Source organism: Homalodisca vitripennis, chromosome 2, assembly GCF_021130785.1.
Source record: "Homalodisca vitripennis isolate AUS2020 chromosome 2, UT_GWSS_2.1, whole genome shotgun sequence".
NCBI lineage: Eukaryota > Metazoa > Arthropoda > Insecta > Hemiptera > Cicadellidae > Homalodisca > Homalodisca vitripennis.
The window spans coordinates 190,985,379-191,129,557 of record NC_060208.1 but is presented as its reverse complement, the minus strand read 5'-3'; the positions used below and the strand labels follow the sequence as shown (position 1 = coordinate 191,129,557).

General features: G+C 31.5%; 1 protein-coding gene across 1 annotated transcript; it reads right to left on the bottom strand.

Annotated features, from left to right (window-relative positions):
- Positions 1-41,983: 41,983 nt before the first annotated feature.
- On the bottom strand, positions 41,984-118,552 carry LOC124355940 (piggyBac transposable element-derived protein 3-like). Its single transcript, XM_046807091.1, has 5 exons — positions 118,316-118,552; positions 116,496-117,977; positions 116,244-116,452; positions 42,256-42,472; positions 41,984-42,149 (listed from the first exon to the last, which is right to left on the bottom strand). The coding sequence occupies exons 1-5, from the start codon at positions 118,399-118,401 to the stop codon at positions 41,984-41,986; spliced, it is 2,160 nt and encodes a 719-aa protein (XP_046663047.1). The 5' UTR covers positions 118,402-118,552.
- Between the last annotated feature and the right edge of the window lie 25,627 nt (positions 118,553-144,179).

Here is a 144,179-nt window from a genome sequence, read left to right as displayed (position 1 = left end):
TACGATCCAAAATAAGGTTTTCCCATATATGCTGTACCGTATATGCTGATCTTGTCATGAATCACACGGTATAAAACTTGACATTTTAATTGAACGAGCATATCTCTCGTATACGTGATTTACATGCACTACATATATGAAATGGTGTAAAACAATTTCTTAATTGGTTTTGTATTCCTATTGTGCAAAGTAAATGATTCTGATTTTGATTTCAAATCATCAATCCAATGCGACTCACAGGTTGTCAACAAATCGCCACTTTATTTAGGTCAAATAAAGTTTTTATTCGATGTAGGTTGTTGTTGTATGGTTGCTATAGTCCAAACAGCATGAGTTGAAGTCAAAGCCACGGCTGTGTCACATGCATTATGGCATTCGATGTGACCACAATGTGGTGGCAACTCTATGCTAGTGACAGTATCTGATACATGGCTTTATAATGTTCTCGTCATACACGTTCCCTTGACAAGTGGTTTTGTTTGCAGTCAAGGATTAAAACACCAACAGAGTTGCATATGTTGCTTGAGCCCAGGCTATAATTTGTCCATCTTTTTTATCCCGGATCGCGTGCTTTTTCTTCTGTACAGCATTCTTTATTGGAGTTAAATCTCAAGTCTATAGATGAGGAAAAAGTGTACTTTATTTAGAAGATCAATTAGATTTTAAAATATTTTAATAAGGGAACCATTACTAACCAGCTTTTTAATAACGTTAAAAGATTAATGTTCTTCATTTGATAGAAACGTGTCACTCGTGGGAAGTTTAACATGAGTTTTCATCAATAACATGTGGCTGACAGTATATCCATTATAGATAATCTGGGCTTTGTAATACAACAGTAAACAGAGAAGCACGAGCAGTTTGCACGAGTTTCTGTTTATCGACAAAGCGAGGGAATACGCCATTTGGCGTCGGATACGTTCAAACACTTCCGCTTGCTCATCTGACAAATTTCCGAGAGATGTAGAAGAGAGGCTGTTCAACAGAAAGTTGTTATTGGGTTTGAGTAATAATTTTTCAATATTACATTAACAAAAATGAGTGTATGACATTTTATGTTTTTCTATAACCAACTGTGACATAATTGAACTATTTAGTAATCTATGGTTCGAGAAAAGCAATTTGTTTTATAACTGTATATTACTAAATCGGAAGCACACGTCTCATCTAGACGAGCAAAAGTGTATTATTTCCCAGCGCTCAAGAAAACAATGGCATTTAAAATATTGTACTCATAATTTATAAAAAAGAGTTCTTATAGTATCGAAATTTCATTATTATATGTTGTGTTTTATTGTTTATATTTGACCGCACTAGCTCTTAATACAAAGCCTAAAAAACGTGTTTTATATATTCAGTATATATCTATTTTAATTGTATTTAATCACGAACACAATCGAATAAGTATAAGATGCTGTATTAAGTTGTAGATCTATTGTAGGAACAAACATTCCATAGTATGACATAGTAAAGGACAGAAGAACATTCAACATAAAAATGTTGTGAAGCCGACATGCAACGCGATAAAAATATATTATTTTCGTTTAGTAATTTTTCTTCATTATCGTATTATTCAAGTCCAAATAAAGTTAAAATTGTGAAGAATCACATTAATTTTATATATTTAACATGAAAACTATATAACAGTTAGCTAAAGTAATAATACAAGATAAAAGCATTCGTTTACCTTTAAACTTTTGGAGCCAGCGCTATTAAAAAATTAATTATAAATGTTCCCGCTACAGATTAAAACACCTAAAAATAAGAGTTTGGATTTGTTTTCCAAGTTCATTCTGATTTCTAAGAATATTCATTTAAATTTTTATCCATTATTTCCATGTTTATCTATGTACCATTATATACAGGTTTCTTGAGCTTCATGTTGAAAATATATACTAATTTAAGTTTCGGTTATGGTGTATTAAAATTACATCTTTATCTTACAGAAGAACTAGAATAATACATATTTCTTTTAGGATTTTTTTAGCAAGATAGAAACGTTTTAAAACAATTAGAGTGGTCTGACATAAGTGATTCGCTACCATCTAACCACAGGAAGTGACGTCACAAAGTTACTACCTGGGACTGACATACCCCACAGACACCGCAGGAACCATTCACTGATCAACTATACTCAGCTTAGTACAGATACGTCAAGGTTTGACAGTGGCGAGGTTTCGTGACGTCAATGCTTGTGGTTGGACGATAATCATTATCATGAAACCATAATGACGGAGGCATGAGGCTCCTTTTTACTGAAACCAGAACGTCAATAGGAGGTATAATAATTAAGTTTATTTCAAGGAAAAATATGTTAGATATCATTAATAGTAATTAAAAAGATCTCGTTGATTTAGTGCATACATACAGACAGACCAGTCGTGGACAGCTGATTCGGATCTCTTCATTGTAGAAATACACTTGTCATATGTACTTTCTTTATTCACCTGCCTATGTCCTTCGCCTAGATCCCGCTCTTAGTAATTTATTGTTCTGATAAGTTCCATTTGCTAAACGTCAGCCTTTTAGTCCTTATTAGGGGTTGAAATTCTTTGCTTTCTCCAATTGGCTGTCTTATTTTGTAAGTTGTTTACTCCCCTTTTGAAATATTTTCAGGTTTCTAAAACATTTCAAGATTTTTATTCCATAAACAATAGTCTACACGCTTATCATACAATTCTAAATATATTTAAGATTTTAAGCGTTTAAACAGTTTGTTAATTAATACATTTAAAAGCAGTTAAAGCTTAAACTTTAAAACATAGGTTTTTAGTTAAATCCGTTTTAAATTATATAGTTAACTATTTTCTTTTTTCCAATGTAAAATGGAATTGAAAAAGTAATTTTCAGGCCATTTTATGTCTTTGAATAACGTTAATGGAGACAACTGTTATTATTGGAAATATTTAGCCTAGTGCGTGAGTGTTTAAATTTACAAGTGAAAAACTCTTTTGAAAGCTTTTGTATAAACACAGTGAGTGATATAGAACTTGAAAGACAAACATTTTTCTTTAATTGTTCGAAAAGAATAAAAATCTCAATTATTATTAGTTAAATTTATTTTACATTTGGGCATCCAACTATAATATACATATACAAATAACGGCGCTAATATGCTAGCGATTACTTTAGAATCTTGGAGTTTTATTTCTTGTTTGCCTAAGAAATAACAAAATAAATACTGTGCTACATGGTACAGTGATTGTATGTACTGTATACCTAAACTAACTTTTTTTTCAAGAAATGTGTGTGGTCACATAGAATGTTTTATTAGGACTTGCATTTTGCAAGTGTAAAAGTAAATTTAGTATAGTATTGAAATATAGTTACTATTAAGAGATATCAAGATGATGTTGAAATATGTAGATTTATTTTTATTGAAAGACCTTTTGTTTTGATCCGTATTCGGGGATAAGAAGTAGATGAATTCGCGGTGTGTGAATTAAAAAAAATATTTTTAAGACACTATTGATATTAAATATAAAACTAAACGCTTTGAACTCTAAGACATTTGTATTTGAAAAAAAGTAAGACTTGGGCATTAAGAATAAGACAGTCTTTAACAATACATTGAAATTAGATAACGAGTCGAGAAATAGTTTGGATTTTATCAGAGTTGGATGGAAATATCAACACATATCGGGTTCACCAATCATGGATATTTTATAGTTGAGGAGTATTTATGGATATCAGAATCAGAATCAGAATCAGAAATAATTTATTTCGTTAATAACATAAAGTTACATGAAATAAGTCATAGATAAAATAGTAGATAAATATAATAATAACAATTAAATAAAATCAACAATCAAATAGTCAACATAGGTTATTTCACATGTTTGTGCAATCTGACAGGAATTCTTGAACAGAATATGGGCATTTTTCAAACGAATTAGTTTTAACGTTTTTTAGAAAGATTTGTGAGCTGGTTATGTTTTTCAGGTGCCGAGGCAGCGCGTTATAGAGCCGTAGAGCTGGCTCTATGATGTGATTGTATTATTCAATGATCATAGCTTATGTCAGAATTTCCTAAAATGTAATTACAAAAAGAATTTACAAGATATTATGGCTTGCTGCAGGAAAGTAATGCCCTGTATAACCAATAATGGTAACGTTAATTGTATATATGTATTCCTTAATACCAGAAAATGTGTATCTTTACTCCGCAGAAACATTTAATAGTAAATCTTTTAAAAACACTAACGTTAGTTTTAACTATAGTCATAAACTCAATAACTTTCATTTAGTACAATACAAGTATTTCTTTCCTTGCTCAGTATACTTATTTGAAGTTGTGTACATGAATGAGTAAAAGGTATGGGGTGAGAAAAAGACGTAAATGATGTAGAGATCACAGCTTCACTGTAACCCTTGAGGGCTATCCAACCTTTCAATTCACTCGCTCTCCAACTTGTGAGGGTCCTTTAGCCATAAATCTTTCTTAACTCAATATATGTTTATGCCTCATAATAGATTGTACAAAAGTATAATTTAAACCGCGTAATAAAAGTGTTTTATAACCACATATTTAAATTAAGCTATTACCTCTACGGGTTGAAAAATAATTTTTATGATACACAATTCTTTCATAATATACCTTAAGTAAGGTACAACAATTATACATTTGGCAATGATTTTTTTCAAGAAAGATACAAAGGTTATTCAAATATAGGATAAATTTTGTAATTTACTAAATAAAATCAAATAGTTTATTTGCAATTTATAATACATTGTATAGTCACGTAATTTATCAAATCAAAATCATAAAGATTTATCCCACATCCAAAATATAAAATTCAACTTTTTATTCTCTCTACATTCCCCCCCCCCTCACAAAATTCAATATACATTTAGCGCTCGAGTCAGCTGCTCACCGTGTGATCTCCGGTCAAAATTATAGAACTCGTCCACACGGTAAAATGCGATTGACGCAAAGTAAAGTTTGATGCAGTTTGGTAACACCTTGGGTGTTGAGGCATATTCTAATATTTTATGGCAATCTGTTAAAAAAAGAAACACCTTCCTGTGAATGCAAACTTTAGTAAAAAAAGTTATAGGTTAGAACTTAACTTGTTGTACAATTCAGTATTAAATGCCATTTACGCGTTTAGGTATACAAATGCAATTATTAGAGGACATATTACCTTACAACATACTAAATTGCACCTTGTTTTTGGGCATCAATGTAGTTTTTTTTATGAGAGCACACTGTTTGATTGATCCAAGGATAATTGCGGCCTTTCCATGTCCATAATCTTCGTGTGAACTCCCACCCCTACGCCAACAGAACTAACGTAGACTCTAATCTCGTATACCTACAAATAGATTCTACTCACCAATGAGATAGGAATGTAATGATATATGTCTGGAAGAAGCATTAGGAAGGAGATACACTTTTGGAATCTAAGGAAGGTTTATGTACGGGGATAATTCCCTTGAGAACAAGGAGTCAGGTTCAACAGGAGTTGTTCATGGTCTGATATGATAAAAAAGGGCAAATATATTATGAAGGTACAGTAATTTAACTTTTTGGTACGTCTACCAAGCATTGTGTAATATTTTTAAAGCGTAAAACAATATTTTAAATTCAAGAAGCCAGTTCTAAACAATAATACATTTTTCAGGAAATAAGCTTTAAAACGAGAAAAAACTGTCTTTCACATATTAAATTAGTTTTAGAAAACAATTCAGCAAAATTATTGTATTCAAGGCTACCACAGTTTATATATATGAAAGTAAGCAGTTAATGTAGTTTTTATATGAAATTTATTTTGTTTTGTTAGTGAATGGGTACTTCAATAAATAGTATAAATTTATTTGGCACTCTATTTGTATTTTAGAACTTAAGAAAGTATCAATTAAGACTTTTCTCAATGTTAGTTACAACACAGATTGTTGTATCTACTAAACACAACTAAATCCAGCTACATAGTCATAAATTACGTAACATTCTATACTACCACTTTGGCAATATCACATAAATAGATTGTATTGGTGGTCCACATCAATCATGAACCAAAGAGCTTGTTAGTGTGAACTATTCATAACATTGTGTATCAGTAGTGAAATGTTCTGCACATGAAAGTTTGACTGTGACTTCGGAATATCACATAAATAAATTGTGTTGTTGGTGCACATCAATCATGAACCAAAGAGCTTGTTAGTGTGAACTATTCATAACATTGTGTTTCAGTAGTGAAATGTTCTGCACATGAAAGTTTGACTGTGACTTAAGAATATCACATAAATAAATTGTGTTGGTGGTCCACATCAATCATGAACCAAAGAGCTTGTTAGTGTGAACTATTCATAACATTGTGTATTAGTAGTGAAATGTTCTGCACATGAAAGTTTGACTGTGACTTCGGAATATCACATAAATAAATTGTGTTGGTGGTCCACATCAATCATGAACCAAAGAGCTTGTTAGTGTGAACTATTCATAACATTGTGTATTAGTAGTGAAATGTTCTGCACATGAAAGTTTGACTGTGACTTCCGTCCATAAAACTACTTCCAAATTTGACTTCAATGTTGCCCAAGGTTACCTTCATTCCTAATTTTAAGCTTCCACATTCAGTTCTTAAGGATGTTTCATGATAAGGTTTCCGTTTACAAACAGGGTTTTAATGGGCTTTCTTTGGGTTTTAAAATGGGTGCTTTTTGTAATATTGTTCCTATCATGTCACTGATATAATGAAACATTTGTCTCAGGAACGTTGTATCATGTATGAATTACTTAGTTTAATGGATTCTTAGATAAATTTTAGTCATACAAATTTATACTATATATTAGTAATCGGTAAAGATTTTAATATTATTTTCAAGGATGATGTAAAAATATTAGCTATTTTATTTTACTATAAAATTTAATACTAAAAACGTCCTAGGCATGTCACAAGTACGGGAAAAGCATAAGATAATTTGGAAGCCCATTTCAAGTTTCAATTCTCCGATTACTTTATTCTCAAATGTGCAGAAAGGAATATTTTTCAGAGCTTTGTTTTTGATATTGTAAGCATTATATTAAACAATACCATTTTTACGGAGGAAAAGGAAACGGGTAATCGTTGAATTATCACATGTTTCCCAGTGGGAGAGTGAAATGAGAACTATACAGATGTTGTTAGATGTCGCGTGTCATCTCCTGGACATGGAAGAACATACGGCATTCCTGTCCACTTATACATATATTGCAAATCAGTCTGCACTGGTTTCAGAAGCCGATGACAGAAACGATGGTATCGCAGAAAGAGCAACGCCAGTAATCCGCTGCGGGAGTAGTCCCGGTTTATACGGCTCTAGTTCCTAAACCGGGCTTTGCAAGGCCATTACCTCCGCCAGACCATTTTTGTGTGTGAAACGCTGTTATCTACAAATGTTTGGATTTAATTTAGACCGTTGTTAACGGTTAGGGTGGGTGGCTGGAATTGCCCTCCCCCCCCCGCCACCGACACTACCCTTCACCCCACGACCGTAAACTACGAGCTCCTCCCGTTTGTTTTCAATGGGGTGATCGTGACAGGCGGAGAGAAAGAGTGGGGGCAGAGCCGAGCAGTACCGATAAATCCCGAACATTCCTGACAAACCCTGTACATGCGGCTGATAGCGACCTCAGTTCGGAACGGTTCTGATTTCTATTATCTTACGAATTAATGAGTCGTTTTATATCCGAATTAATGAGTCGTTTTATATCCAAATTAATGAGTCGTTTTATATCCGAACATATCTGCAAAACATAGAAATTATATCGAATTAATTATATTAATATTGAACTTTCTTTATAACTCCAAAGATACTTTACAAAATGTGAGATGGTGCACAACGAATAAAATGTCATAATCTAGAATAGAATAGAAAAATTATTTATTTTCTTGAAAATATGTACAATAGTAAAATTATATAAACATCATTTATACCTTAAGCACAAACACAAACATTGCTCCTTAGTTGTAGACACAATTGACATGAGAATAAAAATAAAACAATGTTACTTTTTATTAAAGAAATATGAACATGTCTTTTTTTATTTTAATACAGCTAGGGTACATCAATAAACAAAATTCAAGAAAACAAAATAGGACCTCAAAAGGCAAGGAACTGCCTGTGTAGAGGCTCCAACTTTCTTAGAAAAACAAAAGAAAACAACACTCAAGCAGAGTTTTGTACCAGTCTATTAAGATAACGATAAAACAGACCAGTTTAGTTCATATATTTACTCTTAAATAACGAATGATCGACTTGCTTACCTACATTGTAGTCACTAATGACTACTAGACCACTTTAGGTGGTCAACTATAAAAACACGTTTTGATTAACATTTAATTTTTTGTATGCCATGCACTCTTAGATTTTTGGTAGAATTGTCTACCATAGTTAGACAATCTTTGTAGAAACTTATCGAAAAGTTTAACAATAAAAGCGAATGAAACAAAATATTTTTAATAGTATAATCGGCAAACTAAATTGGCATTATTCGCCCGTCTCTGTCGCTCGAAGCCTTGATTAAGAAGTATCTATAATCGAGGCTCGAAGCAAGGGGAGTGTGCGAAAGGGCTTTTATTGTATTTCTCAAGCCTTACTTGTTTGTGCATTGACTCTTCATACCAGGCGCAAGCTTTGTGTTGTCTGTCTGTCAGCTGCTGTAGATAAAATATAAAATCAAATAAACACGAAATTGAACTAAGAGCTTGCGTCGACAACGAATATGATTTCAGCTTAACACATTCAAGTTGAAATTTGCCCCGAATGTTTTTACCACTGTGGGTGTTACAAGCCCCAACACCCCTCTATTTGGACTAAATTTAAGATAATTTTGTTAGTAATTTTTGTAGATTCAAAATTTGTCTATAGATTATTAATATCATTCCATAATTTACTAAAATCAACTATTCCACAAACATGATATACATTTCTCTGTAAAATGTTTTCGCTCCCTGAAATTTGCTGAAATTGGTTATAGCCATTTAAGCCTATATGTCCATCCAGCTATATGCCTAAACTACAAAATAAACCAGCTAAATGAAAATGTGGTTCCTGTTATTGTAACTCTAGTGGTTACTCTGTGGTTATTTAAAACTCTGGTATTTATACGTTTTAATCTGAAAGCAATTTCATCTTTACAGTACCCATTACAAAATCAATTTCTCCAACTTACCTTTGGAAGTTATTGGCCGTAGATTAACATTACATTTAATGAGAAACACTTCAAATTATTTAGTTTAAATAAATATATATATATATATATATATATATATATATATATATATATATATATATATATATATATATGATAAACTAGTGATAAGTCAAGCCAGCGTTTCTACGCCAGGTGCAGGGTTGCAGTATTGGTTGACTCATATCTCCTTTCTGTGGCATGTCCTTTGATATCTTATCGTATTTTCTTTTGAGAACTTTAGTATTTGAAACACTTTGTTAAGTATTCATATTTTAATAACCTCAAATTATTACGATCAAGTTTTAACTTATAGCAATAGCAATATATTTCTCTGTCTGTTTGTTGGATATATAGAGAATGAGAAATAAGCTATAGACTTGAAATTGTGCATGCAACTTCGACCAAGCCTGATAAGTGTCATTTTGTGTCGTCTGGCGTACGCGATTATAATGCTGATCTGATCTATAGTACATGGAAATTATCGAATAATTTCTAACTAATAGTAATGTAACCTACAAATTATATTTATTTGATTAAGGCAGTTGGAAAATGCAATGAACCAAATATAATGTTACGAAACAATTTTATTGGTTTACATTTTAATACGAAAGATGCAATTAAAAAACTCAACATAATTGTTGATTTTGTGTTTGGAGACCCTGAAGATAAATTCTTTAACTACTATGCTAAGTAGGGCTCTTTTTAATCCTCCTGGATGTTTAATCCACCCTCGAATGTTTTATAGCTACGCCACTGAATGTAACGAAGTTACTTTGTTACATTAGACTTCCTTACGTCTTTTTTGGTATTTCGATACTCCGTTGTATTGGTTTATTTGTATGTAGACAAGAGTAATTGCCTGCCATTAATTACGTTGTAAAATCACGGTTCAATGAAATAAATTTAATTGCGCTGCATCCTGCAGCATCCAGCTTTGAAAATGTAATATATATATTACATTTATACATATACATACATATACATATTACACCACCAGGCTCTATTAAATTCAGAGGAGTACAGAGCGAGAACGCGCGGACTGCTTATTCCACTATTCTAATACGCGGGCTATCTCTAGTTGGCAGGAGGGGCCCCTCCATCCCCACTTTTTCTCTCCGCCTGTCACGATCACCCCATTGAAAACAAACGGGAGGAGCTCGTCCGTAAACTGGGTTTGCTCAGCCCGTGTGTAGAGCATAAACACACAGCACTGATGGCCACGTCCCCAGCCCTCATCTAGGGTCTCACACATCTCCAGACACTCCGTTGATTATTTGCTGACCGGCTCAGCTTAGACGAGCTTAATTTCCGTTCATTCCAGAGCTCGGAAAATTCAAGCTTATTGCACCTACATTCTGAGTGTTTAAATAAATGTTCAATATTCTGAATTCTCTTTGATGGCGCTTAACGAAGAACCTGGTATTGTGATGGCTAAAACTGCGACGTGTTGTCTGACTGACAAAAGCACATGAATAAAACGTCAAAAAGAAAGCCTTATAAACACTTTAAATTGTTCGTGACCGGGCAACACTGTTTTACAATAAATATCCCTGCGTTACATACTTTCACAAAGAAAAAAAATGATGAATAGTTTTGTAAATCTTTCAAAAATATCTTCAACACCATTTAGCTTTCGGAATATCACATAAATAAATTGTGTTGGTGGTCCACATCAATCATGAACCAAAGAGCTTGTTAGTGTGAACTATTCATAACATTGTGTTTCAGTAGTGAAATGTTCTGCACATGTAAGTTTGACTGTGACTTCAGAGCACAATATACACACACGGGTAACAAATCGTTTCATAATTGCTTTGTGTAGTTGCTTCTGCAAACTCTCATCGCCTCAAGTTACTATCTATCTACCTTATCCACATTGGGGCTTACGCGTTACCCACACGGTTTCCAGCTCAAATACCTTTACATATCAAGGGAAAGTTCTGTGAGCATTTAAAATCCATCCCACATGTGTATTATTTTAGATGAAGTTTAAATTCCTTAAGCAAAATTTTTAACTATTTACGAATTTTAGCATTTTTATCTATTTTAGATTATAAAATATAAAACGTTGCAAACACTAAAAACCTATACACTTTATACACACTGCAGCCGTGAATGGAATTAATTTTTGTCAAAATCTCACCCCTAAAATGCAATAGGAATACAGAAAGAAAACAAATAGTATTTAATTAAATTTAACTTATTAATAACTTTTTCATGTTTGTATTGTATCTTTAAAATAACTACAATACTATACACGGTATACTGAAGATTTCTGATAAAGTCCGTTTTAGTTCTGACGACAAACACTTTTTTATATTTAATAATTTTCTCTTTAATATATCTAATACATAGAGATATGGATTGGTTTTTATTCAAACATGTTTTATACATTTTTATGGTACTTATTAGATGGCGAGAGGGTTAGGGGCGTGCTAAAAGCTGTGGACAATTTAAAAACATTATAAGAAATATTTTAATTTTATTTCCATTGATCAAAACACATTAAGAGTGAACAAATATTTTAAAAAATATACAAAATACTACAAACAAATAAATGATCTGTCAGCTTCAAGTAAAAAACTGTCGCGATTTTAATACAATAGCGTACGAGTAGAATCACGACTGTGTATTGTGCTTGCACTGCTTTAGAACTTTTCACTGAAGTCGACCCGACTCTGCTACTGTTACAATCACATTGTTTAAACCGGAACTATTGTATTAAATGTGAATCGAGAACGTGAATGGGAATGTCATCCTGATCCTGTTAAACCTTTAAATTGTATTTTCTATATCGCTGCATATAACATGATATAGAAATTGAACCTTCTCACCAAACACCAATATTTATAATTATTAAATGTATGATTGTGATGTTTCCTATAGATATATCGACAACCATAGCTACCAGAGATAGTCATTTTATAATTCATTATGTTTGTCTTACGTGTATATTATACTCAGGTGTTTGGAAATAGTGTTGCAACTTAATATAACGGAGGCTGATGCGTCAGAATGTATGCTTTGTCTAGTCTGCGAACATCGCTTCGGTTGAAGAAAGCTGGGAACAACCGAACACACTCTACCTAATTTATTTTCTCAGCAGCCTTAGCACTATTCGATCACGAAGTGTAGTGAGGATTGCGCAGTTTTGAGGACAAGGATGGCTAGGCTAGTTATGTGTAGTGGGATGCTGTACTATTCTATTCTCACCTCGGCCCCCTCCCTATCCCAAAGGATATCAATCTTATGAATTGTGACACACACACACACACACACACACACACACACACACACACACACACACACACACACACACACACACACACACACACACACACACACACACACACATTTATATGCCGGGACTCGACCCGGATCTCTCTCTTGCCGGGTGAGTGCGCTATCACAAAAACAGAGAGCTCTTAATTTTTACGATTCAATTATTTTGTATTTGGCCTTTAATATAGGCCTACATCACCCGGCAAGTGAGAGATCCGGGTTCGAGTCCCGGTGGAGCGAGTAATTTTAGTGAGTCTATGTTTCTTGAAATTAAATTCCACTATTGCCATTTATATAATGAATATAAATAAAATCATTTAACAGGTATTTGGTCTTCCAATAATATGTTAGTTTGCTTATTTAAACGGATATGTGACAGAAACGGGCAAATACAAAATAATTGAATCGTAAAAAGTAAGAGCTCTCTGTTGTAGTGGTAGCGCACTCAACCGGCAAGTGAGAGATCCAGGTTTGAGTCCCAATATATATATATATATATATATATATATATATATATATATATATATATAATTTCAATAAATATTGAATCACAAAAAGTACTTGCTCCGCCGGGAGTCGAACCCGGATCTCTCACTTGCCGGGTGAATGTGCTACCATTACACCACAGAGCGCTTACTTTTTCCGATTCAATTATTCAATTATTTTGTATTTGGCCGTATCTGTCACATATGCGTTTAAATAAGCAAACTAACATATGATCGGAAGACCAAATAACTGTCAAACGACTTTTAATTACATTAAATTGTATAAATGGCAATAGCCTTATTTAATTTCAATAAACATTGAATCACAAAAAGTACTTGCTCCGCCGGGAGTCGAACCCGGATCTCTCACTTGCCGGGTGAATGTGCTACCATTACACCACAGAGCGCTTACTTTTTCCGATTCAATTATTTTGTATTTGGCCGTATCTGTCATATATGCGTTTTTATATATATATATATATATATATATATATATATATATATATATATATAGTTTCCTTTGTACGGTTTGAATTAAAATACATTTTATGCAATAAAGTTTTATTTTGTTGTTGTTATAAAAGTTTTCGTCATATTACATTTGTTACGATAAGAGTTACTTGTATAATGTAACAATTTATGAACATAAATTTAAGTATTTTTCTTCCTATCACAAATTCCGCCTCAGTTAATTTTACACCGATCTTAATATTCTGAATGAAAAGTTCTAAGCTATCGAGCAGTAAATAATAATCATGGAAGCCTAAATGTGTAAGCTTTTTCGTGAGGCACATGACGTAGAAAGTTTTGAGCCATCGTAGTACTGTAGAGTGAAAAATGTAAAACTGGATACATGACGTGTTTTAAAACTAGGACCCATTAAAAATATTACTTTAAAATACTTAGTTTTATGTGGCTAAGTAAAATTGAGTAAGAAACATGGCTCGTTAAACAAACCTATGACAAAATCTTTAATATAGACTGAAATTTTAAGACAGTTTCATGAAATATCGAAAATCTGTTGAAATATTTACGTCGTTTTGTCTGTAGACAGAGCGAAATATTCATTTCACGTACGTAATGAAGTAATGGAGAATAATTACTTTTTAACTGGATTTTTTAATGGATTATAATTGTAAATGGTTTGTAAACTGAATATAGCACGGTAAATTTGTATATTAGCTAATATGGCATATGAAGTTACTTAGTCTTGAAACAGCGCCTAAATATATAATTCAAGATTCAAAGACTAGATTGATCTATATAAATTTATTAATCTGTTTAGGCCTTGTGCAGACGTGTATTTTGCATTTAATTTAATATAGGAGTACTGAGCAATACAGATAGCTTAGAGATGATGTAATTTATGGATGGTTTACAAGAGGAAAATTGCCACTAGCTATCAACTATTGCGATGTGTTGATGGATTCCAACTTAGAGACAATATATTATACGACGATTTATATCACAAAAACTAATGGGTATAAATCTTGTATAAGACTATATTAATATTTAATTATAGTTATCCACACTTAGTATGTTTCACTTGGATATTTTTATACTGATTTAACTGTGAAGTCCTTTCTAAAACGAAAGATTTTTCATTTATTCATTCATAATCACTGAATAAATCTAAAAACTACAATATATTACTAATTTTTCATATTAATATAGACGTTGAAGTTTAGATAGTAAAAAAAAAAACAAGTCAGAAGTTAAATGTTTCAAACTTCCCTTAGAGATCAATGCTGGAAAAAATCTCAACTGGATATAAATAACAAAAGAGGATAGTTATTTATACAATATTAGAACGTTATAGTTATGTCTATTTCTATTAGTATATTAGTAAATTTCTGAAACCTTCAAGCAAATATCAATTTATGTTGAGATATTCCCCCAGTAATACTTAGCAAAGTTCAATAAAGTCGATTGATCAGCAACGCAGTGGTTGTAGAACGCCAACTTTGATCTCTCTTGACTTCTTTAATGTCTTTTCTTACGGTTACTTCTTTCATTTGAACATTTCCTTTTTTTTGCTGTGGCTCTTTCAGTATATTCGTAATATAAAATACCTAGCATTCAAAGAAAAATGCCAGAGAAATGAGTTTAATTTACTTGCACAAATTAGATTTCGGAACGTTTTCAGATATATTCACATGGTGGCTTAAACACGCCTAACCTATATAAAGGTACTTCAATACCATCGGTATTTTAGAGTATATTTTAGTAAAGGGGTCACAACTACTACACCGGAACGTTTATCATAAAACTGCCTTAGGCGTTTTATGAATCGATGTTTAATAATAATTGATTGAGAAATTTTAATCGATAACACAATTAGAATTATTTTGTTAAAAAGAAAAGTAAAATTTTGTTGAAATATTGCTTAAATTAATGGAGTAAACATTCCATGAAATTAACTTTAGCAAGGTAATACTTTCAAGAACTTTTGAGATTTACAACATTTAGATCGGGGTTATGAAATATTTCCCTACACAATCCTTCAGGACACCTTACAGGCGTTTAAGTATTCAGGTCTGTAATCGAAATTTACATAAGTATATAGTTGAAAACTTTTTATAATTTCCATACTAGTTGTTTTAGGTGTGTTGATATCGGCTATATGACACAATTTTTCGAAAGATACGGTCGAAAGACCGTAAACTCCTATAGGTGGCACTATCTCGCTAGAGGCCTAGGGTCTTTTCCACTGAAAAATTTAAATCAAGAGCAAAAAGAGGCCAGGAACGTCTAAAGGCCAGAATGTTTAAGAAGTGTATCGATTTCAGAGGCTGAGAACTCTCTAAGCCAAGACTGTTGAAAAGTCAGAAACTCTTATGGATCGTAGATCAGAAGAGACGAATATCTCTTAAGCAAGATAATAGACTGGTCATTTTCTGGTCTAGTGGTCAAGAGGTTAGAATCTAAAAGAGTCCAACAAGCCAGAATCTCAGACAAGACTTTTTAGTGGTCTACGTTTCTAGAAGTGAAAAAACTTCCAATGGTTGAAAAACATAAGCTATCGAAAATAGTTAGGGGCTTATAGCTTACCTCCAGAGATAAGAGCATACCAGAGTACTGAAAACTCTAAACTCTGAAATCTGAAAGGTATCACGTATATATCGAGATTCAGACAGTTAGGCAATTAAACAGATAGCAGACATTACATTTGTCAAGATTCTCAAGTGATAGACTTCGCTAAAGTTTAGCGAATAACAAACAAACGAAGTATAAAAATGCGCTTGTTGCATTTTTACGATACGTAAATATATATTCAAAAAAATGACTTCGTAGTTATTTTAATTTAATCCGTACATAAAATGTATTTTGAATCTGCTCTCTTTTAGATAAGATTATTATTAAATATAAGTCATAATATGTAACATTATTGTTTATTTAATTGAAAATGATTATTTCTTACGTTCAAATGTATCTGCTATTCAATTAAATGGCTAATTTGTAACTTCTCTGCTTTGTATAGTTGCTTCTTCGTTTATGATTATTTTCATTTCTTCTCTCCGTGAAATAATGTTACTATATTTGCTTGATTGCATACAATTTGTTGTTTATTTCAGTGCGAGAAAAAGTACTGTAACACAATTTTTAAAGAAGGAAAATAGCTATTAGCATCTAAAGGCAAAACAATTAAACAAAGGGTTAAGCTACAAGAGGAAATTTTGCTAAATAAGAGCTCGAAGAAGTCGTTTGAGATCTGTTGTCATGGCATAATTTCACTTTCGGTTTCTATTTACTTGGGACTATTATAGGCTACCAGGTGTTCCAAAATTCCTCTCAACCCCTATTATATATATATATATATATATCAACCAATATTCATGCATAGGATCGTTATAAGAATATGAATTAAGGTTTTTGGAATACATGAGAACTTCAACACCCAACCCTAAGTGGGAAATTATGTTAAAGTCTTTAAAAGTAAATCCTCATCGAGTAACACTTTTTTAAAGGTCCTTGTAAAAGAAGCCCACTGACACATAATATATGGCTGAATCTAAATCTATTACAAAACAGCAGTCATTCAATTTTTTTTTTTAAATCCTAACAATCAATAACAAGAATAAAATAGCGTTAAATAAATGAACTCAATTGACTTAATATCTTACCTTTTTGTGAAGGTCCTGGCATACAAATCTAACCTTTTTGGTGCTTGTAAATTGAAAAAATGCCTCTTATATCTGAGAGAACGGTTTCGTTTTCAGTGTGGTAAGATGAGAGTAGCGGACGTGTTTGTGCAGACACAGTTGATCTCTGTCCACTTGGTGCCAACAACATAGATGATAAACAGTTCTAGAGTCACATCAGTCCTGTCATACAAACATAATGCTTTCTGTGTTAGTAAAGTGTAAACACTGCTCTCTTAGATTACTCAACCTTCATGCAATTGGTTCTAGGTGGGTGGGGGGGGGGGGGGGTGGGGGGGGGGGGGGGTGGGGGGGGGGGGGGGTGGGGGGGGGGGGGGGTGGGGGGGGGGGGGGGTGGGGGGGGGGGGGGGTATAGATCAGCACTTGAAATGGGATCAACATGTTGATTATGTTGTCAAAAAATTAAGAAGAATAAATTACTCACTATACCACATGAAAAACTGCTTGTATAGCCAACATTTGAGACAAATGTATCTGTCATGGTTCGAGAGTAAGTTGCGATATGCAATAATTCATTATGGTGGGGCTTACCCTACGGTTTTGCGTCCTGTAATAATGTGTCAAAGACAAGCCTTAAGGATAATTTTTTGGAATCTGCCGTTGGGAAAGAATGAGTTATATATTTAATGAATACAAATATTTTACGTGTTTTCAGATCCACAAGTTTTGTTTGTTTGCAATATGTGCACAATCATTTTAATAACTATCCCTTAAGACAATACCAAAGATCAACTAGAGCTTGCACAGTATATTACGCTACAGGTTAAAAGATGGAACAAAGAAACTAGTAAACACCAGTTCTGTTACTTAGGTCCAAAACTTTATAATGCAGTTGTAGAACATTTTGGCAATGAAAATAGTATTTGTAGCTAAACCTAAATACAAAAATGAAAATAATCCAATATATAACAGACTGGCAGACTTAATTAATCACAATCTGTTTGTACTGTAAGTTTTCTCTGTTAACTGTTTCATCAGTAATAATTTTATAGTATTGTCTATGTTATATCGCTGTAATCTATCTGTTGTAATAACTTTATAGTTTATGTCCTGTTATTCATTATATAGTCTGTCTGTTGTTACCGCTTTATAGTAAGTTTATGTCTTGTTATATCGTTATATTACATTTCCTTGTTATTTATTACATAGTCTAACTAATTTTATTACTTTAGCTTATGTCCCTGTTATCACATTATAGAATATATCCTTATTATTTAATATACAGTCTACAGATTGTGTTTTATAAAACTTATTTTAAGAGAGTGTGGAGCATACTCCTAGTGCATGGTCTAGAACAGGCTGTTGGCTCGGTTATGGGGTATAAATTATATAACTTATAAATAATTGTTTAATGTTGCCATTATTATTAGTCTGTTTCTGGTTGTATTGTATTGTTATATTTTATTTCCTTGTTATTTAGTACTATTTAACTTTATAAGTAAAAATTTTCTATAGCACGTTGTTGATGTCTGTTTGATGTTGTGTGTAGAAATTTGTATGATTGTGTGTTTATTTATGATTGTTGTATAAGGTGATATTTTGCATTTTGGTTGTGTTGTTTAGTTTTGGCATATTTGTAAAATTTTAAATTTTATAGATAAAAATAGCTAACTGCCACGAAGATTAAATAGATATTGTATTTGTATATTCATATTCCCCTAACCCTCGCGCGCCCTTTTGGGTGCTTGGGTGTAGGAAACATTGTAAGATTTGTAAATGTTTTGAATAAAAGATTTTTGACTTTGACTTTGACTTTGACGCGTGAAATCTACATTTCTTCTGACTGAGCCGGAAGGAATATTTTATATTCATATAACTGACTTTTACCGTCCTAAATTGAAAGATTTTGTATTTTATATATTGCCGAAAAGGGCTTAAATTTGCCTTTCTATCTATTTAAAGAGCAAATTTGTTCACTTACTTTATTGTTTTGTAAGATCTCACAATTGTTTAGGAATGGCAGTTTTTTTAAGTAGTTACTTTATTTCCCAAAGAAAACTGATTTGCCTGCATTAAAACCTCGGTTTTTTAAATTTCATAAACTAACATTAGGTATGTATAGATCTGTTGTCAGATAAACATGTAATTTGATCTTCAATACCTAAAATAAACGGAATACACTTTAAAAATATTAAACAACGCAACCTTTTTTTATTTCAGTCTGAAGAACAATGTTTACCTATACATAGATAGGAATACTCTTTTTAAGAATTTCAGAATTAATATTGAAGGAAAGTAAAAAATTACTCACATAAAACTAAACTTGTAAGCTCCAGCGTATACAACGGCAATTAATTAATTAAGAGTGCCGGCAGAAGTTTAAAAGTTCACGCATAGTTTCAGTTTATCTTCCAAGTTTCGCTTTACGTATATCTCTACTTTCATTTTAGCTTTCTAAAGACAAGGCGATATTAAAAGTTAAATTATATTGATATAGTCTTCAATAATAAAATATGTGTAGAAAGTGTGAAAACATTAGTAACATTGTTCATTATGTGTTGGCTATCCCAGGTAGCTTAACTAAAACTAATTTTAATTCTCTTTGGAAATTACTCATGTCATATTTTGGAACGTAAATTACTTTATGTAAATTCTATTTAGTTTAAAAATAAGCATAGTGAAAATTGGAAGTAACGTAAATTAATAATTTATGTGATGGGGAAAATGTTCAAAAGTGAGTGAACTTGCTTAATGCATCCAAGCACAAAGAATTAAAATTTTAGAAAATGTCTTTTTAATTAAATCCATATGATATTGTTTAACCGTTTTGCAGCTGTTTTAGTTGTTATAATTTGTTAAACTATAACTGTTGTGTGTTTAAATTCAGTAATAGCTTAAAAATCCTAATTATTAAATGAAATTAAAAATATTTATTTGTAGGATTTAGTTTAAACTGAATCAGTTATCCATATAAATACTAACCTATGTAGAATGACCTCTCTATTCTAAGGGTCTCGGCAACATTTCATTTGTAGTAGCGGAAACAAGATCCATTGCCAAACAGTGGATTCTGTTACCTTCTCGGACAACGGAAACTGCTCGAACTCGTGTTTACTGTTACACAGCAACGCTCAGATAATCTATATTGCGAGATGTTATTGATGTTAATCTATCTCTAAGAGTTCCTGTACGTTGACAAGGAAGCTTAATCACTTCCCAAGGTTGACAAATTGCTACAATATAGAGAACATTAATCTTTTAATGTAATCAAGAAGCTGACAAAGACGGTTTAATGATGATTGCGTCATTGAACCATTTTATTTCCAGTAACTCTTCCTAATAAAGCTCTTTTTCACCTATTTACTTTATCTTGTTATACAATTTGCTTCTATCAACAGTTATTACTATACAAATACTCCCACTTCCAGACGCATGTTTGGCGTAATGTAATTCTGTGATACAAACGGACTATCTTCCATATACATATACTTATTAGTTAATAATTTATTATAATATAATAATTATAATAATAATTTATTACTTAATATATATATATATAAATATATATATATATATATATATATATATATATATATATATATGAAGAAGTCTATAATTGCACAAAGGCTTCTTGTAAAAAGACTTCTTATATATCCCTTTAATATTTTGAAGAATTATCGTTGTCTAAAAGGTAAGATGTAAATAAGATATGTATAAAAGATAGTATAAAATATAAACACGATAAATTAGTGACTGCCAGCTGAACACTTTCAAGTACATACGAAACCTAATTTAATAATTTATTGTTCTTTGGAAAGTTTATAATTTCGAATTATAAAACATTGTGTGAAATTGAACTTATTAACATGATTACTAAATGTATGGCATATTACAGAATATTTACATAATTTTACAAATAAAATCCTCTAGTTTTTTTATAAATTGGATTTATTATAAAATATAATGTCCGCAATATTAAACATAAATTTTCACAGCAAAAAAATGAAATTCCATTTAGTCCAAAAAGTAATTTTATTTTTAGACCCATCCAGTGTGCTTATTTTACATGGTCCAGTTGAATTTTTAACGAATCTTCTAAACATTACAAATTACTTTTAAAGAAAAACATTTATTAAAATCTTTCTTATGATGCAACTCATGTTGAGACACTAATTTATCATCCTTTCGATTGGAAGAATAACGATGGTTATTCATTCTTTCATATAAGGGATTTGTTTTTCAAAATAACGTAGGATTGTGGTCAAAGTTTAGAAGACAGTTAATAAATAACATTTTATATTTGCAAATGATATTACTACGAATTTCATACGTTTTCTTGGTTGTGCTACTTGTGAAATATTTTGAAGGATTTCGAATTTTGCATGTAGCACAACATTTATCTTGACAAGAATGAAAATTTAAATACTTTTTGCTGCCTCCTGAGTTTTGAATTTTCTTTGATAATAATTTAGGCCATACCAGAAGGTTTCTTAAATTAGGTGAGTGTTAACAATTATTATAGGATACCTTGAAAACAAATTTTAAATGAATGGTGATGATTCCAAGACATTTACAGCGGGTTTTTAAATATTTTTAGTTTTTTACAGGTGAGTAAAGTAATAAGTAATGAATTTTTGGATCATCGTTATATTTAATATTTCTGTTTTTATTATCTCTATTGTTTGACTTGAATATTTTGGTCATTTACGATTTTTGCAGGGCATTTTCTAACAGTAAATTTAATATAATTAATTTATGCAGTTAATTTTTCTATATATTGATAATAATCAGAGCTGTCAGCACATAATTTTTTAGCTCTAATAGACAGTCCTTTTGGTATTGATTTTTTATGTGAATACGATGGCAACTGCTATATTGTAAGTAGCTCATGACCTTAGTTCTTTGATATGAATTTTGGTTTTTATGAATCCTGATTGTATTTTATGTGACTCATATTCAATGTAAATTTTAAAATTTTAATTTTATTTAGATTGTTAAAAAAATTCTAATAGTGTGGTGCAAGCTGCCAGATCATAAAAACATCATCAATAACTCTCAACCAAACAAGAGGTAATGTTAAATTGCATCAGATCTCAAACGACTTCATCGAGCTCTTATTTAGCAAAATTTTATCTTGTAGCTTAACCCTTTTTTTAATTGTTTTGCCTTTATATGCTTCTCATAGCAATTTTCCTTATTCAAAAATTGTGCTACAGTACTTTTTCCCACACTGAAATAAACAATAAGTTGTATGCAATCAAGCAAACATAGTAACATTATTTCAAGGAGAGGAGATACGAAAGTAATCATAAACGAAGACGTAACTATACGAAGCAGAGAAGTTACAAATTAGCCATTGAATTGAATATCAGATACATTTGAACGTATAAAATTATCATTTTCAATTCAATAAACAATAATGTTACGTACTATGACTTATATTTAATAATAATCTTATCTAAAAGAGAGTAGATTCCAAATACATTTTATGTGCGGATTAAATTATAATAACTACGAAGTCTTTTTTTTTTTTTTCAAAAATATATATTTATGTATCGTAAAAATGCAACAAGCGCATTGTTTCCTACTCATACCTCGTTTGTTTATTATTCACTGAAGTTCAGCGAAGCTTATCAATTGAGAATCTTGACAAATTTAATTTCTGCTATCTGTTTAACTGCCTAACTGTCTGAATCTTGATAGATACGTGATCTCATTAAGATTTCAGAGTTTAGAATTTTCGGGACTCTGGTATGCTCTTGTCTCTGGAGGTAAGCTATAAACCCTTAACTATTTTCGATAGCTTATGTTTTACAACCATTGGAAGTTTTCACTTCTAGAAACTTAGACCACTAAAAGGTCTTGTCTGAGATTCTGCCTTGTTGGACTCTTTTAGATTCTAACCTCTTGACCACTAGACTAGAAAATTACCAGTCTATGATCTTGCTTTTAAGTGATACTGGTCTCTTCTGATCTCCGATCCATAGGAGTTTCTGACATTTCAACAGTCTTGGCTTAGAGAGTTCTCAGCCTCTGAAATCGATAGACTTCTTAAACATTCTGGCCTTTAGACGTTCCTGGCCTCTTTTTACCCTTGATCTAAAGTTTTCAGTGTTAAAGACCCTAGGCCTCTAGCGAGATAGTGCCACCTATAGGAGTTCACGGTCTTTCGAACTGAAAGATTTTGTCATATAGCCGATATCGGTCTTTCTTAATACACCTAAAACAACTAGTATGGAAATTATAAAAAGTTTTCAACTATATACTTATGTAAATTTCGATTTCAGACCTAAAAGCTTAAAGATCTATAAGGTTTCCTGAAGGATTGTGAAGGAAAATGTTTCATAACCCCGATCTAAATTTTGTAAATCTAAAAAGTTCTTGAAAGAATTACCTTGCTAAAATTAATTTCATGGAATGTTTACTCCATTAATTTAAACAATATTTGAACAAAATGTTACTTTTCTTTTTAGTAAAATAATTCTAATTGTGTTATCGATTAAAAGTTCTCAATAAATTATTATTAAACATCGATTCATAAAACGCTTAAGGCAGTTTTATGATAAACGGTTTCGGTGTAGTAGCTGTGACCCCTTTATTAAAATATACTCTAAAATACCGATGGTATTGAAGTACCTTTTTATAGGTTTGGCGTGTTTAAGCCACCATGTGAATATATCTGAAAACGTTCCGAAATCTAATTTGTGCATGTAAATTAAATTCATTTCTCTGGCATTTTTCTTTCAATGCTAGGTATTTTATATTGCAAATATACTGAAAGAGCCACAGCAAAAAAAATGAAATGTTCAAATGAAAGAAGTAACCGTAAGACAAGACATTAAAGAAGACAAGAGAGATCAAAATTGGCGGTCTACAACCACCGCGTTGGTGCTCAATCGACTTTGTTGAACTTTGCTAAGTATTACTGGGGGAATATCTCAACATAAATTGATATTTGCTTGGAGGTTTCAGAAATGTACTAATATACAAATAGAAATAGACATAATTATAACGTTCTCATATTGTAACTATCCTCTTTTGTTATTTTATCCAGTTGAGATTTTCTCCAGCATTGGTCTCTAAGGAAAGTTTAAAACATTTAACTCTGACTTGTTTTTTTTTTTACTATCTAAACTTCAACGACTACCTTAATATAAAAAATCCTTAATATATTTCAGTTTGTAGATTTATTCAGTGATGATGAATGAATAAATGAAAAATATGTTTTTTAGAAAGGACTTCACATTTAAATCAGTATAAAAATATCCAAGTGAAACATACTAAGTGTGGATAACCCATTAGTTTTTGTGATACAAATCGTCTTATAATATATTGTCTCTACGTTCAATCCATAAACACATCGCAATATTTGATAGCTAGTGGCAATTTTCTTGTTGTAAACCATCCATACATTACATCATCTCTAAGGAAATCGCGTATTTGGATTGCTCAAAGCTTCTATATTAAATTAAATACAGAATACACGTCCGCACAAGGCCTAAACAGATTAATAAATTTATATAGATCAATCTAGTCTTTGAATCTTGAATTATATATTTAGGCGCTGTTTCAAGACAAATTAACTTCATATGCCATATCACCTAACTAATATACAAATTTCACAAGCTATATTCAGTTTACAAACCATTTACAATTATAATCCATTAAAGAATCCAGTTAAAAAGTATTTATTCTCCATTACTTCATTACGTACGTTAAATTAATCTTTCGCTCTGCCTACAGACAAAACGACGTAAGATATTTCAACAGATTTTTGATATTTCATGAAACTGTCCTAAAATTTTAGTCTATATTAAGTATTTTGTCATAGGTTTGTTTAACGAGCCATGTTTCTCACTCAGTTTTACTTAGCCACATAAAACTAATTATTGAAAAGTAATATTTTTTTATGTGTCCTAGTTTTAAAACACGTCATGTATCCAGTTTTACATGTTTCACTCTACTAAGAGGGCTCTAAACTTTCTACGTCATGTGCCTCACGAAAAAGCTTACACATTTAGGCTCCAATGATTATTATTTACTGCTCGATAGCTTAAAACTTTTCATTAAGAATATTAAGAATGGTGAGTAAAATTAACTGAGGCGGAATTTTTTTACAAATAACTCTTATCGTAACAATAATGTAATATGACGAAAACTTTTATATCAACAACAAAATAAAACTTCATTGCATAAAACGTATTTTAATTCAAATCGTACAAAGGAAACTATATATATATATATATATATATATATATATATATATATATATATATATATATATATATATATATATAATATATATATATATTATATATATATATATATATATATAGAGGGAGGGGGCCGAGGAGAGAATAGAATAGTACAGCATCCTACTACACATAACTAGCCTAGCCATCCTTGTCCTCATAACTGCGCAATCCTCACTACACTTCGTGATCGAATAGTGCTAAGGCTGCTGAGAAAATAAACTAGGTAAAGTGTGTTCGGTTGTGCCCAGGCTTCTTCAACTGATGCGATGTCCGCAGACTAGACAAAGCATACATTCTGACACATCAGCCTGTGCTGTATTAAGTTGCAACAATATTTCTAAACATCTGAGTATAATATACACGTATGACAAACATAATAAATTATAAAATGACTATCCCTGGCAGCTATGTTTGTCGATAGATCTATAAGAAAAATCACAACCATACATATTGATGTTCAGTGCGAAAATTAAATTTTTATATCATGTTATATGCAGCGGTATAGAAAATACAATTTAACGGTTTAACAGGATCAGGACGACATTCCCATTCACGTTCTCGATTCAAATTTAATACAATAGTTCCGGTTTAAACAATGTGATTGTAACAGTAGCAGAGTCGGGTCGACTTCAGTGAAGAGTTCTAAAGCAGTGCAAGCACAATACACTGTCATGATTTTACTCGTACGCTATTGTATTAAAATCACAACAGTTTTTTACTTGAAGCTGACAGAGCATTTATTTTTTTGCAGGATTTTGTATATTTTTAAAATATTTGTTCACTCTTAGTGTGTTTTGATCAATAGAAATAAAATTAAAATATTTCTTATAAAGTTCTTAAATTGTCCACAGCTTTTAGCACGATCCTAACCCTCTAGCCATCTACTAAGTAATAAAAATGTATGAACCATGTTTGAATAAAACCAATACATATATCTATATATTAGATATATTAAAGAAAATATTATTAAATATAAAAAAGTGTTTGTCATCAGAACTAAAATGGAATTTATCAGAAATCTTCAGTATACCCTGTATAGATTTGTAGTTATTTTAAAGATACAATACAAACATGAAAAAGTTATTAATAAGTTAAAGTTAAATTTAATTAATTACTAAGTTTTCTTTCTGTATTCCTATTGTATTTTAGGGCTGAGATTTATGAAAAAAGTCATTCCATTAACGGCTGAAGTGTGTATAATGTATATATATTTTTAGTGTTTGCAACGTTTTAAAAATGCTAAAATTCATAAATAGTTAAAAATTTTGCTTAAGGAATTTAAACTTAATCTAAAATAATACACATGTGGGATATATTTTTAAATGTTCTCAGAACTTTCCCTTAATAGGTAAAAGTATTCGAGCTGGAAACCGTGCGGGTAACGCGTAAGCCCCAATGTGGAGAAGGTAGATAGATAGTAACTTGAGGCGATGAGAGTTTGCAGAGGCAACTACACAAAGCAATTATGAACTGATTTGTTACCCGTGCGTGTATGTTGTGCTCTGAAGTCACAGTCAAACTTTCACTACTGATACACAATGTTATGAATAGTGCACACTAACAAGCTCTTTGGTTCATGATTGATGTGGACCACCAACACAATTTATTTATATGATATTCTGCCAAAGTGGTAGTATAGAATGTTACGTACTTTATGACTATGTAGCTGGATTTAATTGTGTTTGGTACATACAACAATATGTGTTATAAGTAATATTGAGAAAAGTCTTAATTGATACTGTCTTAAGTTCTAAAATAAAAATAGAGTGCCAAATAAGGTTATAATATTTATTGAAGTACCCATTCGCTAAGAGAACAAAAAAAAATTATATATAAACTACATTAACTACTTACTTTCATATATACCAACTATGGTAACCTTGAAAACAATAATTTAGCTGTATTTTTTTTTTAAACTACAGCATATTTGTTTTAAATATGTGAAAGACAATTTTTTCTCGTTTTAAAGCTTATTTCCTGACAAATTTATTATTGTTTAGATTGGATTTTTGAATAAAAAATTGGTTTACGCTTTAAAAATATTACAAAATGCTTCGTAGACGTACCAAAAAGTTAAATTACTGTACCTTTATACCTTTCTGTTGGCGTAGGGGTGGGAGTCTACACGAAGATTATGGACATGGAAAGGCCGCAATCCTCCCTGGAATAATCTAACAGTGTGCTATCATATAAAAGGACTACATTTATGCCCAAAAACAATGTGCAATGTAGTATTTTGTAAGGTAATATGTCATCTAATAATTGCATTTGTATACCTAAACGCATAAATGGCATTTAATAGTGAAGTTTACAACAAGGTGCGTTCTAACGTATCACTTTTTTACTAACGTTTGCATTCACAGGAAAGTGTTTCTTTTTTTAACAGATTGGCATACTCAATTAAAATATGCCTCAACACCCAAGGTGTTAACAAATTGCCTCAAAATCTACTTTGCGTCAATCGCATTTTACCGTATGGACGAGTTCTAGAATTTGACTGGAGATCACATAATGAGGCAGCTGTCTTGAGCGCTAAATGTGTATTGAATTTTGTGAGGAGGGGGAATGTAGGGAGAATAAAAAGTTGAATTTTATAAGTTTGGATGTGGGATAAATCTTCATGATTTTGATTTGATAAATTACGTGACTATACAATGTATTATAAATTGCAAATAAACTATTTGATTTTATTTAGTAAATTACAAGATATATCCTATATTTGAATAACCTTTGCATCTTTCTTGAAAAAAATCATTGCCAAAAGTATGATTGTTGTACTTTATTTAAGGTATATTATGAAAGAATTGTGTATCATAAAAATTATTTTTCAACCCGTAGAGGTAATAGTTTAATTTAAATATGTGGTTTAAAAAAACACTTTTATTACGCGGTTTTAATTATACTTTTGTACAATCTATTATGAGGCATAAACATATCTTGATTTAAGAAAGATTTATGGCTAAAGGACCCTCACAAGGTGGAGAGCGAGTGAATTGAAAGGTTGGATGGTCCCTCAAGGGCTACAGTGAGGCTGTGATCGCCACATCATTTACGTCTTTTTTCACCCCATACCTTTTACTCATTCATGTACACAACTTCAAATAAATATACTGAACAAGGAAAGACATACTTGTATTGTGCTAAATGAAAGTTATTTAGTTACAACTAATGTTAGTGTTTTTAAAATATGTACTATTTAAGTTTTCCTACGGATTAAAGATACATATTGCCTGGTATTAAGGAATACATATATACAATGAATGTTACTATTATTGGTTACAGGGCGTTACTTTCCTGCAGCAAGCCAGAATATCTTGTAAATTCTTTTTTTAATTTCATTTTAGGAAATTCTTATATGATCTTTAAATAATACAATCATCTCCGTAAATACTCCAGAACTATAAAATATCCATGATTGGTGAACCCGCTATGTGTTGATATTTCAATCCAACTCTGATAAAATCCAAACTATTTCTCGACTCGTTATGTAATTTCAATTTATTTTTAAAGACTGTCTTGTTCTTAATGCTCAAGTCTTACTTTTTTCAAATAAAAATGTCTTAGAGTTCAAAGCGTTTTGTTTTATATTTAATTTCAATAGTGTCTTAAACATATTTTTAATTCACACACCGCGAATTCATCTACTTCTTATCCCCGAATACGGATCAAAACAAAAGTTCTTTCTATAAAAATAAATCTACATATTTCAACATCATCTTGATATCTCTTATTAGTAACTATATTTCCATAATATACTAAATGTACTTTTACTCTAGTAAAATGCAAGTCCTAATATAAATGTCTATGTGACCATACACATTTCTTGAAAAAAAGTTAGTTTAGGTATACAGTACATACAATCACTGTACTATGTAGCACAGTATATATTTTGTTATTTCTTAGGCAAACAAGAAATAAAACTCCAAGATTCGAAAGATTAGCGCCGTTATTTTTATATGTACATTATAGTTGGATGCCCAAATGTAAAATAAATCTAACTAATAAAAATTGAGATTTTTATTTTTTTCGAACAATGGAAGAAAAATGTTTGTCTTTCAGGTTCTATATCACTCAATAGGTTTATACAAAAGCTTTTAAAAGAGTTTTTCACTTGTAAATTAAACACTGACGCACTAGACTCAATAATTCCAAATCTTTAAAAAAATAATGTCAAATTAATATTATAATAAAAAATAACAGTTTTCTCCATTAACGTTATTCAAAGACATAAAATGGACTGAAAATTACTTTTTCCATTCCATTTTTCTTTGAAAAAAATTAAATAGTTTTATATAATTTAAAATGGATGTAACTAAAAACCTATGTTTCAAAATTTTAAGCTTTAACTGCTTTTAAATGTATTAATTCACAAACTGTTTAAACACATAAAATCTTATATTTATTTAGAATTGTATGATAAGCGTTTAGACTATTGTTTATGGAATAAAAATCTTGAAATGTTTTAGAAACCTGAAAATATTTTAGAAGGAGAGTAAACAACTTACAAAATAAGACAGCCAATTGGAGAAAGCAAAGAATTTCAACCCCTAATAAAGACTAAAAGGCTGACGTTTAGCAAATGGAACTTATCTGAACAATAAATTACTAAGAGCGGGATCTAAGCGAAGGACATAGGCAGGTGAATAAAGAAAGTACATATATAAATTGTACATAATAAATTGTATTTCTACAATGCAGAGATCCGAATCAGCTGTCTACGACTGGTCTGTCTGTATGTATGCACTAAATCAACGAGATCTTTTTAATTACTATTAATGATATCTAATATATTTTTCCTTGAAGTAAACTTAATTATTATACCTCCTATTGACGTTCTGGTTTCAGTAAAAAGGAGCCTCATGCCTCCGTCATTATGGTTTCATGATAATGATTATCGTCCAACCACAAGCATTGACGTCACGAAACCTCGCCACTGTCAAACCTTGACTTATATGTACTAAGCTGAGTATAGTTGATCAGTGAATGGTTCCTGCGGTGTCTGTGGGGTATGTCAGTCCCAGGTAGTAACTTTGTGACGTCACTTCCTGTGGTTAGATGGTAGCGAATCACTTATGTCAGCCCACTCTGAGTGTTTTAAAACGTTTCTATCTTGCTAAAAAAATCCTAAAAGAAATATGTATTATTCTAGTTCTTCTGTAAGATAAAGATGTAATTTTAATACACCATAACCGAAACTTAAATTAGTATATATTTTCAACATGAAGCTCAAGAAACCTGTATATAATGGTACATAGATAAACATGGAAATAATGGATAAAAATTTAAATGAATATTCTTAGAAATCAGAATGAACTTGGAAAACAAATCAAAACTCTTATTTTTAGGTGTTTTAATCTGTAGCGGGCACATTTATAATTAATTTTTTAATAGCGCTGGCTCCAAAAGTTTAAAGGTAAACGAATGCTTTTATCTTATATTATTACTTTAGCTGACTGTTATATAGTTTTCATGTTAAATATATAAAATTAATGTGATTCTTCACAATTTTAACTTTATTTGGACTTTAATAATACGATAATGAAGAAAAATTACTAAACGAAAATAATATATTTTTATCGCGTTGCATGTCGGCTTCACAACATTTTTATGTTGAATGTTCTTCTGTCCTTCACTATGTCATACTATGGAATGTTTGTTCCTACAATAGATCTACAACTTAATACAGCATCTTATACTTATTCGATTGTGTTCGTGGTTAAATACAATTAAAATGGATATATAAAACACGTTTTTTAGGTTTTTGCATTTATAGCTAGTGAGGTCGAATATAAACAATAAAACACAACATATACCAATAAAACACATAAATAATTGAAATTCCGATACTATAAGAACTCTTTTTTTATAAATTATCAGTAAAATATTTTTAAATGCCATTATTTTCTTGAGCGCTGGAAAATAATACATTTCTGCTCGTCTAGATGAGACGTGTGCTTCCGATTTAGTAATATAGCCTACAGTTATAAAAACAAATTGCTTTTCTCGAACCATAGATTACTAAATAGTTCAATTGGGCCACAGTTGGTTACAGATAAAGCATAAAATGTCATACAATCATTTTTGTTAATGTAATATTGAAATAGTAGTACTCAAACCCAATAAAAAATTTCTGTCGAATAGAATCTCTTCTGTATCCCTCGGAAATTTGTCATATGAGCAAGCTGAAGTGTTTGAACGTATCCGACGCCAAATGGCGGATTCCCTCGCTTTGTCGATAAACAGAAACTCGTGCAAACTGCTCGTGCTTCTGTGTTTACTGTTGTATTACAAAGCCCAGATTATCTATAATGGATATACTGTCAGCCACATGTTATTGATGAAAACTCATGTTAAACTTCCCACGAGTGACATTGTTTCTATCAAATGAAGAACATTTATCTTTTAACGTTATTAAAAATCTGGTTAGTAATGGTTGCCTTATTAAAATATTTTAAAATCTAGTTGATCTTCTAAATAAAGTACAATTTTTCCTCATCTATAGACTTGAGATAGACTATAAGCTTAGGTTTAACTCCAATAAAGAATGCTGTACAGAAGAAAAAGCACGCGATCCGGGATAAAAGAGATGGACAAATTATAACCCGAACCCAAGCAACATCTGCAACTCTGTTGGTGTTTTAATCCTTGACTGCAAACAAAACCACTTGTCAAGAGAACGTGTATGACGAGAACATTATAGAGCCATGTATCAGATACTGTCACTAGCACAGAGTTGCCACCTCATTGTGGTCACATCGAATGCCATAATGCATGTGACACAGCCGTGGCTTTGACTTCAACTCATGCTGTTTGGACTATAGCAACCATACAATAACCTACATCGAATAAAAGCGTTATTTGACCTAAATAAAGTGGCGATTTGTTGACAACCTGTGAGTTGCATTGTATTTATGGTTTGCGAGTCAAAATCAGAATATTTACTGCACACAATAGGAACAATAGGGATCAAGAAATTGTTCTACACTATTTCATATATGTAGTGCATGTAGATCACATATACTAGAGATATGGTCGTTCTTCAATAAAATGACGAGTTTTATACCATTTGATTGATGACAAGATCAGCATATACGATACAGCATATATGGGAAAACCTTATTTTTGATCATATTAACTCCTAAATACATTTCTCGCTATAGACCTCTAAATTATATTTAAAGACTTTTTAGAATTATTAATAAATAATACCTTTATCAAAATAAAATGGCGTCTCAAAACATCAGTAAACCCATTTATAGAATGAAGCCTCCTCCTCATAACCCACTTCACTAACGTGTGTGTACATTTATTTAGATGGCTGGTCCCCAGGATTTCCTGCGATTAAAAATTATCCTGTCCCATTTTATATCATTAAGCCCATAGTCTCAAAGAACCTCTTCTGTTAGAGTCATCCAATTTGATTTTCGTCGCACTAGTGTCTTGTTCCGTCAAGCCACTAACATATATAAAACATGCGGAAGCATTATTTTCATATACTATTTACTGACTGCTTTCCTGAATTTATAAAATAGCTACCCCTCAAATCCAACCTCCATATGATAGACACATACATACATTCTAACGAAATTACAAATCTTGTATTTAAAAGAGTTCTCAAGATACTGTATGATCAAACATGTAGAACGAAATACAGATATAGCTTGTACAGCTTAGACATTTTCTATACTCTAACAAATATTGATAACAATACGTCAACTCAGTAACTGCAGAAACAGGAATATTCAGTGCAGTAATTCCTACCTTGCTCGAGACAGGGATTGCGACGTGACCTGGAAATGTCACTACACTTTTGTCACTCCATTTGTCATTAAACAAGGGATAAAATGTTATTTGAACACACGATATTTAAGAAATTTCATCTTGATTGGAGTATAGTTCCTGTAAATCATATCAATGAGAAAATACATTAAAAACTTTGTCATCATATATACCTCTTAACTGTTTTACTTGAAATTCTATAATTATACGTTTGACAAACTAACTATGAAAGCCTATTTCCGAGGTGTCGTGTGTTGAGTATAAACTCGACTACTCTAAGTCCCCATGAGGAATGGTTTTGAGGGTGGAAATAAAAATCACTGAAGAGATGTAATAATTTCTCTAAACATTTTTTTTCTGAGGATTATTATTCTTTGTAAGCAATTCATAAACCTGTGTGTGTGTGTGTGTGTGTGTGTGTGTGTGTGTGTGTGTGTGTGTGTGTGTGTGTGTGTGTGTGTTGGGGGAGCGTCTGTTGAGATTAGCTTCATTGTAGGTTTCCAAGAACCACTCAACTTCACTTATATTGAATGCTTCCTAATCGAGCAGTCGATCTAAAAAGGCATTTTTTAAATAAATAAAAATTAACAACCTTATGTTTTGAGCTGCTTAGATGTATTACATTTCCAAACAATGTATGTTGTTTAAGGTACGACAACTTTCGACCTACAATATACACTCGTAATGATCACGTGTGCTGGCTGAGAGCTGGATTGTTCTGAGTAATTCATCGTTTGACTAGGTAATGATGTAGGAGGAATTAGCGGTCTGTGGCAGAAAAAAATTAGGGGTAAACAGGCCTTAGGTTTGACCAGTAGAGGCTGCGGCAGTCCCATTTCCCTGCCTTCGGCTAGTTTCTTGTGCTTCTCATTCATAGTAATAGAACTGATGTCTGGATGTAGTGCAGGCATACGGGCAGGCAAGTCGCAGAATTGGTTTGCCTAACGGGGCCGAGGACAGGAAAGCTGATTTAGATGTCTGCATTGTATAAATACAATTGTCATATGTACATATGTACTTCCTTCATTCTCTTGGTTATGTCATTTTTATCCTCCTTGTTCACCTAATTCCGCCTTTAGTAATTTCTTCTTCCATTCGGAGGGATATAAAAAACTTTAGAAATTTCTAAAAGTTACAAAATTAAGATTGAAGTCTAAAAGAGTTGTATGTATATATATATATATATATATATATATATATATATATATATATATATTTATATTTATTTATTACACAATGTCAAGTTAACATTTAGAAGTTTGGAAGAGACATTTCTAACTATATTTCTTGGAAGTATTAATTATTTTATTTAATATTTAATTTTTGTGTAACGAGACGTTCGGAAAGCGTGTTTAGTTCACTAGATTTCTCTGAATAACTTTTGTAAAGGCAACTTTTATTTTCATTCACAAATTTAATTTGACACTTACTTAATTTTCACACTAGATTATGAATTATTACGTTCAGAGCGTTGGTATTAATTTGTGTTAAAAGTGAAAAACTCTTTTATATACTTTTGGAGTGATTAAAGACAAACTTTTTTTATTGTGGGACACATAGAAAATCCCAAATGATAGTAGTTAAATGTAATTTAAATTTGTGAATTGAATAATTTGGTACGAAATTAACTAAAGGAAAGTTATTTCAAGTAATGTATTTGTGACGTGCTTACAAATATAACGAATATTCTTGCATCTCTTCTTGACTGAATATAGTTGAAACATTCTGTTCAGATGGTGAATATTTCAGTATGAGTTATACAAGTGATAAACACCTTTAGTTAAAATATACGAGTACAATAAGTGCATTTATATATAAATAAATATATATTTGTGTATGTTATATATGTTATATAATATATATATATATATATATATTGTGTGTGTGTGTGTGTGTGTATGTTTAGTATGTTTATACATATCATAACTAATCATTTGTTTAACGTATAAGGATGTTTCCGTCTTTAGTTTAGGCAGAGAGCAAATTCTTTAAGTTTTCATTAAGATACCATTAATAATCACGTATTATAATTAATAATAATATATTATTAAAATATAATGATGGATACAAGCTAGACGACTCAAAACTGTACAGTTTACTAGCTTTAGCACAAACCTGTGTTCTAGTTTTCCTGGCTTTACACTCTACAACGGCGTTACATATGTGAGCCACATTCAAAGCAAACACTGTTGGCTGCATAGACGCCATGATGTGTGTTTAGTTATAGCCGGCTGTAATATACCTGTGTCTACTATTGCTGTGTTTCCTATCTAACTTTTACTTTAATACTACTTTGTGTCAAAGTATATTTTTCTGACACTAGGTATTTTTTTAATTCAAATATAAAAGCATTACGATTTTCCGCGAAAGCCTGAGCGATATAATGTGGTTCTTTGTTGAGGACAAAACCCCCTCTAGCATAGGGTCATGCAGGGTGGCAAAGCTATGGTCTGCTGGTGGAAAAGGGAATACCTGTGTTCAGTGGTATTCCTTTTTAGGGAGGGGCCTGAACGCTGGCCAACTATTGAAGAAACTAATATATGAGTCAGAACTAATATATGAGTCAGAGTCATGCAAGGAAGCCTTCAAAAATTTACAACTGTTGACGATGCCCAGTCTCTACATCTTGGAAACAACTCTGTTTTGTATGTCTAAATGTACCATGGCGAATGGCCGAGACATACATGCGTATGAGACTAGAGGTAGAGATAACTACCGAACTGGTAGACACACAGAACGGTGGTTTAAGAACGCTTGCCTTTACAGGCAGGTGTTCATTTCGTCAACAAATTACCAAATTCAATAAACAACGCTCCAACGCCCAAGGTGTTAAAAACTCGTTTGAAACGCTTTTTAGTGTCACAAGCATTTTATAATGTAGACGAGCTTTTAGCACATGATTGCGAGACCACCAATTAAAAAGACTGACTGAATCCGTCGCTGGAAGTGGGAATCATTGGCGAATAAATGGATGTATGTAAATTTCTAAATTGTATGTCTGAATGAGATCTATTGTGGGGTGTATGACAAAATTCTAGCAAGTAAAAAGTTGACTTTTGGCATGCGTTATAGAATGATCCGGCAAAAAATTCTGATTTGATTTGATTTGATTAGAACCTAGAGACACAAGTTTGGTCTATCCACGCATAGTGAGGCAAAATACCCTGGAAGTCGAAAAAATAAAATAAGCAATTTTCATTACTATTTAGTTTTCAATAATTATATTCCTATGATGAAAGTAAAACAAACACTTTTTGGCAATAGAATAACCGTTCTATAACTAATCTATATTCCTAGCTTCTTGAAGTTCTTTATAAAGCTGCCATATGGGAAGTAAATCAGGAGAAATCTCCTCACACCCATGAGTCAACACTTACTTACAGATATCTTAGCCGTAAAGTTGTGAAACTGTTGTTGTTTATCCTGAATCCACTTTAATTTTCACTCAATCTCTATAGATTCTGACAATTAACTCTTTGCTAACGCCATTTATATTTGAAGATAATTTTGATTTCTCGAAATATTCTTGCCTCTGTTTTCGGTCATCAGAATTCCCCAGCCCGGCTTCATCCATGAACAATCGTTCAATTATTTTAAACTCCTAACACCTTAACTTCAGACCTGACCTGCAATCTTTTTTATTGGAAGTCGACAACCAAAGGGGAGAAAAGCACTGAACTATATTATTAATTTAGAAGTCAAAGTATATCAAATATACAAGTTTAAATTCCCATTACTCTCTCATATAATCTCTAAATAACGCTAGATTAGTGCAAAATTATTACAAAAAGATTGTGATACTATTAGGATTTTAAAGAAGCATTCTGTTTATATAATAGTTGTTACAAAATATTTGACGTAACTATGTCTTTTATTTTTATTTTTATTTTTAAAGGTGTACGTATAAGCAAATATTTTAAACTCATACAGTTTATATAATTTAAGTTGTATAAATGTAGTATAAAGTAAGCCGGGAACCACAAAAGACCTTTTACTTAAAATAAACAAATATTTTTAAATATTACTTTTTCATGAAGTTTTCTTTTAATTCCATAGTGAAAAAGTATTATTATTGCCTCATTTTCAGCAATAAAAATGAGAAACCTGTTTGAAGATATCTTTATTTTTGTAAGAGTATTTACTACGGTAAAAGGATAAAAGGCAATTATGTTTATATAGGTCAGGTCAAGGCATAAATCAAGATACACTACTATAAAAGTCGAAAGGTGCTAGCAATCATAATGGAGTCTGATATTTTGTGTCTGTAAGTACTATATACTATATACTCACAACATTTAAGTACTATGACATCAGCGAAGGCCATTTTGAAATCCACCATCTTGGATATGGATAGAATTTTTCAAACTGGAAATGTGTCTTATGGCTCATCATTTTGAAATGTGTCATACTCACGGCAATAAATATGACATCTTGATGGTCAGACCTTAAAAGCCCATAATTACGTAACAAATAAATAAATCTTAAAAGACGTGTGGGGTGGGTGATAAAATTATCTGAACCTCAAAAAGTTAAAATGCCTGTCTTGGAAATATCTCAGATGCGATTGTCTTAAAAATCTAAAGACTCAAAACCCAAATAATTTCAAAACCTTAAAGCCAAGTAGTTCCCGAATAATTATACTGTACCCGACGAAAGGGCGATGATACTAGTAGGCCCTTTTAATGTGTACTTTCGGAACAGAATCAATTTATATTACTGTTTATATAATACCCTAATTGTTAATATCCTGGTGTGAATCGCACAAAGAGGAATCCAACTCACTGTCTGAGTCTCAGTAACAATCTTGTGATCGTGACCTACTTCCTGTCAATATCGGATTTGCAGCGCGCACCCCCCCCCTCTTCCTAAGGTAGCATTTGTGTCTGAGATCAAAATCACAAAAAATATAGCGTCCACTATTTTTTAAAACTATCTGCCCCCATTTAAAAATAATCTTTGGATCACTTTCCCCTTTTAGTCTTATAGGTAAACAAGATCTCCACTAGAAAAAAACGGAAAATAAATAAATTATTAAGATAATAGTTATACTGTGTAAGTGAATATATAACATTTTCCTGTATGTGACAAACATATAGTATGTTATAACACTACTTAGTTGTATTAGTTGGTTTATTAAAAGATTGAATAGTCAAACCTAACAAATGTTGTCTTTATAAGAAGGAAAACAGAAAGGAAGCATTATTTAGAAAGAAAAATAGAAAGAAAGAAACTCCTGTGGAAATATTTTCCTGTGGATTTTCCTCTGATGTTACTCATGAACTAATTGTTAGAGCATGGATACCATGTCACGGTGTTGAAAAAGGTTTTCTTAACTAGCTTTTTTGTACGCCTGTTGAGTACAGAATATGTAATTAATTTTAAAATAATTTCGTGAATAACTACAGACTTAATATTTTTAAGTTCAGGAAATACGAAATCATTTCTGTTATAGAAGTTGAACAAATGTTTCTTACGATAACTGTATTGGTGTGTAATTTAGGTCTGCATTCTTATAATTCAGTTGCATCCATTAACATTGTTCCAATAAAAAAGAATTGATTAAGATAATTTAATGGTTTTATCTGCAAGTTTATCGTTAAATTGAATGTTTACATTAGGTTGATGTAATGCTGAGGTAAATAACAATTTTGTAACATTATTTTTGTTTGCACATTTATTTTAATTTAATTTAAGTCGACTATTAACTAATAACTTATACGTATAAAAAAATATACTGAATTTTTATAAATTATTGATAATAATATAATGCACAAAATATATAAATTGATGAAGATTGTACTAGTACTGTTCAATTGATACTATATACATTTGACAGGTATTTGGTCTTCCGATCATATGTTAATTTGGTTATTTAAACATATATGTGAAAGAAACACCAAACACAAAATAATTGAATCGTAAAAAGTAAGAAAAGTAAGGGCTCTGTGGTGTAATGTAGCACATTCACCCGGCAAGTGAGAGACCGGGTTCGAGTCCCGGCGGAGCAAGTAATTTTGGGATTCAATGCTTAATGAAATTATATAAGCCTAATTTAATTTCAATAAGCATTGAATCACAAAAAGTACTTGCTGGGTTTTATTTTAATTGAAATGAAATTAGGCTATTGACACTTACACAAATTTAATGAACGTAAATAAAAGTCATTTGAGAGTTATTTGGTCTTCCGATCATATGTTAGTTTGGTTATTTCAACACACATATGTGAAAGAAACGGCCAAATAAAAATTAAAGTTATCGTGAAAATTAATGGCTCTGTGGTGTAATGGTAGCACATTCACCCGGCAAGCGAGAGGTCCGGGTTCGAGTCCCGGCGGAGAAAGTACTTTTTGTGATTCAATGTTTATTGAAATTTTTTATATATATATATATATATATATTATATTATATATATACATATATATGTATGTATGTTTATATATATATACATATATATGTATGTATGTTTATATATATATATATATGTATGTATATATATATATATATATATATATTATGTGTGTGTGTGTGTTTATATATATACAGTATATCAAACATGTATAGGATAATATTGATTTTCGGAAATTTGCCATCATTATATGTTATAAAATTATAACACTACGTTACGAGGATTCGAGTCTATCTTCTTCATAAGGTGTTAAAAACTCAAGGCGTAATCAGTTTAAGCTACTATAAGTAAGTGCAAACAAATTTCCATTTCAGTGAATACATTTGGTGATTTACTGAAATACAGAACACAATTTAAAAATACATTATACATTTTTTAACATGAAACAAAGGATCAATGTTACCTGTGTTACAAATTTAAAATATATTTTTTACTAATTATTACAGCTTATTATTTTACTTTTTTAGTCCAAACTGAATATTATTATGAATCTGAATGTAGGTGAAACTATCTTACTGCTTATATTCTCCTTAAAACATTATTATTCATTTAATTGTGTTAAGTAATTTAAGCGTAATGATTATCAAGAAGATTTAACATTCATATTATTCTTGTAAACGTTGAGAACAAACAATATAACAGTTAACAGAATTAAATTCCTATTAACTGAAAACGTTCCAGATTCAAATCCAATAGAATAGCTCCGATCTAAACCATACTTATGTGACAATAACAGGAGTCGAGTCGACTTCAAATGGACAGTTCTAAAGCAGTGCAAGGACAACACTGTGATTGTACGTATTGTTTACTCGTTCCAACGTCAGTCGATAGAATACCTTATTACTATAATTTGTTTACTTTTATAAATGAGCGTTGGTGAAAATGCCTGTTCTTGTACGTTTTAAACTCTAGAAACAGGAACAACATAACTTACGTTATAATAATCATGACAACGGTAGATTTAGTATGCAGCTGTCCACTTGAGGTACGAAATAGAAAATGTATTGGAACACAATATAAAATTTGTACTGATGGTATGAGTATATTAGTTTGCACGTTAACAAAACTTCTAACAGTTTTAAAAATATTCAGAAGTACTCTTGTCGTGAAACCTATAAACAAGGATAAAATCGATATGAGCATATAAAGTGCCTATGTCTGGTGGCGTGGTTTGGTTAATTGGTTATAAATTATATGCTCGCTTGCATTTCTTTGATAATATGGCATATTTGTCATAACATCTCAATGCTATCATCTTGTAACTGTACAGAATATTAAATAATAACAGTCCTAGTAAAACTTAATTAAGAAACCAATTTCTGTAATGGTCTATGATACTTAAAAAAAATGGGATATTATCATTATTCCCTAATTTAATTATTTATAATAATCATTTTTTCTCAAAACCTTAAATGGCTACCATAATAGGCAGAGAGACCTGTTAAGGCTAGCTAGGTATTATAGGTTTACTCCAGGAGGTCATATATTTTTATGATTACACGGACCACGGGGTTACCCGAGCTGAGTGCGTCATTACTTCTCGTTACTTGTGACATGCTCCCTTCCATAGAATTGTAAATTCGTTCTGCCGATGGGTCGCTTCGCTAGGGTAATCACTCGGTATCTCCTTCCTCTAGAGCAGGGGTTACAGAAGACGAAGGAGGCATTGCCCAACGCCTCACTGGAAGTCATGGAAGAAAAGAGAGCGGTTTTGTACAAGAGCATGGCCACGATGTCGGGTTTGTCCATACTCGCTCTGAACACAAAGAAGGGACCTGTGTGGGCGCCTTTCTCTTCTACAGGATCTCCGATACCCACAATTTCAATGCAGGAGGTAGTCAGGGACCTCAGCAAGGAGAGTCCATGGCAGCTTATTTCGGCAGACCGTAAGAGAACCCGTAGAAAGTAGAAGCGGGTGGCTAACGTAGAGAGATAACTGATCGAAGTTGTTACTAGATCGCCCAGGATGACACCATCAAGGCAAAAATTCCCAAAGAAGGCTCGTCCGGAGGTGGTTCTTATAAGGGCCGGCTGCTAGCAGAACTTGTGTGGACCTGCTAAAGGAGATACACGTTACAGTAAAACCTGATGGCTTCGGGGATTGAGGTTTGGGCCATCAGGCAGACAAGAACAGGAGGTGTCTGGTTGGAACTTGCAAGGAAAACCCCGAACCGTGACCACTTCAGTGCTGCATTGAGGATGCGATCGGGGCTAGTGGAACAATTCGAAGTCTAGAGCCGATGGCCGCCTTAGAAATCCGTAACCTTGACAGTCTCCCCTCGGTCGAGGAGGTCAAGGCCGCCATCACTGGGAACTGACGCAGAGAATTTTAATATTTCCGTGACTCATCCGAATATGCAGATGCAGAGAATGGCCATTGTACAATTAACGGAGCGCGCGCCCAGCAGGCCCGTATAAATGTCGATTGGGTCAAATTTAGGATCCGTTGAAGGTTGGAGGTGATAAATTACTTCCTTTGCTTCGGTTTCGGCCACCTACATGCTGCAGACTGCAGAGGCCCCGACAGGAGAGGTAAAGGCCTTTGTTTTTAAGTGTTGGAAGGTGGGTAACAGGCGGGAGTGCTGTAAGGCGGAAACCCGATGTTGTCTCTGCCTAGGATGAAAGAATCCCCGGATAAACTGGAACACCTTCAGACAGGCTCTGGAAAACGCCAGTAATAATGTAAATGGATAAATAATACTCCAGTTAAATCTCTAACCGAATGTAGAGTTGCGGTCTATCTCCTCTCGCAGCTCGTCTTTCTCACAATAAGCGAGCAGTAACAAAACAGGGACGAGTCGTACAGTTCTGTGATGCCCTATACACCGCTGCAATCTTGGTGCCGTACACGAACGTGATCGTTAAGAACCACAGTAAACCTGCCAGGGCCTCGTTTGGGTAAATAGCGTTGAGATTACTCTCGTCATCTGCTATTTCCACACCCAATGAAAGTGTGGGTCGATATTCAGGAAAATCTTGACAAACTGAAGGACGTAATTCGTACAATTTAATTCTGTTTTAGCAAAACTTCCATAAAATCTATACATATTGTAATATATTCAAACTGAAATTAAATTTTGTCCTGAATAATGCCAAAGTGAATGGTAACACAAGGATGTAATTTTTTTAATTTATGCGTACTGTTTCAAATACTTTCAATATACTTTACCTATAACTGTATCAAATAAACGAAAATCATCCTATTCGTACTTCCTGGTAACTGCCGAAAACATTCTGGAACCATTACACGTAAGATATATACAATAGTTAGCACTTTTTTCTAGTCTAAAGTTTCAAAAGAATTAAATCGTTATAGCATTTGACAGTACGGGGTTATGGTGGTGGATTTGGGTGAACTAGTTTATTATGTGGTTTTGAATACACATCTGAGTGTTCTGTTTAATTTACCACAAATGATGGTTTAACTCTATAAAATCTATTGGTGAAAGTAATTTGGGGGGGGGGTGGGGGGGGGGGGGGGTGGGGGGGGGGGGGGGTGGGGGGGGGGGGGGGTGGGGGGGGGGGGGGGTGGGGGGGGGGGGGGGTGGGGGGGGAACATTTTGAGCTTGCTCAAAATAACAAAATTAATTATTTGCCGTTAAGGGAAAATGAATAAATTATATAATTCCATACGTCATGTTAACACGACTTTGTTGTTTACTTTCACCTGCTGCTAATTGCAATAGTTTAACTTTTCGAAAATTCAAAACTTTAACTTTATATAAATTTTATTTAAATTATTTCCTAAATTAAAGAATAATTAAATTTGTTTTAAATTTAAACATTGGACAAAAACTATTAAAGCTAAATGTTGTCAGGAAACTATTTGTAAAAAATGGTATGTTTGTACAGCCCATAAAGCAATACGTAATTTTTGCATTATCAAATAGGCATTTGGTCTTCACTCTTTTTAATAGCACTAACGTGAATAATTTACTGGTTTAAATATTAGAACATAGTTAGTAATTCCCTGGGTGAACTAAATCCAGATCAGAACAGTTCAAACAGTCAATATATACTTCCTATTCTGCTTCCTATCAAATTATATTAAATAGTTCTTTTATTATTACCATATTTAATTTAATATTTGGGTTTTTTTGCTCTAATTATAATTATTATTTAGTTGAAATATTAATTTTTAGTAGGGTTAATTAAGGATTTAACAGTTCTTATAATTTAAAGTATGTAACAGATACAAATGAATACATACAAGAAGTAACAATAGTGACGAAAAATGCGTTTACTATCTGGATATGAGATAGCAGTTAGCTTAAATTTTCAGATTGTTATGTTATGTTATGTTTTTTTTAAACTCCTCTATAAGTTACAAAAAAGTAATTCATTGCAAGAGATGGCAAAGTGCTATAATACAAAATGTAAAATGTACATATAGAAACTATTCGTCATCATCAGATTGAGCCGGGGCTCAGTTTGGACAATTTTATTTTTGTCTATTATTTTTCCCACCTCGGCCACTCTTGTCAGTCGGTGGGGGAGTCACTCCGTCAAGTATTGATTTTCTGCCTGGTTGGACTGATTGGTCGAGGTCAGCTGGTTGACCTTGACTAGTTTACCGACCAGCTGTTCACCGGCACCGGCACCGGCGACTGTTCGGAGACACGTTCGGAGAAGCTACTGTGTTTCTGGCTGTTCTCTGCTCTTTCCCGTTTCCCCATGGCTGGCTAACTCCACTACTTTCGGCAGGATCCCCGTGAGTGCCGTCAACGGAATGGTGCGGCGAGTCTGCCCAATGGTAACATACTGAAACCAAAATGGAATGCTCGCGCCCTGCCAGCGCTACTGTACCGGCATCCAACCGGAGCGCCTGTATTCATCTTGAACAAGGTTGGATCAAAAATGTTTTTTTTTTCTTCTTCTTATACCACTTGAGAGGATTGGCTTGTAATGGAGCGCTGCCAGATGTTAGATTCTGGAGGAGGGCTAGTATATTAGCCAGTGTTTATTTTAGTTTAGTTACATGAACTGGAAGGGGAGGATTTCATCTTTAATTCGGATTCGTGGAGGCAACTAAGCCCCCGCCTCCTTCGAAAATTGGCTTTAAATATTTTTTTTTAATTTTCGGCTACAAACTTGAAACCAAATTACTTTTTAAAATTAGTGGGCCTAGAAATTCTACAACCTTTTCCCTCCCCTCAGTTCATAAAAATTACCTGTTAAACATTTTATATTTACTACTAGCCGTACCTGATATTATGTTATTTAGTATATTATATTATTTATTTAATTATGTTATTGTCATTATTGAAATTCTATTTATTGTTGTTATTTAGTTTTTAAGTTACGCGGTTGCACCGTGGTGCTGAAGTAATTGTACTTTTGTGTAAAGATGTTTGCCACCTAATAATTATATCTTGTTTCTGGAAATTTTGTCTCGCTTTGTGTCTCTTCCCACTAGTGGCATGTGATTGTTTTTTTTTTGCTTTGCTCCGAGTTTGGGAGGGGCGCGCTTCCGAGACCTCCTGTCTTTTTTCGCTAACTCGGGTCAAAATGGTAGCAGAGCGTGGTTTCGTGTTTTTAAACCTTCTGCGGGCCCGGGGTTTTTGTTTTGCCACTGGTGGTGAGAGGCACGAGTTTGAAGTTGGTTAGTTGACTTCCTGCGCCTGTGCCGTCTCGCTGTGCTAATTTTTTCGCCGATCGACAGGAAGTGTGTGAACTTGTTTATTTATTTTCTGATTATTGTTACTTGTGTGTTTTTGTTATACTTTGTCATCGTTGTTTTTTTTTCTGGTTTTGTTCTGGTACGGCGTAGTGTTTTGTTGCGGTATTTTGGTTTCGCTGCCATGTTTCGTGGACGGCAGGAATTCTGGGGACCCTGCTGAGAGTGTTGTCTCACTAAGTTATTCTCTTGTCGCCTTACTAATTTTAATTTGTTAGTTGTTGACTTCGAGTCAGTGTGTTGCTTGTTAGTCTGTGTCTTTATTTATTTATCATGCCTGTCTCTCTGGTGCCTGAATACTTGTTGAAGGAGGATCTCCATTTTGAGTTGTTGGCTCGTGGGCTCACTCCGGGTTCCGACTGCGAGTCCATGCGGAAGCAACTGCGGGATAACATGGACCTGGACACTACCTGGCCTAGAGATTTGACATTCCAGAAGCAGAGGCCTATTTTAGAGGCTAAGTTGGAGACGTTTGAGAATAGTCAGGAGGACTGGTTGGAGTCGCCGCCTACTGGCCGAGAGAGGGCTAGGTATTTGCTCCCGGCTTAACCATCTAACATATGAGGCTGTCGCTACTTAGAGCCAAGCTTACTAGTTCTGGTGATAAGGAGTGGTTGGAGGAACGCATCACCTTGGTTGAACGGGCCTGCTGACTGTAACTCGAGAGGGACGAGGGGCAAAGGCTCCTGAAAAAACTTTGTCTTCGATTGACTCTGCTGCGGCTGTTAAGGGTGAATGCCGGATCCCTGGTCAGTTGTTGCTGATTTTGATGTGGGCGAGGCGTCGGGGGTGTCTGGTGTGGACGGGGCCCGGGGGCCTGTGGACCCAAAATGCCTGCTGGATCTGGAGGACTGGGGACTGTGATGACGGGATCCTTTGTTCAGTATCACAAGCTTCCAAACCCACTTACCCCGTTGCTGCAGCGACTACCAACGGTGGATGGTCCTAGATACTAAAGCCTTGCTGCGGTTTCTTTCTGAGATTCTGCGACTGCATGACTTGCCTGGTCTTCAAGGAGCGAGCTTCCTGCATGTCATCTCTCCGTTTTGTAGGCCACCTTTGGGTGACTGTCTGGTTCGAGTTCTCCAGAGGGGTGGTACCCTGGATGATTTTCATAGGGAGGCATTGGATTTCTTTGTTCCTGGTCCGTTGAGGGAACGTCTCCGTGTGGAGAAATTCTTTAGGCCTCAGGGCAACGAAGAGAGTTTGGCAAAGTTTGTGGCCGAGGTGAGGACACTGATAGGGTGTTAAGGCTCGATATCCCTGAAGGTACTGTGGTCACCACCCATTCTTGAGGGTCTCAATCCTGAAGAGAGGTCCCGTCTAGTTTTTGCTGGTCGCCCTTTCCACCTTTTCTGAACTGGACCGTCTGTGCATTGCTTCGCGCAGCGTGCATTTTGCTGACCGGCAGAGGGCGGAGAGGAACAATCATCGTTCCATCCAGCCCTCCAGGGCTGTCACGGCCGTACAGAATCCCGTGGATGGGCCACATCACTCTGGTGGGCTTCGTCTACCCATCTGCTATGCCTGTGGTGAACGAGGTCATACTCGTCGGGAGTGTCCTAGGAGATATCGCACTGGTCCAAAAAACTAGATCAAAGGGGGGTTTTTTATCTGAAGTTACCCGAGGTCTAAGAAAAAAATTTCAAAAAAATAGTACCTGTGCGAAAAATTTGATTAATAGTTTGGACACTATGAGCCTAGCAGAAAAAGGGAAACCTACGGCTTAGGACAGCAATCTTCGGTGTGCCCTTATATCAATATCTTAGTGGGAGACTCAGTGCATAAGGCCCTAGTTGATTCCGGGTCAGCCTGTAGCCTCATCTCTTCCCGTCTTTTTGAAGCCATTTCAAGGTTAGGTTTGGTGAAGCACACCGAGGAAGTCTTCTTTAACTTGCTGGACTGCTTCTAATTCTCCTCTTCCAATTTCGAAGAAGGCTTCAATCAAGTTTAAGGTTGAATGTTTTTCATGGGTGTGGAGCTTCCTTGTGGCCCAGGACCTGAGTATGGATTGTATTTTGGGGGCGGATTTTATTCAAAAGAACTGGTTTGGTGCTGGATCTTCAGGCGGGCCAAGTCTTATTTCAAATTCAATCGCGAGTGTCAGTCCCCTTTTCTGATAATGTCAAATCGACACCGCAGGTTGTTGAGGTGGAGTGTGAGGAAGGTTCTGCCCCTGGGGACCCGTTCGGTCACTTGGATGAGGAGCAAGCTGGGGTTCTCCGTGAGCTTTGCTCAAGATTTCCGGAGGTCCTCACACCCAAGCTCGGTTTCTACCCATCTTATTGAATATGAAATTCGTCTGACTGACACTCAGCCAGTACGCTCCCACCCATACAAGTTGGCTCCTCCAAAGATGGAGGTTATGCGTGGTATCATCAAGGATCTCTTGGATCAAGAAGTTATTGAGCCTTCAAACTCATCGTATGCCAGTCCAGCGTTCTTGGTTCCAAAGCCGAATGGAAAAAATCGTATGGTGGTCGACCTAAGAAAACTTAATGCCAAGATTGAAATAGACTCAGTGCCTCTCCCCGATCTCCATTCTGCTTTTGATTGGTTCGGTAAGGCCAATTTTTTTACTATATTTGATTTCAACCAAGCCTATCATCAGATTCCGTTGAAGAAGGAATCACGTCCTCTCACGGCCTTCTGTGTTCCGTGGAATTTGTATCAGTACCGATCTGTGCCGATGGGGCTAGCTGTGGGGGCCCAAACGTTAACTAGGTTGCTTGACTCCATCTTCCACGATGTGAAGTTCAGGTATGTCTTTAATTATCTTGATGATCTTCTGGTCTACAGTGAGTCTTTCACGGAACACGTTAAACATCTTGAGGAGGTCTTGGTTAGGTTGGGTAGGGCTGGCCTTACCGTCAATCCGGAGAAGGTGTCTTACGCCAAGTCTGAAATATCGTTTCTCGGTCACCTCGTGTCGTCTAGGGGTGTATCTATAGATCCTGCCAGGACCCAAGGCATTCGGGATTTTCCTCCTCCGAAGGATGCCAAGGGTGTTGCCAGATTCATCGGCATGGTTAATTTCTACCGTAGGTTTATTCCTGACTTTGCCGAGGTGGCCGCCCCTCTGAACGCTTTAAGAAGGAAAGACGCAAAGTTCGTTTGGGGTGAAGAATCAAGAAACGTGCTTTTCAACTGCTTAGGGAGGCCATTATCCAACCTCCTGTGCTGCGAATACCGGACTTTAGTAGGCCCTTCAACTTGCAGACTGGACTCCTCATCCTGTGCTGTAGGAGCTGTGCTTTCTCAAGAATTTCGACGGCGCTCGGCAACCTATAGCTTTTGCATCTAGGACTATGACCCTTCAGGAAAAGAAATCTTCTATTTATGAGCTGGAGTGTCTGGCGGTCCGTTTTCGGAATGGATAAGTTTCGGAGGTTCCTAGAGCATTCCGAATTTCTGCTGGAAACTGACAATCAGGCTCTTTCCTGGCTATTGGCCCATCCTCGACAACTCGGGAAGATTGGTCGCTGGGTTGTCAAAATTGCGGCCTTTAAATTCAGGGTGCAGCACATTCGCGGCACCCAAAACGTCGTCGCCGATGCTCTTTCTAGAATGTATCATCTACCCAGCGATCCTGTTGATTCTCAAGCACCGTTGTGTGGGACTGTGAGGTTGGATTTCCTGCTGCCTTTGAGAGTTTTGGCTCTCACCAAATTCAAGACCCCGAGTTTGTCAAACATCATTGGTGAGCTCCAGGAGGGAGAAGCCCACTCTCCTTACTTCTTGTCCAAGGGTGTCCTCTGCTGTCGTGCCCGACGCGGAGGTGGTCCCAAGATTGTTCTGCCGAGTGCCCTCATACCGATGGTCTTTTCCTATTTTCATGTTTCTCCCGTGGGCGGTCCATTTAGGGATTCACAAGACCATCGCTAAAATCAGAGATAAGTTTATCTGGAAGAGTATGGACAGAGACATTGCTGGTAGAGTACGAGCTTGTCATCTTTGCTCGGTCAGTAAACCTGCACAAAATACCAAATTAGGACTTCTTTCCTCCGAGGTGGCGGAGCGGCCTCTTGAAAAAGTGTTTCATTGACTATGTGGGACCCTTTCCCCGTAGCAAGTCAGGGAACACCTCCCTGCTTGTAGCTGTGGATGCTTTCTCTAAGTTTTGCTGGTTGATTCCTCTTAGGAGTGCCACGGCGTCGCTCACCGTCAAGGCACTCAAGTCCCGACTTCTACAGAATTTTGGAGTGCCCGCCACCTTTGTCTCAGACAACGGCACACAATTCGTGTCGAGGGAGTTTCATCGCTTCTGTTTTGGGCATGGAATCAAACATGTTTACGACATCTCCTTACTACCCCCAGCCTTCTCATGCTGAGCGGTTCAAAACCGCAATCTCAGAGCCGCCCTCATCGCTTATCACGCCGAGAAACAAACTACCTGGGACGAAAACCTGAGCTGGCTTCAGTTAGCCTTCAACTCTGCTCTTCACGAGAGTCATGATTCCACGCCTTTTCAGGTCCATGTTTAGTCGTCCTCCTTCTGATCCCTTGTCTAATCTCTGGAGTCTGGATAGTCTTCTACCAAGTGCCTGGTACTCCCAATGTGAGTGACACTTGGGAGGCAGTCAGGGTTTAAGCTCCTACAGTCTAGGGAAAGGGTGAGGAGAAAATTCAATAAGGGACCGTATTGCTAACCTCTTCCAGGTGGGGGAATCTTGGTCTTTTTGTAAGGCCCATCCGGTCAGTTCGGCCGTGGATAAACGGGCAGCCAAACTTTGCTATCGGTGGACAGGTCCTCACCGGATTCTTCGTTTTCTCTCCCCAGTTACTGCTGAGTTGGGTTGATCCCGTATCGGGGAGGTTGTGGCGGAAGGCCCACGTTTCTAATCTGAAGGCCTTCCGTGGTGACACCTCTGGTCATGCTCTGGATACTGGTGCGGCTGCGGGGGTGTCCGGGGACTGATCACCCCTGGTTTTCCCTGTTGGTGTCGTTTTAAACTCTCTTTCTGTTTTAATTCTTTCTCCAAGAGAGGCGCCTCTCAATATTTCAGGAGGATCGTGTTTTGTCTGCCTCCTGCTCAGGACTTCGTTTCCTGTTAGGGTTCCTGTTAGAGTCTGCCCCAATGGTAACATACTGAAACCAAAATGGAATGCTCCGCGCCCTGCCAGCGCTACTGTACCGGCATCCAACCGGAGCGCCTGTATTCATCTTGAACAAGGTTGGATCAAAAATGTTTTTTTTTCTTCTTCTTATACCACTTGAGAGGATTGGCTTGTATGGAGCGCTGCCAGATGTTAGATCTGGAGGAGGGCTAGTATATTAGCCAGTGTTTATTTAGTTTAGTTACATGAACTGAAGGGGAGGATTTCATCTTTAATTCGGATTCGTGGAGGCAACTAAGCCCCCGCCTCCTTCGAAAATTGGCTTTAAATATTTTTTTTAATTTTCGGCTACAAACTTGAAACCAAATTACTTTTTAAAATTAGTGGGCCCTAGAAATTCTACAACCTTTTCCCTCCCCTCAGTTCATAAAAATTACCTGTTAAACATTTTATATTTACTACTGCCGTACCTGATATTATGTTATTTAGTATATTATATTATTTATTTATTATGTTATTGTCATTATTGAAATTCTATTTATTGTTGTTATTTAGTTTTTAAGTTACGCGGTGCACCGTGGTGCTGAAGTAATTGTACTTTTGTGTAAAGATGTTTGCCACCTAATAATTATATCTTGTTCTGGAAATTTTTGTCTCGCTTTGTGTCTCTTCCCACTAGTGGCATGTGATTGTTTTTTTTTTTTTTGCTTTGCTCCGAGTTTGGGAGGGGCGCGCTTCCGAGACCTCCTGTCTTTTTTCGCTAACTCGGGACAAGATGAGGAATGTTTTTATTTGCGTATATTACGTCAATATCTATGAATATCACATTAGTACATATATGTATTAGTTTACGGGCAAATGGCACAAAGATGTTGAATTAAAACACTTACTGGATGTTATTTTATACAGTATCCATCACCAGTTCGAAAACATCAAAGTATTGACATAAAATATACTGAAGTAATTGTTAATAATATATAAGGCATCTTAAACACTATTTTATATGAAGAATTAATATACTCCACATCAATGTAATGCCATAATTTTATATCCAAAAATATTTAAAATTTAGTAAACCGCCAAACCTAACCTAAATGGAATAAAGTTAAGTAATAAAGTTGGGTTATAAAGTTCAAGTTTAAGGAAGGGGATCTCTTGAACCAAAAACATGTTTATATTTAGAGTTTGAATAAGACTTTTAACCGAAATGATCCAAGCAATGTAGAATTATGTCATCGAAGCTAAGTTTCATTTGACCCGGTTATAAAATACATGAGTACCGTGTTAACCAGATCGTGTTCTGTTTATAGGTCCAATATAACTTTGTGATCGAGTTTTGTCTTTGAGTCAAGAAATGGTGACGAAAGATTATATTCAAATGCAGACATTAGGTGAAATTTCATTACGTCTACAGCAACTAAATTAGGGCAAGTTTCGCAATGAATTCAAGCAAGAAATATTGAACAGACAAATGTAGAAAATGTTATATGCTGTGGAAAAATATTCTTGAGTCATTTATTATATTGGAGCAAGCACCGATTTTCATATCTCTATACTAAGGTTAATTAAAACTAACAAATGATGTAATTCCAAGTTCACGTGCAGTTAACGCCAACAAATTCCAAAACCCAGGTGAGAGCCAGTCAGAACGAGAAACATGGGTTTGATGTGGTGACCGGCAGCGTACATGGAGAGCTGAACGTGTTACAGTGATAACGGTCGAGTTAACATCGAGCCACTGAAAGGTACTCCTAAATCACTTTGGAGTGCAAACTGTTGACACTCTGGCATATAATAGTGTCTCAGTTGTAAAAACATGGACTTTTAACATGTGCAGAAGGTGATTTTAAAATGCACATTTTCTAAACGTATGGCCAGCCTTTACTTGGGAAGGAATCAATCTTTATATCAATAGGCAGCCAATAAATAAACAATAAAATACCTAGTATCTATTTGTAAAATAAATTGAGCCTAACTCAAAGATTATGACGTTGCATGCAAAAATAAATAATTATAGTTTTTAAAAATAAATAAAAAATATGTTTTTATCCAAGTACTGGTTTATAACAAAGTAACCATGTTTCCCAAACGTGAAGTTAATTTATATTCAATTGTAACAATTATTTTTAATAATGAAAATGTTTTTAAACTCAAATTTGATTCCTTATTTTTGATAATTTAAAATTGTAATTAACAACAATCTGATCACTTCATTTTAATAAGATAGGTAGTTTCAAAACTTAGTTGTGATACACGAGGAAGTAAACCAAAAATACTGAATTATTGGTGATTAAATACCCGAGAGAAATCAATTGGAGAATCTTATAGAGAGGAGTTACTTCGTACACAGAAATAACTCAATTCATTCTCAAAGGCTGTCTTGAATTGCGTTAGGCTATTGCGTTCGTGACTTTGCGCATGAAATCGTATAACCTATTTTGTTATTAAAGCGTTTAAATCCAAAATAACTCTTTATTGGTAAATGGTTAAAGAAATTATATTCACGTATATACTGTGCTTCATACTAGAAAAGATCACTATACATCACTTGTTACATAACAGGCTTTGCACAGTTAGATGCCAAAATCACAAGGTCACTATGTCACATGTTTAAACGACATATTATTATACTCAATTAAGCGTTAAAATAATTTATTTTGCGACTTTCTTGTAACAGTTATGGTTAACCTAATGACCAATATAAAAATGTTCGTTAGCAAGCAACCAAACCCCACGGCGTGACACACACCATCATTGAAATCTATGTTGCTTATATCAAAATGAAACTTCATGCAAAATTGCAAGTCTGAGAGTCACTTGTTCTTGAGATAAATGCAGCCACACAGACAGACAGAAATAACCTCCATTCCCTCACTAAAAGGCTAATGTTCAGATAGTAATAAAATTATACTGACTTTGTCATAATATAGTTCTATTTTATATGTTAATACATTCGGATAAAAATCTGTTCGATGTTCTAAACATTTACAGCGCCATCTTGGTCAATAGTTTAGTGAAGGTTTAGTAATTTATACAGCTTATTGCTTATATAAAACAATTATTGTTTGTTAAGAAAACGATTTACATTTGGTATTTTGTCATAATTATTGAACGAGAGCATGAATTCAGAGCACGGTGAAGTATTACTCTCCACATTATTATAAAGTGTGAGTTAAAGGTATGGTTAAACTCTGGTTAGTTTTTTAACGGATACACATGGAGAGATGAATCTCGGGAGACCTTTCCAAGTATTAAAAGTGAACGTTTTAGTGAATTTTACTACATTGCCCATTCCCCCTACAATGGGATATTGGGGGTGGGGCGGTTTAAAATTTGTAAATATATAAACACATTAAGTTATAATAATTTTAAAGATCTTGACAAAAGAAAAAAAATGGAAAATAAAGCTTTCCGTCTCAACCCAGTACAAAACGACAGCTCATTGACAATTCATTGAAATAGTATATATATATACTTACAATACTATACACATTGAAATATTTATTTTATATTACTATTTGTATACTTAACAGGGCTTACCTTATAAAGTGTTCTAGATATTTATTGCACGTAAATATCTTTAAAAGTTTCATGCTATTAAGAAATGGCTATAGGGAAGCTGAAATATTGACAACAAAATTAAATGGGTTAGAAGTTTTCTATGAAATTTCCTTAAAAGAAAATAATTATACCTTGTTTTATAGATGTTCATTACTTGTTAATCCACATGAGAATAAATTAAAAAATATTTCCGTTGTCCAAATTTCCATCTACTTCCGTCGTCTGATACGATAAGGGTATTGTATTTATTAACGTGTAAGAAAGTATATATTAATATTACTTAACCACTTTTAAAACGAAATATTCTCACCATAGTATAAAATATTTAAATATTGTTTAATGATTATTGGAGTATAAATTATGGTTTTTCAACTATCTTCGAAAAAGGTAATATATGTTACTAGAACAGGTTCATATTATTACATCTAATTTATTAAACATACATGGTATGGGAACCGTGACACAGTTTTTTGTGCTATATACAACACCCAAGCAGTGAACTAGTAACATGTGGTCTAGCTATTGTGGCCTCAGATACATACTGAAGGGAATTCCGATCGTCACTAATAAATCAATGGAACTACTCGTTTATATACTACGGAAGCTAGTAGAACCATTAATAAAATTTGTTCTAAACAATAATTCAAAGATGTATAAGAAAACTGTAATACTTCCTATCCCTATAAGATTATTATAGTATAATAAGATTGTGTTGTAAAGCATGCAATGTTTTTTATTTTAATAAATGTCAATCTTAGGTTACCCTGAGTTTATAAATTAGAAAGAAAGTTAATGTGCGTTTGACTGTTTATGTTTATGTTCGGTATGTAATACCTTATGAATAACTCCAGATTTTGTATATTTAAGTATTTTTGAGAGGTTTTCTACAAAATTAGATTAAGTTTTTGTGAAAGATCTGTCTTTACTAACTCAAAACGAGTTTATACTAAATATTTTAATATATAATTTATTATTCACAAGTATCGTACTGCAACAAGAAGATATTTTATTGGAACTTTAAATTAAATCCTTAAAAACTTACTTGAAAGAAAAATATATCATGGTTTACAAAAAGTTATTTTAAACAGTAAAATATAGACGACTCTTGTATAGTAAAATAGATTTGTATCCCTCCATTTAATTTCAAATGCTTTATTGAGCAGCTGCAACTTTTCCGTTTAGTTGAGCTTCATTACAGTATACGTAGGTATATTTTAAAGGACAACGAACCAATGCAACGAGGTATCAGAGGACTAGACAAAACTTAACGAAATTCGTATGAATCAATCCAACAAAGTAACGTCACACATACAGTAATTTACTGACAGTCTAGTGTGAATGATAAGTTACGCTACAATTCATCTACCTTTTAGTGCAGTGCCCGAAATTTGAAGTTTTCACAGACTTTACTCTAGGAATCTAAAATCATATTCGTCTGAAGATATCCAAGACAATTTGGCGACGAAGAAGCTCAAATTGAATTTTTTACATAGTTTCGACATCAGAGGCAATCAGACTACAGAATATAGTGTAATTTAGGTTAGGAGACGAGGTATTCACATTGTCTCATCAGGTGCAACAATTTCTCATTTGCAAAGAGTATTGTGATTGTACTCAGACTGTCTATAAATGTATTTATTCAAAGGTGGTATGTTTTCTGCCATTGTAACCCGTAGGACCAATGTAAAAGTGTTAGAATCGTATTATCACCTTTAGTTTTAACTTTCTGACAGGCAAATAATTACAAGTTTTCTATAGACCAGGATAAACCTATCCAATAATTTCCAGATTTATAGGACCTTCCTAACAAGTGCGGTCGCCCAGACAAATAGATTATTATATAACATCTTCAGTTACGTATTCAATTATGTAACGATTGGACGAAAAATAAATTAAATACAAGATTTTAATGCAAAATGGTTTAAATTGATATATACCATTATACACATTTACATAGTTGAATTTAATGATGCTGTGTTTGATATATTAAACGAATAAAATAAAAAGGAAATAAGAAGATGTTATGCACACCACAAAAATGTAATCATACTCGTCTGAAGATATCCAAGAAAATTTTTGGGTCGAAGAATCTAAAATTGAACTCTTTACACACATATTAAACCACTTTGTAATTTGTGTTTTTATAATGAAAATGTACATTAATATTGTGCCTAACTAGGAAAAGGTAGAATGTGTTAAATTTTATGTTAGATATATTTTATTTAAATAGTTTAAATGATTCAATCCCTTGAAATCACAACAGTTAAAGTCTAATCCGTCACAACTAAGAGAACTTTGGCATCGCTAAAGCAGCAGTTTAAATTATCGCCATTTATTACAGTCCTTTTCTTCAGAATAACTATACGGAGTTTGTGTGTTTAGGTAGCTATACTTGACTGTATGAACGACCTTTGTATAATGATGTGAAACCCAACTAAGTAATCCGTCACAAGAGAACTTTGCATCGTTACAGCAGCAGTAGAATTATCGCCATTAACTATAGTCCTGATCTAGGGTATAACTACACGACAGTTCTCTTTGTGTATATCAGTGGCTATACCTAACTCTGTGTGCACGATATCTGTATAATGATGTGTATCCCAACTAAGTGATCCCTTACAAGAGAACTTTGCATCGTTACAGCAGCAACAGAATTATCGCTATTAACTATAGTTTCTGATCTAGGGTATAACTACACGACTGTTCTCTTTGTGTATTTCATTGTCTATACCTAACTCTGTGTGCACGATATCTGTATAATGATGTGTATCCCAACTAAGTAATCCTTCCCAAGAGAACTTTACATCGTTACAGCAGCAACAGAATTATCGCTATTAACTATAGTTCTGATCTAGGGTATAACTACACGACTGTTCTCTTTGTGTATTTCATTGTCTATACCTAACTATGTGTGCACGATATCTGTATAATCATGTGTATCCCAACTAAGTGATCCCTTACAAGAGAACTTTGTATCGTTACAGCAGCAGTAGAATTATCGCCATTAACTATAGACCTGATCTAGGGTATAACTACCCAAATTATCTCTTTTTGTATTTCAGTGACTGTACCTGACTTAAAAAACGAAATGCAACTTTAAAATTTAGAATTTTATATCATACTACGTCGTAAATTACATTTATAATGTATACTGCACTATCCGTTATATTCATTAAATGTTGAATACTTATTATTAATTATGTCCCTGTATATTGGCGAGATTGAACATTGTATAAAAATATGAATCATAGGTTACAGGTATTAATCTGCCTTGCCAAAAAATTAATTTAATGGCACCACTTAATTCACAAGACTATATTCTAAAAAGTTACAAAAATCTTTTAAGCTAGTGTGCAAAAATATTGTATTCTAATTTTATCTTTTGTACAAAATGTTTGTTACTAAATCATCATTATGTATACAAAATAAACTCACTAGAGATCTCTTATGAAAAGTATCGCTTAGTTTACGCATAATAACACAAATACAACGAGACAAGTTAGGCACTAATGTGGCCACAAGGACTAAGAGGCCCAGGTGCCTAATCTTTTCTAATTAGCTCTCAGACCTCAATTATGCACTCTGTAGGTATATTTAATGTTTATTTTAAATTAGAATATACCATTGTAATACGTTTTGATAAGTCTATTCTTTTGAAGTTCATTTTTTTCTGGTAAATTAAATACAGTAAAATTGTGTGCGTAAAATACTTTATTAACGTTAAATGGTTTTTGAAAGCAAAGCGTGATTATGAAAATAAGCCATCGTTACATATTACTAAAAACAGAAAACTATGTTTGGAGAAATGTAATTTATCATCTTCTTCCTGGGTAAATGTACTTTGAGTTATAAGTTTATACCATTCTAAAATTCGTGGATATCAATGAATTGACCAAAGTCAGACCGTACAACGAAAAAAGCTATACGATCAAAATGCCATGCATGCGCTTCTTTTCCAACCTGCAAATTTTGTTGTGTTGTTTTTAAATGACGTACAGTGATGTACGAGATGCAGCGATATTGCTTTTTACCAGGTCTGTCGCTTTCTCAGTCATGTGCAGCATGTTTTGTTGCAATTAAATGCAGATAGAGAGATGGTACATGGTAGCTGCACATGGCTACATTGGTTGGGAATCATAATATGTCATTTTGAATTATGAAAAACCAAACAATATTTTATTTCATTACGATATGTTTACAGATGAATAACAATTTTATTTTAATCAGTGATTTGTTAATTTTTAAACATTTTCATTTCTAGGGGATACTTCACTCCAATATGAATAAAAATACCAAGAATTTGTATCTGTACAACATAGAATTTATTCAAGAAGTTTGTAAATAGCCTTTCCGTTTCTAAATTGTTGGTTAGGTTAAGAGTACCAAAAGAGTTTGAAAAGTCCGTGACAAGTTTCCATAAGCGAAAGCTTGCAAGCTCAACTGTTTTAACTTTTAAGTGGCACATTAAAGGTTTGCTGTGTGTCTATAGCTGTATGGAAATCGATTTAAATTGTTCTTTTTTCACATATCATCCTAGAATGTGGTGTTTAATACTGACGGTTAATAGAGAACATTTTACATTTGCTTATGATTATTTAATGTTTGCCAGGTCAATTGTGGATATTTATACAACCATTACATTGGATGGAGCAAACAGTATTAGTACATGGGACTGACTGTAATTCTGCTAAGTGTGCAGCTTGTCACGTCTTGCCCACTTGGATCTATTTACCAAAGTGATTACTGCGTCTACATTTACTCTAGGAAAAGGTTCACTTATACCTTAAATCCTTTTTCAGTTATATGACATACATTTTCGTGAAGTTTTAATGTTACGATAAATGTTTCCTTAAGTCTGCATGGAAACTTTTAAGTGTCTGTTTAATTTAAGTTTTGTTTAAAACAACTTGAGAAGTATATACCCACATTTTGACCCATAACATTTTATTAGATTATTAATTGTAAAACTTATGGTGTTTTCAAAACTATAAAAATTTTGCATCAATAAATTTATATTAAATTTAACATTGAAACTGTAGCCTTATATCCATTTATATATCATAGGAACTTTAGATAATTGTTTTAGGTCAAAATCTATGAATTATATAGATAACATAAATGTTTAGAACTACGTAAATCATCGAATAGGAAAATCTGTTGCTCAATCGAACGGGATTGAACCTTTCAGAGACATAGAAGTTATCTACTTATTACTATACTTTGAGACATGGAAGCATCACTTGTAACGTGAGAATTAGTAGAAAGTCTTATAAGAATCTAACTTTACTTAACTAGTAAATTTTTGAAGATGGTACCAAACTATGTCATGTTTAACTTGCTTTTTTCCCTTAAAATGTGGCTTGTGACTACCTGGTATTTCAATATTGTAACCAGCACTTTTAGCATTAGTTGGCCTATAACAATGAAATTATTAGTTGAACCTCATAATGTGGTTAGAAAATCAGCTTTAATAATCAATATTTACCTTATTCTTCTAAAAAATACTGTTTTTATTTATCATACCAGTTATTATGACATAATTTCACTTCGTTTTGCTTGAATTTATGAATCAGAATTACAACACAGAGCGTGATGACTTTGGTGAATAGAAATATAAATTGTTACCACCCCCGCATAGAGGTTTAATAAGCATTTTAATATCTCGATGAGTATTTTACTTTTTTAGTGTGGAAATAGGTTTTCTTGTCTTTCTTTCTTATGTTGAGAGCATTAGGAGCTGAAATGAATGAATACAAAATATTACTATTACTATTTATTAATTAAATGAAAAAGTTAAAACAAGTAGGTTAAATGTTAAGTATGGTACCAGCTGGTTTATGGTATATTATTTAAATGGTTTTAGGTGCCTAAATGAAAATTAAAAAGCTGGTAGGGTAGCGGAATGCTATCCATAACTAGATATAAATGAAGTAGTTCGTCGTCGTAAAAATACAATATCGCATTTTTAAAGTTGATAGGGCTTTGCCTCATTATTGTACCACAACATATTATTGCATATAAACGTAGTAAAATACCAGAAACACTGTACAGTAAACATTTAAAAATTTTAAAAATGTATTATTTTATAAAATAAACCAACAGACTTAGATGTTACCTATATGTCGTGTTTAATGAATATCCTAACCGATGTTTTAAAAAATCTTTAAGGATTATAACTTGTTCTCTGAATCTGAAATATAAAATGATAAAAGAAACAGGGTTAATGAATGCAATTTGGGAACTTAAATACAAGCAGAACAAATTATAAAATATATTTCTCAGTTAAATTACAACTGTTGTGTACATAAAAATTAGTAATCATAAAAACAGTTAAATATTCAATATCATAATTTGTTTACTGCCAAGTTAAGAGAAAGAGAAATATTCCCAGTAAAACATTAAAAAGAAACAAAAAGAGATGAAACTGTAAACAATTACAGCTTCCAAGAAGTAATTTTTTGCAACTATATTTTCCTCAGAAATACTTGTAATAGTAGTCTGTTGTGATTTTAAGAGTTAGAATGCCTTTATATTTCACCACTGTACGTAGTATTCCTATTATTCAACAGAATAATTAAATTAACTAATATTTTGTTTAAATATTAAGTTTTGAATCACGATGGACACATTATTTCACATACCTTTGAAAATTCTAAATTAAGTATCTAACATAACTATCACTAATATAACTTATAATGCATTATTTATCTCGTACAATTAAATCATTTAATATAAATAATGTTTTATTACTAAATTATTTCTAAACTGATAATGTGTACATTTTTGTCATTTATTACATAACATTTATTCCATTGCAACATTACGTTACATGTGACGATTATTGTTTTGTTTGCTGTGATAAGAAATTTCGATTACATATTTTTACGATAAATAAAACTAAAATATTAACTGAGAAGCTCAATAGCTCGATATTACAGTCTTGGGCTCAAGAAGCAAATATTACAGTAACTCCTCGACCTAGATTCGCTGAGATAAATTAAACCAGTCGTTGCTTTTGCAGCAAGCTCACTAAGAGCGAAAAAATTATCGGAAACCGCTTTCAGTCACTCACAATAGTTCTTTTACCTTCAGTATAAATAGCTTGTTAATGTTATTCCGATAGAGAAGTATTTATCAAGTTTAGAGTTGAAGTTTTTTTTTTGCGGGGCATTTTTACCTTGAGTCTTAAAAGTGGGGTTTCAAGCTTTTTTATTCTTTTCATGAAAAATCTGAAATATAATTAATAACGTTGATTTATACATAAATTTAAAAGAATTATTTTTCAATGGATATAAAAAGGAATTTGTTGCCCTTTTCATTAAACATAACCAGCTTAAAGCATAGGACTAAATCAACAGCCATGAGAAGTACCGTAATAACAGCACAAGATTCACTACGCATACGAATATAAAGCGAAATATCAATTAAAACCTCCTTTTGTAAAATTGAGTTGGGATAATGCTGTGTGACTTGTATAAATTACTTGTTGCTCATTAATAAAAAGTGAAATAAATTAGACGTGCTGGCCGAATGCATCGTGCTTCAAATGGTAAATTATGATTTTAAGTACTTAATAAAGCGAGCTTAGTAGGGATAAAAGGGACACACAAAATAGAATATAAAATACCTTACTAACTGTAATAATGTTTTGTCACTTTTAAAACGTAAATACTAATCACAAACACAAGCAAACATTTTTTCAACTTAAAAGGACATTTGAAATAACTGGAAATATAAGAGTTTTAAATGTATTTGAGATTGGTTGAACAAGTATTCCATCAATTTTAAAGGGTACTTACAATAACTAAATACATATTAGTGGATACAGGAAATTTTTTAATAATAGTATACGCTAATAAAATATTAACAAATTTACACACTCGCATATATGTAATGTTGAAACCTAATTAAATATTAACTGCATTACAAAAATAAATAAGTGTATCGTAAAATTATGGAGTAAAATCGGAGGAGTTAAAAATTTTAAGTCACAGCAAAGCCCTGGGAGCCGCTGTGACAGCTCATCCGAAAATATTACCCTACGTAACAGTCCTTTGAAGTATTACTTTGTTATTTTATTTGCTTTTACACCTTTTCACCCATTTTAATATATTTTAATCACATTTAAATCGATGAATAAGAAGTTGTTTGCATATACAAGCTAGTGATTAAGTACTTCATAATGATAAAAAGCTAGTGGTGTTAATATACATCTCATTATATGTTCTAAGCTACCTAGCAGAAAGTATTTCAAACTAAATAAGTATAACAACTAAACTAAATTTAAATTAAATCTACTTAATGATAGTCTTATACACATTTTATTCACTAGTTGTCCGACTTACAGTAACTAAGAAGTTAATTGAATTAAATTATGAATGATAGGCTGTTGTAACAAATATGGGAAAATGGACACCATATACATCAATTTACATTATGAGGAGTATTGGCGGAAGTATATATACACCAAATAGAGGCTAACAGAAATCAGATTAACTGTGCTAACCAAAAGACTACTTTCCCAATCTCTGGTTAAACACCGGTTTCCACTGGAATCATAGACAGATTCTGGATAGTGGCACTTCAATACCTATACAGTATAGGTTGAGTTGTTTCCGTTAAACACTAGAGACTTAATAATACATTTAATGAAACGTTTATGCACTTCAGAATATTTAAGAGTGATGAACGTTGTACTGGTATACATTTCTCAGGACCGGCACATGATATTCTGGTGTCATAAGCAATAAACCTGTTGTCGTAGTCACAAACACTTGAGCGCTTCCCTTTACACAGAAACGCTTCAACATATAGAAATTCTCTCACATCAAGTCTGTTTTATATTACTTTTTATACCGGCCAATTTAGAGTAATTTATAAAAGTTTATTTTCCTTTGACATATAGGCGAGCGACTTGCTTAGCATGTGGACTAAGCCAACTTTGATTGTTAAAGATAAGACCGGCCAAGAGCTTACTAGATGGCGTTGTAACAGCTATTAGTACGGGGTGGATATGACACTAGAGATACTAGCGTGAACTGCAGAGACAACAGAGGAGACCTAACCGCATATTACAATGTAGAAAGACCACCAGTACTTTTCAGGATAATGATGCGAAATTAATATGTTGAGTACTTGAATATATTGTGAAAGACTTCATTAACGCTCCTGACTTATGGTGACCATCCTTCCGTCGTCGAATCCTTAAGTATTCGAAGGTATATAAGTGAAAAATACGTGGTTTCTGGCTTTGACGTAACAACTGCCATTAAAGGTTTTCAAGTTAAAACTGATAATATTGTTCAGCTGGTTAGTTCCACTGTGCTTAACGGCTTATTTCAAATGTATAGCTTGTTTGTAAATATTTAATAATTTTACCAGCAAATCAGTTATTTACTGTCTGTGTCTACTTGTTACACAGGTTTAGGATATACCCTTATCTGCTTTACGGATCAAACCCGGCTCAATATATTTTTTTAATATTCATTCTCGAAACCTAAATTTATATTTATTTTGGTTACAGAATATACTGTACAAAATTGTATTGTTCAAATTCTGATATTTGTTTATGCTAGAAAAATACTGAACTATGCTAATACTGAACTAAAGTTAGACTACTTTAGTTTTGGTCACGACCTACAACTAAGGATATTATTTTTTAACTAAAACTGAGGAAATCACAAATTATAATTTAAATCTTATTTTGTAATAAGCGCAAGGAATCTTTTTAGTATAATCTACAATATAAAAGAATGTACTGAATAAATATAATTAATTTATTGTATTTCCCTAACCAATAATTACCAACTTCAGAGCTGATGTGAATTTTAATGCTCACTGTTTATCATCCACTATCATAGACTTTACAGTATTTTTTAACTCATTTCTCATTTACAGTAATACCATGTCTATCATATATCTCTGTAGTAACTGCACATGCTTGTATTTTTAAACCACACTTTAGCCGAAAGTTTTATTTGTCTCTTACTTTAGTGCAAAAGTTCCTTAGCCAAAGAGTAGGATTTGGACTTGACAGTAAAGATAATTTAGTGTTCTAATTACAAAAGAATTAAATTTACTTTTCTTAAGCTTAACACAATTAAACAATTTCCAAATCTCAATAAAAGTTTGTTAAAAGAAAATATCTAATGATTTGTGCATTGCTGATTGGGATCTATTTTTAACAATATATTTGGTGTCTGTACATTGTATACATAAAAGTTCTCACCACATTATAATTAAAAATTTTTTTCATGATTCATTTAATTATTTTTGAAACTTGACATTAAAATAACCTTAATTATATAATATAGAATATAATTAATATATTATACATAAAGAACCTTTGTTAATTAAAATACCTATATCGGAATAAATCAAAGTCTGCATGTGCATGTAGTCTAGCATACAAGTATTAGAAAACGCATCTATGATTTAGCTTAGTAATCATAGTGATCGATTACAAAAGTTACCTTTATTATGTTTCAGATATTTCATTTATCACACCGTAACACAGATAAAACAGTATGATTCTATAACACCATTAACATCATTTACAGTAATACCATGTCTATCATAATATATCTCTGTAGTAACTGCACATGCTTGTATTTTTTAAAACCTCACTTTAGCCGAAAGTTTTTTCATTTGTCTCTTATTTTATTGAAAAAATTCCTTAGCCAATGATTAGGATTTAGACTTGACAGTAAAGATTAATTGAGTTTTCTAAATACAAAAAAAATTAAATTTACTTTTCTTAGGCCACAATTAAAAAATTTCCAAATTTCAATAAATGTTTAGTAAAAGAAAATATCTAATGATTTGTGCATTGCTGATTGGGATCTATTTTTAACAATATATTCGGTATCCGTACATTGTATTCGTAGAAGTTCTCACCGTATTAAGCATATTTTTCATAATTCATTTAATTATTTTGGAAACCTGACACTAAAATAAACTTAATTATTTCATATGGAATATATTTAATGTATTATACATAAAGAACCTTTATTATTTAAAATACCTAAATCGGAATAAATCAAAGTCTGCATGTAGTCTAGCATACAATTATTAGAAAACACATCTATGATTTAGCTTAGTAAATCATAGTGACTGATTACTAGTTAGTGAAAAGTGACCTATATTAGGTTGTAGATATTTCATTTATCACACCGTAACACAGATAAAACGGTATTAATCTTGAATACCATTAACTCTCATCAAGTATAGTAAAATCTATTGAACAAAGAATATATACTTTTTATTGGAATATTATAAAATCCACGGGTCTAGAAATTGTCCATAGATCGGCCAATAACCACTATTTAATACATCATAATTTATTATTAAGATATGAAAAATTGAATATAATAAAACAGTATCAATTATAACTGTCAGCACAATATCTCGATAACGAACTGAACTGAAAGGCTTTTCATGAAGCCTTATATACATCCAGGTTGTAACTAAACGGTTTGGTTGCATTTTCAGACTTTATGTGTTATTCTAAGCTAAATATTAAACTTAAATTTCTTCAAATTTCCACTTCGTTTTGACGCTAGCCGCTATTTATTTGGGCAATAGATTTGAATAGGTAAAAGTAATGTAAGAAATAGTTGTGTTTGTTTCCTCTAATTTGGACAAAATGGCATCTGTGGAACATTTTTTAAGTCAAAGAACAAAAAAAGCAGTATAGTTATAAAATATTTACTACACATTAACTATTTGAACAATTTTATTACAGCTTTTATGGTACTTGTTTTAACGGAATCCGTCAAGACGTAAGTGAACACGACCACTTTAAAGTTACACTTGCTCAGGCTGTAAGCAGCAAACATTTTGTCTTTTGATAGGTATCAGCTGTTATACTTATTTTTAGAAAACAAATTTAAAGGTACCAACGATTCTGGAGTTTTTTATAAAAATGTAAACCGTACTTTTTTATTGAAATCCTTCAATGCATAAATGATATGTGCTTTAAAGTTACTCTTGTAAAGCCGCGAGCACCAAACATGTCATAGTTGAGAGTTATCAGTTGTTTTGTTGCTCCTGGCTTCTACAAGAGTATTTTAAAGTGATAATAGTCATCATATATAATTAACGTGCTACTCAAATATTCTTAGATCTAAAAAGTGTTTAATTCTGTGCACAGAGATAAATTATATCAGTTAATTTGGAGGCAATAGGAGTGTGTAGCAGAGGTCTCTCATAGTTTCAAAATTATCTGGATAATAGGCAAAATTATGTAACCATTTGTGGAGCAGAGAGCAAACCCCATCTAGTTAATTACGACGTAGTACAGAGCAGTACTCCAGAGCCAATTTCATTTTTAATATACAGTATCACCATCTCTAAATTGAACAAAATTAGTAAAAGTTTCCTATTTTAGGATGACTTCACTATTTTTTCGTTAGAAAACATAGGAAGATAATGAAATAAAGGCTTTGAGAAATCTGCATACGCTAAAAAAGTAGTTTGATCAAACTTTCATTCTTAAAACATTTTAAAAACGAAATTTATGCCATCATTACTGCCTAAAAATCAAATTACTTTCTTCAAGATCTTGTTATTACAAGTTGTGACAATTATCTCTACAGTCTATGTGGATTTAAACCTATAGAAAATGTGAGTAATTTAAAATAGTTCGATGTCACATTTGAGCGCTGGTTAAAATGGATAGAGCAAATATAATTGCTAATAATGAATCTCCGTAAATATATATTTGTATTTTGTAAGCTGATATTTTAAGCAGGCAAGAGGCTACATTCACGTACCACGCTATTGTAAAATCGCTGCTCTCTTTAGGAATAATCGCTTGGGGTGTTGCATACAAAATAATACTCTAACCATTTAATATTGTTGAAAAAACTATATTAAACATCTTATTTAAAAAGCCCTGGTGATTTCTCACTGACACTATATACTGAGAAAAGCAAATACTATAACCATATGAGAGAATTTTATATCAAGAATCTGATACTTTTTATATTCCAAGAAATCCAATCACCTGTGTTCTCCAATTTCACATTCACATAATATCCGCTATTCTAATAGTACTGGACTTCGATCTCTCAGAGTGGATAAATCGATTTCAACAACTAATTACTAATAAATCTCTCAAATTTTGTATCCAAATATTTATTTAAATTTACACATTTCTAATATTTTTCCTGCAATTTTATAAAAAGTCCTGTATAAAAAACAAACCGCTTAAATAACATAAATTTTAACCTAACAGTAACAGAGGCCGAGTCCCTCATAGCGACCATCTATGGACGGATTTGACCGCTGCCTCGCGTACCTCCCCCCCCCTTTAAGACACCATCTGTGTTTGCTGCGTTTAGTTTATGGTTGTGGATTCGATCGGTTGAATCAATAAATAATCGTTAGATATGATTATTTTTGAAATACTTGTTGCAATTTTTGTTTTTATCTTGAGAACATCGAGTCTAGGGACATGCATATGTATCTACATTCCTTATCCATTTCCTTAGAGCAACCTTTTAATCAGATAGATAATTTAATAACTTCTAATAAGAAACTTGCTTAGTTAATTTTATTTGTTATATTAATATAATAATAGTTGTAATTTGTATCTTTTCTGTTTATATACATATTTTTAAGTCTTGTTGGAAAGAAACTAATCCATTCGTTCATTCATATTATGATGAGAATGTATATTTCCATAGACGCCATGCATTTCGTATATTATTTTGGAATATTTTAATAACATACTAAATTAATTTGTTTATAATAATTAAAAGTGATATTAAAATAAGTTTTATGATAGTTTAAATATCCTTGCGTGTTGAATAATAGTTTCTAACGGTAATCACGACATGCAATTGAACATGATCATGATTATGAAACCCAAATATTATTTATATACCATTTAATTTACTTGTCGTGGTCATTGATTTGTTAAGTATAAGCCGCGAACCTAATACCACGGTATATACGAATAACTGACAATCAGTTTCAGATGGCATGCAAGCAATAAAACTGCATTTTAAGTGTAAAATAATTTAAATATTTTTTTATACAAAATTTTTTACACTTCTGTTGTCTGTACAATGGTAAATTTTTGTACAAGTAAAATTTTAAAATCTTTAAAACTATTTGAATCACATAAATTTAAATACAGCAATTTCTCCTTTGCTCAAACAGATTAAAACACTTTTAGATGATACTAAAATATAGGTAATTTATTAATTGTGAAAGTATACTTTCAGATTAAGGTTTCATTGTAGAATAATTTTACACAAAAAAAATTATTACATAAATCATTAAAATTACTACCTTGCTGGGATGTGGAATTCAGTTCATTATCAGTAAAATATTTCATGGTAATTAGAGAAATATCTCGAGACAGAATCTGAGATATAGAAACCTATCGCTTAGTGATTCGTAAAATTATTTTTCTATCTGTTTTCTCTTTATCTTTCAATCTGCAATATATTTTAGGAGTAAGTTAGGTTATAGACAGTATTTTATTGTAATAAAACGACATGCGAATATCGGCAAGATTAAATTCGATTATGGTGCATGTCTCCTCTTAGGCCGTCCTTCACTATATCCTTAAGTATTCCTGTTACGGTACATGTGATCTAGCATAATTGTTATGTATTTAATAAAGAATATATGATTGTTAATTTTATTACTACAAACATTTAAAGCTTCATATACTATTTTAATATTAAAATAAAGTTTTATTCTTTCTAAAAAATATGTTTTATAAGATAAGAATTAATACATATTATAAGGAATCTACTTTTTTTAACTTTACTAGTTGTTTCTTATGTATCCATAGGAAATTAAATGGGTGGTGAATATTATTACATTTTTCTTTTGAGTATTAATTATTAATAATAAACAGTATTTAAAAATAACTTTAACGTCGATCCACAAATCTAAAATGTGCAGCTTTTATTCTTATTTTGAACTTTTTTATGTACCAAAGGAATAATAATTAAAGTACTTAAGGCCTGAAAGTGTTGATATATGAGTAGTGGGAAATTTTGAATCGACTGTAGGGGATCACGGATGAAAGAGAGAAACATGTATTTTTAACTGCTAAGAGGGTCTAGTCGGATCCCAACCGGATTATTTGGAGGATGTTTTTACGTTTTGTATAATGTTCTTTAAATGTATACTTAAAAAAATTACAATTATTTTCAATTCAATTGTTTTAGAGAGAAAACTAAACTTTATTCATTAGATATCTAACTAATTTTGAAAAATAATTATTGGATTTAAAAGCCATAGATTTATGAGAATTCCGTTTCTCATGTAATAAAACTTGTAACTACTTACTGACATTAATAGAAGAATTGATCCATTAGAATAAAAATATTTATTTACTATCTATAGAATATCAAACCTATCTTTTTGGGCTAGAATTTAAATATCAAGAATCAGAATAAGAAAGAAAGTTTATAAATTCAAGGTCAATTGTATTGATCATCGGATAGGATTTCAACCTACACTCTCGGCCATCGGCTTGGTTACATTTATAAAAATATTATTAACTTCATACATAAATGGTCTTATATGTATGAAATGAGTAAATTTAACACCGGAAATATCTTAAATATGTCTAAACATTTCACATATTATATTTAAAAGTAAAAGTATCGGTTGGATTTACGTAAGATACAGTATTGATGTAAAATAATTTAAAGGTCTCAGCACTACTCTTTGATGCTTGTTTCATTCCCTGCAAAGTTTCTTTTCCCTCGGGTTTAGTAAGATTCTCAAAGAGTCACTAATTTTCCGCTTTAAATGTTTTAGAATCTTATCTGGAAGTTTCACGTAAACTTTCTATCATCTCTTGGCACGTTTTGACCTTTAGACTTTCCATAAATTGGTTTATTCTAGTTATAAACCAGTTTTAAACTCTGATTTTAGGTCTACCATTAGGTATAATACTTATAAAACTATAATGTAATATAAGGGAAATGTTTAAACATACACCTAGCTATCATATACCATAATTGCATATATCATTTGTATACCAGTTTTATATATATACTGTATATCTTATATATATAAAAATCTTGAGACACGATGTATGTTGCCAATAAACTCCAAAACGACTGAACCAATTTCAATCAAATTTCACATGTATCCGTAATTTAGTCTAACTTAGAAGATAGGATAGTTATTATCTGAATTATTCGCTTATGTCGTGAATATAAACGAATAAAATGAAGAAAAGTTTTCAAAGCGCCTGCACATTATAACCTGCAATTACGAGATAGATACGTATATTAAACAGTGAAACACTATTTGAAGGCGCTAAGTTATGATGTATAATTGTCTAAACTAAATTTTTGGTTGAACTTAAAGGTTGAGTGGTAGACCACTTTGTAATAAAATACATTATGCATGTACAATACATTTTTGACATATTTTCTTGATCGTGACATCAAGGTAAACTCTACATCGGGGTTGGAAATATAATTTACTTCAACCAGAAATGCTCATACGCGGGCAAAACTTACGAAAAGCGTGCGAAGCCGCGGAAAACAGCTAGTATATATATAGAACTATATATGTATATATATAAATGTATCTAAATGTATATATATATACATATATATATATAATATATATATATAGAACTATATATGTATATATATAAATGTATCTAAATGTATATATATATACACAAACCACATATATATATATCAATATGTATTCTCTTCATGTAGAAATAAAAAAACCATATATTGGTAAACTCTTTTTATTAATTTTCGTATGTCAGCATACTTCTTCAGATAACAGTGTATAAATATTTACAAAATTAAATAATGAAACTAAATAAATACAAACAAGAAAATGAACTGAAATAGAATAATAAACAGGCGAAAAATACCTCACAGCTGATGTTTCATCATTCAGTCAAATTGGAAAAGACAAAAGACTCGAACATTGACTTTGATATCAGACGCCGAATTATTTTAGAATTACCTCAAACCATATTACTTTCATCAGACAATACATCCGCAAATAAAACATGTGATTATCATGTTCCTGTAGAAAACCACCAGCCTGATTGTGATCCATTGTATAATTCTGGTGATTCATGCGACACAATCAAACTTGTTGAAGATAACCATGCTAACATTGAAAACCTATCTAATTATGACCTTTCTGGTGATGAAATATGTGTTTTGTCAAAAGGTCTCACTTTTTGTCCTACACCGAAATTTGATCAAATTAGTTTAGTCGAGGACACTTTAAATTTTGCGCGTAATGTACGCATTAAACATTATTTTTCAACTCACGAATCTGAACCTTCAAATCTACCTGAGTGCTTGGAAAAATTTAAAGAGCAAAGCGACGGGGGCCTCCACCTTTATCACTTGATCATCCCGTTGAGCAATTTATTAATGTTATCCTCTCAAATTTGTCAAGCTCATCTTTCCAAAATTCGTTAAAATATAAGAATAACTTAACAAAAAATGAAATTAAAGCTATTAAATCGCTCAAAAACAATAACGATATTATTATTCTACCAGCAGACAAGGGTAACAAAATTGTAATTCAAAACATTAATGATTACTGTAACGAAGTACAGAGACAACTGGCTGATGATGAAACTTATCAACTGCTGCAGACAGATCCAACCAAAGAATTTAACGAAACCATAAAAACGTTTTTGGAACAACGAGGAAAAGACGAAGATTTATCACAGAGAAATATAAGCATACTAACACCAAAATTCCCAGAACACCAACATTTTATACACTTCCGAAAATTCATAAGGATGTCAGACCACCACCAGGACGTCCAATTGTTGCCAGTTATGGAAGCCCGACTGAAAGAATATCAGGTTACATTGACGACCGTCTGCAGCCTTTTGTAAAACTACTTCCATCTTATGTTAATAATACTAATGATTGTATTGCTAAACTCTCCCAAATTACACAAACCTTTACCAAATAATTTAATCCTAGCCACAATTGATGTCACATCACTATACACCAACATCCCACATGATGAAGGCATAAACGCAACTAAACATTTCCTTGATACCAGATCAGTACATTCAAAGCCCTCTACTTCTTTCCTTTTAACACTAATAGAGTTTATCCTAACAATGAACTGTTTTAAATTCAAAGATGATTTCTATTTACAAATAAAAGGTACAGCCATGGGAACACGAATGGCACCCTCTTATGCAAATCTTTTTATGGGCTTCTTTGAACAAAATTTCTTAAATACCCAAAATAAACTACCTCTGATCTGGTATCGTTACATAGATGATATTTTCTTGATATGGCAACATGGTGAAGATCTCCTTAAAGATTTTCTATACTCCCTAAACAAATTTTCAACATTAAATTTCACTTGGAAATATTCCCACACAATCATTACCTTCCTAGATGTTGATGTGTTTTTAGAAGAAGGCTTTCTTAAAACAAAAATTCACGTTAAAGATACCAACACTATGAATTACTTAAATTATACTAGTTGCCATCCTACACATGTAAAAAAAGTATTCCAAAAAGTTTAGCCATTCGAGCAAAGAATTTATGTAGCAAAGAGTCTGATTTCACAAATTATATTAACAAATTAACAAACACATTCAAAAATTTAAATTATCCCGACAAACTTGTAAAAAATCAAATTAATAGGTCAAAAAATTTCAATTACAACAAATCTTTTCCCTTAGATGAACATAAATTTACTACCAAATTCTACCCCGGACTTAACAAAATAAACCCTATAATTAAAACTGCATTCCATATTCTACAGTCATTATCGGAAACTAAAGATATATTTTCAAAACCACCTAGGGTCATCTTTAGAAGGCCGTTAAATCTTAAAAATATGCTAGTCCAAACCAATCTTAAACACAAAAATCGAGAGAAAATTTTTAATGGTTGTAAACCCTGTCAAAAACCACGTTGCGGTACGTGCAAAATTATGTCCTCTAGTCAAAATTTCAGTAGTAACATAACGAATAAAACGTATCCAATTAAAGGAACAATTGATTGTAATTCAAATAATATAATATATCAGCTAAATTGTAATTTTTGTAATAAACATTATATTGGCCAAACCTCTAACCGTCTTCGTATCAGAATGACAGGTCACCGTTACAGTATTGTTCATGGAGATGACAAGCCCCTCGCTGTACATTCCAGAGAACATAATCAGGACAAAATTGAAAAATGTTACAAATTAAAAGGCATCAATAATGTTCCATTGCATGCCAACGAAAATGTAAATAGGTTTAATTTGAGAAGGAGCGAAACTGCTCATCAACTTGTTTTAAGGTCAAAATTTCCTTTCGGTTTGAACATTCGTTAATTTCTTAAATTTTTTACTCTTTGGTATTTGTGATGAAACATCAGCTGTGAGGTATTTTTCGCCTGTTTATTATTCTATTTCAGTTCATTTTCTTGTTTGTATTTATTTAGTTTCATTATTTAATTTTGTAAATATTTATACACTGTTATCTGAAGAAGTATGCTGACATACGAAAATTAATAAAAAGAGTTTACCAATATTTGGTTTTTTATTTCTACATGAAGAGAATTACATATTGATATATATATATATATATACATATATATATATATATATATATATATATATATAACTATGTATGTATATAATTTCAATAAACATTGAATCACAAAAAGTACTTGCTCCACCGGGTTCGAACCCGGATCTCTCGCTTGCCGGGTGAATGTGCTATCATTACACCACAGAGCGCTTACTTTTTCCGATTCAATTATTTTTTATTTGGCCGTATCTGTCACATGTGCGTTTAATTAAGCAAACTAACACATAATCGGAAGACCAAACACCTGTCAAACGACTTTTATTTACGTTAAATTGTATAAATGGCAATAGCCTTATTTAATTTCAATAAACATTGAATTACAAAAAGTACTTGCTCCGCCGGGAGTCGAACCCGGATCTCTCATTTTCCGGGTGAATGTGCTACCATTTACACCACAGAGCGCTTACTTTTTCCGATTCAATGATTTTGTATTTGGCCGTATCTGTCATATATGCGTTTAATTAAGCAAACTAACATATGATCGGAAGACCAAACACCTGTCAAATGACTTTTATTTACGTTAAATTGTATAAATGGCAATATCCTTATTTAATTTCAATAAACATTGAATTACAAAAAGTACTTGCTCCGCCGGCAACCTTATGGATGGATGTCCAGGAGTGTCACATCACTAACCGAAAATTTCGAGATTCTCGGGTTGCAAGGTTAATTTGATCGTGTACTGCGGGTAATGACTACTGGAGTTGGTGAGGTTTTGTTCCCCATGTATCAGAGGTTCTTGCTAGCATCAACCTCTAGGGTGTGCCACCTCTGCCCGCTTTGACTGGAGAGACTGGTTCAGAGCTGGTTTCCCCTTCAGTGGCACATGACTTTAGATTAGTGCCCTACATTCTTCCTCATGGATCTTGATAGGCGGCTCCTACCCCCAACATCACCCATCCAGAATATCCTGTCCCTCCGGAATCATCGCAAAGGTCCTTATAGGGTTAGGTGTAATTTTTAAAGCGTCTTGCCCTAAGAAAAAAGTGCCCTATGCAAAACATCTAAGTAGGAATTGGAATTTAAAGAGTTTTTATCGTTAACCGCAACCTTATAGTCTAAATGACCACCCATTTCTATCACAGTATAATGTAACGAACTTGCCTAAATATTTATTGGGCAACTGTAGTAAATTTAGCTCATTATTATGAAATTTAAAATGTAGATTGAACAGTTTGAATGATTATGAAATGGCTTTTTAACAGAATTTGTATTCTCTTCTAGATTGAGTGGAAGTCATCTTTAAAGATAATCTTAATGCTAAGGTCAATCAGGTTTGATTCATGAAAATGTAGGAAGGGAGTTTTTGGACCTTATTAAATCCACTTTCATAATTCTTTATTTCCTATTATGAAAAATTTTTTTTTCTAAAATGAAGGTAATGGCATTGTCTTTGTAACGGAATTAAAAAAAGTATATCTTGGTAAAAGCTTAGCCAGGTACGCAATATTACGTCCATTTACACCCATTAATGCATTTAAACAATATGGTTGGGCAAATGAACTTTTATTGGGCATAAATCAGATACAAATGTATTAAGTTGATTAGTGAAGATTTTATATATTTAACTGGTTTGCAGATATATTTGTGACTGTTAGGCAAGATTAATTATTCTTCGTTAATATTTGTGTTTTCATTGCAACACGCAACTATTAAATATCTTTAAAATGATTATAGTTCCACACTTATCCCAATGTTATGATTAATTGGAGAACCAGTTACTATAACTAGCCACTTTTGAGGAGAACTTAGCTATTCTTTATCCAAGTAACAAGAAGACTTGTTACTGTAATGAGGCTGCCTAAAAGAAGGAGTAATCCTTGCCTTATCAAAAGTCTTTGAAAAACTACAAAACAAATAACGAAATCCTCCCCTGGGACTTTGGAGAGTAAAATATTCGCCAATCAAAGACTGTAGTTGCTAAATTTTCGGCATTCTAGTATTTTTTAATATCGTAGGTATGTTTCATTTTCTTTTGACTAATAATACATACAATATAACAATTATAGTAATTCTGTTTTTATTTCTAACGATGCAAGTCTTTATAAAATGACCTTCTCAGCCTGTATTCATATTTGTAATTTGTTTATTTCAGTGTATTCGTAAAGATACTATGTTTCGTAAGTTTCAATAAGATTTCTAGTAGCATACCTTCCTACTATCATCACTCATTATAATTGATGACGTTCTCATATCAGTGAACTTCTGTTATCCTCTTGACTGTCTATAGCACGAAGCTTCATATCTTGTGGTCCCTGACTAACATAACTAGTTGAAAATGTGTTTATTTTACCATACCCATCTTGTCCTCTGGTAGTGTTTCAGTTACTATAGCCCTTAGCTAAAGAAGCGAGTTGAAACAGAAACAGGTAACTACAAATGGACAAGAGCTTGCGCTTATAGTTTTGTTTGCAAAGACGGTTGTCGTGACACGTTTCGCTGAAAGTCACTTTCTCTCCCAAAAGGATAACTGATCTCTTTGTCATAAATGCCTTCTCACGAAAACTTTAAGTCAAGGAAAATAGAAAGAATTTAAGACCCAGTTTGCGTGATACTTTTTTGTGTCTAAACTATGCAATTTCAAGGCTTCTACGCTATCCTGATCAGTCCTGAAATACGACTGACAGTATACAAGCTCATTACGTGGTACAATTATAAAATATTTTAAATTTCGACATTTTTTATACGTAGATATAACGATAGAATAATAGAGTGGAAATGTAATATTGAGCAGAAAATTTGATTTCAGCGCATTGTTTCAAAATGTAATAACATTTTTTGTGTTATTTCATTTCAATATTCATTTATTTACAAAAATTAATTTTTATTGTATTTTTTTAGCAAGTAATAGATATAATTAATATTCTAGAATCTGGTGTAAAATAACAGTTAACACTTCCTTATTTTTAAAATAATAACAAAATTATAAATTATAACATTATTTATTTAACTATTAACCAGTAGAACGTACATTGTTTTTCATATTTGTGTTATATGAAAGATTTAAAATTCCGGTTTTAATAATGGTTTTTAACCGATAAAAGTTTTTAAGTGTTTTAAAAGATAATTTGCCTCATCCGTTTTATCAATTGTACTAGAGACAATAGATCACAATGGGTTGTGGTTTCCTTGCGAACTTGTGGGATCAATAAATATCTTTCAAAAAAAAACAAAAATACTGACAATAAGCAATGCTTTTATTAGAAAAAATCGATCTTTCTTACATAACATTTACATCATCCTTCCCGTTAAAATATTAATATAATAATAAATATGTATAATAAATCTTTATAAGATAAAAGGTAAATCGTTTTCCACGTATGAGTTGTATGAACAATTGTTCGTTCTGAAAAAGGTTTGTAGCACAGTATTGACAAAAAAAAACTTCACCGTGTTATAAATCGTATTAAAAGTAATTGCGCTAATGGTCTTTGGTTTTCTTGTGAAGTTGTATGAATTTAATTTAATACAAAGGAGAGTGTTTACTAATATGTATAACATAATAATTTAACATTGGCCAAGACGACAGAGTTGGACACATAAACCATGCAAATATAATTTAAAAGAAAATATGTAAGTATTAATACCACTATTACTAAATATAACTGCAATTTATCCGCAGCAGGTATCCACTAAAAAGTTAATTAATTTGTTAAATCAATATGTTTCCAGTCCACAAGCAATTTTTTACTTATCATCTGCTATACCTATAAGAATTATTATAAAAATTCTACTCATTTCACTGCCTTATTAAAAGTGGCAAACAAAAAGGTAGGAATACGCCACAGCAGCTGTCGTCTATTAGGTATCCTTGATGTTCCATAAACATTCCAGTCTTGATTTTATTACTACACGCTACACGTGTTATTATGTCATATGTTAAAATTTAATAAGGTTATAGTCATAATATTTACAATTTTATGTATTCTTCGATTTTTTCGTTACTATCACAGCTACCCAAAAGACATGCATCGGTCAGTCTATCTTTCTACTTTAATAAACCTTTAGGTATATATGCAAGTCTTGTTGTACATGTTTAACGGTATGTCCTAAACTTTGATACCTCGAAAAAAGGAGATAAATTTTGGGGTAAACGTAGAGTTTTAGAGTTTAGTTTAAAAAACACACAATAATCTGTCAGTGAGAGTGCTTTGATAGAAATGTTACCGGATTCCTTTGGGAGCAAAGGCTCGGCCATACAAAGTGATTCACTCTGAAATTGAAATCGTGTCTTTGTAGTCTCTTTCTTCATCTCTCTGATCTACGAGTATATTATGGCCTTAGTAAACCTTAACAGCAACAAAAATATTGGTAAAATTCAATAACATATTGTATTGCTCTCTTATTATTCTAAGTTTCATATATACTCATCTTAGAAACTTAGTGTTGAAAGATGGAGTTTGCTATTTCACAGTTTTATATGGGTAATAGAAGTTTACAAAAATAAAATAATTTTTATTTTTAACATTCGCTCATCCAATAAAATTTGGTTTCTTTCATGAAATTTCTATGTGAGAAACAAAGTGATTGATGATAGTAGATGTCACTCAATGACATTTTGCCGAGAATTTAAGAGAAGTTTTACATTATTGTTATGGGTAATCATAATAAGGAAATACAAGAAGAAATCAATTTTCAAACAAATTCAATACACCCATAAGATTCAAAAATGTGACGTATTTACGCATTCAGCTCATATTAATGGAAACGTTTTATACAATTTTATAATAACTTGCTTTGTAGGGGTTTTTTATTTATAAACTTGTGTAAAAATCAGTGTAATGAATACATATTTGAAACTGTACCATACTATGTAGAATAAGGTTACATATGTAGACTTTAATTTGACATGAAACTTCATTTCTAAAAGAATGAGGCTATGAAATTTTTTTTAATTATTCTTTCATCATTGTGCCTGTCTATCTTCCTGTAAATCTCGAAAATTAAATTAGATACAGATTGGAAATTCTTCATATATCCTCGGCGGACCCTGTTATGACACGTGGTTTGGCGTCCTTCTACATTGCATACTTAGGGCCTTGAAATACCGACAATGGCTCGCAACTAATGTCCTGTTGTGGAAAGATTGGTCTCCTACCGGTTAGGTTTTATTGAGTAGAATAATCTGGAAACTAATAATATAATGTTACGAATATATTTTTTTATCTACGCATGTCCGAATAAGGACACGTGCATACATTCATATCTACAGAATGGGCATAACCTAGTGTTGACATACACCCATTTGTTCGCCATTTATTTTAAACTAGTGAAAGTCATATTAATGTACATAAATGATGAACCAATAAACAAATACATTCTATTTTTTAAATATAAGGTTTTAAGCAGTTTCTATAAAATTTAGCTGTCTCAAAACATTTGTAACTAATGAGAATGACAGATCATTCATTAACTTAAAAAATTAGAGCCATTAGGGCCGGCTATTTTATTTTTCTGGAAGTTTAGACACATTCAAATTTATCCGTACTTACTTAAACTTTAATGTAGAATATGTAGAAATCTTTAGGAAATGTTCTTAGTTTTAATAAAAATAAAACAATTTATTTGGGTGCGTGTAAGTAATGAAAACTTTTAGTTTCCGTATTTGAGTCACATTTATGTTGTATTATTACCCAAAAAAACACAAGTAAAAAACAAGGTCATGGTCACCCTGTATATTCACAAAGTGTTATACGTTACAATGTATTTTAGCACAATTTTTTTATAATTTTTCGCAGAACAAAGTTGTTACAACATTGCTTATTGGTCTCCAGGGAAATCTTGTAGAGTTTCGTTATGAAACCACTTTTGATTACACATTTCGCTAATAATCTTTCTGAGAATTTTATTATTGTACTTAGTTTTATGATTAGTTGCATTAGAAATATTTTGTTTATCATTAAAATTACTTTATTAAGTTTAAGTCGTAAATGAAACAATACACGTTTTAAAAAATTTTTAAATTATTCCGAGCTGCTTTCCCTGGTTCCAAGGTGACATGACTCAGATAGTATCCATTTATACATCCTCACGACATCTCGGATGGAGAATGCCGCAACCCAAAACTTTACCCATTTTGTGTATCCCGTGATTCTGGAGGTGGTGCAGAGGACTAAGTGTCTCTTTATTCTATTTCCTAGTTTTTATTTTTTTATAGTAGCATTTACGTTTTAACTCGTTGTTCTAAAAGAACAGATTATTATATAAATCTATATTTGTGTTTTTTTTGTGTGTATTTATTTAGTTACACAATACAAATTGTCTACATGATACGCCAAACATAGCACTTATTGATATATGAATTTAATTCAATGAAAGAGTACCTACTCAACTGCACATATCAATGGGGTTTTGGCTGAATAAATCCATTGGTAATGTTTAGTAACATTCATTACATAATTCTGATTATTTCGGTTTATTGACTACTTAGTTTGTTCGGATATTGCATGCTAATGATCTATTAAATACTAATATAATTTGTATCATTTTATTTATAGTTATTCATAGTTTTTTGGGGTGCATTACGTCATTCAGTGTAAAACACGTGTAATCTACGAAAACTTTCATGTTATTCATTTCAGAACACGTATGTTTAATTTATATAGGGTGATTCCTACCCAAGAAGTGTCTATGAAATGTTTACACAAACTATCTGAAATACTCAGAGTGTTTATAACCATCTCTCCCAACTGTATTACCCACTAGATTGGCACGTAATAAAAAGGAAGTAATCGCATTATTTGTATAGCGTCTACTGACAATTAAAGATTTAAGCAATTTAAGTTGTATTTGTCTGTGCAGTGTATTCCGACGAAGGAAAAATTCTAGATATCTGAAAAGTAAACTGAAGTGTAACTAAGCTACCTCTAATAATATTATATTTATTTTAATGAGGATACCCTAGGTTTTGTTTTTTAGTTTATATAATGAAGATTTAAACATATCTACTTTTTATTAGGATATTTGAATGTGTTTTTAATCTGCACATAAATTCCTCACAAGCTGTATCGATTAAAATAGTAAACACGTTTGAAATAAACATGAACATGTATCCTATATGGATTACGTTGATCAGTTCTCCATATAATCAGCTCTGTAGATAATCTCTTAACATGTAACATAGGCATTTACATTCGTTTACTGAAACTATGTATGACAACTATAATTGTTATCTATAGAGATATCAATTAAAAATACTATAAAAGTATTAAAGCATATTTAAAAGCTAAAAAGTGGAGATTTTTATTAAAAGCACATTTTTACTTTGGAATTGTTTAATTTTGTTAAATTTTGTTTTTATACCACCATTTTGAACACTTAAAGATAGGATAGCAGGATTTTGAACATGTGCCATTGTTATGGTTATAACAGGTAGAAAACAATGTACGAGGATTGAAGTATATTCTCTTCTTCGCGTGCTGGAGATATTAGTACATAGAAAAAGAAAGAACCGAAAGAAGAAAAGAACGGAAAGAAACATCTCTGATGACGAAAAGGATAGATTCCAATCCTCGAAACGTTGTGATGTACCTGTTATAACCATAACAATGGCAAATGTTCGAAATCCACTATCCTGTCATTAGAAAACTTTAAGCAAAGAACGTAAAGATACAGCAGAATAATTGTGAATAAGACTTTTATTTAAGGATGTGTAATGGTATTTACTAATAATGATGGTTACTATGGTAAATTAGGCTTATGTTGGACAGAATAATCGTCAAAAATATTTGATTCCGTCCCTTGATAACATTAATTCTTGTAATTTAACAGCTTCTTCTCACACACAGCATAGCTCGTATCCTGTATAGTAAATACGATTGTACATAATAATTTGCATATTTCACAAAATCTTCAGTGAAATTATACTGAAAATATATGTATCATTTAATTCATGTTAAAAATGCAGCACTTTTGGGGTATATATCAATGTTTGGGTCATGTGTGACATACTGTATACATCACAAAAATGACATTGAAATGACGATATTTACATCACAAATTATCCGTCTTAATGATGTAAATAGACGAAACATGTGAAAGGTAAAGATATCATTTTCATAATTTTTAACATTTAGTAGAACGAATTATTTTTTATTTATAACATAAACTCTTCTTCTCACGAGACTGTTAAATACATCACATCCTACCGACGCACCTTAACTTCCAGATGGTTATAAATTTAAGTGTTTAGGAGTTACACATTCAAAATTTGATCCTTCATGTGAAATGAAAGACGAATGAAATGTCTTAAAGCTTATTATCATTTTAAACTACTATATACAAAGGAATAGTGAAAATAACAAGTCCCTATTCCATCGAGAAATGTCCAATTAGAAGTGAATATTTATTTACATCAAAACAGTATTAAATTTAGAAAGTTTGATCCCAGTTCAATGATTTTGATTATGGTCTTGTACCATTAAACAATTCTTTAGATACATTGCTGATTGGGTCATGGAAGTTTAATCTTTGAGTTCTCTCCCACCCCTCAATTTTGGGAATGATCAGCGTAGTTTTGAAATGCATCCACGACGTCCTTAAGGTATTTTATTTCATACATATCCAAAGGAGTCTTAAAATTTCTCGACCTGAATGTATTGTACTCCTGCGAACCCCTGATATATGGAGAGCTTCTATTTCATACATGTAAACCAGTAATCCCGTCAGTGTTATACAGCAAACGTTCATTCAATTATGTAAAGGAGATATTCAATTATAACTTTTAAATTAAGTGCCAACAAAAATTTTTCGATTGAAATATTAAATGGTGTATTTGAATATTTGTACATTATAAGCTATTAACAGACTTTGAGCGTCAGACTCTTATATCAAAATAATCTGAGAAATTTATTAACTTTAAAGGAGAGTAACCGGCTTCTTCTTTTTTTAAATTACGCAACCTTTCATACCTTTGCGTACTTTTCAACTGAAAGTTGTAACCCTGTCTCGGCCGTTTGCACATTGAAACTGAAAGGAAGATCGATGGTCTAGCAGAGAGCAGTAATGGATAATGAACGTCACGGGAGACTATCGCTCCCACAGTCATTGTCAGTGCGCCGTTAATGTTTACTCCAATTATGACTTTGCGAAGTTTGTAATTTAGAAGCGAGTTTGAGAGAATAATGCTAAAAGATTACTTGAAACTACTAATATAAAATATATTAAAAACTGGGCTATATGTGTGTGTGTGTGTGTGTGTGTGTGTGTGTGTGTGTGTGTGTGTGTGTGTGTGTGTGTGTGTGTGTGTGTGTGTGTGTGTGTGTGTAAACTCGTATATAGGCATCATTAAGCATTAAGAGCTAGTCTTGCAATGTCATAATTATACTTAATGTGTAACATTAAACTGCAACTATTATTAAATTAAACTAGGTTTTTCACAAATAAAATATAATACAAACTTTTAAACAAATGTTCAAGCACGATAATAAGTTTTTAATGTCAGGCTTTGCATTTTAATAAATCAGTAAGTAGTGATGTATAAATAATGTATGTAATTCAAATATAAAACACCGTGTTATGTTACAGTTCTAGGTATTAATAATTAATTGAACATGGATTCTGTATTTAATTCAATTTCAATTGCTTTGCTGGATGATTTATGTGGTTGTACTAAATACTTGTTATTTATTTGTTTTAAATGGGAATAATATGCTGTCATGAAAGCTAATATTAGATATAACAGCTTTAAGTAAATTGTTTCCTTAAATGTCTTTTATAACATTAGCGTGCAGTGTAATCCCTTCTTGTTCGTATATTTTTGATCTGGCACCTCATAAGATGATCTGTCGTTTCTGCGTGAGAATTACTTTATATAGATAAGTTTCCACATGTAGTACCAGGCAATGTAGTATTTAGAGTTGTAAATGTAATCTGTGTAATACAAGTAAATGTTTGAGGCTTAAGTTCGTAGTGTGGGGGCTGTGCGGAGAACGCGAAGTGCACTACTGAGGGCTGTATAACTTGAGTTCGCGTTTACGCTATGGTCAATGGATTACACATACACTGCAGATTAAGCACTGCATGTAATAGTTTGTAACTTAGGTATTCACTGTATTATTTGTGTTCAGATAATTTAAATATATTTGGAACTCTTCGTGGTATATGTATTAATCTACAATATTTTAAGATGATCAATTTTCCGACAGTATTAAGCTAATCTATTTTATAGACTCCTCTGTAAGTTTAGATATTCATTTTTTTACTTTTTAGTAGATCTAAGTAATCTCCCTGTAACTCTGTTTAATCTCGGTTACTTTTTCTATCTTGTATAAACTATTAGTTTTTACAATTAATTAAGATGTTACCTCTAACTGACTGATATAGTAGATATGTGCTGGAAATCATTATCTGGTCTCTAATCAACTAATATGATACTAACATGAGTGACCTATTAGTAACGAACTAAAATTATTTAGTCTTCTGGACTCCAATGAATTAAAATGTTAGATGTGATTATTTGACTTACTAGCCAAGAACTGAAAATATTTAATTTGTTTTACCTTCAATCAACTAGTATGAAACCTCTGACTGTCTGACTTTAAACTCATGTATTGTAAATTTGTTTATGCCTAGCAAACAACTAATCTATATCTTATCTACAAAAATATTTTATTCTATATACTGCAATCAACTAACATAATACCTACTTACACAGTAACGTGTTATGCACCAAAATGAAGTGACTTTAATCGTTTATACTTATTTAATTATTACGTTATACCTGATTGTCTGGCACACGTCATTCATTACACTTGCCTTAACTGACTCTAAACTACTATTCGAAACCTGTCATAGCTGTTTCATAAACACAATATGTCAGTTCCACCACAAATATAACCATAGTATTTTGATACAGTTATACAACATTCCATCTATTAACTAGAATATGAAAAAAAAACTTGATGTGTTATAAAAGTAACTCGTTTCAATCATAAGCACTACATTATTGTCTCATATATGTTGAAATACCTTTAATGTCGTACCTACTTCAATCACCTGTTTTGTCTTGTTCCATTTGTCAAAACTATTTATAACTATATTCATATGTACTTCCCTTTATAACAGTTAAAAACGGTTATTCAAACCATACATAAAGCACATAAAGGTGGGAGTCCAAAAGTCAAAATGTTACGAATTGGTGAGAGTAGCATTTAATACAGTTTTATGTTTGTTTGAGGTACGATACTCTGAATGCAACAAGTAATATCAGGTGGTTTGAAAGAATATATTTTTGTTTCACTGTAGATTATAATCAATAAAAATATGTTTACGTTTATAACATTACAATTAGACACACACATATATATGTGATTCAAAAAGAATACCAGAAGTTTAAACATTTTTATTTAATGGAAGAAACATAATAGAACCTTCTGTTACACACGATTACAAAGAGTATGACCAATTTTCACACAAAAACAAGTTCAGAGTTGTTTATTATGACCCCTTCCAGACACTCGAGCAAATATCAACCTGATACTCAAACTCACTCCACACTGTCAGTAGCATATCCGGTGTAAAAGTTTAGATAGCTGTTGTTATTTCTTGTTTCAAATCGTCAATGGTGGCTGGGAGAGGTGGCCGAAACACCATATCCTAATAAATATATTCTCATGAGAAAAAATCGCAGTGGATAAGGTCAGGGCTTCTTGGAGGCCAGCGTATTAAGTATCATTATTTTCAGCTGTATCTTTTATTGGCATTCTTCATGAGTTTCAACGGAACTAGGTAACATTTAGAGAAATACAATAATAAATATTTCCATAATGATTACGGAGAGGTAATGGCAACTTTTTTGTGAAACGTCATGTCACCTATAATGTGAATACTATTACTGTGATGTACATATAACATCGTATTAACACAAAATATTAATTCGCCGAAAGCGAGCGACACACAATATAAAGTCAATATTGCCCGACACGTCATGTGTCATTGTTAGCAGCTGTGTTGTTGTTGACGTTAGGTTGATGTGGTGTTTTCAGTGATACATCACCTGAAAACACAATGTACCTTTTTCATTTATAAAATAATAATGCCAAGATTAATAATGAATCCTGATTGTTTTCTCAGTTAAATTGACAAACACTTATGGTACGTAGTAATAAAATGTTATTACCTGTATTTAACTACCACACTATGCCAAAATTTAAACAAAATAAATAACTGTAAACAATTTAGTGGTGATGTATTTTATAAGAATTTTACTAACAACAAATAAAAGATTCGGAACGTGTGTTTATTAAAACTATATTTGGAAGAATTACCGTTTTATGAATTTTAAAGACCTGTATATATTTTATTAACTGCTATTTTTAGTATGCAACGTTGTATTTATAATATTTAACTCAAGATCTATATTGAAAATTATTTAGATAAACGACATATTAACTCATATTGACTTTCTTGACTTTTCTTAATGAATGCTCATTTTTTCTCTATAGATGATATTTTTTAGCTTATCCTCACCGGGTTCTAGCCTGTGTGTGGATATTATCAAACAGTATAATGAGGATAGTTCAGAATTAGAGGGACAATAGGACCAATAAAAAATGCCACTCTAACAAACAGGATTTTAATTTGTGCTATCTCTTAACTCAGATTGGAAATATGACGTAATTAAATAATGTAAATAAACTCAAATAAGTTGAATTTTTAGTTTAGCTCCAGTTTACCTTCCATTTATTGCATCGTCTTTTATTTGAAGCAGTCTCAGACGTGACTCTTGGAATCTGGGGTAATGGTCGTCTGAAGAGATCCATAGAAAGTCGACAACGAAGAAGCTCAGAACAAAACGTTCACATTGTTTTCGACATAAAAGATAAAAAGCTAAAGTGTTAGTCTCATTACCTCATCAGGTACAATCAATCTTAGAGCAGGGATGCTGAAGCTAGTTGGCACTGCATGTTAAAATAATAGATTATCAATTAGATGATAGCATCATTCGGATAACGGATCTCTTACTTTCCAAACGAATATATTCTGGACAAGGTGCACCTATACATTATTATCTTGACGTATTTTGTTGAAACTACTATAATGACTCAGAAGTTTTGTAAAAGGTAGTAATATCCAGTTGTAGGTGTCCTGGGATTTCTCCGAGTATTTTATTCTATTGAGTTATTGAAGCCTATTTCATAACTAATGTCTAATTAACGAATATAAACTCATTGTGCTATATACGAGGGCCGCATTTTTTCAACCTCCGATTTCATACGATGACGTCCCCGGTACGCGCAATAGTCCATCGCGCATATTTAGCGCTAGAACATTGGTCATTGTTCAATTAAAATAGTCCGTTTTGCCTGAACTGTAGTCGCATAAACATGACCGCCTCTTTTTATTCCACCGCCAAATTTAAATTGAGGAGTGTTATTCATTTCCTCCAAGCAGAAGGGAATGGTGCAGCATAAATTCACCAGAATGTGATGTGTTTACGAAGTGATGGTGTCCGTCAAGACTTAAAAAATTATAAAGGCTTCATGTCAAATTCAAGGATTATTTTAATGAATTTCAAAGCTGATGTCATTCGGCAAGTTTTATGGGTATCAGTTAACATCTTTTGCACTCAGCGGCCGTAAATCTTTTGCAGCCCAGATGTTTTTTTAACAATAAATTAAAGATGAAATCTTAACTTCTTTAAGTTCCAAATACAAAATTCATTTTTATTCTATGGGTTTCTCTGAGCACTTTGTAAAATTTTCTACAAGACAGTCTGTAGCGATAATCGCGCCCTCAAACTCCTTCAACTTGCATGTCATTTTGGCCGTCCATACATTTTTTTCACTATTATATATAATACTATGTATACAATATAGTATTAGTACAAATATATTCATATGTATCAATACATTAATTCATCAGTTTGTTTAAATATTTAAAATCTGACATATATTATATTAATTCAATGAAGATAACAGATTTTAGAATGTCCCTTGTGCATTATTGAACTGATGAAATTGATCATTGTGAGAAAAGAATTATTAAACATATACCGGTATGAGCTTTTATACATTTTGCTTGCAGGTAACATATATTTTTTATTGCTTACTTATTTGAAACTTTTCTTTTTGAAAACATAGTTAGATCTCTGACATTTGCAATTGATACATGTTACGTCAATATATAATTATGCAGTTTATACTTTTATATAAGGTTAAGAATACACCACATACAACTTGTTGAATTTCCAAGGTTAACATGTGCGCGATCAACGCAGTATTGGTTAGTGCATGCTTAACCTTAAGACTTCAGATATGGCCCCTAAAGCAGAATAACTTAAATTGTTCGAAACTGAGTGCTATAGATGTGTAAAATATAATGTATACCAAATGTCCAAAATTAAAAATATTCTACAGCTATTAAAAAATGTTATACATCCTCTACTATTTAAGTTATGAGACTGAACTTATCTTTAAAATGCTAGCAATTGTTAAAAATAGTGATGAGAAGCCAAAATATTTAATAATTGATACTATTTAAAATGTTAGAATTTAAAAGGCAACTTAGCCTAAATCTAAAAAATGTTATTAGTAAAATAAATTAAAGACTAACATAATATGAATATACTTTTAACACTTTTAAAATTTTTTATTTTTCTTACACTGTGTACATTATGTTATTTATTATAAAACACTTTTCGAGGCTACATCTCTAAAATTAAAGACGTCTTATTTTACCAGGCAAATTTAGGGCTAAAAAGCCTTTTCTAACACGTAATCTAGAGACCAATGGCTTAAAGGTGACTTCCGTACTACCACCAACGGCCGAACAGGCGGCCCACTTGCAAGGACAGGATTGCTCAGCGGTCACCCATCCAAGCAGCAGCCACATCGCTACGTTGCTTGATCCGGTTATTTTCTAATAACCGTTGAGCTAACTACACTGCGCAATTGGAAAATCCATTCTAGTAGTTATACAATATTGTTCTAAGTCATAGCTAATTAAAACACATATAAAGTGTTATAAATACATTATATTACTATTTTACATCCTATGTTACCATGTCTTGTTTAAACAATAAAGTGCTTTTCCATCTATTTCATTGAGTTTAAGTTACAATGATTAATAACATTGTAAGAAGTTATAACGAGGCAAGTAAACTTTTTTTGTTTTATAATTGTGAAAGGTTAACTGGAGAGGGAACTTGTGTTTTCTTCTAATTATCAAGTTTCTATATTTTAATGCTCCACTGAATTGATGAAGAAAAGCAGTGCTTTACAATGAAGTTGTCGGAAAAAGAAATATATTCTCGCTTTATACCTAACATACCTCACACGTTTCAATATTTTCTGTTCAAACCAACTAAGCATTATTTAAAATGAATTGTGAAATATAGATTTAAATATATTATATATTATATTAGATAAATTATTGTTCAGTTATAACTATTAATGGTTATTTGTATTTAAAACGTACAATCGAAAGTTACAGCAGGAGGTTGGAACTAATACTGTAATTACTTTACTGATTGGTTCGTGATAAAACGATTAACCATTGGATAATTTGCATATTTATTGCTTTTTTGCATTTCGATAGTCATTTTATCGCAAAGTACTTAAATAGTTATTATACTTTTGTTTATGGAATTTATTTAACAAACGTCTTTCGTTTAATTAAATTCAAATACTAACCAGTGTAGAAACCACTATGTTCTATGATTGTTGGTATATTAATAAACCAATATAACGAGATATCAAAGCACCCACCAGAACGAAACCAAAGTCTTTACCAAACTGATGGTAAATTTTGTCAAAATTATAATCCATAGCTAAAAATGCTGCTTATTTTATGGTTAACCGTAATATTTTCAATACAAGCACATGAAAGAAACATAAGTGTTATGATAGTGACTGGCAGATTGGTTAAATTAACTTTACTTTTCCTTTTTTAAATTATGTAGAATCATAAGTTGTTAAAACTTTCCCCTATACAGTAGAACGTAGATAATTTGGAAGTCAAAACTCGTCACTTTGGACCGTCAGTATTCCTGATACGTATCTATTAAAAGTTAAAAACATCTTACCATCTGCTCTTGCACTATGTTCCTTAGCGTCAAGCGGGCGATGGCTAAAAAGGACGTAGCGAGTTATTCTGGTTTTATGCTGACGTACAGAATTGTAAAATTTTCTGTTATAAGATGTTACAGTACCTAAGGTTTTTTGCCAACATTCTGATTGATAACCTTTTGTAAGTAACATACATACAGTACTGTGTAAAGGCAGGAAAAGAAAGCATTTATTATTGGTCGTTTATTTAAGCAATTTCTTTCAGAGGAAACAGAAACAATGGAATCTGACAGTGACGACCCAGAACATGAGACAGAAGAAACAGGGCCTCATTCTCAAGCGTTTGTAGCAGCGCAGACACTGATGTCATACCTAGAGAAACAAAACGAGAGCTCACCCACTCAGCTGATTCTTTTAAAAAGAATTAAGGACTTAGCTGAGAAAAACGAACCACTACTGCAGTTCATAAACCTATTACACAATTTTTAAAAAGCTCAAATAATTTTTTATGTTTTTACTTTACACATGCTGCTACTAACAAATTACAATATAGTGATTGAACATAAAAGATGTTTTTGATTAATTTCACCTCTAAACCCTTTACTGTATAAGAGAAATATATATAATGTTAAAATGTTCGTGTACCTAAATAGTGTATATTGGCCTTTTTAAGGTAAATTTGATTATCCGGATGGGGTCCGGTCCCATTTAATCCGGATTATTGACGTTCTACTGTATTTCCAAATGTAACATGTTTTAATTACATTCAAATGAACCCGTATTTAAAATGGCATTTTCTTAATTTTAATCTCAATTGGTAAATTAAACATTTTGATTCCTTATATCTTCATTATTAAGAGAAATGACAATATAGTCCATGTATATAAATGCCTTCCAATTAATTTTACAATAAAAAAATAATAATGAAATATAGCGTGTTATGAAAAACAGAATCAAAATTGAGTGCCATATTGGAATTTGGTGGGAGTTATATACGTTTGATATTCATATTTTGAAATATCACTAAAAACAAGGAAAATTTGTGGAAATATTTACAGTTTCAAATATAACAATGGTGACATATTACAACAGCCGCCTTATATACAGGATTATCAAATCAAAGAGGCCACCATTGGGTTTTTAGAAAATGTTAATTTTATAGCAAACACTGTACATGTAACGTTTTATGTAGTAAAAAATTAAAAATTTGCGTACAATTAACCAATATGGTGCCTAAGTTTAACATTCGTATGATTACAATCATTTGCTCACAGAATTCAACCCAACGCTCGTAATCATCTTCATTAAGTTCATGACAAACTTTGACTTTGTAAAGATGAGGTTTGTTAATTTTCAACGCTTTATCAACGGAGCTAACAGATAATCCTGTTTCAACAGAAATTTTACGAATGGATGTATTAGTGATCTTAACAACATTATGAATCACTTCAATTTGAGATAATTCGTCAAAAACTCTTAGATTCAGTTAATAACCTTTGCTTGTTATTAACTGAATCACTTTCAGTAAATGTTATATTTACATCTATAATGTACCTAGGTGATACTTAATTACACTTTTATTATACGTTAATTTTTTATTAATTTTTTATTTTATTTTTTTGTGAGGCCTTTCACAAAAGTAAATACAAAAAAGTAAATTTGATTTCTAATATTAGTTAATCATATGAGATTTAATAACAATTTGTCCTGTGTGGCGTAGTGTGTAAATACAATTAAATTAATACTGGTATTATACTAAATAAATTTTTAATGCTATTTTTTTACTCTTCGTTGAAGTAATATTGAATTTTGTATTGGCCCATCTTCTTGATTTAATAAATCTTCTTTGTATGTTTGATTAATGTAATATGACTCCCATGCATTTAAATATCTTGGAGTGTTAACATGTTTTAATAGTTTTAGGTCTTTCTGTGATAAAGTGTGTCCAGTATTGATACAGTGGTGTGCGACGGCCAATTTTTCTTTTCTGTTAAATTTAATGTGGGAGCAATGTTCTTTGTATCGTGTACCTAGTATAAAGTACCTAGTTGATACATTCCAGGATTTAGTGTGTTGAATGCGTTAGCAGTTGAATTCGCACAATTATTCTCGGATCCAAACATAAAAATAATGTCCACTTTTTCTTGAAGGCTGTAAACCATTTTCCTTCTTAAGCAAGACGTGCAACACGCACCACTGTCACTAAACAAATGAAACTGCATTCCCAAATGTTTGGTACCTTGAAAAATCAGATAGTCGGTTACCGGACCAGTTTCCAACAATCCTATACATAAGAAAGATAAAATAATAATAATAAACTTGCTTGTCCTGTTTAATTACAAATACTGATAGCGAAAATAGTATTATGTTAATATTACAAAACTCCTTTAGCTTTTTGGCAATATAATTGCATCTAGTAAGTAATGGTGTTGTGTTATTAGCAGTAGTATAATATTTTGTATACTAATAATTGTTGTGTAAGAAGTTAAATAGTTACCAAACGGGTATCAATATAGGCAATTTCTCAATTCGAGAATACAATAACTGTATCTAAATAATGCAAAATGTCTGGAATAATATTCTTTATTAAGTTTACAATTAACTTTTGTATTACATTGATGAAATGACATAGTTTCTTAAATTTATTATTAAAAAGTACTACTAATTAGATAACTATTATTTTTACTTTAGGTTTTTATAGAAATTATTGTATTTATATTTAAATTTTACCCTCAAAATCAAGAACTCGTGTTTAACGCAGTGGTTTGAAAATTAAAATTATTTTTAAACGTATTTCACAAGATGTCTCTACATTTTTATTCAAGAGTCTCATAATCTCTAAAAACAATGTTTTCATAGTCTCTAAAATCTCTCAGCTATTAGTCTACATATTTTCGGTTGAGTAATTATTCACAAGAAGCCTTCAATCTCTGGAGCTCTTTTTGTAGATTCGGTTGAGCCCTGAGACACTGGCACCTATGTATGGCAAACTGATGAAGAATACTTGCACCTGGTATCAATATAACCTCAAACTTCGTCCCACAACCCTTTCGGTTACAGAAGTTTTCTCGTTTTTAGCCCACGAACCGCTTGACCCAGGGAAGCTTTCATGGAGCCTCCAGCTTCTGGGAGTTTATAATGTTCAAGTTGACATATCTCAATTCTTTGATCCTGTTATCTCTGGAAGACAATATGCATGAAAATAATACCTTCCATAAGGTCCAAGAGTGTGCCTCTTAGCCGTTTTGAACACTTAAAGCCTCTATTAAGGTGCTTTATAGAAACTCACGCCATTAAGAGTCTCCAACCTTTTGAAGCTAACTTGCTTCTAAAATATAGAAGTCTGTGGGTTCCAAGGTGCAAGTTTGGTACTTGGAGATTCTCGGCCTCTGAAAATGCCGGATCGTGGTATGAAAATTACAGTCTCAACTATAACATGATCTCAACCCCCCAGATTTTTTGCCTTCTGGAATATCTTAGAGCTTGGAAGTTCTTAGCTTATCAATATTTTTAGTTATAGTAGGTCTCCGTCTTTTGTTTAGGTAGAAGATCTTTTCCCTATGAGATGTCTGGCAGATGTTAGCCTCAGAAAGCACTTACAATTTTAATACCTTCTAGAATGTATTGACGTTTTGAAGCTCCTTTCCTAGCTTAATCTATCCTTAATAGGTTTTTATAATCTGAAAGCTCCCGAAAAATAAGAAAACTATAAGGATATACTATTTTGAATGACCTGGTTATATTCTTCGGAAGATCAGTGTTGAAAATAAATATAATAGGCTTCGGAAATTTAGATTAGACATATAATACGGAATGCATAACACTGCGTGTCTAGCATTGAAAAATACACTCTTTCTCAGGTTTAAGAATGCCTAATACATAAACATGCACTTCATACCTAAAAAATTTGGCCGTGAACTGCCAATAAAAAATGTGTGTCATACCTGACTGGTACACCAATAACTCAAATCAAGACTGAATACAATGGAACCAAGTACTGTAATTTAACCACGAATTTAATACCACAAACTATTTGGTATCATCAATTAAGCGAAAGTACCTACATAGTAATAGTTATGAATATTAATATGAGTTATCAATATTTATGAAAATAGTAATACACTTAAAAGTTTGTACGAAGTTATGTTAAATAAAACTATTTTGAAATGTTTAGAACAATTATACAATGTTATGATAGGTTATTTGTCGTGGGTTTGAATAAAAAAAAATTCTTTTAGTGACTTGCCAAGATAATTGCAACTGGTTCTCAATACTAAACTATATTACATACACTTTTCTTATAATTAAGTAAAAATTTTAATTAAATAAAAATTCCAAAATTAAAATGCTTCAAATGAATAAAATTTTTGGACAAGGTAAATTGTCAAGATAGACTAAGACTAACAATATATATGTAATGAAACTAATTCTATGTCAAATAAAATAAAGAATGTTAAATCAAAATTAAATTGATATTTAAAATTCTGAACTGAATAAAATGCTAACTCAGAAGCTGTATACGTTTCAAATGCCTTAAGAAACATTTAAGTGTTTAAATTAATGTAATTGATATTAATTTAAATACGAAATAAATAACTAAATAGTATCAAGAATGGATATTTTTTGAAGAATTAGTTTTACTTACGAATATAAGGTATGATTAAGAAAAGCTTTATTTTTATACTTATGGAATAAACTGACAATGAAGTACAGATTCTCGCATGTGCCGCCTGAGGCAGAATCGTGACGCTAAGTTACGTGACCGCACCAAGGCGATAGAACAATCAAACTTCACCACTGCTTAAAGTAACCCAAATATTTAGTGGAAGGTGTGTAAATTTATCTACTACTGCATAATTTTTCTCACAACATAGATAAATAATGTTAGTTTTAGGGTAATGTATTAGTAGTAATTCTTTATTTATTCAATGCTCCTTATTATAGTAGAATGTCGGGCATAATACACTAAAGGTGTGAGTAGAAAGGGGTATTTACTTACCAAAAACCAATTATAAATAACTCTTGGTAGTTTTTTTTAATGAATTGTACAGTTAAATAAAACGTTAAAAATATAATCACTGTTTACTTTTAAGTAAAAAACTGCGTATTCTTAAATATATATTAATATATTCACCTTTAATTCAACCAAATTGAAAAAAAAACTGAGATTATGTGATAACTTGTTTCAAGCTTCTATAATCCACAATAATGAAATTCTGTGAAAGTTTTTAATTCCAGTCAGTTACGTTTACTGTTACTGTTTTATATAATTAATTAAATATTTTTGTTTCCGAAACTTAAACATTTTTCATTTACAAAATCAAATACTATAGTTAGACTCTATATCTATATTTTCGCAAAACTTTATATATATATAACTTTATATATTTAAATATGTAATATATATATATATATATAATATTTGAAAGGGTCAATGTATGATTCACTCCTCTACAATAGAATAGTTGACAACTATTGTTGTGGAAGGATAGAGCAACCCCTTCATTAATGAAGAGCTTTGGGTTGTGACAGTGTAGGGTGAGGAGACGGCGTCTTTCTTACTATTTTTTATTTAGATGAAGTTTTACACAACTAGAACAAGAGAGGAATACTATAAAAGGTGAAATCCCTTAATAGCTTTGCATATATTTCTTAAAACTTATTTTTGTCACTAATTTATATCATTTCTCGAGGAGAGTTTTAAAATGAGAATGTTGTATAGGTAATAATAACACATATCGATGTGTGAATAGTATTGAAAAAAATTGGTCTTGTACTTCAATTCTGTAATGTATTCTTATTGCGTCAATAGTAATAAATGGGTTGAAAGTGGATGGATAAGCTTTTAAAAAAACAATTTCTAAGAGTGCCATTTTATTGTAACACGTATTTGGCTGAAACGAGTGTAAAATTATTTTTATGTGCCTGTCTATCAGAACGCAGGATATCTAGAGAATTAAATAAGCTATAGATTTTAAACCGTCACGCAAACTTAACGAAAACTGTTAAGCGACACGTGGTACTATTTTATATTGTAGCGTATTATGCAAATAGAAGTAGTTTCTAACATTTTGAACATTACCTAAGAATGATTTGTTATCTACACAAGCTTGCCATTACTGTCTCAACATATCCTTCTATATAAAATAGGTTTCTAAATAAAAGTGTAATCTGTTACTGCAGGAAAATAGATTTGTTATAATTATATTACTGATACACGTTGACTGAACTTTAGACAGTCCCAAACCAAGTGACCGGGTATAGCAGTCTAGTGTTTGTGTGGGACACGAGATGTGGTGTAGACAGCAGACCCACGTGTTGACTGGTCCCCGGCTCATGTAACTGCTCGCCACATATGTTCTATCACACCGAGAACAGCTGTGGTGTAGCTCCAGATCACATCTACTAACCACACATGTGATATTTGTAATTGCTTGCGGCTACCGAATACATATATTCCTTGTTTTTATTTTTTATCTTGAAAATCATAGTTTACTATTGATGGAGGAACAGATTTTCCTCCCCTAAATATTCCTTTGCAAAACCAGTCATCTATGTCTTAATCACCAATATAAAGAAATATGAAAATAATTGTTAAGAGTATTGTACTGCACAGTGCTTATAAATTACGTATTTGATTGTTCCAATAGTTAAAGTAAGTAATAGATTTTTAGCACTGAAACATGTATACAACAATACAATAATGAAATAATAACAAATAAAGTAAAATAATCTTGATTTCTTAACGGCTGTGGCAAAATAGTTGCCCATACACCATAGAGCTCTTACGTGTGTAGTTGATAATTTATTTTGGATTTTTCTATCACAGTTTTGGTAACCACACCAGCATTATATTTTAAAAACCATATTCATTTAATACGACTGTTTGGTCTGTAATCGGAATTATATCTTATATAATTGTTGTTTTACCGTTTAGCTCGCTAAGCCACTACGTGTGTCCCGTTTGTTAAAAAATAGAATGCTTATCCGGTTGTGACTGGAAATAATGCTGCGCTTATCACATTGCACATTTTTTGAATTGTTCACAATCAGTGTCACAGTAACTGCTACAATGTGTCCTATAATTTTATTAATGTACTCGTGTATTTATTGCAGATAAAGCTCAAAATATAAAACAAGTTTATGTTTTGTTAATATTAGAGTTCTACTCGAGAAAGATTTATAAATTACTTTTAAAATGGATACAATTTTATCTAAAATTTCAACCTTAAAGCTAATATGTTTTTTAAATGACGAAAATGTATTTTAAATATCTGTCATTTAAAGGTCCGAAGGTCAAATAGAGCTATTTAAATCCGAGGAAAGTGACGTTCGTTGTTACGCAATCGCCTGTGTTGACGCAGAACGCAACCGTCCATCGGAATAACAAGCAATAACTTTTATCCCTGATTGCAAAGAGAGAAATTTATTATCTTTTTATTTTGTAGTTTATTATGATTTGATCTATTTACCTGTTAATTTTACGTTCGTTTGAACAACCTATATATAACATAACAGGGTCTAATTATTAAGAAATCCATTTCAGAACCATGTGTAGTCTTTTACAAATATAAAACGTGTTCATTTACATGCAAGTGATTGTTTATTTTTGTATAACTAACAGCTGTTTTAAATTAAAATCAAAGAAATTTATTTTAATATAAACTCAATAACAAAATAAGGAAACACTCCGTATTACCTAATAAATCCATAAATATCTCAAATTTGCCATATATTATTTTATTTTGTTCAAAAACTTGTATTTATTACTGGCATTTTAATTATAAACAAAAACATTTTAATTACAACGTAATCCCATATTTTTGCGTGTTACAAGATTATTTCATCTTCTAAGTAATAAATATTAAAACATTTAAAACCAAGTTATCTCAGAAGCATAAACCTTGAAATTATAAGTTGGTGTATGTTGTAAATACATATCTGTAATTATTTAAAGATTTGGTGTACTTATTTGTAACATACAAGATTTGTATTATACCTGTAGGATTCAAATTTGCAACTATAGGATTAAATGTTTCAACTGCATTAACAATATATTTTTCTACGGAAGGTATTATTACCTTTACAAAACTTAGTTAATTCCATCGGAAAAATTATTAACCAAGTTGTTAACACGTGGCCCCTAAACTCTCTTCCCCATATCTTAAAATAATTATTTTAAATATTAATTTTATAGTAAGTTTTAGCTTGTTAGTCTGTTACAATGTTTGTTAACCATATTAGCTTCTTGTTGAAACAGAAATCAATGTACAGCTCACTCCTCTACAATAGAATAGTTGACAACTATTGTAGTGGAAGGAGATATGAACCCCTTCATTGTAGATTGGCTTTGTATTGTTATGACAGTTCAAAGTCCTGACCCTGCTTCTTTCTTGCTATCGGTGCTTTAAATTAATCTGTTGTCAACTTGAACAAGAAAGGATTACACTTTTAAAGATACACATTAATCGTTTAATTGCTATATCTTAGTTTCCTACATAAGTAATTTTCAAAAGTGTATTAAAACCTTTAAATTTAATTCTTAATTGCTGAAAGAGGTATTTATTTTTGTCAAAAAGTGTTTTCCATTTAACGTTGTTTATATTAGATGGATAAGGCTTTAGGGGGGAAGAAAACTTATAAGTAAGCTCTTTACCAATTATACTAGTTGCAAGCTTCACACAGACACAAAGAAGATGTAAGCTATATCTCAACGAAATACTGGTCCGATATGGTTTTATTCCATGGTCAATACAAGCTGCATTGAGCCAAGCGAGTGACGTCAGATTTCAGACGGTGCACCAAGGTGAAATGGAGTCGAACTCAAAATTCTGTATGAATCAACCCTACAAACCGAAGTAGTAGCTGAAAAGTAAAAAAATACAACGAATAAAGCCGTATCGCATCATTACAACTGGCACTGACATATAATAACAACGAAAAGTAAAGATTTCACTGGAACTCTCGCGACAACTTGACCGTTGCAGTCAATGTCTGCCTGCCGCTATAACGCATTAAGGACTGTAACAATCATTGTTACCGGTACTGGAATAATGAATTAACTGTTACGCTACGCATTGTGACTGGTCTAGTAAGGTTATATTTATTACTAATGATTTCCCTTTCTTGTTCTCATCCGATCAATACTGGAGTTGTTACTTATCACATATTTTAAAATCTATTTTCGTAAAAATATCAAACGGTACAATAAAAGGCTATTACGTTTAATTTTAAAATAAAAATTTACAATTAAAATGTTTAATTCTATCGAATCTAGAAAATGTTACAATTTTATGCACTGACTATTACTCGGTATGCTCTTGAACTTATTCACTATGCAAGGAAGCTGATCTAAAATTATATAAGTGACACGTCAAGACGAGACGCCAGGAAATGAATATGAAACGTTTGAATGAATACGGACGTTAATATACTACTGTTAACAGGAACATTACTCCAATGTAAAATTGTACCACAGAAATTATTTATATCTATGATTTGTTTTCTATAAAATTCTGATGAATAATCAAATATGAGCAATAGGTTTTGATATCTAATACAGAGAGGTAAATCAAGTATATATCATTAATCATAATATAATTATAACGTTATGTAAAAACAAAATGTATATTATATAACATGCCTAGATTATCCTATCGATACAGAGATAAATATTTATTTACTATTTGTCGTTTTTTGGATTTTTTTCATTTCATATACGCCTTAAAACATAAAAATATTTATAAATGTCATTATTTGGCCCGGAATTTCGTAGCTTATAGTTTAGGTTAAGAAACACGCTTAAGATTAGCCAGAGATGATTTAGTTCCATCCCTTAGGGTATTTGTTGATGAAAATTATTGTCATTGTTATTAATAATACTATGATAAAATTACATGATATTTCGACAATGCGTTATCGCTATGGATGTGAAAATTTATGAACAAATATGAACGTACACATAAATTAAATATTGTTTACTATATCCTAATTTGACGTTCGCTTAAATTGGGAAAATACATCCTTATTGAAATATCCATAACTGAACATCATGAAATATATTTGTCTGTACAAATAAATAAAAAGGTTTTAAGAAAACACTTAGAATCTCCAGTAAAGTATCTGTCATTGGATGGAGAACGAATATTGGACGTTATATAGTAAAAATTAACTCTGAAAATCAATCTCATCCATCTTTACCTAGACGCCACTTCGACGGATTGAACTACTTATTTTACAGGAGACGGATTCTGTCAACACTTGAAACGAAGGCGAGCGGAGTAAACTAATTTTATACGTCGCCAAAGCACAAAGAAAAGACGGTTCGTCTCAATCCATTTCTTCTCCAAAGGCACAAAAAATTTATTGTTTATTCACGTTAATCTTCATGTTGTGTAAATTCGTTCATTTTAGTGCTGGAATAACTCCAGTTTACAATATTCGATGTTAGATAAATTATGGGTTGTTGTAAAACTATTTAAAATTTATTATAATAATTAATTTTCATAGTAGGAATCTCAAAATTTTATTTTAATAACTGTGTGTTTAATAATATATTTAGTTGAGCATAAAGGTTATATCTATATTTCGGTAGCATTTCATATTTTTAAAAATGTGTACATTCTTACCTTATAATGAGATATCTCTCATATACGAATTCCTAAAATTATTTGCTTACTAGATCAAAAATCTCTTTAAATAAAATAGGTAAAATAGCAGAGAAAGCTAAAGAGGACTATCTGAACTCCATGATATTAATTTTATATCTCTCATCAGATTTCTGGAGTATTTCAACAGCAAAGAGCACAATTATTTTCAACGAGTCTCCAATTACATAAATACTCGTCTTGTAAATTTATTCTTTTATTAAACTCTAATTCGATATATAAATTATTGGCTCAACCATCACTTATAATGATCTATGTTTGCCTTTTTATTGGCTACTTTTGATGGTACCTTTGTAGGTAATTAAAATATATAAAATAGTCTCTAAGAAGTCAATACACCAAAATTCTATTGTTTGGAAGGGTGATTTTGAGTGAAATTATGTAGTAAACATTATTCGAGCGTGACTTTAATTGTAATGTCTATTTAAGAAAATAATTTGCTACATCTTTTTGAAGGAAAATTTCCTTTCAATAACAATTAGAAAGTCTGAATTACCCAAAATACTTTTTTCTTGTTTATTAGAATGTACGAAGTAAAAAATAATATTTATATTTTCATCTAGCAATTCCGGTAACCTCCTTAAGTTTTGCCCTTACATAAAACTTATTTCAAGGTTATGAATGTACTATAAATATTTAGAGGCGTTAAGAACCAGACAATTCTGGATAATCATGACACCCTAATCTCAAGGTAGTATTAAATCCTACATTTACATAAGATTTTATGTTTAAACAAATTTATCATTAGATTTATATTTTATATATTCAAAATATGTCAGTATTTCAACTTCATTATTATTTTATAATAGATTTTGCAATGAATGGTTCATTCTAAATTTATCAAAGGAAAATAGGATAAGTAGTAGATATGTTGCATTTTGTATAGTTAACATCAAATACCTTTGTTTACTACAGAATACTACATATGAATAGCAGCGAGAAAGAAGTGGTTCCCTGAACAAGCATTGTTACAACACAAAGCCCCCCAACAATAAGGGCACTATTCTCTGTAAGTATCATTATTAGAGTCAACAACTGCTTTTGAATGTTTAAGTGAACCATACATTGATTTCTGTTTCAAAACTGATTCAATACAAAACATCAGACGTTTTTATTAATATTTAGTAATGTTTATTATTAATTTAAATTTAGTTGGAAATTACAATCGTGATCTACATGATAATGATTACTTCTACTATGCTCTAAGACGCGTAAATAGAGACAATATTTTCAGCTATATTCTTTTGTTATACACCTAAACTTACTGTACAATGAAACTATAAACGCAATATACATGATAATGATCAAACCCACTGTGCTCTAAGACGGTTTAATGAAGACAATATTTTCAAAGAGGCTCAAAATTAGGCTGCTTTCAATCTTGTTGAACAATACATTATTTTACATAACGGCAAAACAGTGCAACGTCATCCGATATAATGTGAGGTCATGTAAATCAAGTCCTGTCACCATCGTGGTTGATTATGTTTTGTAATACATTAAGGTGTATTACCGGAAACTCTACCGTGGTAGGGGTACTATTTATTCAAATTTTGTAAATAAAAAATGATCAAGCTTGGAGCATTGACAAATGCCTAAATATTTCTACTTATTAAATAGGAATGCACAATAAACTATCTTTTTAATGAAAGAACATATTTTTGTACCTCCAATTTCTTAAAGTTCCACAAGGGTAATTTACTTCACTATTTATTTAAAATTACTAAATATCAATGTTCAATAAACTGTATTTAAAATAAAAGAAGTAATTTTTCGTACCACAACATTTTTAGTTGGATACATACCGCAAGGGTGATTTACCTCACTCTGTATAACAACTGCATTCCGAGAGTAAGTGAGAGGGCTGATTTGAATATCAACATAACTGTATTAATTAAATTATAAATAATCTTCAATGTGTTATGCAGAACTGATATGTTTATTACGCTAAACACTTCACTTACACTCTTTTGTTGCTTATTAACTATACACTTTAATCGGTTTTAAAACTATTTCCTGAAGACTGCAAGACGAAAATTTACATAATTAATGTATTCCAAGTTACTGTGAGCACTGTCAAAGTTTTGGATTAGATTTAACGTTCTGATAAGGTCACGTATCTTCACGTCACGTTTAGTTTACGGTGAACATTTGAGAACTTGTCTGAGATGTCTGGTTTCTCCCAAAAATACAGACATAAAATAGGTCAAATTATATAATATCCGAAGTGAGAGACTATTACAGTGAAAATACCTGCAATGATGTTTTATCATTAATTTTTTATTAATACAAATATTGATCAAATTCCTGTTTATAAATTATAATCTACTTCAGATTTAAGGTATTTCGAGTGTAGTACTAACTTTTGCGTTGTTTCCCAAATAAGGGAAATACAGGGTGTCCCATGAAGAAACGGAGAAACTGTCAGGACTTGTTCTTACGGTGAAAATAACGAAAAAAGTTGATATACACATAGGTCCAGAAACGCTTAGTTAGCGAGCTATACAGGGTGAAAGATTTCACCCAGATTACAGTGCCACCGTTAAAAGGGAGCCCTATTAAATTATTTTGGGCGTTACCCAGGACGTAAAATTTAATGTATACTATGCAAATTGAACTGGAAAATTGAATAAAATTAGTACCAATTTTATTCAATTTTTCAGTTCAATTTGCATCATTTTGTAATTCTAATTTGTTATTTTCACGGTAATAACAAGTCCTGACAGTTTCTCCGTTTCTTCATGGGACACTCTGTATATGCATAGGTAAATCTAAAAATATTATTTCAGTGAAAACTCCTCTACTTGTTATCTACTGGCTATAGCTATCTAATACTTACGTAACGTATTTATAATGCATCCGCTCCATTTAAAATATAAGATTCGCTTTTAGTATGATTATTAAAGCTGAAAAAGAAAAGATAATTTGTAATAGAATTAAAATCTAATTTCTACCCCTAGGTTTGGGTAATTTTTAATGAAACTGCGTATATTATCCTATTTAATAGCATGACACATGTATATAATATTTTCTCTTTCTAGGACATTCAGATTCAAAAAGAAAAAAATAGCTCTCCTATGAATTATAATTCTTTACTAGCGCCTATGGGAACTAAAGTTTTATGAAAACTGTTTAAGTTTTTATATTTTGTCATAAAACACTTGTAGCTTATACTAAATTTAATGTTTATGGAACATCTAAATGTTGAAAAAAGAGTGTCTCGTAGGTTTTTAAATTCCATTTCGATCTCTGTGATTAGTAAATCTTCTATGAGTTCATTCGTCTTCTTAAGTAATGAGGCATACAAGAAAAAAGGTTAAATTTTTTGAAATATCAAGAAATTAAACAATTAGTGATGAGTGACTGATGGCTGTATATATATATATATATATATATATATATATATATATATATATATATATATATATATATATATATATATATATATATATATATGTATATTAATGAGTAATGAGGCATACAAGAAAAAAGTTAAAATTTATTAAAAAAATATATATATCTTATATATATAAATATTTTTTTATATAAAAATAAGATATAAAAGATAGAAAATATGATATAAAAATATATAAAAATATATATACAGCCATCAGTCACTCATCACAAATTGTTAAATTTCCTGACATAAAAAAAAATTTATATATAGTCCTTTTTTTTATTCAATTTATATATATATATATATATATATATATATATATATATATATGTTTATATATATATGTGTGTTTATATATATATATATACATATACATAATTATTACCTCATGACCATAAAATATAGTTTGTATTTATTAGTTTTAAAGAACGAAAGGTTAAATTAATATTTATTAAGTAAAAACACAACACAGTGACTAGCATTGGAAAAATCATTACGTGATAAAAACTAAATCATGGTTCTATATAACAATTCTAATTGAAATGCAGAAACTGTCATAAATATGCAAATTAGAAAATGATTTCATTCCTTCATAATGAACCAATCAGGGAATAAAGTACTGAATTAATTATCAATCGTTTACTGTGACTTAATCTCTATAGTTTTAAATATTATTAAGTTGTTGACCTTTATACCAAGTCCTCGATGGTTGGGGTACTTTACATAAGTTAACCTACTAACTTATTTTCCTGGCTCAGTTTCAGAAAGAGGTTTTTTCTATAGTTTTGTCTCGTTTAGCGAGTGACATCTGTGTCTCTAACTTCTTCGGATAGACCTATCTCATTTGGATCTAGCTCCCTCTTCAAAAAATGTGTTACATATATTAATATTTGCATGATACCTTTCACCAAATTAACAGTCATTTTATCAAGTGCAAATACTTTTTACAGGTATTATAATAGCACTTTGTAATAAAAGGTTTTGACTTTACACAGCAATGCTTCCAAGCCACTCGAATTTTCATCTCTTGTTAATCTTGACCTCCAAAACCTTTACTTCGCTCTGCACAAGGTCCAATTCTGATTTAAAATCAACGTCACCTGTCAAATGCGCATATTCCAGTTTTAATTTTAATTTCAATAAGGTTCGCAAGAATTTACTCATTTCTGTGACTGTTTCGCAAATATTGGAACTACAAACCTTAAACTCATAAGCCAATTCCTTCTTAGTTAACAGCTCAACTCCTGTTAATCCCATTTTATTTCCATGTTTATTCATGTGATTCAATATTTTCAAATGCTGACTTTTAATATTCATTTTGTATGTACACACACACACACACACACAAACAGGTTAATGTCCATTCAGAAATATGCAGGAAAAGAAATTTTACAATACTATGCAGGAAAGTCACTTTGTCCTGTTCAACCAAGTTTTCTCCCAGAAAGGAACCACGATCTGCTACCAAATTTTTATACCCGGTGTTCGAGTATAAGATTGTATTCGTTGATCTTATTTCTTGCTAATAAGATATAAAATAAAACTTCTCTTAATGTTAATAATAAAATACTGTATTTAAAATAAAATGAAACTAAAATGTTATACTTCTCAATCATACTTGAAATAAAACACCTTTCACATAGAAGTTTTTAGTCACGCATCAATCCTTCGTAAGTTCGTCCTTCGTAAGGATTTTGAACTAATTATTTTATTATTATTATATTATTATTATTATAAGTATTTTATTATTATTTATATTAGAAATAAGTACTGTATTATAAGAATAAAGTTGAGACCCAACAGAGGAGCGAGATCGTGTCTTTATTTGTACATACGTTCCCAACTTAATGTGGTCTGTGAATGTAATCATAATGTAACGTAGTCTTACATTTTAGTTTTACATGTTAAATTATTAAGCGAGCATTTACACTAGACATTTCTAATATAGGAAAGTTTGTATAAATACTAATTTTGTTTAATTTGATTTCGTTTGATGGGCGTAGAGCTGTAAAAGGTTTTACTTATAAGGCTTAATTCAGTCGTAAAACACCTAAAATTTGTATATACAAGTGTTTTAAAATATGTATAAAAAATTAGATAATGACTTTAATGTCTAATTAACTAAAGAATTGCATTTTTCCTATTTTTGAACTAAAATTTTATATTTTTTATCTCGATACCTCTGCGCTCATCAGTCATTAGGTACAGACAGGGTTGATATAAGAGATAAGTGTTGTTAATTTTAAACTTATTCTTTGTTTTTAATTCTATAAACTTAACGGAATTTAAAGTGGTACTTAAGTTAGTTAAACACATGATCGTGTTGTGACATTAGAATGCTTCCAAATATATTCCAAATATCCACTGATTAAGTCGAAAAGGAAGTTTCAAGTCGAGCGTAGCCCGGAGGGATTTTTCAAATATGAATAAGCCTGTGTTAACCAGAGACCCTTTTAATGTGTGTGTTAAATGTAATACAATAGCTTTAGTAGAGTGTAAGGGTCACAAACACACGCGCGCGTGAAAATATACATGCAGACACAATTTGATTTTTATATAATAATAGAGATGTAAATATTGTACTATCTAATTTATTACATAAAAGAGCCTGTTTCTACTTTTATATATATATATATATATATATATATATATATATATATATATATAAAACATTTATTGTATTCCTTTGTTCACTTTAACTTTTTTTGCACATAACGAGCCATAATAAAGTTGTTATTCTCACAGGTCAGAAATAATGATGTTATTAAATTTAATCCTGAACTATCATACTAGTTGTTACCCTCATAATAGTTAATACCACTGTAAAATGTTTTAAAGAACTGTAATGTTCATACATAACAATAGTTACAGTTTTATATTTATATTGCAACTTCTCGTAAGGAGTATGACTGAAATCATACGAAACATTTTGGGAGCGCACGTCGTAAAACAGTGAAATAAAAAATGTATTTCATAGGCATTACCAGAATTACTTGCGCGTAATTCAAAACAAACTTTCGACCTATAAGACGTGTGCCCATCAGCTCTCATCAGAATTATGATTTGTTTCAAGTAAGACCTAACTCTTACCTAAGTATATTCAAAGTTAACATTCACCATATTTAACAAGTCTAATACTCGGTGATAAATAGGTAAAATTGAAATTTTAGAATTTCTTTGAACATACATTTAACTAAACCGTATATTTTTTAAAATTATATAAGCTTCAAAATTCTTTATTTTTACTTGGACGCTTTAAATGTTTTAAATGGTAAACCTGGTTTTATGGCATTTCATTATGTATTTTAAACACGTAGAGCCGAACCTTCTATAAGATATTTAGACAATTTCTCATTTAAAGAATTTATATTTTTTATGAAAATGAATATCTACCCAAACAAGTATGAGTTTAACGATGGTGCATTTCCAGCAATTGAATTTAGCTACGCATCACTTTCACTCAGTAGTCAGCAACATTTTCTCCTTTATCTACCGAGCTGATGTCTAAAATTTCATTTCTGTATAACTATCCGTGCGTCTGAAATATTTCTAAATCATGCATGAATCCTTTTATTTAATAGAAGTCAATAATTGTACTAAATTTAAACTATGAAAAGTAATAGTACATTGTTTACTACATAAGCTACATTAACTAATTTTCATTAATTAATTGTTGCTCGTTTCTGCTATTTCTCAACTCTTTTTGTATACAGTATTCCCAACAAAGGCACAAACTTAGGGGATGCCTACATTCCCCTTATTTTGTAAAATTTATTCAGCTAATTATTAGTATTAAACAAATAAATAAAAATATAAAAGGAGTTAACCTACTTTTTGTATTGTATTATAATAAGGCACACGTACCAATAAAATAAGTATAATTCATTTCTTTGTATTTGTTATTTGCTGCTATTTAAATAAATAATGTCATAGTATTATTTATTTTTAAGCACTAGCAATAGTATTTGTTTTTAATATTTAGTTAGATATGTTGGGCAAAAAATTATTTATTATTATTATGATATAATGAGTTACTGATGAACTGTTGCACACAATCTCGGCAAAGCCAGCTACGAAATTTATTAATAGAAAACAGTATTAACTATGCCTTCACAGATTTCAGGGGTAGCGCCTTTGTGCGCTTATCAATATTTAGTAAAACAAATAAATGAACAAATTCAAAACTAGACTTCTCTAATGCTTTATTAAGTCGTCTAACATATTTAGATTTTGATGCTCTCCCTTTAAATTTCTGAACATCCAATGCTTTATATTAGATAATAATACGAGTATGCGAGAACCAAGTCATCACATCTATAAGCACAGTATATTTAGTTTATTATAATCATTGATCGTTTAAGTAATGATTATACTAACCAAATATCATATCTTTAATGTATACGAGCTACGTAAAAGTTACGGACAAAAATAAATTTTTTACAACGTAGCTCGTATCACAAACTGTAATATAAGTTAAATTCTGAAAGATTTAAAGACTATTCCATCGCACAAAACAGCCGGCTGTCAATGCCCTGTTGCCCTGTCTCACACGTTGTAACGCTATTTATTGCCGCGACCACCAGCGGTTTGTCCCGTGGGAAATTTAGAGCTCCCGAAACAATACAATATCCATCCATGATGCCAGTTTTGTGTGGATTTATATCCAACGCATTTAAATCCAACTGTCTCACTGAATAATTTGTCAAAATCTCGATTACCACTCAATACGAATTGAAAAGTTATATATGGATATATTTATAATTGCATGAATGTAATAAGTACGTAAAGTGGGCTTTAACACTAGTTTGTTAATAGGTACATAATATTTCAAAATTTTTATAATGCATTTATTACAATTATACAATTACAAACACGTTTACACCTACAGTTCTCAAAGTTTCCCCATAGTAATGAATAGACATATCTCTACCACTGACATACCTTTTAAGACTAAGACTTAACAAAATACCCTACAAAAATTTCCTTGGCCCCTAGATTGTTAAATTTGTTTAAACTAGATACATATATATAAACAGTGAGTTGCGTTTTTATAGAACGTAGTATCATATATACTTAAATGTGTTTTATAAATGTAAATTGCCAGGATGACGCAGAATTACGTACACAAAGCTGACTATTGGCTATATATAATCAGCTTCTCCGTAGTTAGAAAATAAAAACATCGGCTAGGGTGGTAAAAATTTCAAGTTAGTGAATCCTTTACGGGGAATGGAAAATAACTATTCCAAAAAAAAAAAAAAAACTGTTCTGAATATTTTTTTTTATTTATTGGTTATACATGTTTCAGAAATAGTGAAATAAAAAATATAATTTAACAAAAAGTTATATTTTATAAAATATTAGATTCTGTGGTTACGTGAAACTTGAAAAATAAATAGTTTCCATCGTTTCCTATTAATGATGGAAACAAATGAACAATAGTGACAACGTAATTTGTTATGTTGGGTCTAATTTCGTGATGTTTTAATACGTATAAAAGTTGCCTGGTTTATTCAATTGCCGCTGGAAATGTTTTATCATTGGAGATCATAAATAAATGATTAGTCCTGATAAATCTAATATTTTAAATCAAATATTTGTGTGGCTAAAATTATATTCATATTTCAAATCTATACTTAAGGGTCAAGTGTTTAAACTTTGTAAAGAGATGTCAGGTTCTAATACATTATTAAATTGAGTTCTTGAAGAATGAAGAATAAAGTTATAAAGAATAAACATGTTAATATATTTACTGAAATATTTTAAGTTATTAAAACTAAACTACGAATGAATAAGGCGTTAATGTGAAAGAAAATTACATTTTCTCTAATCCTCCTATCTTTGTACTTAAAAAATCGAAAACTTTATTATAGTGGCTAAATGTTTCAATTTATATCAATTACCGGCACCATTTTAAAGAACAGCATGTAATTTTATATGGTATAGTATTAGGAAACTCTTTTTTAGAACTCCACTATGCTACGATGATAAAGAAAAAATAAATAAGATTGATTAAATATCAATATATCACTATGTTTACCATTTTGTTAGGTATTTTTAACATTCGATTTATCATCCATACGTATCTTCAATTCACTTATTAAAAATTTAGATCTTTAGAGTTAGAGAAGTACGGAACCAAATCAGTTTATTATTATGAATCATTTCCATTTAGCTATCATAGCTAAAATATCAACTAAACTACTTGTCCGTTTGAAAATTTTTAAGGGTAATAATTTATTTTTTGTATGAACTAACAAACATAGAATGTTTAAAATCTTAATGAAATTTTAAAACAAAAATAAGTGAAAAATTAAATATTTGGTGAATACCTTAAGATAAAAAATATATATAAATACAAATAATATGTAAAGTAATATGTACGGCTATTTATGCACATTTCGTAGTTTAATTCCATAGAAAGTAGTTAAAATTTATTAGATTAAAATATATACAAAATTTACAAAGTAATCTAGTTGAAATGTTTTGCCTAATGTGTGTACTAATTAATCAAATATAATGAGACCAATTACGCACAGATGTAGGCCCAAGCGACTGAGAGGGCAAGCGCTTTATCTTCTTAATTAGCTCTAAAACCACCATTAGGCAGATTATTAAAAGGCATCTGACTCATATAGTAAAATTAGTTACTAAATAGTCATTAAGTTTACCTTCAAATCAGCGAGTGCCAGGAAAGAAATATACAACTAAATAAATAAAAAACTAACGCATTTATATGTTTGGTTTCATAATGTAAAGCCTTTGGCGATTCTTTCCATTTTTATACACAAGGTATGTATAGGTAATGAGGCATAGGATTGAAAGATAAATCTATGGGAAACCCCAGTGAAACATAATTTTAATATTCGTAATTATCGAAAATATTAACTAAGTATATTTAACATTCTTAAAGTCAAGGCAGTTACCATCCCCTACCGATGTTCAATACCTGTCGCGTAGGTGGCCAATGAGGTAGGAGTGATCAGGTAGTACCGTGTAGAGTAATCTAAGTGCGGAGGTATCTGGAGAAGTTACCGTCGCCAGCTTATCAAGAATGTAAACTCACATAAACGAGTGAACATTTTTGAAAAGCTCTAATATCCTCTGTACTTGTAAACGTACAAACATAAAACTTTGTACAGTGATATACAGTATAAATAGAACGTTCAGATCAAATCAGTAGCTCATCACAACCTCAGGTTGTGGCCCGTGTAGTCATGTGGCTGACGATATAGAGCTATGTGGGTCTTTAAAAATGTCTGTGTTCTTCGCGACAAAATGCCTGTGATTTTGGTGGATATTTAACCACAACTGTTTTAAATATGCTTCATTGTATATAAGACAGTATATTTTGATATACGATTTCTATTTCATAAAGTGTTATTAAATAAATTTTGCACCTTTAAAACCATCAAATATTATTGTTATGTTATATCAAATTATGTGCATATGGACATAAGCCTAAGCATAAGCTTAAATTAGAGATTTTCCATCAACTCCTTACGTGTTGTAAAGAGCTTACTGATTGCATCAAAATGTTCTATTTTATACACTATGTCACTGTTCGAAGTTTTCGTATGTACGTTTACAAGCACAGAAGATATTAGAGCGTTTCAAGACTTTTCGGCACCCCTGTATACTATTAATCATATAAAGGTTGGTGATTTTTATAAGAAAAAGTCATAGGAATGGTTTCTGCAAGATTTTTCCATGCGTTCTATCATCATACTAAGTAATTCAATTAATTCATATACAAGTAATCCTATTGTTTGTATGAAAATAATTAGCAAAAGTTGGAATAATTCCAGTATAAAACTAAGTTAGAACCTTGACCTTATCATGCATTCACATACTATACAAAATTACACTCGCTGGGTCAGATTTCCTTAATTATACCAAAATGCTATTAAAATAGCGTTTACTGTTTGTAGAACTCTATACAATTTGTCTTAATGATTGATACAAATCTCGGTTTTGCATGGTAACGTACGGTTTTCCGAAGCAATAAACGACCAGAATGTATCACCTACGTACCAATTAGGAACTTTAAGTAGCCTATTTTTCAACGCTGTATTACAATATGCAAAGTTTCTTCTACTATTTGAAAAATATAAATTGTGTTTAAAATGAATAATTCTATTTACGTATGTTAGTTTTTAATTTCCTAATAGATTAAACGTTTCTCTCATAAACAGATCAAAGTGCAAGGAATGTATACAAGTGCGATACCCCAACCGTATATTACGGTTCACACATTTTTGTCAGGAAGAGAACATCTGCATGTCACGATTTACTGAAAGCCTTGGATTTTCACACTCAGCAGGATATTTTGCCAGATTTCATTGTGGTGCCGTAACATGCTCCTTAGGATTTATTACGTCTAATATATGAGGTTTTCCTTTACAATAAAAATAGCTTTATGAAAATACACTACAGAGTTTTATTTCTGAAAAGTATTGAACATTTTCTGTTTATATTATGATTAAAATTAAAGGTGAACAATTGTTATTTCTTAAAGTTATATACATCGTTTGTTGTTAAAACTAAATATTCTTTGATACAAACTTAAACTTACCGAAATTCAAAATGACTGCTATCCACGTTTGTGAACAACCTGTAATGGTTTTGTCTCTAAGTTATCGTTGACATATTGGCATTTAGTAATTGTTAGAAATACCAATTGCTGCAAAGACATCAGACCCGAGGGATCAGTTGAAACTCGATATTGAGTATCGGGTTACCTACAGAACTAGGTAGCTATCTGTGTGTATCAGTAGCAACATCCCTTCACGTCCCGCCAATTGATGATAAAACTGTAGTTGTATCGTAATTAAAAGATAGTTTTTTGTGTTAACCATTATCCTTAGTTCTCCTATTCTGAGACATTTATTTAAAATAATCTGTAAATATGTAATATTAAAGATATAACTAATTGAAAGTATGATACGACTCATATAATAAAAAAAAATAGGGATAAATATTATGATTGACCATAAAGCACGTTTACGTACAATTTTATCTTTATAGAACATAGGATAGTTGGAATAACTTGAATACAATTCAACCCCTTTTTAATCTGTATGGATGTTTCATATTAATTAAAATGTTTCTCTATTAGTTCATGAGACCCATTCATACCAGATAAAAACCTTATAATATATTGCGAACTTAAAGAAATATTGATAAAAGGCGATTGTCAAGATTTTCTTTACATTTCAATTTCGGAAATGATGAAATGTTCCATAGATATGTATAATAATTTTTGTAATTACTTAATTTCAATTCCCAACAATAAAAATCATTTCAATATTTTACCATATTGTGCAGTATTGTTTGTAGCATATTTGTAGAAATAATCCTAAACTAAAATGAGTTAATATTTTTAGGTAAATTATTCAAACCAGGGTGATTAAAAGAAATAAAAAAAGTATTAATTTATAGTTGTAATTTATAACTAGCTTATTATAACTGCCTGATTTCCTGGTTCCAAAATTAATCCGAGACATAAGACCAATTGGTTTCATGACTTAAATACAAACTGGTTCTATCTTTAAACTTGTTGTTGGATAATATACTGCAAACATGTATTACTCATTCTTGTGTTTCACAATAATTATACTAATTCTAATTAGTTTTTTTCGCATTGGAATAGTTACTCACACATACAAATCTTCCCCATCACAATTATGACAAATATTAGATTTTCGCTATTATTTTACTTAGGGTTTACTTAAGTATAAGAAAAAAGGATCTACTAGAACTGTATTTCCCCAATATAAACACAGTTTTTTATGTATAGCCACAAAAGCGGCAAAGTAATCTGTCAGTGACAGTGCAGTGACTTATTACTTAGTAATTTCCTTTGGGAGTAGAGGCTCAGGCAGACAAGGGCGTTTGCCCTTAAATTGAAATGTCCTCTTTGTAATTTCATCCTTTATCCGATACCATATTTCCTTTACTTTCAAAAAACCAATTTTATAGTTTTTTTTCAGAGAGCTCTGCTGTTTAATAAAAAATAACGTTCTTTGACAGTATATTTTAAATGAGGTTCATTGGAAAGTTTAATTATGTTATTAAACAAATTATATATTACGACAGTTTGAGAACGAAATTAAATGTATTTAGCTATTACTATTATGTACTCTCTAAAGTATATTTAAAACATATTTCCCATTCTTCCCGTTATCATATGGGTGATTTGTTATGAATTTGTAATTCAATTAGCTTAAAAGTAAAATAGTTAAAAATCGTGATACGGGAATGTCTTGACGAATGGTGTTAAATCAGATGGTAGAAATGGCTCCACAAGTCCAAAATACGTGATACTATTGATTAAAATTAAATCAGATTTTCCAAAACGTTATTAGTACGAAATATATATTTATACGAAATCGCATACAATTCATAGTCCCTCTAAACTCTCTATGTTATTCTAGAATGGATATGTAAAATACAATTTTCTGGCAAACTTACAGCTCACCACATCCTTTAAGTCATTTAGAATACAGAATGTAATTGAGAAAAATGAACACCACTCTTTAAGTTTTTATGGCCGCAATTAAATTGAAAAGAGTTTTCCAATCCAGTCAGAAAGTGGAGGAGGGGCTACACTCAGTATGTCAGAAGATCCCAAGTTAAGTATATTTTTTAATGAAATATGGTCGGAGAGTTACGAGTATTGTATTAGTTACCAATAGTTTAGACGAGAGTAATATGCTGCAAGTTAGTAAGACAGAAATTGAATGAAAATGGGTTCGCACAACTAAAACGGTTTGCAAGACATCTACAGGTGTACACATCTGAAATTTTTAATATTACCATCCTCAATGAAATTTTATAGTTCATAAAATTACAATTCAGAGGGATAATATCTAATGAATTTCGAGAAGAATTTAATTTATCGTGAAATTTCTCATGATGTTTTCTACCATCGGTTGTCTAAATGCTAGTACAATTAAATTTATAAATAAAGAAGCTAGCCAAAGTTTTAGAACATCTGTTTTAAAATATTTTACATACCTATATTTTTTGTCATATTTTTACAAATAAACATGAAATATAAGACAGTTGAATAATACTTATATGAGCTAAACGAGATATAATTTGTCTACAGTGACAGCCAAAAAAGGTAAAGGTACTTTATGTTTTTAAAAATAAAATATTTTTTCTCTTAACCTCAATGAAATCTTTCATAATTTTTTGGCTTTCAAGAGATTTTAGGTTTCTATAAATCAACAAATAAAAATTGGTCTTATACGAAGAAAGAAAGCCTTTCTTGTTAAAAGTAATCAAGATTTTTGCACCTCTGTTCGAGTGTATTCTGCTGGTGGAACGCCTGTTCATTTCCCATCGAGCAATGTATACTTACGATCTTTTAAATACGTACCTTGTAGTTCTGGGTTTTAAAATATAGTTCAATAAATATTTAAATATATACTCGCTAATAAAGTAATCATAAAAATGATTATTACTTTTTTCTTGTTTTTATTACATGCACTTTGGTAAAGATATAAATCAACAATCTAGGGACAATAAAAATAAAATAAGACAATTTAATAAATAGATACATCATTGCCTTTTTTCATGTATAGTGATCAAATACAATTTATATTTATTTTTGTTTTATATTAATAACTTGGTAAAGAATTTACTCTAAATAAAGGTAAACACACATTTAATAAACATAAATAATGAATAATCATTAAAACAAATACTTTTATAGCTTCCTATAACCCTATCTATGGCACACTTTATAAGCTAATAAAATAAACTTCACTAGTAGAGTGGTCCCCTAAAACTTAAAGAATAAACGTTTTATATAGGAATTTAAAAAGTAACTAAAATATAATTTTTAAAATACGTAATACTTTTAAACGATACAGTTGTATAGTCCTGAGTAATTCAAATGATAAAAGAACAAAATATATTTTTAAAATGGCTCGTAAAAAAGGATCTACTGTTGGTAAACAGAAGTAACCCGTCATTAATTATAAAAGGAAATTGTTTAAAGATTTACTATATGTTTTGTAAAGGATTAGGTAGAAAGTTAAATGACTTATTCTAAAAAACTTATAACATACTTTAACTTTAACAAACTCGTTGAATGAATCTAAACAGTAAGAGCGCATCATATGAATAATTTATAGCTAAGCATTTGGCTGAAATTAATTTAAATAATCCTCATATCTTTCAACAGAGCGTGTTTTAATAAAACGCTCAATTGAGCGACTGACGTAGCCGTCGATTGTTGGCGTTATCCCACTGGTGTCGTTCATGTGTTGAATTAACATAGCGTCCACTCATGTGCAACTTTCATCTCTTATTTATTATCGAACTATTTTAATTACGCATAAAAACATACATTTCAGTTGCATATAATTCATATAGATTAAGTTTAACCCAGATATGCCTGAATTATTTTTTTTTAATTTTTTTTAATTCTACAGTTTTTTTATACTATAAATGTATTCTTCAACACATTTTAACAATAATTGTAAAAAATTTCATCGTCGTTTAGTAAATAATGGGTGGCCTATATATAGGACAGTAGGAAAATATGAGTGAAATGCTAAAATATTCCAAAAATGCTTTTTATTTTTAGAAGGGTTACATTTACATTGGATATATATGTTTTATGTACTTAATTCAACTGTGTTTTTAACAAAGATATATAAAACAAGCTTAAATAAAATTTTTAGTAAGTGCATTTGTAGTTTATGGCTTTGTGTGGTAATCAATAAAACATTTAGTATGAAGACCAACATCACACTTTTGGCATCTGGTAGTGCACTTGGCATGGCAATGCCCACATCTCGTTTGCTTTTCCTGAGGAACAACAAGGTGGTCCAATCTGTCAAACCTGGAGTCCACTTTTGATTGTTTCGATGGCCGTCCAGCCTTTGACGCGCACCCTTTACCAAATGTTTCTAGCAGGTTACAGGCAAGTCTGCGTCTGAAAGACAAGTGGTCAAGGTTCCCTCCCGCATGGCGGTGAAGTTGCCAGGCATTTTGTTCTGCACTGTCAATGCAGTCACAGATCAGAGGGAAATACCACTTCTTACCTCTGATTTGGATTCGGTACAGGCTCATATTTTGATCGCACCGGTCCACTCCGCCCATTTTTTTGTTGTACTGGTGTATGAGGTTTGGTTTGAGGGATGAAAGCATGTTTCTTGGCTTTAAGTGAAAAGCGTTTTACCTGATGTATGGGTTGTACACCAACAGCATTTGAAACAACAGTGACAATACTGTTGTCATTCCATCTTGCAATAATTAAATTTTCATCACATACTTTTTCGTATTCAAAAGTTCCCCTTTCTTTCTTTTTCAAATCTTTACTATCAGTCAGTGGGCACTTTGCTATTCTGTTCTCTCTCACCGTACCAATAGCTCTTATATTCTTTTGGGACAGTTTCTCAAACAAAGGTAGACCAGAAAAAAAATTATCAAAATACAAGAAGTACGGGAAATCACCATTCTTCTTCAGAACATCACAGTACTGCAAAACAACACTGGCACCAAGGCCCAAGTGTTCATACTGAGGGTCCAAGGTGTGGCTGCTCCCTTGGTAGGGGTCTTTCCAAACTACATAGCCATTGGGTGTAGCACCAACCCAAATTTTGTAACCATAGCGAATAGGTTTGTTTCTGATGAATTGTTTCAAACCATGCCTCCCAAAATATGGGACCATAGACTCATCAACTGAGTGGTGTTCCTCATGTGGTGCGTAATCAAAAAATGTTTTGTTCAATGCATCAAACAATGGACGTACTTTTGCATACTTGTCATCAGCATTGAGGTTGTCATTATCACAAACATGCAAATTTGACATAATAAACTCAAATCTGTCTCTAGAAATTGCATTTACAACTAATTCATTGCGAGTGTCCAAAGCTGTTTCCCAAAACATTCGTCTTCGAGGTAATGGAACATAACCACTCAACAACAATACTCCTATGAAACATTTCATTTCATCGACAGTTACATCACCTAAACGGTTATGTAATGCCGCATAACGATTTGTTTTCTCAACTAATAAATCTACAATATCATCATCGAAAATACAGAAAAACTGTTCCATTGGTGTTAATTTTTGTTGTACTTCCTGTCTATTACTCCAAATAGTATCATCTAGTTTTAGGTCCTCTTTGACCCATTTGTACTGCTTTTTAGTGAATGGCTTACTAACCTTTTTTGCTGGTTTCTCTTCAGTGAAATTCTGAATTCGTCTTACTTTTTTATTTGGTGGCTGTGCTATGTCCATCTTCGCTGAACTAGAGGGTAAGGTTGGTTGTGATAAAGAAGGATCCTCTTCATCTTTGTTGTCACTCAGTTCAAATTCTTGGGAAACTTCAGCCGGGGCCAATAGTTGGTTTCCTGGAAGATGATGGATTGAAGTCATGTCCTCATCCCCAGAATCCTCATCAGTGACATCATCATTTGCATTGATTGGTGGCTGAATATATACGCCAATTTCTTCATCAGGTGGCACTTGGATCTCTTCATCTTCTAGCATCGTCAAAATTTCATGAAGGTTCAAGTTCCTAAAAAATTCAAAGTACGATAAATAACAAGGTTTTTCAGAATTTTTTATAAAATAACTGTAAAAAATTGTATTGATGCTTAAAACAAAAAGTTTAACCCAATTACTAAGTCACGACTTGAAATACAAGGGTCGAAACTCATTTGAGAGTGGGAAGCATTATTGTTGTACATATGCCTACTGGACTACATGTAGGACGGGCCAATTCCAAACATAACCTATAAACGGTCTGAATTTAGAACGGTCACATTTCAAGATAAATGTAATAACTAGTTAGTCAGTTATTAGGAAATGTACTTAAATAGGTTTAAAACTACGAAATAATAGTATTGTACTTACTTTTCGCACATGGCGCAGAGCTCATGAAGTTGATTGGAAATCCTAAATTTGTAAACTAGTCTAAAGAAACAAACTAGTTGAAGCATTCACTTGATTGTTGCTCAGATGCATTCAGTAGCTCTTACTGAAGACAGCAACCACCCTGCCACCTGTTGGAAAAAGCTGAAACTACTTCAGAAGTAAGCTTTATGGAGAACACTACAAGTGTCCTAAATATAGGTCACTAGGCATATCTGGGTTAAGTAAAAACCAATATATTTTAACCAACGAACATTTGTTCACAGTTTAATGTTTATGAACCAGTAATTGGTGAAAGCTATTCAATGATAATAACAAACAATAGAAAGTTGTATATACCAAGAAATTTTAACGAAAAGCCAATCATACAAATTTTAATGGTTTATCAGCTTAATGTAGGTTTGGCATTTTTGAGTAGTTCATTCTGCGGATTACGGCGGTAAAATATCCTAAATAATTAAATGTATGTGGTCGATGAAATTGAAAAATACGTTCACGTTTAAAGAAGTGGCCAAGAATATTGTTAATTGTCCATGATCATACATTTTCCAAGGAGTGTCAGTTTTCGTGGAGTATAGGACGAGTGGGTGCTGATAAAAACTGACCATCGATTTCGTCAACAGTTATAAGAACACTGTAATTGTAAAAAATATTACAATTTCCTTTTCTATGTTGTGATACCCATCTACTTTTCAAACTTATTTTATCTGTTCTCATGGGCCACAGGTCATTAAACAGATTAAGGAAAAGAGTCGACGGTAATGACACACATAACGTACCGCGCCCAACACGTGAATCACTCGAGTGTGCGGCAATTCATACATGTCCGTAACTACACCGGGGCATCAAAGCCACACCGTGCCTGCACCGCCACCGTTAGTTTAGGTTTACGTTTAACGGGCATGGGACGGTCTATAAACGTAATCTATCATGGATATAGAGAAACTTATTGAAAAATGAGGAAGATATTTCTTACAGTAAACTAGTAAATAATGTTTTCTTACTGCGGTGAAACTAATACAATACACACTAGGTGACATAAGATTTTTACCAATAAAAAATAAAAAAAATGTGTTGTGTACTCAGTGATTTTAAAGCAACAAAATTTAAACAATGTAAAATATAATTTAGTTTCATTTAAATATAACAAGAATGTATTTATTTTGCTCAAAACTATATTTATTTTTGATATATCGAAATTACTTACTTATAAAAAGTATTTCATGTATTTTGTAGGATTAAATTATAAATATGTTTATGACATTTCATATTTATTTTTAATATGTTCACTACAGTACAGTCGTAAAATAAAAATATTTTATGTGTAGTCATAAGGTTTGGTAGTACGAAAAACATTTTATTCTAATAATTATTTTACATATATTTACTGTGTTTAAATAGTTATCATAAAAAGACTTAAAAACGATTAAGTCAATACTTTTTAACTTCCAGAATATTATTTTAAAATAAAAAAGAAATATGCTCTAGTATAGTGAGACTTTTCGCTCGAACAACATACGCCTTGTGTGGCTGCACAGTAATCGAGCCGAACCAGCACCAACACTCGGCCGTCTCAACGTCGGGCGCGGTTCGGGTACGTGTGTCTCGACCTTAAAAGGTGTAACGGTCACAGGTCACAGGATTATTTAAACGAGCGCAGGTTAAATGATTATAGAGATATCCTTGTGTAGTGAATACTTGAAATCATACTCATCGATCTATCAACGTTAATCGTTGTCACACATTTTTCATATGTCACGGAAAATGAAGACAAATGTTAATTTCAATCTAGAAATGTAATCTTACAAATGTCATACATTTTAAATAAATCTCCACAGCTCCGGCCTAACCTATAGTTAGTGCTACTCACGCCAAAATATTCGTTTAAAATTATTTTTAAATAATGATTTGATACAGTCTACTCCTCTTAGAGACTCCATATACGTTTTTGGCCTCCTAGCCTAATATTTTAAAATAATTTTAAGAACTAAATCGGCTCTTTGAACATTATATTGTGTAAAATGAGCATATTTAAAGCTTTTATGAACATGAACTTTTGTAACTAAACTATTAAGTGATAAATAGTAATTTTATTAGTTGAGCTCAATTAGTATTAGGTTCAGTGTAAACATTTGTTATTGCCTAAAATATTACTGAGCATTTTCTAATTGCACGTATTTTTTCAAGATATATTTAATGTTTCTACCAATATTGTGATTCTACTTGAAACTCTGCTACCTACTTACTGTCGCACTTGAATCAAACCTTGCTCAAACCACAAGAGCACTTTCGGTTTCTAGAACGAATTCTGAGTAATTACTCATACATGTTTCTACCAATATTGTGATTCTACTTGAAACTCTGCTACCTACTAAGTGACGCACTTGAATCAAACCTTGCTCAAACCAAAGGAGCACTTTCGGTTTCTAGAACGAATGCTGAGTAATTACTCATACATGTTTCTACCAATATAGTGATTCTACTTGACATTCTGCTACCTACTAACTGACGCACTTGAATCAAACCTTGGTCAAACCAAGGGAGCACTTTCGGTTTCTAGAACGAATTCTGAGTAATTACTCATACATGTTTCTACCAATATTGTGATTCTACTTGAAACTCTGCTACCTACTAACTGACGCACTTGAATCAAACCTTGGTCAAACCACAGGAGCACTTTCGGTTTCTAGAACGAATTCTGAGTAATTACTCATACTCATTCTTATACTTCCGTCCGCCTCCTTTATTTTTCTTTGTCATTGCAACCGGCTCTGATAACCACTACAGTTTTCCAATCTAAATAGAAGCTTAATAGATAGTTGTTTATCATGTTTATACAATTTTTAATTATTTACCTTGAACCTTCAACAGTAATTCTTCGTTTCACATCCACTGATAAACTTAAATGAGTCGTCAATCATTTTTGTTTATTTATTTTCATGCCCCGTTTATTAATTGAAATATTTTAATTTGCCTCTGAAAAAAGAAAGACTATTTTTTATCAATTGACAACACCAAATTAGAGTCACATTTTATTATAGTGCTAATAAAAAAATAAAAAAAGGAAGATTGAACTGCTGTTTATTACATAAAATTAGCGTTTATTGATTTGAAATAATTAGTAAAATTTTTTGTTACTGTTTTTCAACCGTAAAAATAGATACCAAAATGGCCTATAAACTTGCATAGATTATCATATTACCCAGAAAGCTTTCATCACAAAAGTGTTTCAATTTCCAATTTTGGGGTTACGGAAACTCTCTTTAAAGTTATATTTTCAATGGTCACATGGCTCAATAACTACTTATTTCAGGATTTTTATCTTGATTTGGAACAACTATAGCTTAGTGATCTAGGACAGAATGTAAAAAAAATCAAAACCAAATTCACACCCATGTATTGTGACAAAAGCAATAGCTCTCATTTGAAGTATATATTTCGTACGTTCATTTACTCGAATGAAAATATTTGTTAACTTTTAGAAGCAAACGAAGATAACAAATTTAATATTTTAATAATAAAAATTTTGTCAGTATCTGAAGAATTAACTTCCAATAATGTCCTGAGGGCTACAAAGCCACTTTGTCGAATTGATTCTAACGAAACGCTTTATTGTAAAATATAAACTGAATATTTTTTACAAACTACCACTTAGTATTTTGTAGCCATTATAAGGAAATTTATATTCGTGGGTTGAAAGAGTTAAATAAAATTCAACAAACAGAAGTTTCTTCTAAATTGTAAATTTGTCTTGTTTCTCTACAAAGTAGAATATTTGACCTAAAAAGTAAAATGCAGTAAATTCGTTAATATTAATTTTGATTTATCAATTTGTAAATTAGTGAAAATCCTTATTTGTTGAAATTGCATTTTCGTTTGAAAATCACTACACATATATTTATTATGCAATTAGATTTATTAATTAGTTATTGAATAATCGATAGTTAAATATTGGTCTCATTTTTCAGAAATGGATTTCTTTTAACTTTATGTATTAAACTTTGTATGAATATATTTTCTTTCTCATGCGTTATATTGAATTCACTTTTGACAAGTTATGGCTTTAGACCCAGAATAATTAATTTCATTACAAATTTAATAGCTCTGTTGCTACTTTAAAAATTATATCAAGAATTAGGATGAGGTTATTACAGTACGTTTTTAAACAGAGTTTTCCAAAGAAATAATGATGACTGAGTGTTATTTATATAATCCTAAACAGTAAGTACTAAATACAACTACTGATGTAATTAAAGTACGATACCTCCACGTATTAGACAAAAATCAACATTGGAACCTAATGATATATCAAACCCAGCAAAGTATCAACAATAATTTTAGATGCATTGATGACTTTGAAATCACTAAGATAGTAAGGAAAAAACAGTATATAAGTATAGAAAGGGTCACCAATATTAAGACATTATCTACAGATCTACTGTAGAAGATACGCAATCTTCTACAGATCAAGAGATTAAAAATTATAAATGATCTCACCTGCTGGGAAATCTTGATGACTAAAAACTAATAAAGTGCTCGGTGTCATATAATCTGAGAATCCAAGAACCTAAGAGGAAGCAACATCTTTCAAATGCCTGATTTTTCTAAGGTCTGAGGCATCCAGAGACACAGGATAAAATCCTAGAAATTGAAGGATTTACAGCCATTGAGTCTCATAGTCTATTAAATGTAAACTAGAATATTAATGCTGTTAGATGTGTAATGTGCATGCATCGATAAAAATCTCAGAAGAAAAGGTTATGAACAGATGATGTCGGATTCATCAGCTATCCTACAATAGACAGTAGAAGGTAGCAATAATTGGATGGTACAAGTAAAGAATAACTTAGATTTATAGGGGTTTTATTGTATGATGTAAAGGCCTTCTGGAGTGAGATAGTTTAGATCAAACATTTAAAACAGGAACACATTCACCTTATTTTTTCAGGGGTTCAAAAGTCCTTTTATTTCATAGTTTAATGAATTAAATAATTATGATTTGTCCAATTTTGATTTGTTTATGCATAATAACATACAGTGTTATTGCAAAAATGTCATTTGGTTCATGAGGTGGAATTAAAATAGAAATAAAAGAGGCTCCGATATAAATCTCTAAAAACAAAAAAAGTAATTTAATTCAGCAATGTAAAACAATGGGCCGCAAAAACAATAACACAAAAGAGATCGTGTCTCGCCTATTGTTTGAGGCTTTTTCAATGGAAAGTGATTTGTACTTTTAATTGAACTGAAATTTCTATTACCTTATACACCACATAACTATATTCATACTTGCACTTCTTGTTCTTAGAATTTATACTATACCGTATACTTAATTAATTACAATATAGTTTTAAATTAATAAAGATGTAATTACAATGGGCAGAAATTAAAATTAACGTTTATTAAATCATGGATTTAATTTAGATTTAGTCAATTTTGAATACAATAAAACACTTATTTTTTGTAAAGATTTATTGTTTCCATTATCAAATTCAATAATATTTTAAAAATATACATAAGAGTCTTGGTATTTTTTTTAATTAAAACATTGAAAGTTGTACTAAAATACTTGTTAAACCTTTTTACAATTCTTGGTCAAAGTCAGCCACTAGAAGAATATTACCGGTACTTTAAAAGATACAATATAAAATTTCTATTCAATTGTGGAATTTTCTAGGAATATTAAAATATAACTGAACTGTTACATTTACGGAAATGGAATATAGTCAAATCTAAAAAGGTGTAAAAGTCCAAAAGTTAAAAGATCCAAAAGGTAACAATATCCAAAGGTTAAAAATCTCCTTTAATCAAATAGTGACATTAGACATTGATCAACATTAAATATGAAACTTCTAATCTAAAATCTAACATTTTCTAGATTTTCAAATTACAAGGAAATTTATTATTAATATTACAATAACATTGTTTAATAGAACGACGACGAAAGAACGAAGACTCACAATTTATAATGATCGGAGAATCAGCCCAGTCATTAGATGCACTTTTTACTACATATCCGGAAATTTTACAGATCAATCGTACACTGAGCAAGTTCATCAAATTGGGCCAGTACCTATGAATGGTAGGGGGTGGGTACAGGTAGGTGAGCTAGTCAGGCCCCTCTGATGAAATATGAATGAAATGATTCGAGTAGGTTCGTTCAATAGGATCGGCCGTGGTTCCGACCCAGCCCACAAACACTAAACCCAAGGCGTTGCATTATTTCATCAAAAGGGCCTAGTTATGACCAATCGTCGCTAAAAACATTATTCCACAACGATACTATAATACTTTTCTTAACCCTGCATCGGGCGCATACTGGAGGTTAGCTCCAGGTTGCCTCTATTTTTCTAAATATCTTTAAAAGCGTGTGACCTTGAGTGTCGCCAGTTTTGCCCATCCCCACTCCTTTCTTTATCGATCGATCACCCAGCCGGTTTGCCCGCTTTCTCTTTTTTGTCAGTGTGAGGACGTATTTACGTTGGGGCTGGAGGCTGCTTCCCTGTGCGCCCGTTCGTGTAACAGTTATACCTGGAGGTAAACTCCCTGTGCGACCAACCGTGTTCCGTAATATCATGAATGTTCTATTGATTGGACTTAGTGATTATTTTATTTATTGCTGTTAAAAGTGTTTAAAGAAAGTTTTAATTAGTTTTTTTCTTATTTGTAGACAGTTTTACGTATGGTTCTGTAACATGTATAATTTTTATTGTTAGTTACAATGGATGTAAGTGAGGAAAACAGGTTAGCTAGGCTTCTGCTTAGTGTCGAAAGAGAAGAAAATGAAGTACTAGGAAGACCTACTGGTGCATTTGTTCGACAACTGTTCAAACGAATCGGATGAAGAAGACACCAATGTGGCTGGATCTGACGACGATGAAGGACATGTTCATCTTGCTCAGGAGCTGGAAGGCCAATGAGGTGCAAGGGCATGAAGAAGGTAGTGTATTTTTAGGAAATATGTCAGACGATTTTGATGAACTTGATATTATCCCTATTCATAATCGTTTGCATGGTGATATTGTCACAAAAGCAGATGGGTCTCAAGCTTATATTAGCAGGAACAGAAAAAATGTTATGGAATATGCAACCCAGTCAAGAACGTAGAACACCTGCCAGAAAACATACTCAGAATGAGGATGGGTTGCACTGTTGGTGTAGCAAAAGACGCTAAAACTGCTTTAGATATTTGGAGCTTGTTTTTCACAGATTCCATGATTTTAGATATTACACAATCAACTAATGTTTGGATTAATAGTAACAAGGAACGGTACAGTCGTGAGAGAGACGCAAAAGAAACCACACCAGAGGAATTAAAATGTGTATTTGGCATTTTGTATATGGCAGGTGTCATGAAGTCTTCACACCAGATACTTGAAGAGCTTTGGAGTGGCGATGGATTTTGGTGTAGAATTTTTTAGATGTGCAATGTCTATCAAAAGATTTAAGTTTCCTGCTCACTGCAATGCGGTTCGACGACATCACAAGTAGAGAAGATAGACAGAAACTTGACAATTTGGCTCCGATAAGGGATTTATTTTGAAGAATTGTGTTGAAAATTGCAAACTTCATTACAGAGTGAGTGAGTTTGTAACTTTAGATGAAGTGCTGGAATCTTTTCGTGGAAGGTGCAGTTTTCGACAATATATCAAAAACAAGCCAGCAAAATACGGACTCAAGATCTATGCGCTAGTATGTGCAAAAACATTTTACACGGCAAATTTGGAAGTATACGCGGCAAGACAACCCCCTGGTCCTTACCAAATAGATAATTCTGCGAGAAGTGTTTGTGCACCGCATGATCGAGCCCATATCAGGATCTGGAAGAAACGTCACCATGGACAACTGGTTCTCCTCTGTACCATTATGCTTCGATCTAATGAATGATCATCGTCTTACAATGGTCGGAACTTTGAGAAAGAACAAGCGGGAGATTCCAAGTGCATTTCTGGAAACAAAGCACAGACCCGTGAACAGTTCTATGTTTGCTTTCAAAGACAAATGCACAATGGTATCCTTTGTCTCCAACAAGAAAAAACATGTAGTGCTTGTATCGACTCTACACAATGATGATACAGTTGACAACAACTCAAACTCTCCAACTGTAGGGAAACCTGAAATTGTCTTATTTTACAACAGTAGTAAGGGTGGAGTGGATACGGTAGATAAGTACAAGGAGTCCTATTCAACTGCTCGAGTTTTGTAATCGCTGGTCAATGCGAATTTTCTACTCTCTGTTGGATATAGGTGCACTAAACACCTTCATAATACTAAAGGAAAACGCCAAAGAACCGAAAATGAAAAGAAGAATCTTTTTACGAACCCTTGCTAAGGAGTTGTGCCAAGACCATATGCGCTCAAGGATAAACTATCAGGAGCACACCAGCAAATGTAAAACTGAGAATTTGTAAAATCATGGAGATTGCTGATCCACGTCCAACAAGAAGTGCCCCGCCTGAAGACGTTCAATCGGCCAGATGTTACAGCTGTGATTGGAGAAAACATCGTCTTTCCAAGACCCGGTGTTCAAAGTGCAAGTTTTTTTATTTGCAGAGAGCACACTGCTCCAGCTATCTGTGTCATGTGCACTGAGTCTCGTGTGCCGTCCGAAGAAGACATGAGTGAGTAGTTCAGTTTGCTAAGGAAATTTGGTTACCCATTTTTGTAAGTTTTTTCAAAATGTTTGCATTAGCTTAATTAAATACGGTCTATATTTTAATTTTATAGTTTACAAAGAAAACATAAAGTAACGCTTTTGTCATTTTTACTAACTTCTACAAATAATATTTTTTTTGTTTATTGCCGATTTTGTTCGAATCTTGTAAATTTAAATCTTATAATTTCAATTCTTATTTTAATTTGTATTGTTTAGTTAAGTTTTAATAGTACTCATTAGTTATGTTTAGTTATATTGTTAGATAATATAAGTTAGTGATACGTGCGATATCATTATGTTAGCTTATTTCATAAATGATTGCTTACATTTTTATTTTATTTAACGAATATATTTACATAAGATATTTAGGGAGCTTTTTCTACAAACAATTGAGTTTTTATAAATACCACTTTTTTATTGCGTGTATGTTAAATAAACCTTTTTGGAATAACGTATTTGTACTTAATTCTAAACCTGGAGGTAACTTCCTGGTGCGCCCGATAACGTTTCAAAATCGATGCGCCCGATCAAAGGTTAATTATCAAATAATTTGATTATTAAGAGTAAACTAGTGTTTTATTTGTTAATAAAACTTTTTTTCCTCGACTGTTTATTTAGGGTGATTTCACGACTTAGGTTGTAATACACATCAACCATACATAATTGGGTGAAATTAGAGGCTCTGGAAAACTGTATTTCTTTCTCTGTATCTGTTCGTACGATATCACGAAATTGGACAGTTTTAGTTAAACTTTTATATTAATCTTCATTTCTATACAAGAAATATCGAGTTTGGTGATGATATCTGTCACTTAATGGGATTTGACTAAGCATTATCGTACATTTTTATATCATTCATTTGAGTAACCAAGGTGGCAGAAGTTTGTCAAGTGGGAAAAAATAAAAAAGTATTGATACCTATTTTTTCAACATAACTGATTTTTTATGTAGACAAGAATACGTTCACCTTCCAATGAAATTGGGTGAGGATCTTTGCAGCATATCACTTAGTAGGCTGACACATTTTCTCTGTTCTTTACCGTGTTATAATAAAGTTCATTTTCGTACGATTTTGTCTCTGTCGTTCTATTTGTTAATAATGAGGCTAGAGACTTGAATGTTTGAATTAAACCTCAAATAAGCCCATTATGTGACACGGGGAGTGGCGTATTCCCACCTTGTTATACCGAAATTTAAAATGTAAAAATTGTAAAATGATATTTTAATATAAATGTTTTAATTTTATTTAAAATAACTAACCTTAAGTTGTAACTCATGAATATATGTCCGATAAATATTAATAACAAATTATTGTAACTGAAGATATTAAAAAAGAATTAATTCATAAAACACTTACATGTTTCAAAGGTTACCACTAAAGATTTAGTAAATGTGATTCTAAACATTATTCTAAATTTTTACTGCAATGAATAACAGAGAGAGAACTGTAACATAGAATTATACGTCTTAAATATTATAAATAATAATTGTGGAACAATAAAAAAAACAAGTACAATTATGCGAGATTGAGAAATGCAAATTTTAATAGGACATTTGAAATATTAAATTTGTAGTTTATAGTAAAATCTATAATATTGATTATGGTTTTCTTTCTATTTTTATAGCCTTGTAATACCACTCACCGATTCTAATAATATAAAAAAACACAGAAACATTTTTGTTATACAACTAAAACTCATATTTTAACCAATAACACAAGTTCCTAAATTTATATATATGTATATATATATATATATTGAATTGAATTGCGTTTATTCAAGAAATTATACATTTCTGAGGCCCCGCTAAGTACAATACTTGTCAGCGGGAACCTATATAACTATATTTAACTACAGTTGAGATACATAATTACATTTAATTATCTTTCAGGTCCTTAACGTAGTATTTTTAATTTAATTGTGGTGAACATTGGTATATAATATACATACAACAGTGAAATTATTATTTGGAATGATTAAAAAATATTGTCTGATTATTACTATAAGTTAATACAATACATCATTCCCATAACACTATTAAATATTTAGAACATTCTGTTGATGAAGCTTTTAGATAAACTGAAAAGTTGAAGAAAAGTTAATAAATTGGGTGAATAGGTCGATGTATATATATGTAGTGAAAAGCGTATGAGCGTCAGAAATGTCTGTGCACAATTTTTACTACTATCTCAGTATACTACTAAGCAAAAGTAAACGTATTTTTTAATGCTGAATGAGTTAAAGTAGTTTATAACAATAATTGTACAAAATTTCACAAATTTTGTCAAAAAGTAATAAAGACATTTTTTTGCAATGAATACCTAACAGACTTTCTTTGCTAGATTTAGTTGCGTGCCTGAAATTCTCATCATATGTTGATAAGTTTTTGTTTTAATAATGAGAGAATATGCAACTTTATAAGTAATTCGTGTTTAAAAATAAACGATAAGGAAAGAAATGTCTCATATAAATTACTGAAGGTCAACATTCTAAACACGTCCAATAGCTCATGTCATGTTACCAAAATCACTGGCTAGCCAATCTGTTATATGGTAAGACACTTTAGGAGACGTTGGTTTTTGTCAGAAATTCGACGAAACACGCATATAATATTTATAAGTATTGAAGTACGTTTAATTTACTTTTCAAAAGGAAAATAATTTAATGCTATGCACCATATTAACCTGAAGGCATAACTTGGTTCGGGTATATTGAGGTTTATAAAGTTCTTTAAAATATGTGTTATATTTTAAAAACATGTTATATTAAACTAGATTTTTTTTTACTGAATCTAGCATTATTGTAAGCATATTGGACGTAAGTATCGATCTAATGGATTTTGTTGCTTATAAGATGAAATATTTATGTAGGGAAGTCGAAAAAACAGGAATCCCATCAATTCTTTTATAAATAACGAATTCACAATATAAATTTTGGATAGATATTTTGTTCAAAATATTCTTAGAAGAGTTAAATAACAAAACTTGTTAAGGATACAACTCAAGGTTTACATAAATGATCATTCCTTTACAAGTTACCATAGTTAAACTTGTATTGTGGAATTAGGAGTACTTTACAAACACCAACATATTTGTACTTCAAGTTATATAGTTTTAAAATACAGTCTATGTTTTACATTAAGATTTCATAATTAACTCAATTTGGCTCACACTCTTTAATTAAATATATTAATTTGTTTAATTTATGAACAAACACTCCAATAAATGACAAATTTTTTATTTTTATGAGGCCTTTCGTGCTCAATGAACACATCGTTAGAACCACATAACTGAAATAAAAGTGGGTCTGACGATGTGTTCATTGAGAACGAAAGGCCTGACAAAAATAAAAATTTGTGATTTATTGGAGTGTATGTTCATAAATTAAGCATTTAGTTTCCAATAAGAAGAAGCTGGTAAAAAGTATATATTAAGTTATTCTCTCAACTATTCTACTTACGCCATTCCATGGCGTCATTAACAATAATCAACACGTGCTTTTATAAAACAGTTGTTAACATACAAACTACTAGCTGCAGTATGTGGCCACATCATTGCCCCTCTGCTAACATTGCTTTGTTTAGGACAGCAAATTGACTTGAGGATATAAGATGATGTCCCGAGAAAGATTCCGAGTTTGTTATTCAATATAGTGAGCCCCATGCGTTGCACGTCTTACGAAACCAGACATTTCTTTCGTATTCTTCACGTTCTTTCAGTTTTCACCATCGAATCCACAGTCCAAATTCGGAATAACAGGCTTGTGAATTCCAAAACGAAGGAGGAGTTCCCTTATATCCTTTAAGCTTTCTAGCAGAGCTCAATAGTCGCTTTTTGCGTATACTGCTCATTTGTGACTAGATAATACATTTGGGGGTCCACTAATTATTACCTCTAAGTACAGTCTGTTATAAAATGTAATATACAAGGGATCCTTTATATTTACAGGTCTAAATTAATGTATTTATTTAATTTTTTCAAGAACTTGTAAAAGGGGCTAAATTGGAAGATGTAAATTGTTAATGGCACATAATTTAATACCATTAGAATGGATCATTACGTCACCTGCTTCAATATAAAGCATTTTTCCAGCCATGAAGATATTATATAAATGTACCAGCCTCAATGCAGGGTGCTGCTTTGTTTAATTGGGTATTTCATATCTAGTGTAGTGGTAGATAACTAAGGGCAATCACACACAGCTCACGGATTTCACGACGAAAACAAATACTCCACAATAAAAGAAAATAAAATCATAAATGTCTTAGATAATTGAAAATGATTATAATTGTTGCAAAATTATAAGAATGGTTATAATAAAATATTTTGTAATAATGGTTTAATGTATTATGAAATTCAGGGTTAATGCCTGAAGGGTGAATTTACATTCCCACAACTATTGAAACAATCATTAGCATTCTTTTTAAATTTACCGGAAAAGTCTTCCAAATATATACTACATGAAATTATGTTAACTGGACACATTTTACTGGATGCGTTGGAAACTTAAAAGGTACCCACTAAAAAGTTTTCAACCTGGGATTAAAAGTAAACAAGTGTGACGTGAGGTTAAATGATGCTGTGGATTGAAACCTTTGTAATTCGTGTCGAGGTATTTTTCCCTTACTCTTGCTTGTACTTTGTGTAGACCAATGAGATATCCACCTACAACAAAGGCTTTGCCAGCGGATATTACTTAATCAACGCTACAAAGAGGGAATAAAGCGACCACCTTTTTTCCCACTATATTTTTTGCTTGAATTTCATGTGTACTTTATTTCTTCCAAAGAAAAATTTAAGAAAAACTGCTGTTAACTAGCAAAATTATTAAAATTGTTAGTATCTGTATAACACAGTTTTAAAGAACCAACTTTATGTACGAGTAGTTTTAATATTTTGTTACTTCGAATTAAATTCAATCATGTAATAAGAATAAGAATAATTTTATTCCAACAAGGTTGTAAATGTATTTACAATATTATGATGGACAAATACTAGCTATCTTATCAAGTAGTGATAGCTAGCGCAAAAAAAAACTTTACAACTGAGGGAACAATGTCCCAATGTTCCAATAATGGAACTCGTACAAAGAAATTAGAAAAATACAAACGTTTTCATTATAAACGTTTCTTATTGTTACTATATAAGCAAGTTTGTTATGTTGGTTTCTAAAAAACATTTACGTAGACAGAATTTCTCAATAATGTTTGGCTTGGCAGTTTATGAAATTATGAACTATAAGTAAAAAGATATACCTAGACCTTAACGTGTACATTATAAGGAATAGTTCTCTCAAAATTTGTTTTGATCACATATAAAACAGTTTCAGCCATCACTATATGTTACAAAAGGAATAACAGAACGTTTCGAGGATTGGAATCTATTCACTTCATCAGGTGGGGGAGGAATAATAAATACAAAAATAAAGAACTGAAAGAAGAAAATAAGGACAGAAAAGGGTTCAAACACGCCCAAAACTGCTTGAAGTCCAGTACAGGCGTTATCACTACACGGGATGCAAGTCCCGAGTACAAGTCACAAGTACGAGAATCGCAATCACACATCACATCAGCACAGGCTACAGAGAGATACTAACAGGAATATCGATGTCGGCTCTTGCATCACCACCGTGTAGTGTCATCTGAAAAAGTTTTGTCTCTCCTATGCATTCCCTGCTACAAGAACATGTTATACTTTAAATACAGTCCTGAGTGCCCTTTTTGAAGATTCAAAAAACTGTGTTTACAGTATATCATGTTCTTGTAATAGGGAATACATAGGAGAGACAAAAACACCTCTAAATGTGGGAATAAAAGAACATAAGGAATATACGAAAAAAGACTAGTGGGAAAGTCAAAAATTGCTCAACATTGCTGGTTTGAAAATCATCATGTGGAATGGGATAAATCCAACATAATACACCTCGAGGAGAATTTATTTAATTGAAATCTTTTTGAGCCTTTATACATGAAATTAGCAGACTAAGCGCTAAAATCAACTTTCAGTTGAGGTTACACAACTTTAAGTACACATATTAAAAGAAAAAAACTAACTAGGACACATAAAAAGATTATACCAACTAAAAACCATACTTTATTGTGTGCTTAAATATTTAAAATAATTTTTATTTTATCTCTGAGTTTTCTGTTTTATTAGTGAGCTTCAATGTATTTATTATTGTTTAGGTAATTAAATAGAGCTATAGAAAGGACTTAAATGTAGTTTCTAACTCACCTAATATACCGTTAATAGCTATTGTTATAATAATAACAAATTTTATTGATACTTATAACATTGTTAATTTACAAACGTTACTAGTGTCTCCCGTAGTTTTATGTTGGTGATACATTGTTTACTCATATAAAGAGCAATAAAACCTCTCATAAACGTCATGTCCAACATTTAAACTCTTTTGTATTGGTGTGATGTTATGATATCATTTAAACGTTATTGTCCCTGATATACATGGTAAATATTTTTATTTCATTGTAATCAAATAACAGTAACTTGTATTTAAAACTTTTAAAACTACAACACACATTACATCTTTCCGATTGAACCTTTTGCTACAATATTAATATTATATTATATTATAAGGTATAAAACAACGTTTCGATGATTGAAGTCCATCCTCTACGTCAGGTGGGGGAAGTAATATTTAATAGAAAATAAATAACAGAAAGAAGAAAAGGAGGGACAGAAAAGGGTTCAAACATACCTACAATAGCTTGCAGTCTGGTCCAGGCGTTATCACTACACAGGACGCAAGTTCCGAGCACAAGTCACAATAATATTATTATATTATAAATCATTTATCCTAAATATGTGTAATACATTACATATTCTATTAACTACTATTCATTACAGTCAAATATTTTTCTGGGTTTTTATATTCCAATAAAAGAAGCAATTGTATTATCTAATTTAAATGTTACTGTAATTCTTTAAATATCAATCAAAAACTTTAGATATAAATTAAAATATTCATTCTGTTTTAAAGAAAACCCACAAGCAGCTGGGGTGGATATTACACAGAATAAAGTACTTGTTTTTAAAACGTCTTTTTAAAACTAACATATATACTCGGAAAGATAATACCATATGTATAAAAAAACTAACAAGTCAAATAGTTTGATATAAAAAAGCAGAATTTATCAAAACGCCATGTTTTATATGTAAAATACAAAAATTAAAAATAAAAACTAAGTTTAGAATTCATCATCAAAGTGACGTTAACTAGGAAACGAATAATGAAGTGAGATTTGTTTATCCAATTATATAAAATGAAATAAGATATTTTTTTGATAGTTTAATTCAAGATATTATATATTCATATTATTACTGCGATGGTGGAAATATTACCCATTGGTGGAAATATATGTCATTTTTAGGATGAAAATCTTCCTTAGAAACGATAAAGTGGTGGAAGTCTTGTAAGGAACTTTCAGGAGATAAGATACTTTCATAATCTTTAGCGATTGAAGATCGTGGACAACGGAAACAAAATCCAGTATTTGGTTTAAGGTGGTTATGACTCTACTTTGCTTACATTTTGGTATTAACTATTATTGGCTTTAACAGATAACACAATATCGCACACTTTCCACGATCGTATTGTACTTGTACAAACATAATACTATATTTTAAGGATTTCACTCTATCCCTTCAGGTACTAAATATCTTAATTAATTAGGAGTACACGACTTGATTTTAAGTACAGTAAAATTCAAAAGTACACAAAACAATGTAATAATACATTGCGTAGCGACAAATATGCCAGAATAACAATTTTGAATAAGACAAATTGTACATAGTAAAAAATTTATATATACCATACCTGATACATAAATTGAAGTATAGAATGGAGAATTTTGTAAAATATAGGGTGCATACATAAAATATTGTGTGAAAATTGTATAATTAATAGTCTATTTTATCCTTCAAAAACTGATACAGGATAAAAATATGTAAACTTTAATACCCTAAAATCACGAAACGTTCATAATATAGTTTTTCGAATGAAATTAAAATTATCTGGATGCGTTTTGTACAGTGGGATATTTCTTTTTTGCCGGTTAAGCTTTCACATCCAAAGTATTTCTACAATTAATTAGAATTGATCTAGTTGAGAAGCTATTTCTTTGGAAATTATTTGGAAGTAAACTGTTTTAAATCATAGGTATTAAACAGCACGTAAGTTAACGTTTATTATCTCTGTAAATGTTAAATGACACTAAGTAAATTTCATTCTTGCCAAAATAATAGCTTAGTGTCTTAATGTTTCAAATATTTATAAAACAGGCTCTAACTACTATAAATGCATTTTATGTAGCCTAGTATAAAATATCGTTAGCACCCCAACACGTTTCTCCCTCAACGGTTTATGAGGGCAGTGAGGTGACCAGTAGCAGTTACACAGAAAACTTCTGAGTGCTTTTACCCATCAACTGCAATATGCACTTTGCAATAAAGCCGGCTTCCTCAAAACTCTGTTCGTACTCAACACAGTATTTTTAGCTATTATCCATTATAAAAAATACTATTTAGGTTGTCTTAACTAAATAAATAAAATCAAATTTTATTTTTAATCTAGAATAAGCACACAGTGTAGTCATACATGAAATATTTAACACTGGAAAAGTTATAGATGAAGGTTTTGGTGCTATGTCGTTCATTTATCAATTTGAAATGAATAATGGGATAAAATCCAATAGTTTTATTACAGGGAATTTTAGTAGTAAGATGTATAAATAATTATTAATAAACCGATAGCCAAACTTTTCTCATTACAATAAATACTCATGTTTATTTAAAAATCCTTTAAAGTGACTAATGCTAGTATTATATGCATAGCTTACAGCTAAAGCTACTTATAATCAATAACGAAATACAGCAATTACTGTGAATTCCACTTTAATTAAAGTAAATCGTAAAAAAAATTTCAAACATCTTGCATCTGATACCGAATAACTGCTTAAAATGTATCTTTAGGTTATACTTATGTTATGATTTGTAATTGCTACATATTGAACGAAATCGTTAAAAGGTTAAACACTGTTTAATGTAACTAAGTAATCTAGCAACATTTTACAGCATTAATAAAACTTTATCAGCACTTCAAGCTTGAGTTAATTGTACAATAAAATAGCGAAATGAACACTTCGCATTTAAAACACAAACAAGTTATCTAGTAATAAAAATGTAGTTGCTGAAGTTCATTTTCATATACCTTTCTTGGGTCAAACTACAAATATGTTACATCTAATCTATCCAAATTGAGGTACTTATTCACAAAGAGGTAATTTAACATCAGATTAATTAATAACCCATAAAAGTAAATAGGTACTTTAAATTTATTCTACCACCTCACTCTTCTTAAGGAGATTAGATCAATACAATCCAAAACAAAAAGTTATCTTTATACTACAAATTATCTGTTCAAACTGGGTAATTTATTACGTTCATGAAAATGGCAAGTTTTGAAAAAAAATGTTTTCATGTTAAAAGAATTTTAAGTAATAGATACACTTCATGTAGTTATTAACATTTAACTTATAATGTAGGTTATGTATAACTGATTCTTATCCTAACTATATTCATATTTAGACTACTTCAGCATTAAAAATTAAGTATGAAAGATTATGTCATGCATGCGCCTTCCTCTACTGCGATGGTATGCAAAATTTTGTATGAGGCATTTACAGTGACTGCTTGACAAACTTCCATTTCGATTTCGCCAATAACCCGACGAATTTCCTCCTTCAAGTCTTTAATGTTTCGGGGTTTATTGGCATTTACCAATGACTTCAGATAGGCCCAAAGATGAATGTCACAAACTGTTGTCACACAACGATTGCACACAAGGCGTTAAGGAATACCGGTGCACTTTTGGAATAACTCTTGATTTATTTGCATTTTTGTACTGGTACCTTCACAGAAACGGGTAAAATATATTCCAGCTAAAATCATAATCTTATCATTTCATATATTTAATATGAGATATTAGCAGTTACTAACGCTTCCCCACGCTAGTACCTATTGAAACACAAGGACATCATGGGCATATTCGTTTTAAATGGCTTTATATGTGGTATTCACTGTAAAGACTATTCCAATCTTCGGATTGATTTTAGACTTAAGTTTAAATATCCGTTGCTTTAGGGACCTAAAGTTGGAGAATGCACTTAGTTTTAACAAGGATTTCAGATTTAAAATAATATCCAACAATATTTGGTTATTAACAATATCCAAGTATAAACCCCCTCACATTTGGATAACTGTTGTTATAAATTACTGTTGTCTTATCCAAAATTTATATCCAGTTATGTTTGTGATAAAAATAGCAGTTCAATAATAATATTTCTATTTAAGTATTTATTAAATTAAACTATTAAATCTATCAACATATCGCAGAAAACTATTGACACACGCTAAATATAATATGTAATACATAACATTATTCTTCGTATAACATAACAACGCAACTTTTATCAAAAAATAATAAATAGTTTGTGAACAAATAGATACCTTAAATACATATGAAGGACGATATTACTAATACTTAAACACGAAGATGTATAGTGTCATAAAGTATTCAGTGGCACCTTTTAAAGAAAAAGTTTGTTACAATAATTATGAACGTGGAACGACAATTATAACTGCAGAGTGACATTGCCATAAAAGGTAATAAGTATAAATTTATTTTGTATGTTTTTGGCAGATCATAAAAACTTTAATTCTATATTGGGGTTGTATTGTAAATACTAACTGATTGGTAGTAGCACTGTTTCCTTAAGTAATAAAGGTACTCGCAAACTTAAATAATCAGAATCTCCGGTATTTCTTTAGGAATTGCATACTTTAGCACAAGCAAATTATGTGCTAAGGTAGCTAACAACTCTACTTTATTTACAACAAAAGTTTAGAATTTACTAACTCCACAAAGGGTTCCGACAGCCATCTTGTTGGACACTAAGGTTGATGGATGAAAAAGGAGGGTGCCGCCCCAGTGGATGACACCGTACTTCATAGCTGCATCGAACCTAAATGTATACATCTTTTCAAATTATAACGATCAATATATAGGCGAATGTAATATATATTTCTATTGAATGTTCTCAGTTCACAAAATAGTTTATAAGCTCGTTCCATTTAATTGCAGTGAATTATTACGCCTACTTTTGATTTTATTAACTACTTCGAGTATATCACATACACAATTATAAATACAAGAATGCTTATGACAAAAAGGTAAACTAAAGTTTGAAATATTGGAAAATATTGGTTTATATGAACATGTATGTATGACTTGGTTTTGTTTGAATTTATCACAAGTTTTTTTTTTTAATATTACAATTCATTATTGATTGCAGATCAAAACTTAATCCACATTGAAGATCTTCAAATGTACTCATATCATCACTACATAGTGAAGTGTCATCAGTGTATGTTAATATTTTGGACTTTAATCGTTTTATTCAGAGGTTACTGATATATAATATGTAATGTATAGTGGTTTGTAGAAAAAAGTTTATTAGAATTGAAATATTACTCAATCTCCATTTGAGTATAGGTTTAAGATAATTTAGTTAGAATATGTAAAATAAATAGTGATCTTATTTAATGTTTACTCGTTTCAAGATTAAGAACATATATAAGAAATTATTATTAACTGCAGAATACAATCTATTTTCTTTCTATAGCCAAATGAAAAGTTTGTACCATTTAAAATTTACCAATATATGATTTCAAAAATAAAAGTCAATTTGTTTAGAATACTGATTTATTTATTACTCATTTATGTATTCAACATATTCCACATATTTGGCTGAATAGAAAATATTGTTAGATAATTTGTTTAAACACACCAAATAACGATTTAAAAAACTTTCTTGAGATAAACTTCAAAAAAGGTCGGTAAAATCATATTAAAAACGTTTTAAAGTTTCAATAACTTTAATAATTTTATTATTGTTGAGTGAAGAACAATTTTCTATAAGCTATGTTAATATAAAACTTAGTGAAAAAAGAAATTCCACGTAAGATCACGTTAAAAATAAATATAATTTTAAAAGTGAAAATTTTTCATTACTATATTTAATGCAATGTAAAGTATTTTTGTTAACAATATAATATTACAATATTGTTAAACAACTGTAAATTACAGCTGCAGTAAAAGTATGAACAATACCGTCTCTTTTGGTATTATTTAAAAGGTTACATACTGTCACAATACTGTTAAACGTTCTATGAAGATAATTTTCTCTTGTATTATCTATAATATGAAACTAATATAAATTGTATTTCAATATATAAAAATATCCGATAAGCAAAATACTTTGTAATGAAATGTATTATTTATTAAAATAAGTAAATTAATATATATATATATATATATATATATATATATATATATATATTATTGTAATTTTATTAAAATAAACAGTATGTAAGTGTGTTGAAAAATTTCCATGTAATACGTTTACGTGTTGGGGTCAAAATTAAACGTCCCACCTACAAACTGACAGACTGTTGAGAGTTATCCAACCACAAATACAGCTCCAGCGCGTAACAGCAGGTCGAAAGCTCTTCACAAAAATAGCTCGGTCCTCCAGTATTGCCCTTGAATGTGAACTTTTTCATCCCTCTTTGAACTCAGTTTATAATTCGCTTTATTTTGGTATTATTGATGAATTTAAAATAAAATGAGCACTGTTTAGTTTCATATTTTTTACCACTTAAAATCAACGCAAAAAGAACAATGAACTGTTTAACTGTATGGACGTTATTAGATTTCGAAGTAAATTAATATCTACAGAACGGATTGTATGCAAATATTTTTATTAATAGTTAGTTGAACTAAACATTTACATACATTCATATCCAAATATATATATATATATGAATATAAAACTCTATATAATATATATATGCAAACAATATATATATATATAGTATATATATATATATATATATATATATATATATATATGTGTGTGTGTGTATATATATATTTGTTTTAGTAATTGTTTTAGTTACATCTATAGTTATATATCTTAGAAATAAACAAATATATAGATTTAAAATTTCTTTATAGCTAACAGACAGTTTGGCAATGGTACATTTTACTCCATGGGCATGAAACCCCAATGAATCCTATTAAGCCAACGGTGGGACTTATTGTTTTTGTTATATCGTTTTTGTTGTAACCAGTTATAACATGTGGCTTAAATCCCTTTAAGATTTATTTTCACAAGCAATCACGCAACCATACACTTTTTAACGTATACTTAATTTTTTTGGGATTAGTTGAACAGATGGGGGTATACCAAAGAAATTTCGCGTAACAGGCTGTGCTGTTGTTGCTTGTATAATAACAAAACTACAAAAAAGATTTCTAGTTAAAGTTGTGTTTGATTTTTAGATATCATTAGGAAAGAGAAAAACGTTATATTACAGCCCCTCGTTCTAACGCTAAGATAGTCATAGTTTTATTATTTAAAATGCGTCAATGAAGACATATAAAAAGTGAGCGTTTTACTACAGAGAATAACAAGAATTTCCCTTTATTACCACCTAAATTATGAACAATTTTAAGGAACTATATTCATGATTATTACGATTATTTTTATCGTATAAACCTTGCTACGTGTTGTTAGCTTTTAAATAATAAAAGCCATCTGAACTTTTCTTTGGATTTTGCGGGCGACCGATAATCTAAATCGGGTCTTTAGACAAGTCAAGATAATATATAAAACGGCGTGGGCGTTCCCTTCTTCCCTTCCAACACAAATATATCCAATTTAGTGTGGATACGTGGATTGGAGTATTTTAGGATCGATAGACTGCTACGTTTATGATTTAATTGAACATTTTTGACAGCTTCTAAATAAATGCGACCAACCAACTTTTTCACGGAATAGCTCAGGATGTACGAAAACGTATGTATTATGCCATTCACCATTCATGCATTAATGGAAGACAGATAGCAAAGCTTGTGTGTCATATCATCCCTGATAGCTAAAATAGTTTTCAGTTCCGGATGTATTGACAAGTGAACACCTTGTGTCCAGAATGCCCTTAGTGAAATGATGCAGAATACTTTCTACTTACGGGAAAATTTTCAGCTAGGGCACTAGCTCGACGAAGCATTATCAACACAGGTAACGTTCAAGTTTCAACACATCAAAAACTGCTTCTTCAATTCTGAGCCAATGTTCAGCTGTTTTTCTATCAAACTGAACGATTTAAATGATAAAATTATTGATGCAAGAGCGGAAACATTATGCACCCTATTATTTTTTTAAGTTATGATATATTTATATACTACACAAATATAAGAGTTATAACCAAACAAATGTTTCCAATAACATGTAAGGCTCTGAGATGGGAGTCACATTCAAATTATTAAAATGAAAAATGACATCGGCGTGGCTTTACATGAAACTCGCTCAGCTTCTATATAATTCAACAAACAGCTCAATTAACAGAGCTCCATTATATCTATATTTATATATGAGTCATTAGTAAACACACAGTGATTGTAAACCGTATTATACACCGCGAAATTCCTTTAATATCAAAATGTTTATCCCTTTTATATATTAAATTAGAACAACTAATTACTATGCTTTGGTCTAAACGGAGAAATTAAGGAAATAAAATTAAAAGGAAAGATGTCAGAATATCTGACCCATATAGGCTACAAGCTATACTTGCGTACATACCTTTAATACAAATTAAATGAGTCAGGATTAAGGTTCACCCCAATCTTCTAATTAGTGCTACCTATACGTAAAAATTATGAATTTAGTCCAAAAATACAAGCATAAAAATATGTTATTTAAGGTTTTTTTTATCCATCAATATAATAATATTTTGTTTCCAAAACAAATAAATCTCGTCATTTAACCAACACACTTTTCAAACAACAAATACTAAAAATATCAGAATTTTATTTGTATTTGTTCTGAAAATATTTGTTTTCAAAGGAAAAATATTGGAAAAACCAATAGTTGAGAAGGATGATGTTGGATCGATTAAAACGGGACACTGACTGAAGGTTTCTGTAAGCTATTGTCACATGATTTCCATGTGGAAAAACGTAGTTTGAAAGATGTTTTTTACATTTATTTAAACATTAGATGAGGATAATTCGTATATATAGTGTAAGGCAAACAAAATTTCTATCACAAAATAACGATAAATACGAGAATGAAGATCATTTATAAAAATTGCTGCTCGTTATAATAAGTCTACTTATATGTTAAATGCATAAGTACTTGTTTCATCCTCCACCTTCCATTACCAACTAAACAGTGAATACCATTCCAAAGTAACAAAATTATCTTGATTTCAAAATGAACCTCATTTTAGTTCTCTGACGTATTCATTTGTTAGTGCCACAAGAGAAATTGTTTTAAAGTATACTATTTAATTTAAATACTATACTGGCGTATATTTTTGATTAGCTTTATTCCGTAGAAATATTAAATGCAGTTCTACAGCAGAAAATACAACTCTTAAATTACTTTTCATAGAGGGTTATGGCAGTATATTTATATGGCAACTTTAATATATATATATATATATATATATATATATATATAAAATAAATGAGAACACAAACAACATCTAACCATCCTATAAAGCGGATCAAACCTAAAGTAGGGCAGATTACAAAATGGTTCAAGTACGAAATTATATTGTTTATACAGTTTGTTATATTTTAGCTTTTGTCTACTTTAACGTGATAAATTGTACCTACTGCACATTTGATGGAAATTATTAACATGTTTAATTCTAATGTATACCTTCTTTACATTATAGGATACACATTAACATAGCCATTATAATATTATACTATAAAGTTATTGATATTTGTTACATACGTCAAAGCAATGACCAAAAACCATATAGTTATTTTACCATTGACTTTTCATTTGTCTTATGTAACTTGTTGATCTAATCTTATTATGAGCAATATTTAATTTCTGATATAATATTTTTTCATTATTATTCTTACATCTTCTTCAAGAACTCTCTTGTAAGCTCAGAATATTAGTAACTTTGTATAAATATAGTTGCGTACGGTACCTGTGTAATTTATAATAGTATTGCAATAGCAAACTTAATCACTAGTGTTTCAAACAAATGGGAATGAATGAGTAAATACTACGTCCATTCAACGTGTTTAATGGAATCAGAGTTTCATTACAGAGACAAGTTGAGTCTGCTTTGTTTTCTGACTTAAATTATCTTGTGACAAATGAAGAAACACGACCCCTGGAGATTCATTAAAATATATTATTATATATCAAGAATTGAAACGAAGAAACTTTAATATTAAGATATTTATTTCACAAGAAAGAAGATGTAGATCTCACACTCTATGCATTAATAGATTAGAAAATTTAATAAAAGTTATAATAAAAAATCACAGATTTGTTAAAATATTTACCTGTGATAGTAGTAGATAATCGGTTTTTTCCAAGTGAAGCCTATCACTACATAGGGATTTCATTAATTTATTCCGCCTGTCAGCATGATATCTCGAAAATGATCTGACCTATAGACTTGAAATTGTGCATGATGCTTCTACAATTCTGTATATTTTTATAGAATTATATAAACATTACAGGAAAATTGAGTTTGGGTTCCCACTGCGTGGAATTTGATTCATCGTTATTGAATATTTTTTCATGGATCTTATAATTAACCATGATGGCAATGAGAAAATTGCAGAATAAACAGTTAAAAAAACTCAGTACTATCATAGTACATTTTACCATATTTTATGCAGCCTGATAAGTATGGAAAGAGAGACAACCGACCCGGGAGAACAAAATGTTACGCCCCCAAAGAGAGACAAATAAAATTAAAATTAAAAAACAACAACATCCGGATATGGGAGGGCAGTTGAGGCATGAGGTAGGAAGGCTGCACTTGAGTATAGATGTTGATGTAGATTCTTGCCCCGCTTCATCCGAGGGAGGGACTTCCAGCTCCTCCAGGTCTTTCAGGGCTGTAGAGGGATCCACGGAAGAAAGCGTAACTTCCGGGTTTTAGTGAGATATGTTAATAGCATTGGGGTAGGAACAAGTTTGAATAAAACAGTATAATTAAGTACTTATATGAAACCAAATTTAATTAACAAAACCGTTAATAAATAATTTGGAAAGCCATATTGAGTA

Excerpts from the sequence above, each read along its gene's own strand:
- LOC124355940 (XM_046807091.1), bottom strand. The coding sequence starts at position 118,401 with ATGCTTCAACTAGTTTGTTTCTTTAGACTAGTTTACAAATTTAGGATT. Across the intron at positions 117,978-118,315 it reads CTCTGCGCCATGTGCGAAAA|GAACTTGAACCTTCATGAAA; the intron begins GTAAGTACAATA and ends TGAATTTTTTAG. Across the intron at positions 42,473-116,243 it reads TCAGGAAAAGCAAACGAGAT|TTTGTCAAGATTTTCCTGAA; the intron begins GTGGGCATTGCC and ends TACGTCCTTCAG.